The following is a 144179-nucleotide window of genomic DNA, read 5'->3' on the forward strand; positions in this document are numbered from 1 at the left end:
TGGTGGAGTTGGAGGCAGAGCAACCTTGGGAAAAATAGTGTCAGTGAGTACCGGGAAGCTTGCCGGGAGTTTGCCCAGGAAGGGGACCACTCCATAGAGAGTCAGTAGACAGGTGTCAGCACACACAGCAAGTGAGAAAGGGGATGCCAAGTTAGAACCCTGAAGAGTAATTCAAGCAGGAACACTTTATCTATCTTCACTTCAGTGGCAAGGTGAAGCAACGGCCTTGCTGCATGCTAAAGTCAGTTGTCCTCACCATTGTAAATAGTTGTCAGTTGGAGTATCCCACTCATCCCTTCTCCTATCCAAGTTCTCAATAAAACACAAAACCATCATCCCCTGGATTGATTATTGACTGAGCCAAGAACATTCATTGCTGTTTATCTGCTGTCATTTGCTAAGGGTAACCAGGGGGAATCCAGAAAGTGTAATTCTCAGCAGTCCTCTAGGGGGCAGTGCTACACACAGTAAGAAACAATTTAAATAAAAATAAATTACAGGGTCATTAAGTAGTGGATTTGTATGGTTTATATTTGAAAAATAAGAATATTGTTTAGTGTCACTTTAATTTACAGAGCCCCTTTCTGAAAGGAGGCTTCTCTCTTAGGGCCTTGGCTTTAAAACTACTTGCAGTAAATATCTGGATAGCCAAGAAAAAAGTTCTAGTTTAAAAAGAAAAAAAAAAAATTCTTTATTTAACCACTTTAGGCCCGGAAGGATTTGCCCCCTTAAAGACCAGGCCATTTTTTTTTTTTGCGATTCGGCACTGCATTATTTTAACGGAAAATTGCGCGGTCATGCAACGCTGTACCTAAATAAAATTGATGTCTTTTTTCCCCCCACAAATAGAGCTTTCTTTTGGTGGTATTTTATCACCTCTGCGTTTTATAGATTTTGCGCTATAAACAAAACAAGAGAGACAATTTTGAAAAAAACGCCATATTTTCTACTTTCTGCTATAAAACATTCCCAATAAAAAAATATTAAAATTTTTTTTTTTTTATCAGTTTAGGCCCATTTGTATTCTGCTACATATTTTTGGTAAAAAAAAATCCCAAAAAGCGTATTTTAATTGGTTTGCGCAAAAGTTATAGCGTTTACAAACTACGGATAGATTTTTGGACTTTTTATTTATTTATTTATTTTTTATTAGTAATGGCGGCGATTTGCAATTTTTAACGGTAGTGCGACATTGCGGCGGACAGATCGGACCCCTAACTGACATTTTTGACACTTTTTGCAATAATATGCACTGTTACTGTATAAATGACACTGGCAGGGAAAGGGTTAAACCTGGGGGTGATCAAAGGGGTTAAATGAATGCCTGTGTGCTTACTCACTGTGTGTGTGTGGGGGGGGGGGGTTCTGTGACAGGCACAGACAGATCGCAGTTTTAGCTTAGCTGAAACTGCTGATCTGTCCCTGCCTGTCTGAGAGAAGATCCGCCTGCTTAGTTTACATAAGCAGGCGGATCTTCTCTCAGTTTCCCGAACGATGGTGGGAGGAAGGCGGCGATCGCACAGAGGGAGCGCAGCTCCGGCGGTGCGCGGGTGCCGTCTAAACCACATGCACTCCCGTCACGTAGTACTATGTGACTGGACGCAGCCGAGCCGCCCTGCCGCAGTAAAAAGCCGGCGGGTGGTCGGCAAGTGGTTAAAATTTCAATATACAGTGCAATAAGGAAATGACAATACAGTCACATAGTATTGGTAATGAAACACAAAAAGAAAAGTGGAACATCAACATCATACATAGAGGATTGCCATTCACAGCAAATTACATAAAGGAAATGCCAGGTTATAAAGTCAGCAATATCTGTGAACCCATAGGTGTGGAAAATGTTTACAATGAGAAAGAGTCAGGTGAATTTTGATCAGATCTTGGAGGTCATAGCCTAGAGCAGTGATGGCGAACTTTGACACCCCAGATGTTTTGAAACTACATTTTCAATGATGCTCAACTACACTGCAGAGTGCATGAGCATAGTGGGAAATGTAGTTCCAAAACATCTGGGGTGCCAAGGTTCGCCATCACTGGCCTAGAGTATCAGGGGTCCACTTTGGCTTTGAACGTGCAGAGTTGTATGAGCTGGTGTTTGTGCATTTTAGAGTCTAAGGTGAGTTTGTGTTTGGTTTCAAGAGTGTGCAAATCTGCAAGAATTAATGCGGTTTTGGCTTTCCGTTCTTTTTTTATTCTGGTGCCCTATTTGATAAGGATTTCTCGGACGTAAGGCTTGTGGGCCTCCAAGAATAGCATGGGATCACAGACCTCTGATGAGTTTATAGAAAAGTAGGTGTCTAGTTAAATAGGTCAGCTACAATTTGAGGATACTAGAGGAGGCTATTGTTTAAACACAATTGCCATGCTTTGGGATCATTATCCCGAGAAAGAGTGATATGTAGAGATTGGGGCATGGTCTAACCATTTTGTAGAGCCAATTTCAGCCCTTTGAATTAGGGGGATATGCTGATGTGGGATAAAGAAGAAGTCTATCCTGGAATATTGTTGGGGGGCTGGGGGGGGGGGGGGAGTGTAATCCTTCACACCAGGGTAGCATAGTCTCCAAATTTCCACCAAGTAGGCTTTCTGGGGTAGACACTAGACAGGAGGTTCCTGTTGAGGTGTCAAGTGTAGGGTCTAATGGAAACTTTAGATCCCCTCCTAAGATAAGAACACCTTCTGGAGAGAGGATGAGTTTGTCCAGAATAAGTTTGACGAATGATCTTGGTTACAATTGGGGCCAAAAATGTCCACATTTATCATGTTTCTTAAACAGGCCTGATGGTTTGGGGCGAATTTAGTTATTTAATTTTTTAATGTTAAAATGTTCATTATTACAACTGTTGTTTTTTAGTTATTTTCCTGAGAAAGTATGTTTCATAGCTTATATCTCTAAAGGCTCTACTCACAAGGTATGGGCATATACTCTTCCATACCACCCACATGCCAGTTATTTAATGTCACAGTTCGTTCATTCAAAGTATTTATAACCCCCCCCCACCCACCAAAAAAAAAAAAAAAAAAAATCCAATATATTGCAGCTTTTAAATTCTTAGATGTGATGGCTGCATTCGTTTTTTTCATCTTTTTAGGATTTATTTCTGTATTTTCACTTGGTGATCCAACCAGTAAGTCTGTTATGTTTCAACTTCCTTTAACAGACCATGTTGTCCAGCAAAAATGGCAGTAAAAGGTTTAAGACAAAGCATTCAATGCTGCCAGGGGTGCCTAAAATCAGCAATCTTTACTTAATAACATAAAACCTTTATCTAAAAAATGTTTCCATCGGCTGTCGGGTGCTGCCGCCGCCATTGCCGGTAAGGGAACCCGGCAGTGAAGCCTTGCGGCTTCACGGGCGGGTCCCTACTGCGCATGCGCGCTGCGCATTCCTATTGGCTCGGCGGTGGAGGAGGGAGGAAGGGGCCGAACTTCCGAGGGACGGCGCCGTGGCGCTGTATTCTGGAAGTGGGGAAAGGTACCTGTCAAAAACAGTTACCCGTTCCCCCCCTGAAAGGTGCCAAATGTGGCAACGGAGGGGGGGGGGGGAGGAAACAAAAGAGTGGAAGTCCCACTTTTGGGTGGAACTCCACTTTAACTTGAGTCCGGCTGCAATTTGTTAGTCATTTATGTAAAGTCCATCTAAATCTACTAGTCCATCCAACATTGCTCTTTCCACAAGTTAACAATGCTGCTGTCCAAGGGTGACTACATTTCTCCTCCATAAATATAGTGGAGTAGAAAGTGTAGCCACCCTAAGACAGGAAGTGTGTTACTGACTGACCTGCAGAGTGAAAATAAAAGGGAAAACAATCAAAAAAAAAAGAAAAATAATGCAGCCACTGATTCACCACATCTAAGCATTGTTTAGCTACAATATATTACATTTTTCGTTTTGGGTTTAGATACACTTCAAGGTAGAATTCTTACACAGATCGTACATTTTAGGGAAAAGAAATTAAGAATACTATCAAATATAAAAACCACATTCTATTCAATTTTACTGGTGGAAACATTGTTTCTATATTTATTGGTGAAATTGCAGCCAACACTGGAACTGTAGGCCTGTAACTCTCTCGGTAAGAAATATTGCTCTGGAAATTGATTTCATACAGGTGTATACATATTATACAATAAGGCCCACTTATGGATTATGACATTTGACAAAAGGTGACTGTGTCATCGCAAAGCCTTGATTCCACATTATTGCTTCCAGCTGGGCTGAGTATACAATTTGCAGGATGAAACTAAGGTCACAGTGCCTCGGAGAATAAGCCTTTCATCCTTTATGTTCCTTCCTTGGTGGAGTACACAAAGAAACCACGCATTCAGGCCCTCTAAGGCTCTCTGTATATAGTAAATGTAACCACATTTCTGCAGAATAACTAAAGAGGGGCCATCACTCATTGCAAGATATACTACTTGTAAAGCGACACGTGGAAAGCACGACTGACCACATGCCCACTTTGTTAAAAGGGAAAATGTTTGCATAACTTTGAAAATTTCAGAGTGGAGGGCAAATGAGGGTTTTAGGCTTACAGTAGTTATTGGATCTTTTTACTGGGGAATGGGGAGATCAGATGTTGGGCAAATGACAAAAAAAGGATTGAACCCATGAGATGAAAAAACAGTTGGTAGCAATTCGCCAGCAGCAGGCAACCACCACTAATGAGACCACTCATCTCTACCTATGGCAATGTTCCCTTGCTGGGTGAAAAGTGTAAAGACTTGCTTGGGAGCATTGATGGAGTCAGGTCCGGATTTTCGTCTCAGCAGCCTATAGGCTAAGAACTCTGAAGAGCCCCCCCCCCCAAAAAAAAGACACGCCCACTTTGTTGAAAGGGAAAATTTTGCATAACTTTGAAAATTTCAGAGTGGAGGGCAAATGAGGATTTTAGGCTTACAGTAGTTGTTCGATCTTTTTATTGAGGAATGGGGAATTCAGATGTTGGGCAAATGACAAAAACAGGATTGAACCCATGAGATGAAAAAACAGTTGGTAGCAATTCGCCAGCAGCAGGCAACCCCCACTAAAGAGACCACTCATCTCTACCTATGGCAATGTTCCCTTGCTGGGTAAAAAATGTAAAGACCTTGCTTGGGAGCAATGATGGAGTCCGGAATGGATTTACGTCTCAGCAGCCTATAGGCTAAGAACTCTGAAGAGCCCCCCCCCCCAAAAAAAAGACAGTAAGACCGTCTTTTTTTTTGTCTTGTTAAATTACCGCAAAGGTCTAGGAAATGCAAAAATTCAGTAATAAAAATAAAAAGGGAATTTTAGTGAAAACAAATGCAATAAACTATCCACATTTTTGGTAAAATATAAAAGATGAGGTTGCACCGAGTAAAGAAATACCCAACATGTCAAACCCTTAAAGTATAACTAAAGGCAAAACTTTTTTTTTCTAGTTTTGGACAGAGTAGAGAGGGATTGCTGTCATTAAGGAGATTCATCCTCTCTCTTTGGTCTAAAATACCCCTCATGTCTCCTCTGAGTGTAATGCAATGCAGATCGCATAGCAAGAAGGGGAGGAGAGCAGACGTGTGTCTGCTGTTCTGCTTTTCCCCCTCCTCTCCACCCACCGGCACAAGGGAATCCTGGTCCCGGGGGTGTGTGAAAGCAATCGGGCCAAAATGCAGCCACCAGAATGCTTCCACCTGACAGGCAGCAGTCATCAAATTGTGTGTGAAAACCCCCGCTGTCAGGTCTGTATGATGTACGGACCTACCAGCAAAAGGGTTAAAAAAAAACCTCATACTGACGGGCACCCCTCTAGATTTTGTTTTTGCAGAGTTTTTTCTAAGGGAGTCAATGGGCAAATCAACTTTGTAGCAGTATAAAAGATACTGAAACTAAACCCAAGAATAGAAATGTGTTATATTGTGGTTTACCAGTCTGTTGATGTGGTGGATGTATTTGTTTTAATTTTTCAGGCAAGTTCAGAAAGTCCTTACTGATCCTGGCAGAAATGCTTTGTCTTTTCACTTCCTGTGAGCTCAACAGAAAGCAAAATAAGTTTTATCTTCCTTCTGTAAACTACTAAGCCCTCCTCCCAATGACACTGGCAGGGTAGGGGCTAACAGTGTGGGTGATCAAGGGGTTAAATTTGTACCTAAGGGTGTGCTTCTAACTGTGGGGGGGCGTGGCTTGTGGAATGACCATAGAGACCTGTGATCCTAAATAGAAGGATCACAGGGGCTCTGTGATCATTCCAGGGAGAAGAACGGTCGGCTGTGTTTACAACAGCTGACTGTCCTTCTCTCTCAGCGGGGAAAGATCGCGGGTGTCAGCCGGCAATCGGAGCCGCCTGACCCGTGCATCGTCTTCCCCGCTGACGAGCGGGGGCGGAAGCGTGCCGCCGGTGGCGCACGTTTGCCCCCTAGCTGCAGGCACGTGACCGACATAGCCCTACATCGGTTTGCCTGGGAGAGCCCCACTGCCGCAGTAAATAGACACCGTGTGGTTGGCAACCGGTTAATGAGGTCATAATGCAACAATGATGCAAAAAATGTGCAAAAGTTGACATAATGCACCAACGTTTTTCCAAGCATCAGAGCCGCAGCAATCTGTGCTGCTTCAAACAGCACCATGTCCACTTGTAGGTGAGCGGTCAGGGGGCAGAAAAATGCAGATCAACCACTCATGTGAAAGGAGCCTAAGAGCCGGTTCACACTGTGGCGACCAGAAAGTTGCCCCATGAAGGAGCGACTTTTTAGTGCAACTTTAGCGTGACTTTGAAGAGACTTTTGAAGAGACTTTGAAGAGACTTAAATGATAGGCGACTTTGTCTGTGGGGAATGCCTGGGTAATCTTCTTCTTCTTCATGGAAAGTCTGATCCCAGTCGCTTGAAAATAGATAAGAATCCGACTTAGAGGCGACTCCCATTGAAGTCTATGTGCACAAGTAGGATAGAGGTCCCCTTGAAGTAGTACAGGAACCTTTTCTGAAGTTGGAGCGACTTCAGTAGTGCATATTAAGACGGCTCTCATTCATTTACATTGAATTTGTGATGACAAGCGACTTGTGGCAACTTGAGGTCGCACAAGTCGCGTCCCAAGTCGGAGTAGTGTGAACCGGGTCTAAGGCAGAACATACATGAGTCAATTTTTTTTTTTGTTCAGCTTGTGGTTTGAAAGAAAAAAAAAAATCACGGTGATTCAGCTGTTAACCACTTAAGCCCCGGAAGATTTTACCCCCTTCCTGACCAGGGCCTATTTTGCGATTCGGCACTGCGTGACTTTAAGGGATGATTGTGCGGTCGTGTGACGCTGTACCCAAAATATAATTGACGTCCTTTTTTTCCCACAAACAGAGCTTTCTTTTGGTGGTATTTGATCACCTCTGCGATTGTTTGATCATGCGCTATAAACAAAAAAAGAGCGACAATTTTGCAAAAATAATATTCTCCAATTTTTTTTTATATGAAATCCCCCCCCCCCCCCCAAAAAAAATGCAAAAATCTAAATGTAACATTTTAGGCCAATTTGTTTTCTGCTACATATATTTGGTAAAAAAAATCGCAAAAAGCGTATTTTGATTGGTTTGCACAAAAGTTATTGCGTTTACTAACTACGGGAGAGATTTATGTCATTGTAATTGTTTTTTTTTTTAACGAGTAATGGCGGCGATCTGCGTTTTTTTTTTTTTTTGCGGGACTGCGACATTTCGGCGGACAGATCGGACCCCTGACTGACATTTTTGACACTTTTGGGGTTACCAGTGACATTACTACAGTAATCAGTGCTATACATATGCACTGTTACTGTAAAAATGACACTGGCAGGGAAGGGGTTAACTTTATTTGAGAAGGAGGGGTTAAGTGTGTCCCTAGGGGCGTGCTTCTAACTGTGATTGGATGTGGCTTGTGATGTAACAGCAGAGATCTACGGTCCTACATAGCAGGACCGTATGATCTCTGCTGTTACACAGAGATCATACGGGAGAATGACAGGCGGCTTTGTTTACATTAGCCGCCTGCCTTTCTCCCGGTGTAACCGATGATCGCGAGTGACCGGCGGACATCGGGTCCGCCGCTCACAGGCGCAGGGGGGTACGTGAGCGAGCGGCAGCGGGAGCGCACCTTCCGGCGGAGCACGCTCGCTCCCTAGACCCTCACAGGCTAGCGACGTAGATCTACGTCACTTTGCCTGTGAGGGGCTGACTGCCAACGTAGATAGACGTTAGGCAGTCGGCAAGTGGTTAACAGTGAAAGGGACCTGACCACTTCAGCTCCGGAAGGTTGACTCTCTTTCATGACCAGGCCGTTTTTTGTGATACGGCCTTAATTTAACTGACAATTGTGCAATAATTGCAAAGCTGTACCCAAATAAAATGTATATTCTTTTTTTCCCCACAAATAAATCTTTGAACTTTGATCACCTCTGCGGTTTTAAATTTTTGTGCTATAAACAAAAAAGGCCGACAATTTTGAAAAAAAAAAAAAAAAAGCAATATTTCCTACCTTCTGCTATAAAACATATCTAATACAAAAAATTTAAATAATCTAATTTCTTCATCAACTTAGGTCAGTATGTATTCTACTACATCTTTTTGGTAAAAACAAGTCCCAATAGGCGTATATTGATTGCTTTGCACAAAAGTTAGAGCGTCTATAAACTATGGGATAGATTTATATATTGGCGGCGATCAGCGACTTATAGAAGGACTGCGACATTGCAGCGGACAAATCAGACACTCACACTTTTTGGGGACCAGTGACAATAATACAGTGATCAGTGCTAGAAATATGCACTGCCACTGGACTAATGATGTTGGCAAGGAAGAAGTTAGCATCAGGGGCCATCAAAGGGTTAAATGCATGCCTTGTTGTTGTTCAGCGTTTAGTCCTGTCCGACTCTTCATGACCTCATGAACCAAAGCGCGCCAGGCTTTATTGTCCTCCACTGCCTCCCGGAGCTTGCGTAACTTCATACTCATTGTATCGATGATGCTATCTATCCATCTTGTTTTCTGTTGTTCTCGTCTCCTTTTTCCTTCCATGTTTCCCAGCATCAGGGTCTTTTCCCATGAGTCCTCTGTTCGCATTAGGTGGCCAAATATTTGCGTTTCAGCTTCAGGATCGGCGCTTCCTGTGAATATTCAGGGTTGATTTCCTTTAGGATTGACTGGTTTGATCTTCTTGCCGTCCAAGGGACTTTCAAGAGTCTTCTTCCACACCATAGTTCAAAAGCATCAATTCTTCAACATTCAGCTTTCCTTTTGGTCCAACCTTCACAACCATAGGTTACTACTGGGAATACCATAGTTTTGACTATATGGCATTTTGCTTTTTATAATGTTGTCTATGTTTGCCATTGCTTTCTTCCCAAGAAACAAGCGTCTCTTAATTTCATGGCTACAGTCACCATCTGCCTTGATCTTGGAGCCTAGAAAGATAAAATCAGTCATTGTTTCCATTTATTCTCCTTCTATTTGCCAAGGAGTGATGGGACCAGTTGCCATAATCTTAGTTTTCTTCATTTTCAATTTCAGGCCAGCTTTTGCACTCTCCTCTTTCACCTTCATTAGGAGACACTTTAGTTCTTCTTCACTTTCTGCCATTAGTGTAGTATTGTCTGCACATCAGCTTAGCGTCACCAGTGCCCATTAATGCAGTGTCATCAGTGCCCATCAATGCAGCTTCAGTGCCCATCAGCTCAGCCTCACCAGTGCCCATTAATGCAGTGCCATCAGTGCCCATCAATGCAGCGTCAGTGCCCATCAGCTCAGCCTCACCAGTGCCCATCGATGCAGCCTGATCAGTGCCCATTAGCTCAGCCTTACCTGTGCCTATCAATGCATCCTGATCAAACAGTGCCCCTCAGCTCAGTCTCACCAGTGCCCATCAGCACAGCCTTGCCTGTGCCCATGAATGCAGCCTGATCACACAGTGCCCATCAGCTCAGCCTCACTCATGCCCATATATCAGGTTGTTGATATTTCTCACTGCGATCCTAATTCCGCCTTGTGATTCATTGATACTGGCATTTCGCATGATGTACTCTGCATATAAGTTAAGTAAGTAAGGGGACAATATACATCCTTGCCACACTCCTTTCTCAATTTTGAACCAGTTAGTTGTTCCATATCCTGTTCTAACTGTTGCTTCTTGACTTGCATACAGGTGTAGCACCCTCCTAGGTAGGTGCTAGGTAAAATATATGTATCTGTTCTGCTTATCAGGAGAGCCTGATCTGTTAGTTTAGCCTGTTACATGTTTCCAAGTGTGATTCACTGAGTCTGAGGGAGTGTCCCCACTGTAGCCAATTAGGGAGCTCATTCAGTGCCATCTTAAGAGCATCAAAGGGCCCTGGGCAATGCAGTGCACTGGGGCCCCGCCTACACAATCACCCACGAGAATAAAAATGCAAATTATAGATAAGGCGATATTTATTGGTACAGCAGTGCCAGGCTAATGACAGCTTCCAAGTTTGAACACACACACAGACGGGAGTCAGACTCGACTGTCCTGTGTGTGCCTGTTCCCATGGAGGCAGACAGACATTCCTGCAGTTGGGGGCTCCTCCTCCATGGCCCAAGTGGCCTGACAGCAGCACAGGGCTGACAAGCGCTTGCCACCTACTAAATTCGGCAACGGGATGCACACAGAAATCTGCACTAATGCTTGGCTGGGGATGGTTTGCTGGGCAGGTGGGGCCCCCGTGGGCAACTGCCCAGCATGCCCATTCGGTAAGATGACCCTGAGCTCCTTGGACAGTGGAGGAAACCTAGCCAGTGGCACACTCTGTTTTATGTCAGTTCCAGTGGGAGGGCATTCCTGCAATGCATCCTGGGATTGTACATAAATAGAAGGGGAGCATGTGACAGGGTGTCTTTGGGCGGGAAGCCAGGTCCCAGGAGGAGGGTGACGGCTGTCTCTCCTCCTGTTGCTGAAGAAGGTGGTCCAGGCAGTCGGCCTAAGGACCAGGGGTTGAGCTGTGCTGCAGAAGGATCCAGATCTGGAAAAACAGTATTGTGAGTACTCAAGCATCTGCCCAGGGGTCTGCCTAAGAGAGGGGAACACTCCAGAGAGGTCAAGGGGATCAAAGAGCCAGCTAACCCGGAGTGTTACAGTAAAGGGGGTTCCAAGTTGTAAAGCCCTGAAGATTAGGGGTTAAAGGGGGTGCCAGGAAGGGCCCTGAAGTTGCTAAGCAGTGCAGTCTATTATTAAAATCAGCTACCTCAGGAAAGGAGTGCCTTAGGAAGCTAATAGGACTCTTTCACAGTCAAAGGGGAAATACAGTAAGCGGCCTAGCCGTGACTAGCTCAATCAGCGTTAACCAGCGTCAGTCAGCGTTAACCAGCATCAGTCAACAGTTTTTGTACAGTCCCTGCCTTTTTGTGCATAGTTCAGTTATTGGAGTATCCCACTCATCCCTGGTCTATAGGAAAGTTTGACCATTCTTCCAGAAGCACATTTGTGAGGTCAGGCACTGATGTTAGAGAGAAGGCCTGGCTCGCAGTCTCAGCTTTAATTCATCCCAAAGGTGTTCTATTGGGTTGAGGTCAGGACTCAGACAAGTTCCTCCACCCCAAACTCACTCATCCATGTCTTTATGGACCTTGCTTTGTGCACTGGTGTGCAGTCATGTTGGAACAGGAAGGGGCCATCGCCAAACTGTTCCCATCCCCAAACTGTTCCCAGAAAGTTGGGAGCATGAAATTGTCCAAAATATGTTGGTATGCCGACGCCTTAAGAGTTCCCTTCTCTGGAACTAAGGGGCCAAGCCCAACCCCTGAAAAACAACCTCACAACATAATCCCCCCTCTACCACATGATTTGGACCAGTGCACAAAGCAAGGTCCATAAAGACATGGATGGGTAAGTTTGGGGTGGAGGAACTTGACTGGCCTGCACAAAGTCCTGACCTCAACCTGATAGAGTGGAGACTTCGAGCCAGGCCTTCTCATTCACATCAGTGCCTGACCTCACAAATGCGCTTCTGGAGAAATAGTCAAACATTCCCATAGACACATTCCTAAACCTTGTGGACAGCCTTCCTAGAAGAGTTGAAGCTGTTATGGCTGCAAAGGGTGGGCCAATTTCAATATTGAACCCTATGGACTAAGACTGGAATGCCATTAAAGTTCATGTGCGTGTAAAGGCAGGCGTCCATATACTTTGGGTAATATAGTGTATGTAGCATGCAGCTCTCCCTGCGTGTTTCCTTGTAGAGATAGGTCAGCTTCCCCCACCCAACATTACTCCTACAGTGTGTGCCTCTGCTAGATTGTAAGCTCCTTTGGGGACAGTCACTGATGTCAGTGGTCCACATACATTATAAAGTGCTGCAGAATCTGGCAGCCTTGTCAGTAAACAAATTCCACTTTAAACCCAAGACCTATAAAATGGATTTGAGAACACCTAGAGAGGCTCGAGGCTCCACACTCCGGTCCCTGAAGTCACGGAACATGAATGTGGTTTGTATATTATACACATTTGTAGAAGCTCTAATTATATGAAATGAAATTATGACTTATTCTGATGTCATCCTGAGTGTGTGGTCTTATTTCCTCCATTCTGATTGATACGACTCACACCTCATTTTCTACCCGTGAGTGTGCTTTACACAGATTTTCCCTATGTACATGCGTTCACACCAGGGGCCGCAGGGGCTTGTGCATTTTCTTGAAAATACCATTTTATTTATTTATATTCTGGAAGGTAACTTTTTTATTTCATTTCTATTCTCAGTGCAGAATAGAAATTCCCTCTGTAACCGAATATATCCGGTTTTATAAAGGAGGAATTTCTAAATTTGTGCATATAAATGGATCCATGAAATGTTTGAAGTTAACATATTAACCACTTCTGGACTGGAAGGATTTTCCCCCTTAGTGACCAGGCCATATTTTGCGATTCGGTACTGCGTTACTTTAACATACAATTGCACGCTTGTGCGACGCTGTACCTAAATAAAATTGATGTTCTTTTTTTCCCCACAAATAGAGCTTTCTTTAGGTGGTATTTGATCATCTGTGCGATTTTTATTTTTTGAGCTATAAACAAAAAAAAGAGCGACAATTTTGAAAAAAAAAAAAAAAAACAATAATTTTCACATTCTGCTATAGGACATTCCCAAAAAAAAAATTAAAAATCTAAATTTTTTAACATTTTAGGCCAATTTGTTTTCTGCTACATATTTTTGGTAAAAAAAAAAAAAATCGCAATAAGCGTATTTTGCGCAAAAGTTATCCCGTCTACTAACTACGGGAAAGATTCATGTCATTTTTATTTTTTACTAGTAATGGCGGCGATCTGCGATTTTTTGCGGGACTGCGACATTGCAGCGGACAGATCGGACCCCTGACTGACAGTTTTGACACTTTTGGGGGGGGACCAGTTACATTACTATAGTAATCAGTGCTATATATATGCACTGTTACTGTAATAATGACACTGGCAGAGAAGGGGTTAACAGTGTGGGTGATCAAGGGGTTAAATGTGAGCCTAGAGGAGTGATTCTAACTGTGGGGGGCGTGGCTTGTGAAATGATCATAGAGACCTGTGTTCCTATATAGAAGGATCACAGGGGTTCTGTGATCATTCCAGGGAGAAGAACTGTTGTAAACACAGCTGACCGCTCTTCTCTCTCAGCAGGGAGCAATCGTGGGCATCAGAAGGCAATCGGAGCGGCCTGACCCATGCATCGGCTTACCCGCTGTCAAGTTGGAGCGGGAGCATGCTGCCGGCGGCGTCCGCTCGCCCCTAGGTATATGCATAGGTCTACGTCGGTTTGCGCAGGAAAGCCAGCCTGCCATAGTAAAAAGGCGGCGGGTGGTCGGGAAGTGGTTAAGATATTCTTTGACAGGTCCACAGTCATGAACAAAAAACATAACTAAAAAACATAAACAGTGCCGCGCTAAAAACATGAAAACAGGTCAGAGGGATGTAACATGTATGATAACAAACAATTACTCTAAAATACATACAATGTGATAAAACCATGTGTGGTGTCACGTAATAGCATTCCAATAATAAATTATGAAATATGCAAAAGACTAAAGTGCATAGTGCAAAACTGTGCAATATATCAAAAATCTCACAGAATATGGTTACATATACTCCCACTATTTGATGGAATATATGGCGGACCACGAGTCCATAATAATACAAATATATATTATTATTATTATTATTATTATTAATATTACACAGGATTTATATAGTGCCGACAGTATGCGCAGACCAATTTTCTGGGACTATTTCCTATTGCTATTTATTTGGCTATTTTTTATCACTTCAGCCAGGTATCAAAAATATTTACTTGCTTTTTTTGCACTATTTTTTCTGCACGATTTGCACTTATCACATTTTATTTCACTACCTTCATCAGTGAATATACTAATTTTATTAGTACTGGTCACCTAGTTATTGGCTTTCTAGCCAACCATTATATATTTCTATTGACCATTCATTTTTTTTTTCAATTTACCTACTCTTTATACATTCTAATTTATTTATATATTTATTTTTGTTCTCTTCTACAATATTATCTACTCACTAGTCACTTTATATTGCTACTTGGATAGCCACTTCTTTGCACTTGGCAATTTTTATTATCACTAATTGTCACTTGTCACGCACTATTGATTTTATATTTATTTTATACATTTTATTCACATGATTGTATTTATTATTCCTGATGTTTACATGTTGATCTTTTAATACTATTTTATGCCATTTTTTATGATATCAATTTCTTGGACATAATTACTGATATCCATATTCACACACATTGGATGACATTACACTTTATTACACTTACCACAGGCAGCGCCAACTACCCACTTATTGATTCCACAGTTACAATACAATTCAATACAGGAGGACTTAGAGGGCCCTGCTCATTAGAGCTTACAATCTAGTGCCCAAACATAATGTGTACACCTAGGAAAGAATCCAGGCCTTTTTTAAAGCAATCTACTGAGCTGGCCAGAACCACCTCTGGAGAGAGTCTATTCCACATTTTCAGAGCTCTTACTGTGAAGAAACCTTTCAGTTTTTGGAGACTAACTCTTTTTTCCTCTAGACGTAAAGAATGCCCCCTTGTCCTTTATTATTATTTGTAACAAGAAAATACAGACAATACAAGAAAGAACATCGTCAAAACATGACAATTTACCAACCCCAGTACACAGGGGGGCGGCAAAATAAAACACAGAGTGTAAAAAACAACCTTTGCCCTTCCCTCCCCCACCCTCCCCCCATACCCTGGGCATCTAACAATACGGAGCAGCAAGGCCTAGAGGCGACTGGACCAAAGCAGTGCTCCGCATCCAGCCGCCCCATCATCAAGTAAGGTTCAGTTCACAAAAATGTTACAGCTGAAGTAGAAGGTATAATGATGATAGCATAGACATCCTCTGGTCGAAAGTACTGAGTTAAGATCGAGCCTAAGTAAACAACAGGTATGGAGTGGCTATAACAGCAATATCATTCCACAATCTCTGTTGATTCCACCCAAGCCCTCCATACCTTTTCAAATTTCCTGGGACATCCCCGTGACCCATAGGTTGCTTAATATAAGGGCAGGACAGCATTCACCAGCCCCTTCCAAAACACCAGGGAGGGGGGGACACCTTTTTCCAGTGTAGCAATATAGCCTTCTTGGCATAGAATAGCAGGATAATCAGCAGCGTTCTATGAGCCACCGAAGGGACCACCTCCTCCACCAGTCCCAGGAGGCAGACGCTCAGGGTCAACGGAACCGAAGTCATCAGCACCCTCCCAAGGCAGGAGACCACCTCTGACCAGAAACGCTGAACCGGTGCACAGTCCCAGAACACATGATGTGCATCCGCCGAAGTAGCCGAACAAAGCCAGCATTCAGCGGAGGCGGTTGGGAAGATCCTGGCCAACCGGGCAGATGTATAGTACGCCCTATGAAGGAATTTAAATTGAATAAGCTTATCCCTGGCCGCTACTAAATGTTTAAAGGGGTCGATCCACATGTCATCCCAGTCCTCACCTTGTAGGTCAGGAATTTCTGCTGTCCAGCGTTCCCTACATCTAACAATACCCGGTGGGGTCAGTCGGAACATGTCTTTGTAAACAGTAGATAACGTTTTACGAAGGTCAGGGTTAGTCAGCATTAGCTCCAGAAAAAATAAGTCGTGGGCAGGTCATGGCGAGTTCGTAGGGTATCAAATGTAAGCAATTCTCCCTCGGTGGTAATGTCCCCCAATATCTTGATCCCCACAGTTGGCCACACCATAGGGTCCGGTAGCGGGTAGAAATGAGGGAACTTGGGGTTCATCCACAAAGGGGCAGATGGAGAAAACCCGAGGTAACTGGGACACGCCAGCTTCACAGTCTGGCCCCACGCCTTAATCATTGCCCTCATAGAGGCTGTCAGTGGCAGGTCAGAACCCACACCCCTGAACAGTGACAGGAGCAGGCTCTCGTAGGACCCCAGGTGGACAGCTTCCAGAACCGTAGCCGAGTCCTCCGAATCCGCCCGTAACCAAAGCCTCGCAAACACCATCTGTCCTGCCAGGTAGTACTTACGCTAGTCCGGGACAGCGAGTCCACCGCTATCCTTGGGCTCCTGGAGGGCCTTCAGGCCTATCCTAGGAGCCCCCACGACCAAAGGAAAGAACCAATGATACCATCCAATTTGCGGAAGAAAACTTAGGGACCCAAGTAGGGGAGTGGCTCAGAAAATAAAGCACCACCGGGAGTAATTTCATTTTCAGCAAGGCAATACGGCCCATCAATAAGAGCGGAAGCCTCTTCCACACCTGCTCCAGCTGTTGCAGTCTAGGTACAAGCGGGAGGAGGTTCAGGGTATAATAGTCCCCCGGGCATCTTGTAACACGCACCCCCAGGTAAGTAAAGGACTCCACCCAACACAAGGGAGGACCATCGTCTGAGACTGGTGCCGGAGCCCCAGTCAGGGAAAGTATGGACGACTTCCCCCATTTCACCTGAAGCCCGGAGTAAGTACCAAAGTATGCAAGACAGCCCGCAGGGAAGGACCAGAATCTTTAAAGGAATAGCAGCATGTTGTCTGCATAAAGTGCTACGCATTCCTTAATGGAGCCCACCCGGATGGCATCAAAGGCACTAGAGGTTCGCAGAGCAGTGGCAACCGGCTCAATAGTAAGAGCAAACAAAAAGGGGGAGAGGGGACAGCACTGCCTGGTACCCCTCCCCACCCTAAAATGCACAGAGGTTGCCAGACCCAGCCGAATGGCCGTACGAGGAGAAGAATAAAGCAATTTAACCCATGTCCAGAACATAGGGCTGAAACCCATCAGCTCCAGGACCATATGCATGTACGGCCGGTCGACTGAGTCGAAAGCCTTCTTTATATCAATAGAAACCACGACTCTCTGCAGGTGCTCAGTACCAGGAAGCTGAAGATGAGTAAAAAGATGTCTAATATTAGTATCCACCAATTTCCCTGGACTTAAAACCCGTCTGGTCAGGGTCAACCAAAGTATGGATGACCCCCGCCAGTCGGGACGCAAGGACCTTGGAGAGGACCTTCAGGTCAGCGTTCAGGAGGGCTTCGGGTCTGTAAGTGTGGGGCCAGTTGTTCAGCGAATGATTTATAAAATTCAGCGGGGAAGCCATCAGGACCCAGAGCCTTGTGCGGTGGGAAAGCTGCTATAGCCTTCTCCACTTCTAGCGGGGTGATAGGAGCGTCAAGGAGAGCACAGTCGTCAACAGTCAAAGTAGGAAGGTCAAGACCCCGGAGGAGCCGTTCCATAGTGGCATGTTCATAGTCTGGGGCAGGAGCGTATAAGGCCTCAAAGTAACTCCGAAACTCCTCCAGTATGTCCGCGGGATCCATCAGCAAATCACCCCCCCCCCCCCGCTCCTAATAATCGGCATATTAATCGGGGCTCCTTGGTCTGCCACCATTCTGGCCAGGAGCTTACCATTCTTATCCCCCTATGCAAAAACCGATGCCCTTACATGGGATGCCTCCATGTGAGCAAGATCCGATAGGTGGAGAGAGAGATGCCATTGTGCCTCCAGTAAGGAAGCATAACTGGTGTCAGAAGTCGACTCTGCATGTTCCTTTGCCCTCTCCCTCTCCACCTCCTGCAGGGACACAATTTCACTATTGTGATCTTTCCTAGCAGACTTGACACCAGCTATACATTCACCCCTGGCCACCGCCTTAAAGGCCTCCCACACCACCCCCGGCTCGGCAGAATCTTCGTTGCTCACCCAATATGTTTGGATCGCTTGTCCCAGCTGGGAGGTAACCTGGTCATGCTGAAGCCATCCAGAGGATAGCCGCCAGCCCCACTCTCTAGCCCCCACACAGAGGTGCACTGTCAAGAGAAGTGGGTTATGATCTGACACCCCCCCCCCAGCCAGGTATTCAGCAGTGGAAAGGAGGGACTGAAGGTGAGCATTACCAAATGCCAGGTTAATTTGTGCCGCAGAGCGGTGGGTGGTGGAAAGGTGGGAGTAACCTCAACCATCAGGATCTTCCATCTCCAGAGCTCAACCAAGCCCATAGCAGACGCCCATACTATAAGGTCCAGCGAGGCTGGTCGACTGGGGTTGGAAGTATCCAGGCTTCTATCCAAGATGGCATTAAAGTCCCCCATTATAAGCACAGGTAGGGAGACATGGGCAGAGAGTTTGTCCATAAGATCATATAACAATTGCACCCGAAGGGTGGAGGTACATAAACAGTCACGAAAAGCAGTTTCAGGGAATATAGGGTTATAACCAAAGCCACAAATCGCCCCCCCCCCCCCCGGGTCGGAGATCACCTGGTGGATGGTACAAGGGATGGATTTACTAATTAGCACCGAGACACCTCGAGCATAAGTGGAGTAAGTTGCATGAAACGCCTTCTGTATCCACAGTTTTTTAAGGGCTAGTACCACGCTACCAACCAAGTGAGTCTCTTGCAGGAGGAGCGCATGTGGTTTGTATTGCTTAAGGTATTGAAAGACAGTAGCCCATTTGTACTTGCTATTAAGCCCTCTCACATTCCATGAGAGGAACCTAAAGACATCAGCCATAAGGTGCAATAAAGAAAAAGGATGAGAAAAAACATGTTGAGGTGTCCAAAATGTTCACAAACCAGCTGTATAAGAAAGAACTGAGGTGCCGCTTTTGCCAAAAGGCCTCAAAGATCCACATAATCAAAAAGAAGAGTTGCCCAAAAAACTGCCCAAATGCCCTTGTACCAGCAACAACAAACAATCCATGAAAAACTGGAAAAACCCAGCCGGTACGGGCCTCAAACCCAAAACTTCCCAACATTTGAAATAGTGGACGCAGTGCAATGCAAACAAAGTCTGACAGTTACTAAGCAGATGGTGTAGAGACTCCTGCGGAGCCCCCGGACAGGCAGGATATCCGAGGGAGAGAGGACTTCAACCAACTGTCACCAACAATCCGGTAAGTAGGGGATACTGCAGCAAAAGTGTGGCCCAGCCCGGATCCGGGAAAAAAATATAGGACAGCAGGCCTTCAGGCAATTCCACTAGAAGCACTTTAACGGAGGCCGTCCAGCCATTCTGAGACCTCCTGGGGAGACTCATAGAACTTCACGGAGCCATTATGCTGAATCCTGAGCCTGCTGGGGTACAACATGCTATACCTAATTTCCTTATCCCGGAGACGCTTGCGACCCTCCGTGAATGACTGGCGTTTCCTCTGGGTTTCAGCCGAAAAGTCAGGGAATAATTGCACCCCGAAGGGTGGAGGTACATAAACAGTCAGACTGGTACGGATTACATGGAGTCCAGGAGAAATGGGACTACTTAAAAGGTGCATTATTGAAGGCAACAGAAAATTGCATTAGACTTGTCAGTAAAAGCAAAAAAAGGAAGAGACCACTGTGGTACTCAGCAGAAGTGGCCCAAATCATTAAAAATAAAAAGCTAGCATTTTGTAATTATAAAAAAACCCAGAGCAATGAAGATAAGGAAATCTACAAGATTAGGCAAAAAGAGGCCAAGCAAGTTATAAGAACTTCTAAAGCGCAGGCAGAAGAAAAACTAGCTCAGTCTATGAAAAAGGGGGATAAGACATTCTTCAGATATATAAATGAAAAAAGGAAATTAAAACAAGGAATAACTAAATTAAAAACAAAGGACGGAAGGTATGTATGTATGTAGAAGAGAATAAAGGGCTAGCCGACTGCCTTAATGAATACTTCTGTTCAGTTTTTACAGAAGAAAAAGAAGGACCTCCACTTGAAAGGATGACTAATGAATCGTTTGATGCATGTGTCTTTACAGAGGAAGACGTTCTAAGATTGCTGTCTAAAGTGAAGACAAATAAGTCACAGGGTCCTGATGAGATACACCCAAAATTATTAAAAGAGCTTAGTGGTGAGCTGGCAAAACCATTAACAGATTTATTTAACCAATCATTAGTAACAGGAGTCGTCCCGGAAGATTGGAAATTGGCAAATGTCGTGCCCATTCACAAGAAAGTAGTAGGGAGGAATCGAGCAACTATAGACCAGTGAGTCTGACATCAATAGTAGGCAAATTAATGGAAACCCTATTAAAGGATAGGATTGTGGAACATCTTAAATCCCATGGAGGTGCAGTAGACATTGCATATCTAGATTTTAGTAAGGCTTTTGACACTATCCCACATAGAAGACTTATCAATAAACTGCAGTCATTGAGCATGGACTCCCATATTGTTGAGTGGATTAGGCAGTGGCTGAGTGACAGACAACAGAGGGTTGTAGTCAATGGAGAACATTCAGAACAAGGTCATGTTACCAGTGGGGTACCTCAGGGATCTGTACTGGGACCAATTTTGTTTAATATCTTCATAAGTGATATTGCAAAAGGCCTCGATGGTAAGGTTTGTCTTTTTGCTGATGACACAAAGATATGTAACAGGGTTGATGTTCCTGGAGGGAAACGCCAAATGGAAAAGGATTTAGGAAAACTAGAAGAATGGTCAGAACTCTGGCAACTGATATTTAATGTGGATAAGTGCAAGATAATGCACCTGGGGTGTAAAAACACAAGGGCAGAATATAGAATATTTGACACAGTCCTGACCTCAGTATCTGAGGAAAGGGATTTAGGAGTAATTATTTCAGAAGACTTAAAGGTGGGAAGACAATGTAATAGAGCAGCACGAAATGCCAGCAGAATGCTTGGATGTATAGGGAGAGGTATAAGCAGTAGAAAGAGAGAAGTGCTTATGCCGCTGTACAGAACACTGGTGAGACCTCACTTGGAGTATTGTGCGCAGTACTGGAGGCCATATCTCCAGAAGGATATAGATACTCTAGAGAGAGTTCAGAGAAGAGCTACTAAACTAGTACATGGATTGCAGGAAAAAACTTACCAGGAAAGGTTAAAGGACCTTAACATGTATAGCTTGGAAGAAAGAAGAGACAGAGGGGATATGATAGAAACTTTTAAATACATAAAGGGAATCAACTCGGTAAAGGAGGAGAGCATATTTAAAAGAAGAAAAACTACCACAAGAAGACACATTTTTAAATTAGAGGGGCAAAGGTTTAAAAGTAATATGAGGAAGTATTACTTTACTGAGAGAGTAGTGGATGCATGGAATAACCTTCCTGCAGAAGTGGTAGCTGCAAATACAGTGAAGGAGTTTAAGCATGCATGGGATAGGCATAAGGCTATCCTTCATATAAGATAGGGCCATTGACTATTCATAGGAGTCAGATATATTGGGCAGACTAGATGGGCCAAATGGTTCTTATCTGCCGACACACATTCTATGAATAGCATAACCCGGGCATTTTCAAAGTGCAAATCTTGATGTTTCCTGGCTTCAGACAGGAGCATGTCACGGTTCCGATAGTTCAAGAATTTGACCAGGAAAGGCCGTGGTGGGATCTCCTGGTGGTCTGGCAACCATGGGGACGCGATGAGCTTGCTCCACAACATAAGTGGGGGGCAAATCAGTAAGAGTAAGCAGTTGTTTAAAGAATTGCTCCGCAAAGATGGCGGGTTTAGACCCCTCCACCCCCTCGGGAAGCCCTACCACTCTTACATTGTTTCCGCCGCTGACGGTCCTCCGCATCATCTGCCCGGTGTTGCAGGGATTTGACCAGGACGGGGAGTTCAGCTAGTTGATGGGCATGGGAATGCATGCTGTCCTCCACATCAGATATGCGACCCTCTGCGGTAGCGATGCGGCCCCGCATTTTATCAAGATCATGGTGGATCAAGGTGCACTCAGATGCCAGGTGATCAATCCGGACCATGAGTGCTGCCTTGCAGCTGTCTATGGCTGCCAGGATGGGAGCGGTAATGGCCCGCTGGTCGAGGTCCTGCTGTGAGGCAGAGGGCTAGGATGGTGGCGGTAGCTGTATTGGCAGGGAGGTGTCCCCATGTTGCTCCGGCTCCATGTTCGCACCCGCTCTCCAGGCACGCTGCGACGCTGGTAACGGCTCCAAGATGGCGGAGGCGGAGCCCTGAGCCGGGCCGCGGGCAGAGTGTGTCTGGCGCTGGTCAGTCCGGGCTTTACCGTGAGTTTCGGAGGCTGAAGTAGGCATCCCCCGGATGCGGAAGGGTTCCCCCACTGAGTGAGAGTATGCGTGGGACAGGAGAAGCACCCCTCAGGGATAATTTACAGGATAGTCCAGGAGCTCCGCCGAGACACGTCCTGTCCTGTTCACATCCGGTCATGCCCCCCAAGGTCCTCTAATCTTTCCACATAGTGGAGCTCCTCCATGCCTCTTATCAGTGTAGTTTCACCTTTCACTTTCAGCTTTCCTTCCATTTCAAATTCTGCCTCTCCTCCTTTTACACATGCACACGTGTGTGTGTTAGGGGGGGGGGTGTCTCCTCTGCCCCCCCCCCAATTCTCCTCCAAATGGCAGAACGGAATGGACACTACAATTCTGAGCCCCCTAGTGCCCGCCCTGGCCTATTCAAACTGCACATACATGCTTTGCAATTTTCCGCCTGGCTCCTTTGATTTTTCAGTTGCAGTATAGCAGGTAGGAAGATGTCAGTAGGGCTGCCCACTGAGTGAATTTCAGTACATTAAACACTGCCCATTTCATGTATGACCTGTTTTACCTATGTTCCCTTCTTTGAGATCTGCAGCTCATGAGAAGCCACACAGCCGCCATGTCTGAGGTCTCCTGGGCTCTTCTTTGAATGGCTATATCACCTGCTTAAAGAAATAATAGTGTTTCTAAAACCACACCAGTAAAATCAGTCTGTATATGCAGTAAAGCATACTTGTTATACTCACTGTGGAACCTAAGGGATTATTCCTCCACATTGTGTAAAAAAAACTGCTTGATCCTGTCTTCTCTGATCCTCCCCTTCCTTTACTGTTCCCAATCGATCTGCTGATAGCACAGGGCCTTGGGGGCATTCTGCACATGCTCAGTTTGGTGTGTATTGGTAGAGAATTTGTGTTTCTTGGGAGAGTGCATGTGATCAGCACTGTCCAGACAGAGGGTCAGGGGTCCTGCAGCCTGATAGGATGATCAGGGGAGAATGAAAACTCCTCCTACAAGCTTTAACCAGACACTGATAGAAGTCACAAGACTGCTATATACTGCTGATGAGAAAAGGTATTTAGCAGTTTATATTTACTAAAATAATTGCATTTCCATGTTCTGTGTACTGTATGAGACCAGATATAGTGACTGCAGGGTCCTGGGTTTAGTAACACTTAAAAAAAAAAAAAAAAAAACAGCACCTGCACCTGAAGAATGGTTATACTTATCCCAGTCATGGTCGCAAAGGTCGCACTTTTGTCCAGACCCTGGAATTCTGCCATCATGGGGGGGAGGGGGGGTCACCAAGATGGCAGCAAGGGGGCCAGCTATGTTCTCCCTGCTGCGACCCCAAAGTCGTGTGACTTACTTACAACTTGCTTGAAATTTCTTTGCAACTTCCTTGTGACTTGCTTTCAACTTTTGTGATTTAACATTGCAGTCTATGGCACTTAAATCGCACCAAAGTCGCAGAAAAGTAGTGCAGGAACTTTTTATTTATATGTATTTAATATTATGTGACTTGAGTCGCATTGATTAGACAGCACCCATTAACCGCTTCTGGACCGCCCGCCACAGTTTTACTGCGGCAGGCAGCCCCTCCTGTGCGGACCGACGTAGGTATACGTTGGTCGCGCGCCTGCAGCTAGAGGGCTAGCACGCTCCCGCCCCCACTCGGCAGCGGGGACTCCGATGCACGGGGCAGGCGGCTCCGATTGCCGCCTGCCACCCACGATCATTCCCCGCTGAGAAGGACGGTCAGCTGTTGTAAACACAGATGACTGTTCTTCTTCTATCTAGAATGATCACTGAGTGCCTGTGATCCTTCCATATAGGATCACATGTCTCTATGGTCATTTCAAAAGCCACGCCCCCCACAGTTAGAATCACTCCCCTAGGTACACATTTAACCCCTTGATCACCACAGTGTTAACCCCTTCCCTGCCAGTGTCATTATTACAGTAACAGTGCATATTTTTAGCACTGATCACTGTAGTAATGTCACTGGTACCCCCAAAAGTATCAAAAATGTCAGTTAGGGGTCCGATTTGTCCATCGCAATGTCGCAAAATCACAAATCGCAGATCGCCGCCATTACTAGTGAAAAAAAAAAAAAAATGACATAAATTTTTCCCGTAGTTAGTAGACGCAATAACTTTTGCGCAAACCAATCAAAATACGCTTATTGCCCTTTTTATTTTACCAAAAATATGTAGCAGAAAACAAATTGGCCAAAAATGTTAAAAAATTTAGATTTTTCCATTTTTTTTTTGGGGGGGGGGGGGGGGATGTTATATAGCAGAATGTGAAAAATATTGTTGTTGTTTTTTTCAGAATTGCTGCACTTTTTTTGTTTATAGTGCAAAAAATAAAAAATCGCAGAGGTGATCAAATACCAACAAAAGAAAGCTCTATTTGTGGGAAAAAAAAGGACATCAATTTTATTTGGGTACAGCCTCGCACGACCGCGCAATTGTCCATTAAAGTAACGCAGTGCCGAATCGCAAAAATGGCCTGGTCATTAAGGGGGCAAAACCTTCCGGTCTTAAAGTGGTTAATATTTCTCACCCACTTTCAGGTACCTCGGTCAAGAGATAATTAATGTTTTCACTTTTTCTGTCAGTGGTCATAATGTTATGGCTGATCAGTGATCGGGTTTACATATACAGTACTTGAAGATATGCTGATCCACATAACATGGTACGCTCTGTCACCACATTTATAAACAGGTTCACGGTCATAAATGTCTAAACTGGGTAAAAATAATTTGTTGGTAAACCAGAGATATTTAAAATTAGTAACAAAACCATGAAGGCAATATCAGGACACACTTGTTATTCAAAGGTTGGATTTATATGGTCTAGTGAAGTAAATAAGACTTATTGCTGCGAAGCGCTATACAATCACTATATTACCAAAAGTATTGGGACGCCTGCTTGTACACGCACATGAACTTTAATGGGATCCCAGTCTTAGTCCGTAGGGTTCATTATTGAGTTGGCCCACCCTTTGCAGCTATAACAGCTTCAACTCTTCTGGGAAGGCTGTCCTCAAGGTTTAGGAGTGTGTCTATGGGAATGTTTGACTATTCCTCCAGAAGTGCATTTGTGAGGTCAGGCACTGATGTGGAGGAGAAGACCTGGCTTGCAGTCTCTGCTCTATTTCATCCCAAAGGTGTTCTATTGGGTTGAGGGCAGGACTCTGTGCAGGCCAGTCAAGTTACTCCACCCCAAACTCGCTCATCCATGTCTTTATGGACTTTGCTTTGTGCACTGGTCCAAATCATTGGGTGGAGGGGGGATTATGGTGTGGGGTTGTTTTTCAGGGGTTGGGCTTGGCCCCTTAGTTTCAGTGAGGGGAACTCTTAAGGCGTCAGCATACCAAGACATTTTGAACAATTTCATGCTCCCAACTTTGCAGGAACAGTTTGGGGATGGCCCCTTCCTGATGCAACATGACTGCGCACCACTGCACAAAGCAAGGTCCATAAAGACACGGATGAGCGAGTTTGGGGTGGAGGAGCTTGGCTGGTCCTGACCTCAACCTGATAGAACACCTTTGGGATTAATTAGAGCAGAGACTTCGAGTCAGGTCTTCTCTCCAACATCAGTGCCTGACCTCACAAATGCGCTTCAAGAAGAATAGTCAAACATTCCCATAGACACACTCCTAAACCTTGTGGACAGCCTTCCCAGAAGAGTTGAAGCTGTTATAGCTGCAAAGGTTGGGCCAACTCAATATTGAACCTTACAGACTAATGGGCCATACACACTATAAGATTTTCTGAAGACTTTTTCCTTTAGATTTACCAAAACCATATAATATGAGGTCAGACCTAAATACTTTCAATTTGTATGCAATCTGGCAGGTCCTTGCACTACATAGAAAAGGTAAATCCGAAGGAAAAAGTCTTCAGAAAATCTTATAGTGTGTATGGCCCTTTAGACTGGGATGCCATTAACCACTTCTGGACCGGAAGCATTTGCACGCCATTTTTTGTGATTCACCACTGCATTACCTCAATGGGCAATTGCGCAGTCATGCGACGCTGTACCCAAATAAAAATGATGTCCCTTTTCCCCACAAACAGAGCTTTCTTTTGGTGGTATTTGATCTCCTGTGCGATTTTTATTTTTTGCGCTATAAACAAAAAAAGAGCAACAATTCAGAAAAAAAAAAAACAATATTTTTCACTTTCCACTTTCCCAAAAAAAAAAAAATCTAATTTTTTCATAATTTTAGGCCAATTTGTATTCTGCTAAATATATTTGGTAAAAAAAAAAAATGCAATAAGCGTATTTTGATTGGTTTGCGCAAAAGTTATCACGTCTACAAACTAGGGGAAAAATTTATGTCATTTTTATTTATTTTTTTACTAGTAATAGTGGTGATCTGCCATTTTCAGCGGGACTGCAACATTGCAGCTGACAGATCGGACCCCTAACTGACATTTTTTACACTTTGGGGGGGACCAGTGACATTAAAAATATGCACTAAAAATATGCTAAAATATGCTAAAAATATGCACTGTTATTGTAATAATGACACTGGCAGGGAAGGGAATAACACCAGAGGTGATCAAAGGGTTAAGTGTGAGCCTAGGGGGGTGTTTTCTAACTGTATGGGGGAAGGACTTGTGTAATCAACACAGAGACCTGTGATCCTATATAGAAGGATCACAGGCGCTCTGTGATCATTTCAGAGAGAACAATGGTCTGTGTTTACAACTTCAGACCATCCTTCTCTCTCAGCGGGGAGCGAACGCGGGTGCCCGGCGGCAATTGGTGCCGTCAGTCCTGTGGATCGGCATCCGTGCTGCCTAGTGGGGGCTCACTCCCTGCCTAGTGGGGGACCGATCCCATACGTCGATTCGCACAGCCGAGTCAGCCTGCCGCAGTATATCTGCAGCGGGTGGGCGGCAAGCGTTTAAAGTTCATGTGCGTGTAAAGGCAGGTGTCCCAATACTTTTGACATTATAGTGTATAGTGTATCTATAGTTATTGGTCCATATATATATCTTATAGTGTATCTCCAGATATTGGTCCAGATTCAGGCACTGGATTCAGTCTGGACTTTGAGTAACTTAAAAGCAAACATTTGCCAGCCTATTCCTGACTTTTACCCTCTTCATAATACTCGGTTTCTGTGGGCTGCCTGATGACAGCAAGAAATATGGATTTTTTTATGTTGGAAAACATCGGAGAGGTAGATTGTAAAATGAGATATAACGCAGCCCTCTGTGCACTGCTGAAAGTTCTCATGGGTCATACGATATGAAATATGCCATTAAAGAATAGGCACAGCTGTAAGGGATCTAGGGAAAGTTCAATCAAGACTGAGCAAGTTTCAGTATATCACACAATACCCCAATCCTCATAACAGCGTACTTCTATAGGTTCTGGGATTTGTCAGGAGGCTGCAGAGTCTCTGTCTGGACTCCTAGCAGCCCTACCATAAAATATATATTTTCACGTCTAGCTCCCCCCATCCCAAACAAAAATGCGAATGAAAAATATTTGAAAATGTATCCATTTTATGCACCTTGAATTTTGACACAAGGTCTGCAAGTTCTCCCCCAACTAAGATAAAACCAGGCTGAATTTTATGTCAGAGTGGGTGCTATAAATAGATTAGCAGAGAGCTGGTCTATTCACCGCACAGCTCTTCATGTTTCTACCTATATGGAAGGGGGGGGGTGCCTTTTTTCCAATCAGCTGTCTCACAGTGTATGACTAAGCTTCCCTCCCACAGGTGAATCAGGAGGAGAAAATTTGAACAGGACTTGCACTTTCTAAACAGTGTAGAAAGCTGAAGACAGCAGATACACAAGTAAAACTTATCTAGGGAGATTTGTTTCATCTTTGTGTATCATCAGAGGCTGTTCACTTCACTGGGTATATGTGAGGGTTTACATCCACTTTAAGTGCAGCATGCTTAGTTTACTTACCGACTGTCTAGAATTTGCTTGGATAGTGCCACTGGCTGCTCAGTAGTTCCCCCACAGCTATGTCCTGGTAATGAGATGTGGAATTTTTATATAAACAAGCCACTGCTTCATATGCAGATCCCGATGCTCATTCATATGCTTGTGTGTGGCAGAGAGGTAGGACACCAGGTCCTGGATTGGTATTAGAGGAAGCAATGGAAGGGGTAGTGAGAATGAGAGAGGTGAGATGCTGTTTACCCACGCCGTGCACTCACATAGACTGTACTGTATGTGCTATGTTGTTTTCCTGACTCCTGGACTGTATACACTATTTTGTACATTATACGTCTAACACCATGCACTGAATTCACTATGTTAAATGTTATACTACTGACCCCTGCACTGTACACACATGTTGTACATTATACTCCTGACCCCTGCAATGTACACACATGTTGCACACAATACCCCTGACCCCTGCACTGCATTCATTGTTTTGTACATTATACTCCTTACCCCTGCACTGCATTGACTGTGCTGTACATTAAACTCTCAACCCCTGCACTGCATTCACTGTGCTGTACATAATAATCCAGAACTCTGCACTGCATTCATTTGGATGTACGTTTATGAAACTGAGAAGTTTTCTTTCAGTTTACTTCTCGGCAGTTCTCAAAGGAAAATGATCTCCTCTGACACCCTGTTTATGAAGCGGAGAACTTTAGTTCCCAGAAGGAGAACAGAGGAGAAGTTTTTCCTCTGACAACTGAAACACTCTGCTGCCCGTTTATTAAAGCGGAGTTCCGGTGTTGTAAAATTTTGTCGGACCCGTGAAAAAATCGGACCTCGTCACTTCCGGCGACAGAGCGTCACAAAACAGCTGATAGGAGTCGTCCGTGCGCATGCGCAGAAGACATTTTTCGAGGTTTGGAAAAATTATAACAGAGAGCGGACAGCTGATTGAGAGAAGGCGGGGCTGAGGTGCGACGGAGGACACCGCCGCGTCATCGAGACATTAGGGAGGGAGGCACATCTGCAGAGCTGGCGGAGGAGGCGGGACGGAGGTGCGGCCGTGTAATAAATGCAGGGCTTAAGCGACTCCTTGTTTTATTATCTTTAGTAATTATCGTATTATTTATCCTTCGGATTTCATTACATTTAGTATTTCTCTAATACAAAATAAGAAATACTAAATGTAATGAAATCCTAAGGATAAATAATACGATAATTACTAAAGATAATAAAACAAGGAGTCGCTTAAGCCCTGCATTTATTACATGGCCGCACCTCCGTCCCGCCTCCTCTATTCAGCTCTGCAGATGACGCGGCGGTGTCTTCCGTCCCACCTCAGCCCCGCCTTCTCTCATTCAACTGCCCGCTCTGTGTTATAAGTTTACCAAACCAAGATAATGTCTTGTGCGCATGCGCACTTGAGACTCCCATCACCGGAAGTGACGAGGTCCGATTTTTTCACGGGTCCGACAAAATTTTACAACACCGGCCTCAAATACCGTACCTTTTTTAACCACTTAACGACCAGCCACGTAGATCTACGTCGGCTGACTTTGAGTGGTTATACCGGGATGATGCCTCTAGCTAGAGGCATCATCCCGGTACCGTTGTTTGAAGCCGGCGGTCGGCTTTCCGTCGGTAACGATCGATGCGGCTCGGGAGCCGCTCGATCGTTACCCGGGGGGCGGGAGGGGACGTCCCCCCCCCTCCCGCCGCCTTCCGCGGCTTTGCTCGGGGCTCCCATCCCACCGGGAGCCCCGAGCACCCAGCCGGCACGTCCGCCGGCTGGATGGAGTCCCGATGAATGCCAGAAACGGCATTGATCGGGTCTCCGATGACGTAACCCGGAGGCGGCGTCCATGACGTCACATCCGGGTTACCGTGCCGCAAAAGGCAGCAGATTTAAAAAACGGCTGTATGCAAAAATGCAGTTTTTGGCGTTTTGCATGCATGGAAGTGCAGTGGAGGGGTCTAGGGTCTTTTAGACCCTCGATCCCTCCATAAAGTGTACCTGTCACACATATTGCTGTCACAAGGGATGTTTACATTGCTTGCGACAGCAATAAAAGTGATCAGATTTTTTTTTTAAAAAAAACCTGTAATAAAGTTAAAAAAAAAGAAAAAATAAATAGGAAAAAAAAAAAAAAAAAATTTAGCCGCCCCCGTCACCGTTAGCTCGCGCACAAAAAAAAACGTATACGCAAGTCGAGCCGCAAATGAAATCGCTGTTCAAACCACACATGTGAGGTATCGCCGCGATCGCCAGAGCGTGGGCAATAATTTAAAAAAAAGAGCTACACTCTAACTCAAAACTGGTAACCGTTAAATAAATTTAAAGCGTCGCAGATTGAGATCTCTATTGACCGTAGTTTGTCGCCATCCCACGGGGGGGCGCAATTTTAAACCGTAACATGTTTGGTATCTATTTACTCGGCGTGACATGTTCTTTCACAATATACAAAAAAATGGGCTAACTTTACTGTTTAGTATTTTTTTAAATTAGTGAAATGTGATTTTTCAAATTTTTTCCAAAAAAATGGCGTTTTAAAGACCGCTGCGCAAATACCGCGTGACAAAAAATTTTGCAATGACCGACATTTTATTCTCCAGAGTCTTTGCTAAAAAAATATATATAATGTTTGGGGGTTCTAAGTAGTTTTCTAGGAAAAAATACTGGTTTTAACTTGTGAACAAAAAGTGTCCGAAATAGGGCTGGGGGTAAAGTGGTTAACTAAAAATACCCCTATAATACTAATCCATCGTCCTTTACAGAACCGCTATTCTTATACTTACAAGGTGTACAGTATTGGATTTTAGTCAAAATCTTACTTTTAAAAACGCTGTCTGGGCACGGCCATCTTGGATGTGGGCATCTGAAGCCGCAGTGTAATCTGCTGTGTCCTTCTTCCTGATTCCAGGGAGTGTTCTGGGAGTTCTTCCTGATTCCAGCCTCCTGAGAGTGATGACAAACAGCTCCCAGGATGCAATGCAAAGGCGGAAGTGATGTCGGTGGCCGTGGCCACAGAGGGGGGAGAAGGAGGAAGTACAATAAAAAAATGCCCTGAAAATAAAGTAAGGGACCCCCCAAAAAAATGCCCAATTGTTGATCAGCATAGCGAGCGCTCCAGGAATCACTAAAGTTGCAAAATAGGCCGGAACTCCACTTTAAGTAGCAGTAAATGATCACTGCTGAGTACACGGCATTCTCAGAGGAGACCCCCCACCTCATGTTAATAAGATAATTAGTCCCCCTACACTATATACTGTATATACACACACATTATATATATATATATATATATATATATATATATATATATCTACATAAACATTGCAAGGGGACATGTTTACTGTCTTAGGGGAGATGATAGAGGAAGAAGGAAGTCAATAATCTTCCTTTTTCCTCCTCAGTTCTCCCCGAATTCTGTCTTCTCTCCTCGATTCTCCACCTCTGGGCTGGTGAATTTGGGAGTGTGAATTCTGGCACAGATCGCTAGTGAAGTGGCAACTTTATGAACTTCCCATTTCAGTCAGTGACAGATTCTTCATGTGTGGAGATGCTCAGCTGAAAACATGTTCTTCCCCGATCATCTCTGTTTCATAAACGAATAATGATCCGAGATGAGCTGCGATCATCAGGATAGCAGCTCATCTCGGTTTCATAAATGGACACCTTGGTTGTACAATATATTCCTGATCCCTGCACTGCATTTACTGTGTTGTACATTATACCCCTTACCCCTTCACTGTATTTACTATGTTGTACATTGTATTCCTGACCCCTGCACTGTATTTACTCTGTTGCAAATTATACCCCTGACCCCTGCTCTGCGTTCACTATGTTGCACATAATACTCCTGACCCAGTGGCGGCCTGTCTATAGGGGGTGCAGGGGCGCCGCCCCCCCCCCCCAAAAAAAAGAGAAAAAAAAGATTAAAAAAAAGATAAAAAAAAAATCAATTTTTAGACCACTAGGGGCGCCGGACTTAGTGGTGGCTATGGGGGGGGGGGTTTCCACCCAGCAGAGGCTCCGATTGGCGGCCTTCTGGGGGGTCACCTGGGCGCAGAGCAATGGGCTCCGACACTCCCCACTTTTGTGATGTCCTGGCTGTGAATGGTCCAGACTCCAGCATGGACCAATCATGATTCAGGACATCCCTGCTGACATCGTTGGGGGCGGTGCCGGTGCGTGCATCAGTCACTCACCATCACCGCCCGGTCACCTTCCCTCCGCCGCAGAACGAAGAGAAGTCTCGAGGAGAGGAGAAGCCGCCGCCGCTCATCTTCCCGCCGGTTCCCGCCGCCGCAGAACGAAGAGGAGAGGAGAAGCCACTCACCTTCCCGCTGGTTCCCACTGCCGCAGAACAAAGAGGAGAGGAGAAGCCGCTCACCTTCCCACCGGTTCCCGCTGCCGCAGAACGAAGAGGAGTCTCGAGGAGAGGAGAAGCCGCTCACCTTCCCACCGGTTCCTGCCACCGTCAGCATGAAGAGGACTCGTGGAGAGGAGCAGCCGCCGTGGACGTCTCGCAGGCAGCGTGAGTGTGGAGTCAGTGACTGTCACGGTCGAGTCAGCGAGCCAGCCCAGGAGAGCAGGTAAGTGATTGAAGCCGCTGCATCGATGCCATGACCTGTGACATGCCTGTGTCATGCCTGTGACATGACCTGTGACATGCCTGTGACATGACCTATGACATGCCTGTGACATGCCTGTGACATGACCTGTGACATGCCTGTGACATGACCTGTGAGATACCTGTGACATGCCTGTGACATGCCCTTACCATGACCTGTGACATGCCCGTACCATGACCTGTGACATGCCCGTACCATGACCTGTGCCATGCCTGTGTCATGCCTGTGTCATGACCTGTGCCATGACCTGTGACATGCCCTTACCATGACCTGTGACATGCCCTTACCATGACCTGTGACATGCCCTTACCATGACCTGTGACATGCCTATACCATCACCTGTGGCATGCCTGTACCATCACCTGTGCCATGCCCTTACCATGACCTGTGCCATGCCCTTACCATGACCTGTGACATGCCTGTACCATGACCTGTGCCATGCCTATACCATCACCTGTGCCATGCCTATACCATCACCTGTGCCATGCCTATACCATCATCTGTGCCATGCCTGTACCATCACCTGTGCCATGCCCTTACCATGACCTGTACCATGCCTATACCATCACCTGTGCCATGCCTGTACCATGACCCCAAAGTCACGCAATTTTTTACTGCATTTTTTGCCGCAAAGCAATACATATTACATTTTTCTTTTTGTGCCCCCCCCCCCCCCAAATAAAATTTTTAGCACCAGCCGCCACTTTCCTGACCCCTGCACTGCATTCACTGTGCTTTACATTTTTCTCCCAACTCCTGCACTGCATTCACTATGTTGTACACATTACTCATGACTCTGCACTGGATTCATTGTGTTGTATATTATACTTCTGACCCCTGCACTGAATTCACTGTGTTGTACATTATTCTCCTTACCCCTGCACCGTATTTACTGTGTTGTACATAATACTCTTGACCCCTTCACTGCATTCACTGTGCTGTACATTGTACTCCTGCCCCTGCACTGCATTCACTGTGGTGTACATTATACTCCTTACCCCTGCACTGTATTTACTGTGTTGTACATAATACTCCTGACCCATGCACTGAATTCACTGTGTTGTTCATTATACTCCCAACCCCTGCACTGTATTTACAATGTTGTACATAATACTCCTGACCCCTGAACCTCATTCACTGTGTTGTACATTATATTCCTGACCCCTGCACTGCATTCACTGTGCTTTACAATAAACACCTGACCCCTGCACTGCATTCACTGTGTTGTACATTATACTCCTTACCCCTGCACTGTATTTACTGTGTTGTACATAATACTTTTGACCCCTGCACTGCATTCACTGTGTTGTACATTATACTCCTGACCCCTGCACTGCATTCACTGTGCTGTACATTATACTCCTGACCCCTGCACTGCATTCACTGTGCTGTACATCATACTCCTGACCCCTGCACTGCATTCATTATGTTGTACATTATACTCCTGATCACTGAATATGCAACGCTGCACATTTTACTACTGACCCCTGCACTACATACACAATGTTGTATGTTATATTAAAATGGAAGACAGAGTTCCAACTAATTTTATTACACAGGATTTTTGGCACCTAAAAACATCTTTAACCCATCATCAACCACAACAGGGTTCTCAGTAGCAGAAAAATCATTGTAATATGATATTTTCTGAATATTGTACAGCAAAATAGTTTGAAATATAATTGGTGTTTATCATTGTATTTGCTGCCTTAGAGTTGTTGCACTTTAAATAGACTGTACAGACTAACAGTTGTACCTAGCTAAATAAATGTGTAAATTATTTACTAATGAACAATATCTTCTTTGCTGTGTAAATCTTTATCATGATATAACTTCTTGTATATAAAATACTTTAAATTGAAATTGTACAATTGGGTAACAATATGCCTTTTGTAGAACTCCTTTTAAAAGAATACCTTAGCCATAATTAACCACTTTTCGCCCACGCTATAGCCAAAAGACGGCTACAGCGCAGTTTTCCACTGCCGGAATGGCGTCAATAGATGTTCTCCCGTGATCGCGCTGCTTGCCACTGCAGGGTCGCACGGGCAGCGCGCTCTGTGATCGTCGAGTCCCTCAGACACGGCTGATCACAGAGCAGGGTAAAGGGGCAATCACATCACAACCTTTTACCACGTGATCAGCTGGTCATGGAAGTAAACTGAAGCCAGTTATCGGCTTTTTTTCTCTTCACGCTGACAGTGTGAGGAAAAAGAAGGAAAGCCGTTAACTGGCTTCTGTTACAGGGACATCAGTCCCAACAGTGCCCATCAGTGCTGCTAATCTGTGCAAACCAGTGCCACCTATCAGTGCCCACCAGTGCCACCTATCGGTGCTCACCAGTGCTGCTAATCAGTACCCACCAGTACTGCCAATCAATGCCCACCAGTGCCACCTATTAGTGCCCATCACAAACCAACAGATTAAGGGATTAATCATACAGACTTTACAGTTTAGGAAACATGGAGACTTTGGCCCCTTTAACATGGGCGCACCGCCCGACGGAGTCTTTTCTGTTCAACGGGGGATTGATCCGCCAATCCCCGCTGAGCAGGCGGATGACAGCTCTGTCTCCACTCTGTGTGCAGAGACGGAGCTGTCAGATCCCCGATGTCCTCTATAGAGAGATCGGATGAGAATGGACCGCTTGTCCGTTCTCATCCGATCCCATCTGATCCGATCCTCCAGACGGATGGAAAATAAGGTTTCCATCCATCTGGATTTCACGGACAGGATCAGATCGGATAGCAGCGGGGGTCAGCAGATATGTCTCCACTGACAAACATTGCCCGATAGGAATGGATTGAACATCCGATCAGGTCCGCCTGAAAAACTGACAGGCGGATCGGATCGAATCACCCGTGTGAAAAGGGCCTTTAGGTTTTTAAAATATTTTAGGCTTTGCTTTCAGTATAAAGAGAAGCCCTAGCCCAAAACATGAAATATAGCCCCAAACTATTATTTGTCCGCCAAATGTTACACTTGTGTAGTGCTATCCCGAAGGAGCCACTAGAAAGATGCCTAGGGTTTTTTTTTTCCCAACAGTTGCCCCACAGCCAAGCACATGGTCACAGTCAATCTTTGGCTCAATAAAAAGTCCGGGGGTATTTCTTTTTTGGTGTTTTTATTTTTGGGTAACTTGGATAGGGTTAGGGAATTGAGTGGGATACTCCAAAACTATGTGCAAGTAGGAGAATACTTATGCTCATAAAGAACTATGAGCCTGTAGCAAACCTGAGGATAGTAATCTTCCTCAAGCAGCCACCCCCCCTTTAGGCTGTTATCTCCTTCTAAGGAAAAAGACCCAGCTGCTCTGTGTCCCAGAGTATTTATACAGGCTCCCAGCTACCAACTGGGTGACCTTCCCCATGAATTGGCCAGGGCTGTATGAATATTTAGAAGCTGATTAGACTCTTCCTGCCCACTAATTACCAGAGCTTTCTGGACTAATCAGGGGAAGCAGTCAAACTGTCATTTTTAGAACCTAGAACAGACCAAAATATTTAACACAGCCACACTGGTTACAGTGACCTGAAACTAAATTTGCCTAACAATGAACAGCAGCTTCCCTGGATGCAGTGAGCCAGAACTAAATCTACCAAATTCTAGCACCTATCTAGGAGGGTGCAACATTTGACATTGTGCATTTAGGCAGGTAAAGCTCTACTGCAATGCTCCATACCCACATTAATCTGTCAGACTGCAATAAGGAAGGCATGCTTATCAATCTAGAGCAGACAATCTCAACCAGGGTTCTATGGAACTCTAGGGTTCCTCCAGAGGTTTCTAGGGGTTCATTGAGCTGTGACTGATTGACTTTCCATTTCATTGTGCTTGCATAGTTCCAGGGCCAGCGCCATTTGCTAACAACAGAGGCATGACACCAAGGATCATTTTATCGATCTGTAATGGGGTGGCATTCTGATTACGATATAAGGAGGGCATCTTCCCATTGATCTATGATAAATTCATATGAGCAGGGGTTCCCTGAGACCTGAAAATTATTTTGAGGGTTCCTCTAGGGCATGGGTGTCCAACCTTTTGGCTTCTCTGGGCCACATTGAGTGTAGAGAAATTTTCTCGGGCCGCATGTAAAATATATACTATAGTTAAGCTATATAAGTAATAAAATGCTGCTGCGCCCTTCCCGCGCCGCCATGCCCCCCACACTAATTTAACACAACTAGAGGATGATCAAATGAAATGGAATCAGTATACAGAGGTTTACTTCTTCTGAGCGATTATAAAGGAACACTCTAACCACCATGACCACTTCAGTGATTTAAAGTGGTCAGTGGTCATGGTGGTAGGAGTCAGAAACACTGCACATGCCCCCCCCCCCCCCCTCTGAGGCAGCCTCTGCCTACCGTTAGTTGGCAGCTGCTGTGGCCGTGCCCCCGACCTGACTTCCTTCCTCCCCAGCAAAAAAAAAATTGTCAGAGGGCAGTGGGCCGCATTGCCTGAGGTTCCGGGCCGCAGGTTGGACATGCCTGCTCTAGGGTAAAAAGTTTTGGAAAGGCTGCATTAGAAATAGCATTCTACATTCTACTATGCCAACTGATGTTTGGCATGGCACATGGTGGTCTTAGACTTGTATAGAATAGCTATTTCATTTAAACTCATTTTTATTATGCTCCCAGTGAATAATTATTGTACTGATGAATCTTTCATTCGGGTTTTTGGAACCTGGCAATGGAAGAACTGACAGTTCCTTTCTGCAAGTCTGCATTCGGCCAAACACTTTGTAACAGAACTGTTGGTGACCCTTGATGTTTCCATTTCACAGTCGCTCAAAGCTTTGAAAACATTACTTAGAAATGCTTATCTTATGGTTATGCTTTAATGACATTTACTGAGCTCCTTAGTTTGACCTATTCTCCTGCCAGTGTTAGTTGCATGACTGTGCACATAATGGATCAGCCCACCAAAAAAATGTATCTTTTCATTTTGATGGACACTGGAGAGACACTCCTCTTGACAGGTTCCTGTATACAATGGGAACTGTATTTGTGGGTTCTCTAAATTGAATATCCACAACTGCTCTTAATCTCTTTCTTTTTTAGTATTTTTTATATTACAAATAATGCAAAGGGAGGAGAAAGAACACACAAAAGATTTAATACCGGTTCACACTAGGTCACTCCGACTTCAGGGGCGACCTGTGAAGTCCCGTGCATTGCGACTTCGGCGCGACTTGCACGGACTTCATATAATGAATGCCTATGCAAGTCGTTCCGAGGTCGCCCCGAAGTAGTACAGGACCCTTTTTCTAAGTCGGAGCGACTTGTGTCGCTCCTATTAGAACGGGTCCTGTAGCACTGCATGGACCGTGACTTGTCAGGCTGACAAGTCGCGGTAGTGTGAATGGAGCCTTATGGGAAGGCCCAAAGTTCCCAGATAAATGGAAGCAGAGTCTAGAATCATAGCAAGATGATCTCACAGTTGAAGGATTTAAGACACTTAAGAATGCAGGGGCTGACTCAGCCCACTAAGCTATACCTAGAACTAAAATATCACGTTTGGGTGGATTGCCCATTTTACAGTAGACAGATATGATGTCAGCAGTGCACATGGCCTAAATAGCAAAGTACAACAATTACAAGGGATATCCATATTCTTTAGACCATTTCTCAAGAAGGATCAACATCTAGTATACTTTATCTTTACATTTGAAGAGGTGAATCTTTCTGTTGAAGCTGAGGATGGAAGAGGGAAAAATAAGGCAGCAGAGTGGCAGGTATGCTCAGGGCCGTCTTTAACGCACGGCAAAAGGGGCAGCTGCCCTGGGCTCAGTCATTGTTGTGGGGCCCAAGAAAAAGTTTGCCCAGGGTTCAATCAATATTTAAGATGCCCCTGGGTATGCTATAATGAGACTAGATATATGGAAGATCCAGACAACAAAAGCTCAGAGTTCAAAGCAGGCAAAGTTTAGCAGAAGAAAAACAAAAAGACGAAAGAAGCATTGCCAGTAAGCACGGAGGCTTGAGTCAAAAACAGGTGTCAGGTAAGGTCAGTACCAAAAAAGCATCTGTGGTGTAGTCAGGAGGCCCACCAGAATAATGAACTTGAATCACACATGTACATAATAGAATAAATGGAAAAGAACATTATCAGAAGGTCAGCCAAGATCTATAATAAAGAGGCAACACTGGTAAAATGGGGACAAGCCAAAATATTGAAGGGTAGATGGAAGCCAAAGTGTCTGAATCCTTAGAAAAGCAACAGTTTAAAGTTTGACACCTTCATGCTCATGGACACATGCACAGCTATTCAGACACCCAGAAGACAACATTCACAGCCAAAGCAGCTCACAAAGTAAGGCTACGGCCGAAACGCGTTAGCATTTACCATCTTGTACACTGCTGTCATGCTGGAATAAATTGCATCAAAAGGAAGCATTTTCTTGTTACTTGGAAGCAATTGCATGCATCTGGATGCCGCAGCCTGAGCCCCGGCACTCAGTTCCACATTCATTTCACTATGCGGTAGAGCTAGGGTGAGTTTGCATCTACTCACAAAGTACCAGTGCCTTGTGAATAGGCACAATTAGAACTCGAGGTCCTGCAAGTTCATGACTTTCAGAAATCAGTTAACAAATATACAATTGCAAATGACTAAGCTGATTAGCTATATACAGTAGATGCTGGATACCTGGGATATCTGGAAAAATATAACCTGTTTAGACAGGACAGATGTTCCTCTGTAAGCGCATAATGTAACTTGGACACCTGTCTGAGTGTTGTTTGCACAGAGTCATTGCATATGGAAGTTTCACAAGTTCAGAAGTAAGGAACAAGTATCTGGCATCCACTGGACTTAAAAAGACAGGAGAAATTCCAGCAACTGGGAATTTCCAAACAGGTAGACATGTACAATAAACCATGATGTATACTATACTGAACACAGCTTAAATACAAGTATGTCTTCTATTTTGTCTGCCAAAAGATATCTAATTCTCTCCAGTCTACTGTGCTAGACATCCTAACTAGGGGATGGCACCTACAGCTGCCTCGCAATCTGTGGAGAACATTGTTCTATTGTACTGGTTTAAACCTGGAGACACAGTCCATCTAAAGGTCCAATACAACCAGAACAGTGGTGATACATTGTGGATATCCATACTGAAGATTCCTGAGTGATCGGGGCTATTAAGTTGTTGTTAACTATCCCTGCATGTGTGACCCATTTACTGTTTGGTACCTGGGTCCGCAACTTCTGGTAAGAGCAATATCCTTTTCCGTGGTGGTGGGATTGCAACGCTGGTGATCATTGGTATCTGATGTAGCACTGCCCCCTAGAGGACTGCTGAGAATTGCACTTTCTGGATTCCCCTGGGTTACCCGTAGCAACAGTCTGTGGAAACTCATCACTTTAGATGCTTGGCTCAGACAATGAACAGTCCAGGGGATTTAGTTTTGTGTTTTTTTTTTTTTTTCAAACAATTTTTATTAGAGAAATATCAGACAGTACATATGTATGTAACATAACAATTTTCAAAAATAAAAGTGATACAACCAACCATTATAGGGTTCACATCAGAGAACGCTAGGTAGGGGGGGAAGGAGGGGGGGGGTAGGAAAAGAAGGGGGTTGACACTCTCGCATGGAACAGGAAGAGAACATCAACCAATTTGCAGTGGGATGACTCTGTACTGGCTTCTAAACATGCTATACAGGAAAATAAATGAGGGGGGGGGGGACACCCGAGGGGATCAGAGGAAGACAGAGTGAGTAGAAGGGGGGGAGGGGGGTAGGGTAGGTCCATGAAAGTAGTTAATGCAAAAACAGTGTATTTCCATCATAGGGTTCCTTTTGGAATTGGTGAACTTGTGGCACTTTTCCACTGCAAGTATCGGCTCGGCTCTACTCGGCCCTGCTTGGCCCGGTTTGGTTTTCCACTGCATGGTACCGCATGGTACAGTGTTGGAACGGTTTGGTACGGTTTGGTATGGTTTGCTTTTCCACTAAAGTAGTACTAAAGTAAGTGGGTGGGATAACAATCATTCTCTGACCAATCAGTGGCTAGTAGTGACAAACAGTCAAGGCTGCATGCAAAGGATTGTGGGATATGGTACCAGTACGGCCCTGTTGGAACCACAACTGAGGTGGTACCGTTTAAGCGAGCCGTACCGTTCGGTTTCATGTAGTGGAAAAGCGCCGCCATACCGTACCGTACCGAACTGTTCCTACACCGTACCATACGGTACCAGCAGTGGAAAAGCACAAAAGTGAGCTGAACCGTTCGGTTCCATGCAGTGAAAAGCGCCATTGAATAAACACCTTAGACTTTGAGCTTTCCTAGAGTATTGGCAACTGAGGCTTGCAGGTACCAATCTATATATTGGAAGGGCGACATTTTTGTTTTCAGTTCCTCGGAAGGGAAAGTTCGTTCCATGATCAGGCGCCATCTACTGAAATTTTTTTTGGTGGAGATAAACCGCCTAATTTCCAAATCAAACTTTTCCATGTAAAGGAGTGCCTTGAGATCATTGCGTATCATGGATACAGTAGGGGGAGTATTGAAGGTCCAAGTTTTCAAGATGGCTCTTTTAGCTGCTAAGGTGCAAAGGTGAATCCATTGGGGGGTCTGGTTGAGTTTCCTGTGTGGCCTAGTCTGAGAAGTGGTCGTGACTTTGCATCCAAACAACAGAAAGTGAGGGGACTTGTCCAGGCAAATATCTAAATGAAATGTATAAAGTCCACCACCTGGTCCCAAAAGATTGAGATGGGGTGGCAGAACCAGAATCTGTGCGCCAGTGAGGGTCTGTCCTTACCACACTGGGGACAGATTGCAGTGGTGGCCGGATTGTTAGTGTAGAGGGCTGGAATAAATGCCCTATGGATCAGTTTGAACTGTGTTTCCCTCCATGTTTCCATTAGTACACAGTTTTTCAGCTTCAGATATCCTTTCAGAATATTCAGGCTAAATCTTCTAGGGGAAAGTCAATGTTCCATTTGTCGAAGAGGGTCTCGACCGAGAGTTTGTTTGTATGGACTTGAAGCTGTTTATATAGGGCTGATATGGAGTAATTCTTGCGTTGGATCATATCATCCACAATTGTTTTCCTAAAGCTCTTGACAAGGCTGGGTGAGCATGATTTAATGTACGACACTGCTTGCTGATAGTAGATTTGGTGCGATTGGGGTAAGTGAAATTCCCTGGCTAGCTCTGAGAAGGACTTCATGGAGACATCTTTAGCCCTGATGAAAGAGTGAGCTGTTGAGAGGCCTTTACGTGCCCAATGATTATACGCTGCATACTCCATAGATTGTCGAATAGGGGATTGCCATGTAAGGGGAGGTATTTAGATATCTGAGCCGGTACTCCAAGATTTTTCCTTATCTCCTTCCACGTTATCAATGTGTCCCGGATAAGCAAGTGGTTTTGAAGAGGAGAAGGCAGTGACTTCAGAGTACTATGCAAGATACCGGTCAAGCGAAGCGGGTACACCAAAGCGGATTTAAGGGCATAGTTGGAGAATGTTGAGGATTCAGTTTTTGTGTTTTATTTGGAACTGGGTGGGAGAAGGGATGAGTGGGATACTCCAACTATGAACTATGCACAAATCTGAGGACAACTAGCTGTAGTGTGCAGCAAGGCCGCTGCTTCACCTTGTCAGTGAAGTGAAGATAAAGAATATGATCCTGTTATAGTTTCTCTTCAAGGTCCTGACTTGGCACCCCCTTTCTCATTTGCTGTGTGTGCTAGCCCCTGTCCACTGACTCTCCACTGGAGTGGTTCCCTTCCTTGGTAAACCCCCGGCAAGCTTCCTGGTACTCACGGACACTGTTTTTCCCAAAGTCGCTCTGCCTTCAACTCCGCTTGTCAGCATCCACTGGACCTCCTGGCTCAGCACCACACTTCTGGTTCCATAGGCCGACCGCCTGTGACCACCTTCCATACAGACAGGAGGAGAGACAGCCGTCACCCTCCTCCTGGGACCTGGCTTCCCGCCCAAAGACAACCTGTAACATGTGCCCTTGGCTTTTATAACATCTCCCAGGATGCACCACTGTTTGTGCCAACCCACTGGGATGGTTACAAAGCCTGAGTGTCACTGGCTGGGTTTCCTCCACTGTCTAACAGGCTCCCCTATTGGATACAGCGGGGACACTAAATCAGCCCAGATGAATCACACATGGGCAGATTCAACAGGCATAACTATTGATCAGGCTCCCCTGTTAAGCAGATGGAGCAGACTAAGATGTGCCTGCTGCTCCTCTGTTAAGCAGGCAGAGAAAACTATTCTCCTTCCTAGCACCTATCTAGGAGGGTGCTACACTAAATATCCCTGTCTTTGTTCAACTTTTAAGCACTTTAATTCAAGCACTTTTCTGGATGTTGGATTTTATATGGACACTTTTTTAGTTGTGATTATGTGGACTGTTTTTCCTCCCCCTTTTTTCTAATAAATGTTATAGTTCCTTCATGAATGTGTATATATGATCACACACATACACATTTTGTAGTGCTGCACTTTTATTTATAATGCTAACCAGGTCCTTGACCTGCTGTGTAGTTAAACAGCAGAGCCTAGTCAAGAACATACCACCAGCATGCTGATAGGACAATTAAGAAGCAGAATCACAGTAAGGAGGTTATCTCTGTGAAACAAAGAGAAAGATGTGTGCTGCTCCGGCTGTAAGGGATGATGATTCTGTGCCCTCCACTGGGTGCTTGCCAGGGAAGGAGCTTGTCTCAGCTCCAAACGTTAAAGCCATGAAAAAAAAAATTTCAATAAAAATACCCTCGGGACAGTCAGGGCTAGTACATTCCACAATGGATAGCCTCTGAACTGTCCCGGGTCGCACTTACCTGCAAGAAGAAATACTCACCTTTAAAATTTCTTCTCCAGCGTTGCCATCTCGGATGTGGGCAGCTGAAGCCAGCGCGATCCTCTTCCATCCTCTTCTCCCAGAATGCGCCTGCACCGGCCCTGCTCGTCACTTCCAGGGCGGTGCCGCATTCCTCCACAGCTTCTGGGCATGCCCAGAAGCTGTTTAGCAGGGAATGCGGCGCCGCACCGGAAGTGACGAGTGGGGTCGGTGCCGGCGCATTGATTCCTGGGAGCGATGATGTTCAGCTCCCAGGAATCATTGCAAACCGGAAGTGACAGCGTGGGCCGCCGAGGGAGGAAGTGGAAGAAAGGTGAGTATATTTTTCTACAATAACAAGGTAAGTAAAAAAAATAAAAAATCGTAACTATCCATTTCTTTTTCAGGTGACGAAAAGCAAGCGGATGGCCACAAAATCGATTATGTCGATTTTGTGGCCGGAACTCCGCTTTAATGTAATGAAGGATGTGTCCCAGAAGCCACACATCAATGCAAACCCATTAGTGATGAGATTAATGGCAGTCTCAGCCTGGGCTCCAGCCAGACCACGCCCCCAACATGGGTTGCTCCACCCCACAGAACTTAATTATGATTAAGCTCTAAGGGGTAGAGTGAAACTCGTTGGAGGTGTGGCCTGGCAGGCGCCCAGGCTAAGACTGCCATTTACCTCACCACTATCGGGTCTTTAATGATGTGAGGTTATCCCTGTGCTTTCCCTTCTTGTAAATGTGTACCTAGTATGAGACCAGCATCACGTTTTAAAGTAATTAAAACCTGATTGGCTTGTTTTTTTTTTGTACTGTTGCACAGGGAATTCCAAAAGCAAAAATAAAGACAAAATTCGGGTATAAAGGTAAGGGCAGGATTTCACAATAAAAGAACTGTTTTTAGGATTGCGTTATAAGGAATTGGTATCTTGCAATGGTAAGACTTGATAGCTTGATAAAATTACTGTGACATCATTCTACCTGTGAAAAACACTTTGGCAGGATTGGAAAGGTCTGGATGTACAAGTGTTCTAGTCTGTGCCAAACTAAATTGTGGGGATAAAGTGTTACTAAAGTCAAATTATTATTTTTTTTTAAATTATGTTATACTTAACAGCTCTGTGTAGTGGTATTGCACAGAGTGGTCCCGATCCTCCTCTTCTTGGGTCCCCGGTGGCGATCTTGGCTCCTCCTCTTCTTTTTAGGACTACCATAGCCAGCCACTGGCTGTGGGGAGAATGTAGTCTGTGAGCTCCCGACCTCTATTTCTATGGAGCTGGAGGGGGCACTTATACATGCTCCCTCCCGAGCCATGCTCTGTGTGTCCATAAGACACAGGGAGTGGAGCTTTGCCCCACCCCCCCTCCCTCCCTTCCTCTTGGCTCCTCCTCTTCTTTTTAGGACTACCATAGCCAGCCACTGGTTGTGGGGAGAGTGTAGTCTGCGAGCTCCCGACCTCTGTGTCTATGGAGCTGGAGGGGGGGGGCACTTATACATGCTCCCTCCCGAGCCATGCTCTGTGTGTCCATAAGACACAGGGAGTGGAGCTTTGCCCCACCCCCCCCCTTCCTCTTGGCTCCTCCTCTTCTTTTTAGGACTACCATAGCCAGCCACTGGTTGTGGGGAGAGTGTAGTCTGCAAGCTCCCGACCTCTGTGTCTATGGAGCTGGAGGGGGGGGGGGGGCACTTATACATGCTCCCTCCCCAGCCATGCTCTGTGTGTCCATAAGACACAGGGAGTGGAGCTTCGCCCCAACCCCCTCCCTCCCTTCCTCTTGGCTCCTCCTCTTCTTTTTAGGACTACCATAGCCAGCCACTGGCTGTGGGGAGAGTGTAGTCTGCGAGCTCCCGACCTCTGTGTCTATGGAGCTGGAGGGGGGGGGGCACTTATACATGCTCTCTCCCGAGCCATGCTCTGTGTGTCCATAAGACACAGGGAGTGGAGCTTTGACCCACCCCCCCTCCCTCCCTTCCTCTTGGCTCCTCCTCTTCTTTTTAGGACTACCATAGCCAGCCACTGGCTGTGGGGAGAATGTAGTCTGCGAGCTCCCGACCTCTGTGTCTATGGAGCTGGAGGGGGCACTTATACATGCTCTCTCCCGAGCCATGCTCTGTGTGTCCATAAGACACAGGGAGTGGAGCTTCGCCCCAACCCCCTCCCTCCCTTCCTCTTGGCTCCTCCTCTTCTTTTTAGGACTACCATAGCCAGCCACTGGCTGTGGGGAGAGTGTAGTCTGCGAGCTCCCGACCTCTGTGTCTATGGAGCTGGAGGGGGGGGGGGGGCACTTATACATGCTCTCTCCCGAGCCATGCTCTGTGTGTCCATAAGACACAGGGAGTGGAGCTTTGACCCACCCCCCCTCCCTCCCTTCCTCTTGGCTCCTCCTCTTCTTTTTAGGACTACCATAGCCAGCCACTGGCTGTGGGGAGAATGTAGTCTGCGAGCTCCCGACCTCTGTGTCTATGGAGCTGGAGGGGGCACTTATACATGCTCCCTCCCGAGCCATGCTCTGTGTGTCCATAAGACACAGGGAGTGGAGCTTCGCCGCACCCCCCCTCCCTCCCTTCCTCTTGGCTCCTCCTCTTCTTTTTATGACTACCATAGCCAGCCACTGGCTGTGGGGAGAGTGTAGTCTGCGAGCTCCCGACCTCTGTGTCTATGGAGCTGGAGGGGGGGGCACTTATACATGCTCCCTCCCGAGCCATGCTCTGTGTGTCCATAAGACACAGGGAGTGGAGCTTTGCCCCACCCCCCCTCCCTTCCTCTTGGCTCCTCCTCTTCTTTTTAGGACTACCATAGCCAGCCACTGTCTGTGGGGAGAGTGTAGTCTGCGAGCTCCCGACCTCTGTGTCTATGGAGCTGGAGGGGGGGGGGGCACTTATACATGCTCCCTCCCCAGCCATGCTCTGTGTGTCCATAAGACACAGGGAGTGGAGCTTCGCCCCAACCCCCTCCCTCCCTTCCTCTTGGCTCCTCCTCTTCTTTTTAGGACTACCATAGCCAGCCACTGTCTGTGGGGAGAGTGTAGTCTGCGAGCTCCCGACCTCTGTGTCTATGGAGCTGGAGGGGAGGGGGGGCACTTATACATGCTCTCTCCCGAGCCATGCTCTGTGTGTCCATAAGACACAGGGAGTGGAGCTTTGACCCACCCCCCTCCCTCCCTTCCTCTTGGCTCCTCTTCTTCTTTTTAGGACTACCATAGCCAGCCACTGGCTGTGGGGAGAATGTAGTCTGCGAGCTCCCGACCTCTGTGTCTATGGAGCTGGAGGGGGCACTTATACATGCTCTCTCCCGAGCCATGCTCTGTGTGTCCATAAGACACAGGGAGTGGAGCTTTGGCCCACCCCCCCTCCCTCCCTCCCTTCCTCTTGGCTCCTCCTCTTCTTTTTAGGACTACCATAGCCAGCCACTGGCTGTGGGGAGAGTGTAGTCTGCGAGCTCCCGACCTCTGTGTCTATGGAGCTGGAGGGGGGGGGGCACTTATACATGCTCTCTCCCGAGCCATGCTCTGTGTGTCCATAAGACACAGGGAGTGGAGCTTTGACCCACCCCCCCTCCCTCCCTTCCTCTTGGCTCCTCCTCTTCTTTTTAGGACTACCATAGCCAGCCACTGTCTGTGGGGAGAGTGTAGTCTGCGAGCTCCCGACCTCTGTGTCTATGGAGCTGGAGGGGAGGGGGGGCACTTATACATGCTCTCTCCCGAGCCATGCTCTGTGTGTCCATAAGACACAGGGAGTGGAGCTTTGACCCACCCCCCTCCCTCCCTTCCTCTTGGCTCCTCCTCTTCTTTTTAGGACTACCATAGCCAACCACTGGCTGTGGGGAGAATGTAGTCTGCGAGCTCCCGACCTCTGTGTCTATGGAGCTGGAGGGGGCACTTATACATGCTCTCTCCCCAGCCATGCTCTGTGTGTCCATAAGACACAGGGAGTGGAGCTTTGCCCCACCCCCCCTCCCTCCCTTCCTCTTGGCTCCTCCTCTTCTTTTTAGGACTACCATAGCCAGCCACTGGCTGTGGGGAGAGTGTAGTCTGCAAGCTCCCGACCTCTGTGTCTATGGAGCTGGAGGGGGGGGGGCACTTATACATGCTCCCTCCCAAGCCATGCTCTGTGTGTCCATAAGACACAGGAGTGGAGCTTTACCCTCCCTCCTTTCCTCTTAACTGGCTCTGAATGGCAGCGGCGATAGCCAAAAGCAATTTTCCTTAGAAAATATAATGTGGTAAAGCTTTACTTTGTAAAGAATAGGCAAAAAATTTGGGGGAGCATACCCACGTATTTCTAAAACTGCTGCAGCTATGAACCAAAAGACTTGTATATTAAAAAAGAATAGCGCGCAAATGCAAAAGAAATAACTACCAAATCTGAAGACAATCCATAAATAAAAATGGGGGTTTGGTCCCACCATATGGCCATATCGTGCTCAAGCCCACTACTGCGTCAAAGTACCCCATTATCAGTGGGTCCTACACTATCCATGAAAAAGAGATGAATCCAGCCTAACCCTTGGAGATAATACTCCTTGCTGGGAAGGATGTGCAAATGCACTACAGGGGACTCCTACTATATCCACTAGATGGTGGACACTGATTGAGTACAGGTGTGTGTGGGGGGGTGGGGAGGGTTGCTCAACCTCGATAGTCTGGTCAGACCGAATACATAATAAACAGGCAAAAAATTTGGGGGAGCATACCCATGTATTTCTAAAACTGCTGCAGCTATGAACCAAAAGACATGTATATTAAAAAAGAATAGCGCGCAAATGCAAAAGAAATAACTACCAAATCTGAAGACAATCCATAAATAAAAATGGGGGTTTGGTCCCACCATATGGCCATATCGTGCTCAAGCCCACTACTGCGTCAAAGTACCCCATTATCAGTGGGTCCTACACTATCCATGAAAAAGAGATGGGTATGCTCCCCCAAATTTTTTGCCTGTTTATTATGTATTCGGTCTGACCAGACTATCGAGGTTGAGCAACCCTCCCCACCCCCCCACACACACCTGTACTCAATCAGTGTCCACCATCTAGTGGATATAGTAGGAGTCCCCTGTAGTGCATTTGCACATCCTTCCCAGCAAGGAGTATTATCTCCAAGGGTTAGGCTGGATTCATCTCTTTTTCATGGATAGTGTAGGACCCACTGATAATGGGGTACTTTGACGCAGTAGTGGGCTTGAGCACGATATGGCCATATGGTGGGACCAAACCCCCATTTTTATTTATGGATTGTCTTCAGATTTGGTAGTTATTTCTTTTGCATTTGCGCGCTATTCTTTTTTAATATACATGTCTTTTGGTTCATAGCTGCAGCAGTTTTAGAAATACATGGGTATGCTCCCCCAAATTTTTTGCCTGTTTATTATGTATTCGATCTGACCAGACTATCGAGGTTGAGCAACCCTCCCCACCCCCCCACACACACCTGTACTCAATCAGTGTCCACCATCTAGTGGATATAGTAGGAGTCCCCTGTAGTGCATTTGCACATCCTTCCCAGCAAGGAGTATTATCTCCAAGGGTTAGGCTGGATTCATCTCTTTTTCATGGATAGTGTAGGACCCACTGATAATGGGGTACTTTGACGCAGTAGTGGGCTTGAGCACGATATGGCCATATGGTGGGACCAAACCCCCATTTTTATTTATGGATTGTCTTCAGATTTGGTAGTTATTTCTTTTGCATTTGCGCGCTATTCTTTTTTAATATACTTTGTAAAGAATGCCCAATCAGACGCAAGGAAAAGTAAAAAAAAAAGCATGTTTGTAATATTGGATGATGGAAAGCAGCAGAGCTTTACCACAGTTACTAAGCTCTGTGGAAAATGTGTGCAACTGCACTTGCAAAGTGCAAAGTGCACAGTCTAGTTACACCCCCCCCCCCCCAAAAAAAAAAAAGTAAAAGTCAGCAGCTATAAATGCTGTAGCTGTGGACTTTGATTACAGGGACACATACCTGTCTAGGGATCCAGCGATGTCTGCACCCAAGCTGATTCTTCAATTGGCTTTGGGTGCAGGTGCCAGCATCTTGGGTAAGGGAAACTGGCAGTAAAGCCTTCACAGCCAGTTTCCTACTGTTTAAGCAGTAAATGGTCCTGCAGTCTTCTGGGACCCGTGTGTGTCCCAGAAGGCTGCAGGAGGTAGTAGGAGGGGCCGAACATCTTCGTAGATCATCAAAAGTAGGAGAGGGTACCTGCCAAAACAAGGTACCCGCTCTCCCCCAAAAAGTGCTTAATGTGGCAGTGGAGGGGGGGGGGGGCTGGGAATGATGCAAATAAGCAGAACTTCCCCTTTTTGGTTCATTTCAGCTTTAATTAGAGGGTTTAATATCATGTTAAAGCTTTTCTAACAGGCAGTCCATATTAGCAACTTCTAAATGCAGCAGCAGAATTTCTTTCAGGCTTTTGTTAGACTGGCTGCCCTCCATGGGTCTTTGGCATTCATTCTAGTAGCTCTCCATTACTGAACCCATTAGACTGGTGTATGTGCATTGTAGTAAATGATCCTCTATTGCTTTCTTAGGCAAGTGGAAGGAAGATGTCATGCCAAGTTTATATCACATCAAACAGGAAAGAAGAAACCGAATTAGATTGAACTGATTACGGTGCTGACAAGCCATCAGAGCTACAACTACACTAAGAGGTGTGGAGGTGGATAAAGACTCTTTGAGAAGTCAGGATGCTGCTTGAAATGGGATCTCAGCTTTGTATAACATTAACAGCTGTCTACTTATCCTATAATGTGGTGTTGTCATTGTCTGTTAGCTCTAAAGAGAGCTCGTACAGCCTGCAAAATACTTTCAGCTGAAAAAACAAACCTACCAAGGTATGTCTTGGTCCACTATGAAGCAATGAAAGGTAAATGAATAGCAAGGCTCACCACAATATTAGAGCTACAAGTTGTGGTCAAGTTCTCAGGTACTGATCATAAAAAGAATAAAAAGTATATACAGTACAAATTTAATTGGAATATATATATATTACCATATTTTAGGTAGAACAAACTTTGACCTGTCCTCCGTAATGGTGGCATGTATGCCCTGGAGGATATGTGACAGGTTTAAAAATTTGATTCTGCTTGTAAAAAAATATATTCATCATAAAGATTTAAAGATTAAAGGATAACTTTAATTTAGTTCAGTTCAATTCAATTCTCGGCTGTTAATTTGTTACGATATCATCACATAAACATACCAGTAAGGACGAAGTGTACTTAAAGTCAGTTATGTGAGGGTGATTCCAGCCCTGCAAAAAAGAGGGCATAGAGAGAGAAAGACCCACATGGAAGAAAAATATATTTAAAATATATTTAAAAAAAAACATTTTTAATTTATTTTTCCCAAATATATTGGAAATATATTTGAAATGCTACAATTTTGGCCATATTCAATATATTTCTAAAAATGTTTCCGTAAATATAATGGAAATATATTTTTCTTCCATATGGGGAGGAAAGATCCCCTCCAGTTTTATAATCATTTTTAACCACTTGCCGACCGCCGCACGACTATCTACGTCGGCGGTCAGCCCCTCACAGGCAAACTAACGTAGGGCTACGTTGCTTGCTTGTGAGGGTCTAGGGAGCGAGCGCGCGCCGCCGGAGGCGTGCTCCCACTCCCGCGTGGTCACGGACCCCCCCGCGCGTGTGACCAGCGGACCCAATGTCCGCCGGCCACTCGGCGATCGGCGGGGGAGAGGGAGAATGTCAGGCAGCTTGTGTAAACAAGCGACCTGTCATTCTCCTCGCTGTAAAGACACTGATCACATGGATCTACTATGTAGATCAGTTGATCAGTGTCCTTACAGCTCAAGCCACAGCCAATCACAGTAGAAAGCACGCCCCTAGGGACACACACAGCCCCTCCCTCCCAAATAAAGTTAACCCCTTCACTACCAGTGTATTTTTACAGTAACAGTGCATATATATAGCACTGATTACTGTAGAAATGTGACTGGTAACCCCAAAAGTGTCAAAAATGTCAGTCAAGGGTCCGATCTGTCCGCCGCAATGTCGCAGTACCGCAAAAAAAATCGCAGATCGCCGCCATTACGCGTTAAAAAAAAAACAACAAAAATGACAAAAATCTTTCCCTTTGTTAGTAAACGCGATAACTTTTGCGCAAACCAATCAAAATACGCTTTTTGCGATTTTTTTTACCAAACATAGGTAGCATAAAACAAATTGGCCGAAAATGTTAAAAAATTTTAATTTTTACATTTTTTGGGGGGGAATTTCATATAAAAAAATGTGAAAAATATTGCTATTTTTGCAAAATTGACGCTCTTTTTTTGTTTATAGCGCGTGATCAAAAAATCGCACAGGTGATCAAATACCACCAAAAGAAAGCTCTGTTTGTGGGAAAAAAAGGACGCCAAATTCGTTTAGATACAGCATCGCACGACCGCGCAATTGTCCGTTAAAGTCACGCAGTGCCGAATCGCAAAATACCCCCTGGTCGGAATGGGGGTAAAATCTTCCGGGGCTTAAGTGGTTAATTCTTTTTATAAAAAAAAAAAAATAATTAAATTTCTCATGGTACCTATCTAATGAAAGGAAGAAGCAATAGAGAGTAGAAAAAAAAAAAAAACATTCTTACAAATCCCCCATCCAGTTTAGTGATAATGTGAAAATTATGATCCCTTTCCCATTATTTATTAATAAGGACTAAGTTTCCTTGTGAACATATCTAGTGTAAACCATTAAAAAAAAAAAAAACCCAACCCTCCCCCCACCTATATGGTGTTAATTGTATTCCATTTTCATTAATCATCAGTAGAGGAATAATTTCTTTATAAACAAATCTTGTGGAAGAAACTGCCCCGATTCCTTACAAATCTCCCATCCCAAATCCCCTATTGATAATGTGAAGATTATGATCCATTTTCCATTAAGTGAAGACTAAGTTTTGTGAACATATCTAGTGTAAACCAATAAGAAGGAAAAAAAAAAAAAAACCAACCCCTCCCACCAAGTTTTATATTTTCCACTCAAATTCTTGTGAATTCGATAGATACAAAAATTGTTCACAAACCCTCCTCCATCCTGTGCATGAACTTCACCCTTTCAATGAGACTTCCTTAAAGAAAGATAGATTTTCAAGTTATATAAGTGTATACATCCCCTCATGTTGTTTCTTCCCCTCCTCCCTCTTCTACCCCCTCTTCTACCCCCTTCCTCACTACATATTCGTCCTCTATCTCCTTTCAAATCAACAGCCGAATTAACATATTAAATTAAAAATAAACCAGAGGCATCAGAAAAAGGTTTTATGTGAATGTATTATTTGAATGTTAAAACTCATAAGTTGATTTTTTTGATATAATATGTCTAAAGTGGCTGCGTCCACTATGACAATGCACATTCTTACTTGTATTTTTTGAATTCGAATAAAATACAGATTGAAAAAAAAAAAAAAAAAAGATTAAAGGATAACTCAACTTTAGTGGGAAAAAAAACAGCAAATAATAAAAAAATAAAATAATATAGCATGTGCAATTACTACACAAGCCACATTGCTATTTAACCACTTTCCGATGGCCTGCCGCAGTTTTACTGCGGCAGGCTGGCTCGGCTGCGCGAACCGACGTAGTACTACATCGGTCGCGCTCGTTGTGCTGGGGGGCGAGCGCGCTAGCGGCCCACTAGGCAGCGGGGAAGCTGATGCACGGGGCTGGCGGCACCGATTGCTACCGGCCACCTGCGATCCCTCCCCGATGAGAGAGAAGAATGGTCAGCTGTTGTAAACACAGCCGACCGTTCTTCTCTCTGAAATGATCACAGAGAGCTGTGATTCCTCTATACAGGATCACAGGTCTTTGATTATTTCACAAGTCGCTCCCCCCACAGTTAGTAAACACTCCGCTAGGCTCACATTTAACCCTTTGATCATCCACTAGGTTAACCCCTTCCCTGCCAGTGTCTTTATTACAGTAACAGTGCATATTTTTAGCACTGATTACTGTAGTAATGTCACTGGTCTCCCCAAAAGTGTCAAAAATGTCAGTTAGGGGTCCGATCTGTCCGCCGCAAAAATTGCAGATCGCTGCCATTACTAGTAAAAAAATAAATAAATAAAAATTACATAAATCTTTCCTCTAGTTTGTAGATGCAATAACTTTTGTGCAATCCAATCAAAATACGCTTATTGTGATTTTTTTTTTTACCAAAAATTATGTAGCAGAATACGAATTGGCCTAAAAGGATGAAAAAATTGATTTTTAAATATTTTTTTTTCGGAATGTTATATAGCAGAAAGTGAAAAAAATATATATTTTTTTTTCAGAATTGTCGCTTTTTTTTGTTTATAGCGCAAAAATAAAAATCGCACAGGTGATCAAATACCACCAAAAGAAAGCTCTATTTGTGAGAAAAAAAGGACATATATTTTATTTGGGTACAGCGTCACACAACCGCACAATTTTTCGTTAAAGTAACGCAGTGCCGAATTGCAAAAAATGGCCTGGTCATTAAGGTGGTAAATCCTTCCGGCCCAGAACTGGTTAAAGAAGAACTTTAGGCAAAACTATTTTTTTTTTTTTAATTTTTGGATAGAGTAAAGGAGGGTTATAACCACTGTCAGTTTATTTTTTGCCATCTGTATTCCATTGGGGAGATTTCCCTTTGCTTCCTGTCTGTGAGCAGAAATCCCTGAAAAGTAAGGGACCAGAATTAGTGTCCCCAATGGATGATTTCCATTCTATTACTTTTCTAGGGACAACCTGTTCAAATACATTGTTCTTGTTATCTCATTCCCCAGCTGAAGTCTTTGTTGATGAAACGGTTCGGCTCTGTATGAGCCTACTCCATGACATTGCGCCTTTTGAATTTCTACGTGATCACTGCTATGGATATACAGTATCTCAATGATGCTTATTACTTCAGAATCTTTGTAAGTTTTCTACCTTTTAAATAAATTGGAGTTTTCTTGTTTTCTACAAATGTTGAAGTCCATAATCTACCAAGAGGGTTGGTTGGTTTGGAGAGTTATGGTGTCAAACCCCTAGAGATTACAACTTCGACCATCATCTTGACATTTCCAGCTGCATGCTTGTTTGACTCATTTGAGTCTATACATTCTGGTAAGAGTGTTTACTCTCTCCTGAATGGCACATGCATGCATCTCGGTGACTCCTTAAATGGACATGGATTTCTTCTAATTATCACCATTGAAGTGGACATTATTTTTTAGTCTTATATAGACTCAGGGCCAGTGCTAGCAGTAAGGCGACCTAGGCAGCCGCCTAGGGCGCAACTCAGAAGGGGGCACCGGCGGAGCATGACCCAAGGCAAGTGACTTACGGTAAGTCACTGAGGGGGCTTTAATCAGAGGCGGCCGGCCCATCCATTAGGGGCGCCGCCCCCTCTATCCATGCTTTCGGCCCCCTAATCAACATGCAGGGCTCCGTTTTTTTTTTAAGCACATGATTAGAGCCAGAGGCACTAATATGCTTAAAAAAAGGGTGGGCTCAGGGGGCGCAGAGCACTGCGTCCTGAGCCCACCCAGTTGTGTGACAATAGCGAATGAAACTTTGCACATATTTGTTTATAATTGGTATTATATTACAGCGCTGCAGATTTTTATTTTAATCCAAATACTATAAAAGAAGAAACCAGGCCACAAGAGGCTTCAATCAGGAAATCCACCGAAGCAATAAAGGCATCCCAGCGAAACATCTGTCCTATGTTGCTTGGGTAGCAGAGCAAACCAGAGCCAGATTCATGGGATGAAATACAAAGACTTCCAACTCATGAGAAACAAAAGTAAATCAGATGCTTTGGCAAAGCCACTTACAAGAAACAGATTTACTGTAAAAAAAAAAAGTTATCCGAAATAGGACTAAGATAAGGAGTAGTTGTTGAGTGGGGGTGTTGGAATACATTTTGGAATACAAGTTTTAGCTGCATCTATGGTTAAAGTTCACCTTTTAGAAAAAAATAATAAATGCACATCCTTTTGCAGGTAAAAAAAAATGTGTATTTATTATTTTTTTCATTTGGAGCCTGGAAAGCATTGCACCAGCGATCAGCAAATCGCTGGTGCCATGCAGGACTCCTTCAGATCTGTTAGTATGTATGTGTATATCCTGTAGGGGCAAGTAGATACACTGACAGGAAGAAATCAATGAACTACCACGGTGGTCGACAGCGCCGTGGTAGTTCATTGAGAACTACAAGCCGACAACCCCAAAGGATGTTGGGACTTGTAACTCATTCGCACACAGAGCTGGATGAATAACATGTGGGTGGAGCCCTGCAGGGCTGCACTGACAGCTAGTATGGGAAACTTCTTCCCATATTGCTGCCACAGGGAAAGGGGTAGCAGGCAGCGGCTACAGCATTGGGAACATGTTACATGTTCCACCCTTAAAACAAGTGGAACATGTAACATGTTCCCAAAGGTGAACTTATCCTTTAAACTCAATGTCTTTTCTCAATAAAAAAATGTCCTGTTTCTTGACTGCAGTTAAGCAGCATCAAAACCCATGTAAACTGTGCACTGTCTGTTCTGTATGGCTATATATACAGAATTTTTAACACAACCCAAAATGTTTGATTATTTTTTTACTTTCACTTTCAATGATAATGGTAAACAGGACAAACAGCACAGACAGCAATAAAAACGAATATGGGTTCTAATCCCTCTTCACTCTATCCAAAACTAAAAAAAAAAAAAAAGTTTTGTCTTCAGTTACACATTAACATTTATAAAAATGACCTTTCCTTTTTATTCCGCAGATGGTTTGTGTATGGAATGCTCCTAGAAATGTAATTTCCTGCTTGTGTAATTGGTTCATTGATTTTCTCCGAAGTCACCAAAAAAATCAAATGTTAGGCAACCCTTGTAATAGAAATTTCAGTTTTGAAGAGATTCTCTACAAGGGTTAAATGTTTTTAAAGGGATGCAAATCCTGCAGCTTTTCAGAACACTGAGAATGCACCAGGTAATTATAATTAACCTGTCCCTCCCATTCAGAATCAGTCTGCAAAGGACATAGTGAAACAAACAGCTAGTTCTTCAGAGCAGAATATTGTAGGAATCTGCAACGAAGGTTGTTAAAATCCTTGCAGTCAATAGAGGGGATTATTTTTTCCCCAACAAATGTGAAGTAGGTAATAACACCAGGAGTAATTGATCCAAGGAATAGCCAATTGCCTCCTGGGGAATCAGGAAGGGTTTTTTTTTCAAATTGGATCATGCTTTATTGGGTTTTTCCTTTTTCTTTTTTTTTCTTTTTTTTGCCTTTATATGGATCAACTGTGGGCATAGGTTTGTGTATATGCATGTTTTCTATTGTTTTTTTTTTTTTCTTCTATTATTTTTGTTTCCCTATTTGTTGAATTCAGATGGACTTGTATACTTTTTCAGCCCGATGAACTGTGTAACTATGTAGCTGTGGAGTTTCACTTTAAAAAATAATTCCAAGCATGGCTATATTTTACATGGTCCAGTTTGAACAAATGTAACTATGTACAGTGCCTTGCAAAAGTATTCGGCCCCCTTGAACTTTGCGACCTTTTGCCACATTTCAGGCTTCAAACATAAGGATATAAAACTGTAATTTTTTGTGAAGAATCAACAACAAGTGGGACACAATCATGAAGTGGAACGAAATTTATTGGATATTTCAAACTTTTTTAACAAATAAAAAACTGAAAAATTGGGCGTGCAAAATTATTCAGCCCCTTTACTTTCAGTGCAGCAAACTCTCTCCAGAAGTTCAGTGAGGATCTCTGAATGATCCAATGTTGACCTAAATGACTAATGATGATAAATAGAATCCACCTGTGTGTAATCAAGTCTCCGTATAAATGCACCTGCACTGTGATAGTCTCAGAGGTCCGTTTAAAGCGCAGAGAGCATCATGAAGAACAAGGAACCCATCAGGCAGGTCCGAGATACTGTTGTGGAGAAGTTTAAAGCCGGATTTGGATACAAAAAGATTTCCCAAGCTTTAAACATCCCAAGGAGCACTGTGCAAGCGATAATATTGAAATGGAAGGAGTATCAGACCACTGCAAATCTACGAAGACCTGGCCGTCCCTCTAAACTTTCAGCTCATACAAGGAGAAGACTGATCAGAGATGCAGCCAAGAGGCCCATGATCACTCTCAATGAACTGCAGAGATCTACAGTTGAGGTGGGAGACTCTGTCCGTAGGACAACAATCAGTCGTATACTGCACAAATCTGGCCTTTATGGAAGAGTGGCAAGAAGAAAGCCATTTCTTAAAGATATCCATAAAAAGTGTTGTTTAAAGTTTGCCACAAGCCACCTGGGAGACACACCAAACATGTGGAAGAAGGTGCTCTGGTCAGATGAAACCAAAATCGAACTTTTTGGCAACAATGCAAAACGTTATGTTTGACGCAAAAGCAACACAGCTCATCACCCTGAACACACCATCCCCACTGTCAAACATGGTGGTAGCAGCATCATGGTTTGGGACTGCTTTTCTTCAGCAGGGACAGGGAAGATGGTTAAAATTGATGGGAGATGGATGGAGCCAAATACAGGACCATTCTGGAAGAAAACCTGATGGAGTCTGCAAAAGACCTGAGACTGGGACGGAGATTTGTCTTCCAACAAGACAATGATCCAAAACATAAAGCAAAATCTACAGTGGAATGGTTCACAAATAAACATATCCAGGTGTTAGAATGGCCAAGTCAAAGTCCAGACCTGAATCCAATCGAGAATCTGTGGAAAGAACTGAAAACTGCTGTTCACAAACGCTCTTCATCCAACCTCACTGAGCTCGAGCTGTTTTGCAAGGAGGAATGGGCAAAAATGTTTAGTCTCTCGATGTGCAAAACTGATAGAGACATACCCCAAGCGACTTACAGCTGAAATCGCAGCAAAAGGTGGCGCTACAAAGTATTAACTTAAGGGGGCTGAAAAATTTTGCACGCCCAATTTTTCAGTTTTTTATTTGTTAAAAAAGTTTGAAATATCCAATAAATTTCGTTCCACTTCATGATTGTGTTCCACTTGTTGTTGATTCTTCACAAAAAATTACAGTTTTATGTCTTTATGTTTGAAGCCTGAAATGTGGCAAAAGGTCGAAAAGTTCAAGGGGGCCGAATATTTTCGCAAGGCATTGTATATACCATGTCTGGCAGATGTCCCTGGAAGCTAGAAATCACTGAAGTAGGCACTGCTAATCAAGTGATCTCCACTAGCTTCTGAGTCCCGCACCGAGCGGCTTCATTTGTGCTAGCCACCCGACATGGTCACCAGTCAGAGAATTCTTTGTCTATTAGACCCCAGATCTCTCCTCTGCCCTCCAAAACACCAGATAAAATCAAGATCGGTTTGATCTGATGCTTGCACAAGCTGGTAATAGCTTATTTACATGAGACCGACATCCTTGTTGCTTCCGATTTCTGACATCACACAGTGGGAGAAATTACTTTCAATGTGTCTCAGGCACTGAATGCCGCCAGTTGCATCCTTGCCGGGCTCCCTGATCGCCTGGGAGAGCCCGGTAAAGGCATCGCCTCCACTGCCTGTAAAAGTAATCCAGCAGCTCTTTAGCCACTTGGATTACTTTTACCAGCTGAAAAAAATAATATTTCAGTACAGGTACATTGCTGGATGGTAAGTAGTTAAATATGGGGGTATGTTCCTTACACTTGTTACAAATGAACAAGCAGCTTTGACAATCATCTAAACATCTTCAACTTCAGACCTTTCTTTTGGTACTCTATAAGAAGGTGAGCTTTAATTTAGATAGAGAAAGTCCTGTAAATATAGTGTATCTAAATGTGGCTAAGGCATTTGATACTGTACTCCATAAATGATTAATTTACAAGTTAATGAATTTTGGTTTTGATCATATTGTATGTACCTGGGTGGAGAACTGGTTGCAGGAGTGCATCCAAAGGTTGCTAGTTAATGGCATATTTTCTGGAGTTGTGAGTGGGGTACCCTAGAACTCTGTCCTGGGATCAATTCTGTTTAACTTGTTCATAAATGATATAGAAGCTGGAGTAACTAGTTCAATCTCTGTGCTTGCTGGTTATACAAAGCTAAGCAAGGCAAGACCAGCAGACTATTAGCATGCATTAAAAAGGGTAATTATTCCAGAGATAAAACTAGAATTCTACCAGAAAGGTTTTGTTTGGTGTTCCACTTTAAAAACATTGAGCACATTTCTCCTTCATAGAGATACATGATATGCGGAATATATCGGAATTGACCTCCAAGGTGACAGATATTGCTGATATTACGGGAAAGTGCTTGTACCGGAGAGATGCCGGTAGCTAGAGGCATCACCCCAGTACCGGCGTCCATAGCCAACGGTCGGCTGTCTTGTAATGACAACCGATGCGGCAGGAGAAGCCGCTCGGCTGTCATTACAAGGAGCAGGAGGGGACGTTCCCCCCCCTCCCGCCGCCTTCCGTGGCTCGCCTGGGTCTCCTGTCCCGCCGGGAGCCGGGCAACCAGCCTGCACGGACGCCGAAGACCCGATCAAAGCCGCATTTGGCTCTGATCGGGTCTCCATGCAAAAACCCAGAAGTGGTGTCATGACATCACTTTCGGGTACTGGCACCAAATTAAAAAAAAATTACAGCATTCAAAACAGCTAAACTTGGCGTTTTGAATGCTTTTAAGTGCAGAGGAGGGATTTGGGGTCTTTTAGACCCCCAGATCCCTCCACAAGAGTACCTGTAAAGTAAAAAAAAAAAAACATTTTTTAAATGTATGAAAATATCAGCCCATATTGGCCGATACCGAATGCATTGACCAAAAAATATTGGTATCGATATAAGCAAAGAAAAAACGATATTGGTCGATCACTACTTTGCATGCACATGAATGTTAATGGCATCCCAGTCTTAGTCTGTAGGGTTCAATATTGAGTTGGCTCACCCTTTGCAGCTATAACAGCTTCAACTCTTCTGGGAAGGCTGTCCACAAGGTTTAGGAGTGTGTCTATGGGAATGTTTGACCATTCTTCCAGAAGCACATTTGTGAAGTCAGGCACTGGTGTGGATGAGAAGGCCTGGCTCACAGTCTCCGCTTTAATACATCCCAAAGGTGTTCTATCGGGTTGATGTCAGGACTCTGTACAGGAAAGTCAAGTTCCTCCACCCCAGATTCGCTCATCCTTGTCTTTATGGAGCTTGCTTTGTGCACTGGTCCAAATCATTTGGTGGAGGGGGTATTATGGTGTGGGGTTCGTTTCGGGGGTTAGGCTTGGCCCCTTAGTTCCAGTGAAGGGAACTCTTAAGCCATCAGTATACCAAGACATTTTGAACAATTTCATGCTCCCAACTTTGTGGGAACAGTTTGGGGATGGCCGCTTCCTGTTCCAACATGACTGCGCACCAGTGCACAAACCAAGGTCCATAAAGACATGGATGAGTGAGTTCGAGGTGGAGGAACTTGACTGGCCTGCACAGAGTCCTGACCTCAACCGGGTAGAATTAGAGTGGCGACTGCGAGCCAGGCCTTCTCTCCAACATCAGTGCCTGACCTCACAAATGCGCTTCAGGAAGAATGGTCAAACATTCCCATAGACACACTCGACAGACTTCTCATAAGAGTTGAAGCTGTTATAGCTTCTGTGCAGATAAAGGCAGGTGTCCCAATACTTTTGGTAATATAGTGTAGCTTTATATGAGTGCGGATAAATGTGTCTAAGTCCCAGTGAGATGACCAAGCTTGGACCACCCTAAAAAACTCCATATCAGCCTCCCTACGCCTTACATCGCTTGCTGTGAATTAACCTCTTGCTGTCTTCAAAGATCAGGAAAGTACAATGTAGAAAATTGTTTAAGTGCTACAAAAGACAAACCACAAGAAAGACTTGGGGAGAAACTCACGGAACATCTGCTTGGCTTTAAGTTTCTACCCAGGGGATTGCAGCAGCTGTTTCTGTAGAGCGCAACACACTGCGAAATGGCAAGTGGGCAGGACAAACAAAGTGGAAGCATTATAAAGTCAGGATTGTAAAACCTCAGGGTTTGTGAAATCAAATACACAGTATTTATTGTTAATAACTGGTCACCATGACAACCTGTGACTTTTAAATAGGCGGCAACAAGGTTGAAGTTGTAAAGGATAAAAGGATAATCTGTACTGCCATTTATTCCTGCAAGGTCCCTAGAAGTTGGCAGGTTGCCCCAATTTATACTGTGAGAGTGACTTGGCAGCTGGCAGCGGGTCCGATGGTCTTGTGTTGTTTCGGAGGTCACACCTAGACATTGTGATTACTCAATTCACGTTACATTATCCAATCATTTTAGTCTTTAGCAGGCCTAAAACATATTAGGCATTTGTCTGCCTTTACAGATACGAGCATACAGTATGCTAGCCAAACAAGTATACCAGGGATCCTCAAACCACGGCCCTCCAGCTGTTGTGGAACTACACATCCCATGAGGCAATGTAAAACTCTGACATTCACAGACAGGACTAAGCATGATGGGAATTATAGTTCCTGAACAACTGGAGGGCCATAGTTTGAAGACCCCCAAACTATACTAACTACCTGGCTATCGTACTTAGAATCACTAAATTTGATGCCGATAAGGGATTCTGATTCTTCTCCCATTTCCCAGATGTGCTTACTTGTAAGGACCGTAACTCATAAAGTATTAAAACCACAGACAAGAAGCATTTTCAGAAGGATGTAAGCAATAACAGCCCATATATTTCTTACATTTTATATTTTCTTTAACTCAGTGTGTAGGAAGGGGTTAGGTGACTCCTGATGTAATTCTTTGAGTAGCCACTAGAGGGTTCCTTTTTCTCTAGAGCACGGGGGGTCAATCTCAATTTCATTGTGGGCCACATCTGCAGTATGGTTGCCCTCAAAGGGTCAGGTATATCTAGGGTGCAGAGTTCAGGAGTATGTTACGTACGGAGTGCAGTTTCAGGGAAACCCTATGCTCAAAGTGTAGACTTCAGGGCTGAAGGATTTAGGGGTGCACTACAAACAGAGTACAGGGTTTAGGGGTGCGCTATGTACAAAGTGCAGCGTTCAGGGGTGCCCTGTGTACAGGGTGCAGGGTTTAGCGGTGCTCTTTGCACAGTGTACAACACCCCCTCTTGCCGGCTCTGGTACCACCCTGCGTAGGCAGCTTTCTCTACTCTCTTATACCTCCTTGTGTAGGCAGCACTGTCTGGCACAGAGATCGATCTTGCTCTCACATTCTGAAGAGCTGTCCCTGCCATGAGCGCATGCAGGGATCGGTTACATCAGGAACCTGCTGCAAGTAAAGCTGTCCCTTGTACTCACAGAAAGCTTCTGTGTTTACAAGTGACAGCAGGGAGTGGATGGTGAGAGCCAGAGGTGGCAAAATGAATTTCCTCCATGTTCCGGCTGCAAAACTGGGTGGGAGGGCCACATGACAAGGCCTGGTGGGCCTGATTGGGGATTTCAGGATAGAGAGTGGGGGAACATACTGGTAAATATGTAATTTACCAGCCCCTGCAGTGAGTGATAGTTACCGATCACTCACTGTGTTCATTCAGAACTGAAGCATAGTAAATTGTGTTTACTGTGCTTCAGTTTGTGAATGAGCAGGAAGCTGCTCAGCACAGAACACTTCCTATTTATTAACTATCCTGTGCAGCTGAGGCTGCTGAGAAAGGGACCCTTTCTCTGTCTCAAAAATGAGATATCAGGGGTCTGCTTAGACCTCTGATATTTCACCAAAGCCCCTCAATGGGGCTACTAAAAAAAATTGTAAAAAAATGATAAAATAATACAAATAGAAAACTACTGACAACATCCACTTCCCTACTGACACAAATGCCTGCCCTACTGACACATCCACTGCTCTACTGACTGACACCATCCACCGTCCTACTAACACCAACCTCTGCCCCACCGACACCGTCCATTGCAACACTTTAAAATGTTTGTTTACATTTATTTATACAATTGTGAGTGTCTATGTGTAGATATATATATATATATATATATATATATTGGGATGCCTGCCATTACACGCACATAAGTCTTGATGGCATCCCAGTCCCTGTAAGGTTCAATATTAAGTGTTCCCACCCTTTGCAACTATAACAGCTTCAACTCTTCTGGGAAGGCTGTCCACAAGGTTTAGGGATGTGTCTATGGGAATGTTTGACTATTCTTCCAGGAGTTGTAAGGTCATTTGTGAGGTCAGGCACTGATGTGGATAAGAAGGTCTGGCTTGCAGTCTGTGCTCTAATTCATCCCAAAGGTGTTCTATCGGGTTGAGGTCAGGACTGTGCAGGGCAGTCAAGTTCCTTCACCCCAAACTCGCTCATCCATGTCTTTATGGACCTTGCTTTGTGCACTGGTCCGAATCATTTGGTGGAGGGGGGATTATGGTGTGGGGTTGCTTTTCAGGGGTTGGGTTTGGCCCCTTAGTTCCAGTGAAGGGAACACTTAAGGCGCCAGCATACCAAGATATTTTGGACAATTTCATGCTCCCAACTTTGTGGGAACAGTTTGGGGATGACCCCTTCCTGTTCCAACATGACTGCGCACCAGTGCACAAAGCAAGGTCCATGAAGACATAGGTGAGCCAATTTTTGGTGAAGGAACTTGACTGGCCTGCACAACCCGATAAAACACCAGGCCTTCTCTCCAATATCACTGCCTGACCTCACAAATGTGCTTCTGGAAGAATGGTCAAACATTCCTATAGACACACTCCTAAACCTTGTGGACAGCCTTCCCAGAAGAGTTTAAGCTGTTATAGCTGTGGGCCAAGCCAATATTGAACCCTACAGACTAGAACTGGGATGCCAGTAAAGTTCATGTGCGTGTAAAGGCAGGCATCCCAATACTTTTGGTAATATAGTGTATATATGTGGGTGCAATAAACCGTGCACACCTATGGGCTTAGGAGAAACATAACAAATCAGTATAACATAACCAAAGCTCAGGGTGGCTGCAGACACTAAATTTGGAGTAGGGACCAGGGGAGGACTGGGCCAGGGGGCAGGGGGGAAATTGCCCCCTGGGTCGCTCTGATGCCCCATAAAAAGGCTGCACCGCTTCTGCCACAGACATGCCTAAAGGATTCCTGGTGAAGAAAAGTAAAAAGTCCCTGCCACTGACCTACTGAGTGTGGGTTGAAGAAAAGGACAGAGCGCAGCCCTCCCCCTCCTAGCATGGATGGTGTAAACTGTGTCTGAGCAGAGGCCGGTTCCATGCCCCACTGGAGCCCCAACCAAGTTGTCCCAGCTCACTCCAACTGCCCCCTGCTGGCCAAGTCAGGAACTCCGTTTCGGCCTGTGAGTAGAGAGTACCTGGAGCGGAGCTTCAGCCTGGAATGGGGGTCAGGAGGAGGACTGGGAAGAGGGAGAGTGGGAGGAGGGCCACTGCACCATGGGCCTCTGGTTTGTACTTGCCCCCTGGACCAAAGGTTGCCAGTCAGCCCCTGGTAGGGACACTCCAGCTAAAGCTCGGTCCATACATAATACAAAACAAAAATGTGTGGTTCTCCTAGAATTATGAATCAGCTTTGTGACCAAAGCTAACTAACAATACTAAGAATGCTTCACACAAGCTGAGGTCAATCATGTACACATAAGTGTAACTAATTCAGAACACATTTTACCACACATAAAAGTCAATGTAAAATGCTGTACAGCACTGTTTTATTATATGATATACTTTCTTCATCAGGACAGAAGAAGACAATTTGTTTCTTTATCCCATATGTTGCGAATTTGGGGAAATGCTGAGATATTCAGCACATACGCAGTCAAGGTGAAATGTACAGCTTGCTTTAGAATGTTGGAAGCTGAAGGACCCCTGTGAAGATCTGAGGGACCCCTATGAAGCAACTTTGAATTTGTGTGCATGTGGAAATTTAACACAGAACACAAGAAAGATATAGATCAGAGTGAGGGCTCTGACAGAAGAGATGTGCTGTGAACATGAAAGATATTACTGATATACAAGATTGCAAAATATTATAGACCCACTCCATAATGTTAAAATACTCTGTCCCTGAACTTCTCTCAGGGCTGGTTCACACTAGTGCGATGCAAGACATTATATGTGATTTGCACCACAAACTGTATGTCTGAAATTGCATCGCATTCACACCAAAATGGTGCAGGACCCTTTTTTTGGTCTGCACTGGAATTGGATCGCATGGGTGTTCACGCATATGCAATCCGATTTCTGCACCATTTCACAGTGTGCACTGCGATATGCAACCCGATCTGGGGGTGTCAATAACTTTACATTGACAACCCCAGTGGTTCGCAGATCCCAGTGTGAACCACTGTGCGATTCTGGTGCAATGCAGGAACCGGCACTGAATCACAGGGTTTCTAGCATCGCACCAGTGTGAACCGGGACTTATGGAACTCAAGAAGTATTGCCACCAGCATAAAATATTTGTTGACCTTTTGTCCAGCTCATAACACATATGTGTGCCAGCAAAGAGGATGGGTTTAACGCCCATGCACCACCGCATGTGTCTATGTGCACTTGGGCATCAATGGTTTCTGTGCTGAGAGCGCATTCACTGTACAGCTGTTACCAAATGTTTTGAGAATGACGCAAACATTAATGTTCACTAAAACAAACAACAATTCCCACGAGCAACCTCCCTATATCAGATATTAATTGCTGCAAACACCTCACTTCCCATACAAGTGTGAATAATAAATTGATAATATAATGGTGCTGCACAAATAGTACTCTGTGAATAAATATATGAAAATAGAGATAAAAACGAGTGTAAATATATTAATAAAAAGCGTATATTGGTGCAAAAATATATAAATAAAAATGATGTGCAAAAATATATGACACAATAAACTATCCGTGGAAATCAGTACATAAAAGCAAGAAAGTGCAAAGTGCAAAACATATTCAAATATACAATAATAATAGTCCCAGTGATCATAAACGCAAAATATAAGTGAAAATAGACTGGTAATCAATCATCCAAATCAATATAAAGTCTTTAGTGGTGAAAAGTGCAAAGTGGCAAACAATCTTCTATAGGTGTACTCAAGCCACCTGGATGTGGCTGGTGCTTCCCAAGAGGAGTGAGTGACCAGAGTGTCACAGATCAATAATAGCCGTGCACCCCCTTGTGAGTGGGTGCTCACCTTAAAACAGGCTCAATCATTCCAAATCCCCCTGATGAAGACACGTGGTCCCTTGTGTCGTCCCTCTTTGCCATGAAAATGAACTTAATCCCATAAAAAAAAAACATTTCCACTGCATTTGTGAAGAAGGCTTCAGGGCGCCAAAGAAAGTCCAGCAAGTGCCAGGACCGTCTCCTACAGATGATTCAGGTGCGGGGCACCACCAGTGCAGAGCTCAGGAATGGCAGCAGGCAGGTGTAAGTGCATCTGCATGCACGGTCAGGAGAAGACTTTTGGAGGATGGCCTGGGAAGACGGGCAGCCAAGAAGCCACTTCTCTCCAAGAAAAACATCAGGGGCAGATTGATATTCTGCAAAAGGTACAGGGATTCGACTGCTGAGGATTGGGGTAAAGTAATTTTCTCTGATGAATCCCCTTTCCGATTGTTTGGGGCATTTGGAAACAACCTCGCCCGGAGAAGAAAAGGCTGAAGAGCAACTCTGGCTGCAGGTATTGTTTTATGTACAAATAAGGTAGCACAGACAGGTCTGTGATATTACATAAAGGGCTGCAGAATGTATCCACAATTTGTGCTTCAGCCTGGGGAGGAGCTACGACTAGCCCTGGCAAGTAATACATTTCCTTACCATTGCTCAGATTGGAACAGGCTCTGGTGAGATGTGCATTGGGTCTCCTTGGGTATTTAAGCAGTTCCCACTCAAGGATGTGCCTGTATGTCCTTGGGTTTCAGTTTTTTATACCAGGACGATGCCTGCACCTACAGGCATCATCCTGGTACCGTTATTTTTAGCCCGCGATTCTCTACAAAGCGGAAGCGATCTGAGTGGCTACTTAGCAACTTAATCACTTCTGTGGGTGGCTGAAGGGGTCACACCCCCCTCCCGCCACCACTGCAACCTCTCCTGTGCTCTCCGGTCCAATCGCGGAGGTAGGGAGCATTGCGGCCGGCGGCAATGGCTGCCTGGGACGGAGAGAGAGGAACTGACATAGTTCCCCTCTCTCTGTTACCTTGGAAACTGGGAGCAACAAGTTTTCGTCACGTCTGGTTCTGCCCCTTTGTTTACCTGGCCATCAGCGGCCAGAGAATCAGCCGATCTGACCAATCTCGGTCTGATTGGCTGCATGGGGGGCCAGAGGAGAGATTCGGGGTCTAATAGACCCCAAATCTCTCCAAAAAAAGGGGACCTGTCATGGCCCATGCTATCACAAGGGATGAACACATCCTTTCTAATAGAAATAAAGTTTGTACAAAAAAACAATAAATTAAAAAAAGTGTTAAAATGAAAAAAAATAAATTGGGAAAAATAAATAATAAACATTTTTTTTTTTTTAAAGCGCCCCCATCCCACTGTGCTAACACACAAATGCGAACGCATACGTTACTCCCGCACACATATGTAAATGGTAATCGCACCACACATGTGAGGTATTGAGGAGAACGTCAAAACGAAAGCAATAATTCTAGCACCACGCCTTCTGTGCAACTCTAAACTGGTAACCTGTAAAGGCGTTTAAAGTGTCGCCTGTGGAGAATTTTAAGCGCTGTAGTATCCTGCTATTCCACAGGCAGACGCAATTTTTAAAGCGTGACATGTTAGGTATCTATTTACTCGATGTAACATCATCTTTCACATTATACAAAAAAATTGGGCTAACTTTACTGTTTTTTTTTATCCATGAATGTGTTTTTTTTTTCCAAAAAAATTGCGTGTGAAAAACCGCTGCGCAAATACCATGTGACATAAAAAATTGCAACACACACTCTTTTTATTCTCTAGGGTCTCTGCTAAAAAAATATATAATGTTTGGGGGTTCTAAGTAATTTTCTAGCAAAAAAAACAGAATTTTTGTAAAATCTTACCTGTAAAATTCCTTTCTCTGAGTCCTCCGACAGTCGCCGCCTCTTCATATTCGTCACAATGGGGGTATTAGACTTTGCTCCGAAGGAGTAGCTAGGCAACAGAATATGTTAACATTAAAGCTTTTAACATATCCCACCCTCAAGGGGTGGTCCTCTCAGTCAATACCCTCCTACTTCCTGCAACCATATCTCAGTTTCAGTGGAATAGCAGTAGAGTATACAACCAAACCCCAAAAGAGGGGCGGGGGCGGCGACTGTCGGAGGACTCAGAGAAAGGAATTTTACAGGTAAGATTTTACAAAAATTCAGTTTTCTCTTACGTCCTCCGACAGTCGCCGCCTCTTCATATTCGTCACAATGGGGACGTCCCAAAGCAGTGCAAACATGAGGGGTGGGAAACGCATCCGCGCCGTAAGGCAACGCAGTCTCCGCATCAAAGAAAGGAACCTTACCAAAGGAAGGAAACCAGCTGGGCAACAGGAAAAAAACTTGCTCAACAGGAGCAACAACGCAGGAAAAACAAATAACCAGGGGATAAAAAACGTATCCCAACAGCCAGGGGTCCCAACACGGGACCCTAGGGAACTGCCGCACTAAGAACCTTGCGGCCAAAGGAAGCATCCGCCGATGCCTGAACATCTACCTTGTAGAATTTTGTGAAAGTGTGTACGGTCGACCAGGTCGCCGCCTTACACACCTGGGCCACAGAAGCCCCATGACGACAGGCCCAAGACGTACTCAGAGATCTAGTAGAGTGCGCCTTCACAGGCATAGGGGGAACTTTCCCCTGCAAGACATATGCCTGTTCAATGGTCTGCCTGATCCATTTGGCGATGGTAGAGGCCGACGCCGCCATGCCCTGCCGAGGACCCTCTGGAAGAACAAACAGAGAATCCGTCTTACAAAAAGACTCAGTCGATTCAAGGTAAACCCTAATCGCCCGAACAACATCCAAAGAATGCAACCTCACCTCTTTTGGATGTTTAGGCTGTGCGCACAGCGAAGGCAAGACAATATCCTCATTGAGATGGAATTCCGAAACTCGCTTCAGAAGAAAAGAAGGATTAGGTCGCAAGACCACCTTATCCAAGTGAATAACCAGATACGGAGACTTGCAGGACAAAGCCGCCAGCTCCGACACTCTGCGAGCCGAAGTGATCGCAACCAAAAAGGCGACCTTTTTGGACAACATAGACAACGAGATCTCCCTGATCTGTTCAAAAGGAGCACGTTGTAACACAGATAGAACGAGATTCAAGTCCCAAGGGGGCAGAGGATCCCTCCTAGGAGGTACCAGATGCCGCACTCCCTGAACAAAAGTGCCAACCAAAGAGTTGGAAGCCACGGGACGTTGAAAAAGAATGGCCAGCGCAGACACCTGACCCTTGATCGTAGCCAGCGCCAAACACTGGTCGACACCTGCCTGAAGGAAGGACAACACTCGAGAAAACGAGTACATGCGGGGTGAAAACCCCCTGGACTCACACCAGGCAAAATAGGCCTTCCAGGTTCGGTAGTAAACCTTCCCCGAGGAAGACTTCCTCGCATTGACCAATGTATGAATGACCTCAGGGGAGAGACCCCTCTCCTTCAGGACCTCGGTCTCAACAGCCAGGCCGTCAAAGCCAGCGACTGTAAAGCAGGATGGTATATCAGCCCCTGAGACAGGAGATCGTCTCGAAGAGGTAGACGCCACGGGGCGTCGACCACCAGATTCACGAGGTCTGTGTACCAGGACCGGCGAGGCCAGTCCGGTGCCACAAGAATCACCGTGCTGCGTTCCGAGTGCAACCTGCGAAGGAACCTGGATAGCAACTGAATCGGTGGAAACGCATACATCAGCTTGTACTGATGCCACGGGACCACTAACGCGTCCGACGCGTCTGCCCGAGGGTCGCGCGTCCTTGCCACGAACCTTCTCACCTTGTTGTTCAGACGAGACACGAACAGGTCCACATCTGGCAGACCCCACTTCGCGCACAACATCTGGAAGACAGCCGGGTGGAGAGACCATTCCCCCTGATCCAGGGTCTGGCGACTCAGATAGTCCGCCTGCCAGTTCTCCACCCCCGGAATGTGAACTGCCGTTATCGCCGGGACATGAGTCTCGGCCCAAGACAGAATGTCGGCCACTTCCCGAGCCACTCGGGCACTCCTGGTGCCCCCTTGGTGGTTGATGTAGGCCACCGCCGTGGCATTGTCTGTCTGCACCCGAACCGGACAGCCCTGCAGCCGGTCCGTCCAGCGACGAAGGCAGAGGTTTATTGCACGTAATTCCAAAATGTTGATCGGAAGGGAGGACTCCCCCTCCGACCAAGTTCCCTGGGCGGACAGAACGCCCAGAACACCACCCCAGCCCGACAGGCTGGCATCCGTGGTGATCACCGTCCACGAGACAGGACGAAAGGACTTGCCCCCCGATACCATCGGGGACTGGAGCCACCACAGAAGATCCCTTCTGGTGCGATGGCTCATCGAGATCTGAAGATCCAGAGAGTGAGGTCGCCCGTCCCACCTGGACAGGATCTCCGCCTGGAGACCCCGCGTGTGAAACTGGGCGAAGGGAATCGCCTCGAAGGCCGAGACCATCAATCCCAGACATCTCATGAACGCCCGCAGAGACGAGTGTGGAACGTCCCTGAGGGACCTGACTTCCTCCTGAAGAGTCCTGAGTTTGTCTTCCGGCAGGAAGACCTTCGCCTGGACCGAGTCCAGGATCATTCCCAGGTAGGGAAGACGAACCGACGGACTCAGCGTCGACTTTGGAAAATTTATCGTCCAACCAAACTCCTGCAGAGTTTGCATCGTGACAGACAGGTCCTTTTCCAGACCCTGGCTGGACGCAGACCGAACCAGAATGTTGTCCAGATACCCCAGGACAGAGATGCCCTGGGCTCTCAACAAGGCCAGAACCGGTGCAAGCACCTTGGTGAAAACCCGTGGAGCCGAGGCGAGACCAAAAGGTAACGCCACGACTGGTAATGATCCTCCGCAACGGCGAATCGAAGGTACCTCTGGTGACCCTCGAAGATCGGGATGTGAAGGTATGCATCCTTCAAATCGATGGAGGCCATGAATTCCCCCGGAACCAGGGCAGCCACCACCGACCGCAGGGATTCCAAGCGGAACTTGCGAACCCGCACAAAGCGGTTCAGAGCCTTCAAGTCCAGAATTGGACGAACCTTGCCCTCCTTCCTGGGCACGGTGAACAGAGTGGAACAAAACCCCCGTGAGGGAAAGAATCTGCTCTCCGGCCGAGAGAGAAACTCGATCTTGTAACCAGATCGAACGATTTCCTGAACCCACCGGTCCCGCGCGCGGACCAACCAGGGTTGAAGAAAACCGAGCAAGCGTCCCCCCACCCCAGAACTGGGTGAGGGCGCCCCTTCAGGCCGCACTGTTATGGGCAGCGGGTCCGGACTGACCGGACTTCTGTTTCCCAGACCAGGGCTTCTTTTGAGAGCCTTGACCCTTGAACGGTTTGCCCTTGTAGTGCGACCGAAAGGCACGAAAGGACCCCTGAGAAGGCCGAAAATTAGCATGCTTCCTCCCAGGAGCTCCCTTAGCCTTGGGGAAATGGGGCAAGAGAGTGCTCTTACCTCCGGTGATCCCCTTTATCAAAGCATCCAAGGACTCCCCAAAAAGGCGAGACCCATCATAAGGCAGATTGGCTAAGGTTTTAAGCGAAGACTGGTCCACCGACCAACACTTCAACCAAACCAGGCGGCGAGACAACACCGCCACACTGTGTACACATGCAGCCAACGGGACTAAGTCCAAGTCCGCATCACACAGATACATGACACCCTGATGGATTTGATCCACCATAGCCAGTGTCGTCGGCGAGGCCGAATCAGCCACTAGGACGCGCCTAAGCATCTGCGTCCAACTTGCGACAGCCTGGGCTGCCATAAGAGAGGCAAACAGAGCTTTTAGCATCGAACCCGCAACAGAATAAGTATGACGGGCAAGAGACTCCATTCTCCTATCCGTGGCATCACGGAACACCGGGGAATCCTCTGCAGGAATCGCAGTGGATTTGTTTAAAACCGCAATTGCGTGATCCACCGGGGGTGGCACACACCACCGTTCATCAGTGGAAGGCGAAAAAGGATAACGCAGCTTGAACCTACTAGGTACAGCAAAAGGTTTGCGTAAGTGGCGCCATTGATCCTTAACAGCGCGCTGAAAATCATCAGTGCAGGGAAAAACCTGCGGTGTCCTGCGTTTTCTCTGCGTCCCATAAGCCGCCAAGGCAGCGGGAGGACACACTTCATCCTGAAAACGCAGCGTTTGTTTTATGGAAGCAATCAGTTCATCCATGATTGCAAGCTCTTCAGGCGAGCCAGGGGGAGAATTATCAACCCCTTCAACTTCAGCCTCCACCTCGGACCCCACGAGATCCAGGGAGGAACGGGACCCCGATAAGGAGACCCCCGCCATAACAGCCCCATCACCTTCACCCTCAGAATCAGAGGAAATAGAAACTCTGGGTCTTTTAGTAGATTGAGCAGCCACCAGCATCTGCACCTGAGCAGCAAGGCCAGCCACTATAGCGGCCAAATCCCCCCCTGGGGGTGAAACAGCAGACCCCTGGCTTTCCACCAAGGTGGCAGGAAATTTGCCCTCCTGAGAATCCATTGCCCCAATATAATATGCCGGAGAATAAAGAGTTAACTGCCCCTTTAACAAGCGCGGCGAGCGCAGACCACCGCACCTCACACAAGCATAATGAGACCCCCACAGGGACAATAAACTGAACACAGGCAATGGATATAGGAAGAACAGAAGGATAAAACCTGAGGAGATCCCTGCCGCTGCTGCTGCCTCGATCGGTGCACCCAGGAGAAGAGGAAGTGATGAAACCAGGGCGCTCTATTAAAGCCTATGGAAGGCTACAAGAAAATGGCCGAACATGTAGAACATGCGGCCGGAGCGAGCGCAGGCAAAATGGCGCCGAAACCGCCGCTCCTACAATACAGTTATGCAGATAACACTATCCATGCAAAAAAACATGGCAGATCGCCGCAGCGATCGCTGTATCGTGCCCCAACATGACAGAAAACATGCCCCACAGCACACAGCTCTGCACACTGAACACAGGCTGACACAGACAGTGTCACACAGCTCCCCCCCCCCCCCCCCCTTGCAGCCCACAGCATGCAGCAGAGTGGAGTGATAGGGAGACAAAACAGTGTGAACAGTAGCAGGTTACACAGTCCCAGACTGACACCCCCCCCCCCCCCGATATACAGGTTCCCACATAGATACACTTACCTCTCAATGGCGTGGGGGACCCGCACAGGCGAACAAGCCGCTGCACATGAGGCAGGGAGAGTCGCATTCAGGACGCACAAAACGGGGGTTAAGAAATCGCACAGCGTCCAGTGAGGTAGCCACCTCACCAATCATCCCTGCACCGAACAGGGATGGGTCGTTCACTGTGCCAGGAGCGTTACCTGGCTGAACGCTCGATGGCAGGCTGGGAAGCCACTGACCCACGACCTGCGACCAGGGGGATCAGCACGAGACCCAGCCCGCATAATCCTCTTCATCAGAAGAACTAACTAATGCTGACAAAAAGAACAGCTAAGTAAAGAGAGAGAGAAAAAAACTCAAACAAAAAGGCAAAAAGCCCCAGCACAGAGAGAACCAGCTACTCCTGACAAGCTAGACATTGAAACTGAGATATGGTTGCAGGAAGTAGGAGGGTATTGACTGAGGGGACCACCCCTTGAGGGTGGGATATGTTAAAAGCTTTAATGTTAACATATTCTGTTGCCTAGCTACTCCTTCGGAGCAAAGTCTAATACCCCCATTGTGACGAATATGAAGAGGCGGCGACTGTCGGAGGACGTAAGAGAAAAGTAGATTTTTAGATGTAGGAGCGAAGTGTCAGAATAGGCTTGGGGAGGATGTGGTTAACAAGCATTTTATAAATGTACCATTACTTCTTCTTTAACCACCGCCCCACGTACATATACTGCGGCAGGGGGGCCCCTAAGCGCAAAATCACATACCTGTAAGGCAAGGGTGTCAAATTGTGGCCCTCCAAATGTTACAGAACTACAAGTCCCATCATGCCTCTGCCTTTGGGAGTCATGCTTGTAACTGTCAGCCGTGCAATGCCATGGGACTTGTAGTTTGAAAACAGGTGGAAGGCCACAGTTTGACACCTGTGCTATAAGGGATTTTGTTGAAGGGCTCTAGGGGGCACACGCGCGCCACCGGAGTCGCGCTCCCGCTGTGATTGGAGGTGATCAAGGGGTTAAGTGTTCTCCTAGGGAGTGCTTTCAGCGGGTATTCCGACAGCCGCAGGCGCTGTGGCTGTCGGGAAAGCAATGCAGGCAAGGGAGAGTCCTCCATCCATGCTGTTTACAATGGATGGGGGAATAGGGTGATTTCTCTTGTTTAGCTTGTGGGGCTGCATGAAGAAATCTAAATGTGTGTGCCTAGACTAAGCTGTTAGAAATTAAATGCCACCACATTTAACCACTTGCCGACCAGTCACGTTGACTGTACTGCGGCAAAGTGGCTCGTTCCCATCCAGCGACGTAGACCTACGTCGCTGGACTCCTCCCCTTGTGGGCGGCGCGCGCACTGCCTGAGGCTCGCTCCCGCTGTATTCAGTCACAGCGGGAGTCGGGCCAGGGGAGGAGCAGCGGCGATCACCACCGCTCTTCCCCGATCGTCGGGGAATCGAGTCTGGAGATCTGCCCACTTGTGTAAACATAGCTGAACCGGCGATCTGTCCTTGTGTCACTCAATCACCTCCCCCCACACACGTCAGTAAGCACCAGGCATACATTAACCCCTCCCTCTCCAATAAAATGAACCCCTTCCCTGCCAGTGTCATTTTTACAGTAACAGTGCATATTTATAGCACTGATTATTGTAGTAATGTCACTGGTACCCCCAAAAGTGTCAAAAATGTCAGTCAAGGGTCAGATCTGTCCGCCGCAATGTCGCAGTCCCGCAAAAAAAATCGCAGATCGCCGCCATTACTCGTTAAAAAAAAAAACACCAAAAATGACAGAAATCTTTCCCTTAGTTAGTAAACGCAATAACTTTTGCGCAAACCAATCAAAATACGCTTATTGTGATTTTTTTTTACCAAACATAGGTAGCAGAAAACAAATTGGCTAAAAATTAAAAAAATTTAGATTTTTACATTTTTTTGGGGGGGAATTTCATATAAAATATGTGAAAAATATTGTTATTTTTTCAAAATTTATGCAGTTTTTTTGTTTATAGCGCAAAAAGTAAAAATCGCACAGGTGATCAAATACCACCAAAAGAAAGCTCTGTCTGTGGGAAAAAAGGATGTAAATTTCGTTTGGGTACGGCGTTGTTAGGTTTTGTTTCTATTGTAGTCTTACCTGCAGAGCACAGTCATGGAATTTGTTTAAGGCTCGTACACACTTGACGACAATCGGCGAAATATCCTCCGATTTTTCTCTCTCATTCTCAGCGGTCATAACCGTTTTTAGCTGTCAGTGCATAATGTTCACAAAATTTCTCGTCCAATTTAATTTTTGGGGGACGTTTGTTCCTAGACTTCCGGGTCGTCAGCAACTTCAGATCATGCGCGGCCTTTCGTATCTGATTTTTCGCGGATGTACTGCATACACATTAAACGGAAATTGGTCGTCTGGGGACGGACGATAAAAATTTTGGTGTTTGTCCCTCCATTTTTTTTCATTGAAAATGTCGGCATTGGCTGCTGAAAGTTGTGTACACACTAGCCGAAAATCGTACGATTTTACCTCGGACGGGAATTTTCTGCAGATTTTCTACTAGTGTGTACCCCACTTTAGCCTTCACAATAACAGCCAGGAGTAATCTACCGCATGTAAGGTTTGCCTTTTGCAGTCATGGCTGCTGGGAGTTGCATTGGATTTTCTGAGGTCAGATTAGGTTACAAATCAGATAAAAAAGAACAGCAGGACTGGAGTGTGTCATCCCTTTTATCACTACTGTCACTGGTATTGTCATTGCTGTATATTGTCACAATTATCTATTTGTTAATCTCATATTGTCACGTTTGCCCATTTGTTGCCCTTCAGATTATCTCAGTTGCCCATTTGTCGCCTTCATATTGTCACTGTTGCCTGTTTGCAACACACATATCCTAACAATTTCTCATTTGCAGTCCATATTGTTAAAAATCCCTTTTTATTTTGTCTCTGTATTGTATGTCAGCGCTGTTTTGTTAGAGGAACCTATTACTATATAACTTTATCCTCTGCATGCCGGTAAAGATTAAATCACAGCACTGTTAGTCCCATGTTTGGAATGCATTTTCATTGAGAAAGTTTACTCGGAATGACGCCCGTGCCAAGGAGCGATCCCCTGTGTTCACTAAGCAAAGCAGCTGCTCTGCACCAGACGAGGATGCTAGCAGCGATCATTTGAGTAGCAATGCCTACTACAGTGATTTCCAAGTTCCAAGGGGATCCCACAGGTGTGGAATATACCGTATATCCTCGAGTATAAGCCGACCCGAGTATAAGCCGAGGCCCCTACTTTTACCACAAAAAGATGGGAAAAATGATTGACTTGAGTATAAGCCTAGGGTGAGAAAGCAGGGTGGCGGGCATGGTACAGGAGAATGCAGGGTGGCGGGCATGGTACAGGAGAATGCAGGGTAGCAGGCATGGTAAAGGAGAATGCAGGGTGGCTGGCATGGTACGGGAGAATGCAGGGTGGCTGGCATGGTACAGGAGAATGCAGTGTGGCTGGCATGGTGCGGGAGAATGCAGGGTGGCTGGCATGGTACGGGAGAATGCAGGGTGGCTGGCATGGTATGGGAGAATGCAGGGTGGCTGGCATGGTACAGGAGAATGCAGGGTGGCTGGCATGGTACAGGAGAATGCAGGGTGGCTGGCATGGTACAGGAGAATGCACGGTGGCAAGCATGGTACAAGAGGATGCGCTGAGTCGAGTATAAGCCGAGGGGGACGTTTTCAGCACAAAAAAATGTGCTGAAAAACTCGGCTTATACTCGAATATATATGGTACATACTTATAATTAGTCCAAGCTGGACCAATGTACATATGCAAAATAGGTCATGCCTAAACTTCAGCATTAATGTGTTTTGAAATGTTTAAAGAGAATCTGCCATGATTTCTCTTATGCATGGAGGTAGGTGGCGTCTACTTTCTCTAATGCAGGTGGCACTCAACTGCAGCGGCAGTGCAGAAGGAGAGGCCATCAAGAGGAACATGGTTCCTTTATGGTTTACTGGATCACTGGGGAAGCTATCCGGTTGGATGCTGCCACCCCATGTGACTCTGGTGGTCATCTTGGGTCAGGCAGAGTCTATTTAAGACCATGGCTCCCAGGCTTGGCACGCATTTTGCATGTGGGTAGTGTAGGGACAGGTCACCCATCTGTCAGGGACAGTATTGGTGGCAGGGAGAGCCTCCAGATGAGTAGGGAAATAGCAGGGTCACGCTCTCCTTCCTGGAAACCTCCTCCTTTGGTCACAGATCGGCCAGGCTGAATTCCATTCCGTGAGACAGCTGCTGCTAGTGCATCTGAGACCTGCTGCTACACTATTCACTGCAACATACCATGAGTGCGCCCAGTCAGGTTGACTTCCCAGTGGGTAGCTGTTCTTATTTGAACTACATTTACAATACAGTTCTGTTACTACATTTGGACTCTGAATGTTTACTGCTGTTGCACCACGTTGCATCTCCCCACTTTCAAGAGTATATATTTTCAGTTTTTATGCTCACCTATTATTACCAGTTAAATATTCATATTTGCCTCCTTATTTAAACTAATACACTCTGCCTGATGAGGACTCTAGGCCTCGGGAGATGAGAGATCACTCGAAGTCTATCAGTTGCTGCTCTGCCAACTGCCTGACCTCATTCTTATGATACACAACCGTCTCCTGAGTGTGCATAACAGTGTCACATAACAGAGCAGTGTGTTAAATTAGCTAGAGGTCAGGCAGTTGACAGGACGGCAGCTGTCAGACCTCAGAGAACCCCTTAAATCAGACCCTGAGACCAAATAGTTATGGCAAGTTGAATTAAGAAAGCTAATTAAGGAGTTACATATAAACCTTTTATAGATAAGCCTACAAAGTTGAATAATTAAAAACTTGTGTTCATTTTCTTGCAAAAACCCAGTAGTGACAGGTTCTCTTAACAATTAGTCTTCCCCAATGCACTTCCATGCAGGTGACATGGTACCTAGGTAGTACAGTGAGGTTAGGCTGTAAAAGCGTCCAGACAGATTGCCATTCAACGTCTGACAGTGTCACAAGCAGCATTAAAGTGAATCTATATTTGCCGACCAAGGGCAGTGTTAAAATACAAGGTGTCATTTTAAGTCCTACAGGTATGATTACTACCTTCCATCCCTTTTGTCATTCAGAAGATGAAGATGGGAGGGTCAGATAGGCAGTGGTGTATTTTGGTTTTGTGCCGCTCTAGGCAAGACTAAAATTGGGCGCCCTCCCTCCTCCTCCTATGTAAATTTGCCTCACTCCTTTTTTAACGGATGTGACTCCCTCCAAAATTGAAGTCCCAGCATGAACCCCTGAGATCTCATGGGGGGGGGGGGGGGTGAAAGGGGATGAGAGAGAGACGGGGTGAGGGAGGGAGAGAGAGAGAGAGAGTGGGGATGAGAGAGAGAGGGGATCAAAGAGAGAGAGAGAGGGGGTGAAAGAGAAAGGGGGGATGAGAGAAAGAGGGGGGAATGAGAGAGAGAGAGGGGGTGAGAGAGAGAGAGAGGGGGGGGAGAGAGGGGGTTGAGAGACAGAGGGGGATGAGAGAGAGAATGGGATGAGAGAGAGGGGGATGAGAGAAAGGGGGGATGAGAGAAAGGGGGGATGAGAGAGGGGGGTGAGAGAGAGTGAGAGAGAGAGAGGGATGAAAGAGAGAGAGAGAGAGGGGTGAGAGAGAGAGAGAGAGAGAGAGAGATAGAGAGAGTGGGGGTATGAGAGAGAGAGGGGGGATGAGAGAGTGGGGGGATGAGAGGGGAATGAGAGAGAGCGAGAGAGGGGGGATGAGAGAGAGAGGGAGGGATGAGAGAGGGGGATGAGAGAGGGAGGGGGGATGAGAGAGAGAGAGAGAGGGGGATGTGTGAGAGAGAGAGAGAGAGAGAGAGAGGGGGGATGTGTGAGAGAGAGGGGGATGAGAGAGAGAGGGTGGGATGAGAGGGGGGCTGAGAGAGAGAGAGAGAGGGGGGATGAGAGAGAGAGGGAGGTATGAGAGAGGGGGAGGTGAGAGAGAGAGAGGGGGGTGAGAGAGGCGCCTCTAGCAGCCAGTGGCCAATAGTGACTCAGGTGGAGGGGGGCGGCTTTTTTTGGGCCTTGTTGGCCTAGGCCAAAATACAGCACTGCAGACAGGTTGTATGGAGTCCTTGATCCTCCAAAGTCCTCTAGGTTGATTTTAGGTGGAAAAACAGAAAAAGTCACTCACTCAGATCTTTATGAAGACCAAAAAAGCCCACCAAGAAGAATCAGGACTGCTTGTCCTAAAGACTTGGCAGTGCCTATTCTTCCCCCTGATGCTGCATGTGACTCTGTCATACCTGACCACTGGCCACAATCAAGGATGACCCCTATCAGGAAGAAAAGTAGTGAAGAGCGGCATGAGTCTTCAATGCCCTGCATGGGATCACTGGTTAGATGAGTATCCATACCATCATGGCACTGCTGCACCTGCTATGACATCATCGCTGTTATTGATCTCTGCGAGCAAATGTAGAAGGAGCACTAAGAAAAGCAATATGCCCCACAATCTTTACTGTTACAAGCTAAGCATTGTTTTCTTTCTTTTCAAGAAAATTAAATGCTGGGCATTTCCTATAAACACAGAAATGACTCACAAAACTTTCTTTTCCCCAAAGTGTAAATAGACAAATACAAGCTGCGGATAAATAAGACTCAGTTCCAGAGGGCTGCACATCGCCAAGATTTTGCTGAGAACAGATTTTTTTTAGCTTGGGATACATAAATCCTTGCGTTGTTCACATGGATTGAATTATTTGCCTTCATATGTTCCCTGTTTCTGAATCCCACCCATGGTGCATTAGAAATGCATGACACCTTGAATCCACAGGGGACGCCATGATCTTATCATATTACTTGGTGAAACCAATTTAGGCTGCCATGCTGGTACAGTTTGCGGAAGCCCGTTCGTGATTTTGACCATTTTGTCATAGCTTCAGCAGTAGCTGCAAGATAACCTGGGTCCTTCCGAAGGTCAGCGCTCCAGCTGTGTTTAAACATATGTTATGTTAGCAAAGTTGTTGTTTTGTGCATGGACAGGACACATTGTCAGCTGTAGGAACCAGACTAGACAATGTGGTCAACAGCTTTAGGGAAGACCTGTGCTTTGTAAAACAAGAGATTTGCTTTAAAGGGTATGTAATACCAAACTTTTTTGGATAGAGTACAGAAGAATTATAACCCCTGCCATTATTTTTTTATTTTTTGGTCTGTGTGTAGGCAGGTTGAAATGTGTGGTTCTAGCAAGTTAGTAGCTGGCCCAGGCTGGGAAAAGGGTTAACCGTTGTAAAATCAGTTTCTGGTCTTTTTGGTCCTAGCCAGCCCATATATGCTATTAAAAGGGCATTCTTCTCTGCTGAATTTGTTGGTTCTGCGCCTTGCAGTCCGCTGAAGACACAGGGATTGTGAAAGACATCCAAGCCATGGACAATGCCAAGATGGACTCTCACCTCATGAAGGTATGCCTGGGTAGCCACACTACTCTCATTAGGGTTAGGGAATGGACGTTGTTCATATTGAACTGTTATGCTGCAATCTGTTCTGTAAAAGAACATTAACCTTTCTAAGCCTGGTCTGAAGTTATTCAAAGGGGTGCATGTTGGTTCGGGCTTATCGAAAGAACCAGGGTTTGTAAGGTACAAGGGGGTGCAAAGTAACACCCTTACCAAAGGGTTAACTCGTCAAGACAAGGAAGAGAGATGCAGTTGCTAAGGGTAGCCAAGTACAAGCTTAAGACACAGGGCAACCAGTCATTAGACTTGGCACCTGGTAAAGGTGACAGGTCCTCTGGCAGTGAGGGTGTCGATGTTCTGGCTCCCTCCCTTGCGGTTAATATCCATTAGCAACCGGATCCATTCCCATCTGGTCATGAGATACAGGAAGAAAGGAGTGAATAAGGGCACGCATGAGGCCCTAGCTAGGTGCACAGCAGGACCCCATTTTGTTGCTTGAAGTGAGGTAACAGAGGTGTACCGGACTGGTGGAGTTGGCACAAGTTCAGCTCATCCTTCCTAATGCAACATACAAGTTAGAGTGTGCAGTGACATGGGACAAGACACATTTCAGAGAAACTGCATTTTTACTGCACACAGTGAAGGCTCATCAAGTCGGGGAACTGCCTTAATGTCAGATTTTTCACATGACCGCAGTCTTCGCCTGGGTCCCGGGCATTGATGAGTGTGCTCCATGAGTAAGGTACCCCTGCTTGCACTGCGAATTAGGCCCCGCCCATATGTGTACCATTGGGGAAACTTCTCTTCACTTTTTTTTTTTGTTCTTGCCATCTTAATGATATTTATTGTTCCTATCCACGATAATTGTCTATGTGAAATCCTATTTAATTCCATTTTAATATCATTTAACAGGGGTATATCATTTTCTTTATATAAATTTTCGGGATCTACAGTTAATATAATTCCCAAATATTTTAGGCCTGTGTTTTTCCAAGAAAAGGGGAATTCCGATCTTAATTTTTCTTCTTCTCTTTTTTTATACTCATTTTTAATATCTTGGATTTTGCCAGAAAGGGTTCCAGAGAGAGGACAAATAACAACGGGGATAGGGGGCATCCCTGCCTAGTTCCATTCGACATTACAAATGGCTCTGAGTGGACCCCATTTACCCTTACCCTGGCCGAACTTCTCTTCACTTCTCGTCCAAGGAAAGCAACAGAAAATCTTCCAAAGTGAGGGGAATTCCAATCTAAAGCTTGCCACACACTGTTCCAGTTTTAGCCAGTTCCTGATGAAACATCTGAAATTTGCCCATCGGGCGTTTCTGTCGGCCCCCTTCTGCCCAACATCGAAAAATCAAAGGAGGCAGGTAGAAAATTGTTGGCCAAACAGTTGCTGCATTCAATCACAATACAATAGCCCAGCAAGACAATTTATTCATCCATGCTATGGCAAGCATTAGACAGTTTTCCCTGAAACTTATGTGCCCATTGGAAGATTTCCACTTATTGTTCTACAAATGTAAGCATTATAGAGGAATAGCATAGAACAATAGTTTTGGTAGTTAAATAATACACTCTTTATTGAGGTCTTTATCTCTAGACCAAAAAGAGAAAATGAGGAGAAAAAAAGGACAGTCCCTCAAAATGAGGGATAATGAGTTGCTATGGTTTAGGTCCCCGTCTTTTCTTGTACCTGAACTTATAGAGGTAGGATGCTTTGTGCAAAATATGCTTTAAAAATGACCCTCTTACAAATCATTGAACACTCATAAAATTATGCCTAAACTTTTCTTTACTTGCTTTTTTTATTTATTTTATAGTTTTTATTAGTCATCACCATGGAGACCTCCATTGTAAACCTACAACCTGACCATGAAGCAAACCCTGGCCAAGCACCAGCCCTTGATGTTTATATGGATTTCGGTAAAATTGTAAAGTATATTGATTCACATGCTCTAACACTTGGCTGCGCTCTATAAATTTTGTATCTCGCACTTGTCAGCAAAGAATTGCTGTTGTGTGTATATGTGCATGTATCACGCAAGCTGAGTCCAAAAGCTGTTAAACGCACCAGACTGTATTAAAGGGAAGAGGCAAGTGACAGCTCCATAGAAAACGACCTTGAGGAGATCGTAACATATAAAAATTCCCTTCCTGGAAATGTCTCTATAACACTTGTGCACGTGCAGGAAAATATCCCACCTATTGCATGGCAATAATGGACTGAGCCATTGTTCGGTAAGTAGTAAAACTCTTGTTGCATGGAAGCTGTCATTCCTGGCTTCTCCTCTGTAAATGCTAGATGCTTGACTCAGCCAACCCTTGTTTTTCAGTAGTTCGCTAAAACAAAGTGTGGAGATTGAGAGTTCTGATGAGCTGCATACTCATTGAAACTGAAAATAGTAAAGCTGAAACGATCGGCTTATCAGCAAGGCAACAAGCATTTTCAGAAAGTGATCAGCAATTGGTCACTCCTAAATTTCTCTCTCTCTTTTTAGAACTGTTAAAAAAACCTTGGGACACAGGGACAAATTTGAACATAACTAGCCTAGACTGCTGACAGGGTTGCACGGGGCAGCACATAGCTTGTAGGTGGGTCTCAAATGTGCCTCAGTCACCCACATGCTCTTCTCTAGTAACAACCTGTAACAGGACTTGCTCAGGCCTATGCTCAGAATGCACTTATAGTCCACAGTCCTTGCAGAACTCTGCTTTTGGTGCATGACACTAGGTGCAGAAAAATGTGGTGGTCAGAAAACACTCCGAATCCAGATGCAATTTCAAGAATATATTATAACAAAGTCCAGCAAAAACAAAGAGACCCAATGAGAAAGTGGTGGATCACAGGTGCAAACAGCATCTATCTCAAGGAGTGGAATGTGGCCTGGTGTGTCTGCACTCAAATGAGGAGGCTTTCAGGAAGAATGGCGTGTCCATGAACTTTCCCTACTCCTCTGGAATCTTTCCTGACACTATGACAGACAGATGATTTGTCCCTACTCTAGCCACTCACAAAATGTGTGCCAAACCTGGAAACAGGGTCTTAAATAGACTCTGTCAAAAAAATACAAAGAGATTTCCAAGCTCAAACTTACCAACCAGCCAGGGACCAACCAAATAAATAGGCTTTGCACCTCGATCCCCTCTTCTGTAGAACCACTTTTATGTATTTTTTGCCCAATATACATAAAAGTATCGACCAACCTCCCAGTCGTCAGATAGTAAATGGCTTAGATTCTGTCACTGCTAGGTTGGGACAGTATATAGACTTCTTTCTCAAGCCCTTAGTCATTAGAACCAGTGCTGTATCTTGGCCTAGGCCAACAAGGCCCAGGCCTAGGGCAGCACTTTGCAGGGGGGCAGCATAAAAGCTGCACCCTGCATGAAAAAAAACAGCCTCCTCCTGGCTCCCTCACAAAAAGGGTCCCCGCCAGCCTGCACTACACTTTTAGTATAGTGCCAGTTCTATGGGGAGAATTGGGCCAGAGGCAGAGGCGGCTCTCTAATTAGGCGGTTTAGGCGGCCGCCTGAGGCCTCGCGCTTCAAGGGGCCTCGCGGCCGCCTTTCTGTTCAGTAAATAATATAAGTAGAAATGTAATCTTGGCCGCCGGTGGCCGCATCCACATTGCCGCGGCGCAGGCGCTAGTACAGGATTGAAAAACCTTGGCCCCGCACTCACATCGCGGTTTCACCCGTGCGTGCTGTGCTGTGCTCTGCTGCGAGTCTCCTCCTCCTGGTCCTGCAATCAGCCAATGGAGAGCGAAGACATCACGACTCAACATAACTCCTCCCCTGCATTCTCCTGCCGGCGGTACCAGGAGAAGAGAAGAGAGAAAAAGGTAAGGACAGACAGGGCTGCTGATAAGGAGGTACCACTGGTCCTCATGTACCTGGCCTGGCAGCTGACAAGGGACTCTCTCCCTATGCAGCCAATTCACAGCATTCCTTCATTCTCTCCCTGCATGCCTCAGTGCTCTGATCTTAGCTCTGCTTCCTGCATTACCTTCTATCTACCTTGGTAAGTTAAACTTTCTCAGACCAGCCCGTCCCCCCCAGATTCTTGCCGTGCTTTAGGCTGCTTACTGTCCCTGTCATATATCACCCCCCCCCCCCACCCCCATCCCTCCAATTATGCTCGTATCTTTCTCCCTTCTCAGTTAACTCAGTTAAGTTGATTGTGCAGTCACTCACTCTCCCATCCTGTTCCTGCAACTGCCCAGCTTGTATGTCCTTTTCTGCTCCCCCTCACAGCTCTGCCTCCCTGACACCTTTATTATAGCCATAGATGTCTCTTATCTTATCCAGCCTGGCTCAGTGTTTATGTGGCTGGGGCTCCCCACTCCTCTCTCCTAGTCTGCTTCTCCCACAACTCATTGCCACAAATCACTCATTCCCCTATGCAATGTCATTTCTTCTCCCCCTTCTACACTATCATCACCCATAACAGACTCAGTTCCCTTCTACAAATCTATGTATCACTGATAAATCACTTCTATTTACCCCTTTACTAGCCATTCTGGTTAATAATGCCCCATTTCCTAATACCTATAGCTTGGATCTATCATTACAGGATTCCTAATTGAGGTCCGGTTCACATTTATGCGATGCGGGAAGGCTGCGAATCCGCAGCCTGTTCCCGCATCGCACACGCACCCCCGGCAGTTCACACTGCCATATGCGATACGCTGGGGGTGTCAATGAAATCTTAACGACACCCCCAGTTTGATCGCATATCGCAGTGCGATCGTGCAGTTCGCACAGGATCTGATCACACAAGTGTGAACTGATGTGCGATCCGATCCTGATGCGTCTTCCAAAAAGGGTCCCTGTGCGTGTTTGGTGCAGCTGCGGTGCGAATTTAGCCATATAAAGTGTATGGCTAAACTCGCACCACATAGCCGATCGCATGTCATGAAGGAGCAGTGCGCTCCGACATGACATGCGAACCCCACACACGCACAAGTGTGAACCGGGGCTTAGTCTCAGCACTAGTTCAATTGCATCCTTAAAGAGGTTGTAAACCCTCGAAACTTTTTTTTTTTTTTTTGCTGCAACCTGTAAGAGAAATACATAATGAGCTAGTATGCATCGCATACTAGCTCATTATGAAATACTTACCTAAGAACGAGCCCCCGCTGTGCCGCTCACTCACCTCTATGACGGGCGACATGTCCAGTCGCCCGTCTTCCGGGATCGCAGCATCCGGCCATCTGATTGGCCGGAGCCGCGGTGACATCACTCCCGCGCACGCGCGCCGGAGCCAACGGTCACAGCACGGGGCTCTGAAGGAACGGCACCAGCGGCCATTCCTTCAGAGCTCATGCGCCAGTGATGTCACTGGCTGCATGTAAGGTAAATATCTCCTAAACTGTACATGCTTAGGAGATATTTACAGTACCTATAGGTAAGCCTTATCATAGGATCACCTATAGGTACAAGTGTCAGAGGAGGGTTTACTTCCTCTTTAACTACAGGTCAGTCCCATTCCCTTACCTATAATAACCCTTAATTATTATTTTTTTAATTTGCAAATAATTCTATGGATATTTATTAATCAATCATTAATCTGGATTATCCCCAAAACCAATCCCCCTATGGATCCGCTATGATCATTCTCCCTGTCCAGGATACAACTCCCCCCAATCCCCCCCCCTCCTCCAGCATTCTGATCTCCCTGTACACCCCCCAGCAGTAGCTTCTTTTCTCCCCACACACAGGGGCATTGTTTCAGGATAGGGGTGGAGATTGGTAAATATGTCATATTTACCAACCCCTTCCTTTTTCCACAATGAGTGAGTGATAGCTACCTTTCACTCACCATGCTCATTCATAACTGAAGAATAGTAAACTGTTTACTATTCTTCAGTTTGTGAATGAACAAAGAGCCTCTGCACAGAGCACTTCCTGATCATTCATCTGCTCAACAGGATTGTTTAAAAATTGTTTTTTTAGTAAAAAAATAATAAAATTGTAAAAAAAATAAAAATAAAAAATAAAAAGGGCTCATTTAAACAGGTTCTGTGGCCATGTGAATGAGTGATTTGCTTATGCAGCTTGAGCTACCTGCTACTTTATGGAGACGCAGCAGCTATATGAACACAGCTGCAGGTTTTAATTTGGCAGGTGTTGGTGAGTGGCCCCAAATGCCCACTTTTTGTGTTGGGGGCTGTACACCTGAACCCATACACTTTTCAAATTAGGACCTGCAGATGTGTTCATACAGCCACATAGTGTAACATAGTTTGCCTGCACACAACTCCAGGTGGCTCCAGTCACATAAACAATCCACTTATTAATACTTTACAGGCCACATAGCCCATGTGAATGAGGCCCCAGACCTCATTCACACATAGAGCTTTATTTATTACCTCAATACAGTTTTGTAAATTTTAGATTTAGTAGAAATTTAGTAAGTTAGGTTGTGTTTTGTGTCAGCTAATACTGGTTTTAGTGTATATTTAGCAAAATATCTCTTTGATATTTTCTGTAGGGGGGCCTTGTCAGGTAGGCTGTACAGGGCCCCGCGATTTCTATCAGCAGCCCTGAGGACAGGCGGAGCGAGTGAGTGACCTAAATGGAATACTACCCCACCACCATCCATCCACAATTCTTTATATGGCCAGCCCAGGCAGTAGTGGCTTGTAGCAGCAGCTCTAATATTTGTATTTTGATGGAGGCACTGGTCACTCTGGTCACTATGCATTGTTGGGGGCACTGGTCACTCTGCATTGGATGGGGGCACTGGTCACTCTGCATTGGATGGGGGCACTGGTCACTCTGCATTGGATGGGGGCACTGGTCACTCTGCATTGGATGGGGGCACTGGTCACTCTGCATTGGATGGGGGCACTGGTCACTCTGCATTGGATGGGGGCGCTGTTCACTCTGCATTGGATAGGGGCACTGGTCACTCTGCATTGGATGGGGGCACTGGTCACTCTGCATTGGATGGGGGCGCTGGTCACTCTGCATTGGATGGGGGCGCTGGTCACTCTGCATTGGATGGGGGCGCTGGTCACTCTGCATTGGATGGGGGCACTGGTCACTCTGCATTGGATGGGGGCACTGGTCACTCTGCATTGGATGGGGGCACTGGTCACTCTGCATTGGATGGGGGCGCTGTTCACTCTGCATTGGATGGGGGCGCTGTTCATTCTGCATTGGATAGGGGTGCTGGTCACTCTGCATTGGATAGGGGTGCTGTTCACTCTGCATTGGATGGGGGCGCTGGTCACTCTGCATTGGATGGGGGCGCTGGTCACTCTGCATTGGATGGGGGCGCTGTTCACTCTGCATTGGATAGGGGCGCTGTTCACTCTGCATTGGATGGGGCGCTGTTCACTCTGCATTGGATGGGGCGCTGTTCACTCTGCATTGGATAGGGGTGCTGGTCACTCTGCATTGGATGGGGGCGCTGGTCACTCTGCATTGGATGGGGGCGCTGGTCACTCTGCATTGGATGGGGGCGCTGGTCACTCTGCATTGGATGGGGGCGCTGGTCACTCTGCATTGGATGGGGGCGCTGGTCACTCTGCATTGGATGGGGGCGCTGGTCACTCTGCATTGGATGGGGGCGCTGGTCACTCTGCATTGGATGGGGGCGCTGGTCACTCTGCATTGGATGGAATACACATTTGTGTTCCTGACCCTATAGTGTTTTTTTACTACACTGTCGACAACTTTTTTTCACTTTTAGGAGACACCAACAAGAATAACTGAGTAGTCAGTCACAATCTTTTTATCTATACCCAATGTTTGTGTATAGATATTTTGTAGAATAATTTAATTACAAAAATAAGATTCTAAGAGCTGTGAATACTGAGGTTCTGAGATATATTGATGTTTGCCTTAAAATATGCAATTTATACAGTCAATTTTAATATCGCCTGCTTATTTATTTTTTTTATCGTGCGCGGGGGGCCTCATATTTGAATTTCGCCTAAGGCCTCAAAAAGTCTAGAGCCGCCTCTGGCCAGAGGTCAGGGTCCAGGATGCAAGTCAGTCTGGCACCTCCATAAAGTAGTCACACTGTTACCTGCTGGTATGATAATACCGACTGGTGAGGACATTCGGACAGACCGCAGGCCGCCGACCACACTTAATACAACTGGCCCGACGGCCGCCAATGCTAATAAGGGTGGCACTGCAGTCTAACCTACCCTTCTCCACCCCCAGGTTTGGCAGGCATCATGTCAATAATATAATTTTATTTCTTTAAACATCCTTGTCCTTGAGCTTGCATACTGAATTACATCATATACAATTAGGAGTTTTAATTGTATATGATTGCAATAATATTTTGGACCCTCGTGTGTGCTATCCCATGTCACTGGGTTAGTAGAATTACTCCAATATTATAAGATATTTGGACTGTTGCCACTGATTATTTCACCTATTTGTGTAATGACTGTGGACTTCCTAGTCATACAAATAAGTGAAATAATCCTATGATTACAATCAGTGGCAGCAAACACAAGTCCAAATTTCTTCAAAGAAAGGAGTAATCTTACAAATCCAGTGACATAAGTCTGTACTAATGGGCACTGATAAGGCTGCACTGATGGCCACTGATGAGGTGGCACTGATAAGCTGCACTGATGGGGCTGCACTAATGAGGCAGCACTGATATGCTCTGATATGCTGCACTGATGGGGTCTAATATGCTGCTCTGATGGCCACTAAGGAGGTGGCAATGTTGGGTACTGATAAACTGCAATGATGGGCAATATGAGGCAGCACTGATACGCTGCACTGATGGCAACTGATGAGGTTGTATGGATGGGCATGAGGCGGCACTGATAAACTTCACTGATGGGGCAGCACTGGTATGCTGCCCTGATGGGCACTGATATGTTGCACTGATGAGCACTAATAGGCTTCACTGATGGCCACTGATGAGGCTGTACTAATGGCCACTGATGAGGACACACTGATATGCTGCACTGATGGACAGTATTGACGCTGCACTGATGGGCACTGATAACGCGGTACTGATGAGGCTGAACTTATAGGAACTGATGAGGCTACACTGCTGGACACTGATAGACTGTGGTTGCGGTCTGTGGTTTACAGATGACAGGGCGGGTCATAAACAGGAAGGGGTGTGGTCTTTACAGGAAGAGGTGGGTCATATTTAAATTAGGGGGTGCACAAGTTTAGTCAGGCCTAGGGCAGCACAAAACCTAAATACACCACTGATTAGAACAGATGCTTACCTGAAGGATACTAAAAATATCAATCAAATCTTAGAAACATTAACTAGTACCCCTCCTAGTATTTTAGTAACAGCTGATGTTGGGTCTTTGTACATGATTAGCAGCCATGAAGACGCTATGGCATCAGTCACATGGGCTTTGGCTAATTCTGAGTTGACTAGAAAACATAAGAAATTCCTGCTCAATAGTATTAATTTTTGCCTATCTAACAATTATTTTTGGTTTGATCTTCTGTACTTCCTGCAGATCAGAGGTGTGGCAATGGGCGCTCGATTCGCACCCAGTGTGGCCAACCCCTTTATGGCCCACTGGGAGGAGAAGGTCGTCTTTATGATCGCCCACCACAACTGATTTGTTACAGGAGGTATATTGATGATGTGATTATGATCTGGGAGAGAGACATGGCTAGTTTAGGGATCTTCAATTGAAAAATAATAATAAAAATATTAATCTTACTTGGAACATAGATTTCCAATAAATGAAATTCATCTGAGGAAGACTATCTGTCCCAGTCCCAGGTATTAGCAAGAAGATTTCAGCACAAAGGTTACATTCGATCTGATATTGATCAATAAATAGAAAAAGTTAGTCATTGATAGGAGTGTGATTGTCTCAGAGACACAAAAATTAGGGAAATACGATCAATGGGGAATATGGTATGCTTTTGGATTATAGTATCCAGCACAAAAAAAATTGAAAAGATTGTGGCTAAACATTGGGCAATACTCAAACAGGATTGTGTCCTTGGACCATTACTCCCTGCACGCCCTCAGTTCATCTACAGAAAATCACCCTGCTTAGGTTAGCCCCATAAGTCATTGATCCCCCCAAAAATCCTGACAATAGGTATTTTTTTTTTTTTGTCGGGTTTTTGATGCATGTGGGAGGCGTGCAGCCTACAAAAGTGTGAAGGGGAATATCAAAAAGAGAAAAGAGTTAATTTCCTCAGTCACACAGAAACAGTATCAAATTAAAGAGTTAATTACCTGTACCACTCAGGACATTGTGTACATGCTTGAGTGTGAATGTGGGCTGCAATATATTGGTAGGACTTCTAGGGCTTTACATGTGAGAATAGGGGAACATATTAATAATATCAGGAAAGGTCTTAAAACTCACAGTGTGTTGAGACATTTTAGGGTTTGTCACCACAGAAACCCTAGTGGCCTCAAATTTTGGGGTATCGAGAAGGTCTCAAAACACTGGAGCTGTAGGGAATCGTTTTGGATTTTTGAAACCAAGGTCCTAACCTCTACTGGCTTAAACATCGATTTTGACCTTAACTACTTTATTTCTGATAGGTAGGCACTTTTGTGTATATACATTTTTTCGTATTATATTTTTCTTTTCTTGTATTATTTTTTCTTAGATTACTTTTTGTAAAAGGATAGCCGCAGTAAGACTTAATAAATTATATTTTTAGTTTCCAATATCTATTTCCCTGCTGTGATTATCAGTGGAAAGTTAGATGGAGTGCTCTTTTATATTTTTACAAATTTCACCTTATTTAGATCCATCGGGACCTATAGGTAACTGAGTAATTCTTATATGCAATTTTACACATTGTGTGTGTTGAATTATATGAGGTTTTATCATTACGTCCTTTTAACAAGATATATCTGTATAGTTTGAAGTATGTTGCATAATACTCCTGTGGTGTGACTTGTGGCTGCGCAGCCTATTGGATGAGACATTCTTCTAATTACTGTTTGGCTGTGTTGTTGTCATCCGCGGCTGTGCTGCCCACTGGAGGAGATAGACTGGGCAGCGTCGTGTTGCAATGGCGCTGGCTATTTAAGGGCGGGTGTGTGACGTAAAAAAAAATTATAAATATATATATATATATATATATAATTTTTTTTTTTTTTCTAATTTATTAATCTTGCAAACTGATGGACTATTAACAGATCGACTTATGTATATGGATATCATTTCTGCTGACTCAGCTAACTGTCACGGAACCATGAACCAGACGTACAACAACAGATAAGTGAAAATAAGAAAGCTTTATTGAAAAACAAGCTATAAAGCAAAAGTCCAAACGGATGGCGAAACCGAAGCAGAGTCTTTGCGAAGCCAGGGGTCAGGAACCAGCAGGGTAGTCAGACGAAGCCAGGATCAGGAACCAGCAGGGTAGTCAGACGAAGCCAGGAACAGGAACCAGAAGTAGCAGCAGTCTTAGTAGCATGTGAACACAGGAGGACCAAGCAGGGAACTGAAGCCACAGACCTCCTATATATATGAGCTAGGTATCCAGCTCCTCCCAGTGGGAAGGAGGAGCCGCAGGGTGGGAGGCTACAAGAAACCCAGAAACCAAGATGGCCGCCAGCACATGTCAAACGAAGGAGACCAGCAAGAAGGTAAGACCATGACAGTACCTCCCCCTCAAGGGCCCCTCCTCCGCGGAGTAAAGAACGGTTTCTGAGGGAAGTGTGCGTGGAAGGCTCGGAGCAAGGCAGGAGCATGGACATCTGCAGAGGGAACCCAGGAACGCTCCTCTGGACCATAACCACGCCAATGAACCAAAAACTGCACCCGACCGCGGACCAGGCGTGAGTCCAGGATATTGCTCACCTCATACTCCTCATGATTGCCCACTCGGACCGGACGAGGCCGAGGAACCGAGGAAGTGAAACGATTACACACCAGAGGCTTCAACAGGGAGACATGAAACACGTTGGAGATCCGCATGCCAGGAGGAAGCGCAAGGGCATAGGCTACCGGGTTTACCCTGCGAAGCACTCGGAAGGGACCAACAAAGCGAGGCGCCAGCTTGGGAGTGGGCACTCGAAGGTTGAGGTTGCGGGTGGACAACCATACACGGTCTCCGGCCTGGTAGGAAGGAGCAGGCGCTCGTCTGCGATCAGCCTGGAGTCTCTGGCGCTGCGCAGAGACCTCAAGGGACTTCTGGATCTGTACCCAAGAAGCACGTAGGACGGAAAGGTGATCCTCCACAGCCGGAATATCCTGGGGAGAGAATACCTCCGGTAACACGGCAGGTTGGAACCCATAGTTGGCCATGAAGGGAGACGTCCCAGAGGAAGAGTTCACCGCCGTGTTCCTGGCAAACTCAGCCCAAGGCAGGAGGTCAACCCAATTGTCTTGGTGATCGGAGACATAGCAACGAAGGAATTGCTCCAAGGCCTGATTGGAACGTTCTGCGGCCCCATTGGACTGAGGGTGGTAGGCCGAGGAGAAGGAGAGATGAATCCCCAACTGGGAGCAAAAGGCGCGCCAGAACCTGGACACAAACTGACTCCCCCGATCCGACACAATCTCCTTGGGCAAACCGTGCAACCGGAAGACCTCCCTGGCAAAAATCGTGGCCAACTCCTGTGCAGAGGGTAACTTCTTGAGAGGAACACAGTGACACATTTTGGAAAACCGATCCACAATCATGAGAATGACCGTATGGCCTCGGGATGCAGGGAGGTCCACAATGAAATCCATCCCCAGGTGTGACCATGGGCGCTCCCCGGTGGCTAAGGGTTGCAGAAGGCCCAACGGAAGGTGCCGAGGGGACTTACTCTGGGCACAAACGGAGCATGCCGCTACATATGCGGCGATGTCGGAAACGTAGGGAAGGCCACCAGAACAGACGTGAAACAGCCCAGGACAGCTGATTCTTTCCAGGATGCCCCGTGGTTTTGGAGTTATGGTAGGTTCGCAACAACCGAGTGCGCAACTCCTCAGGCACAAAACATCTGCCGTTGGGTCTCCCAGAGGGAGCACCAGATTGAGCCGCCAAAATCTGCTCACCCAGGGGAGAGGTCAGGCTGGTGCGAATGGCAGCCAGGATCTGATTCGGAGGTATGACCGAAGTCGGAATCGACTCCTCCCTGGACAGGTCGGAGTACTGCCGTGATAAGGCATCAACCCTGATGTTCTTGGAACCGGGTAGGTAGGAGACCACGTAATTAAAACGTGACAAGAACAGAGCCCATCTGGCCTGACGTGGTGTCAATCTCTTGGCCTCAGAGAGGTAGGTCAGATTCTTGTGGTCCGTCAGGATGAGGACCGGAACCACCGAACCCTCGAGCAAGTGCCTCCATTCCATCCAGCCTGCACGATGGCCAATAACTCCCTGTCACCAATCTGGTAGTTGCACTCCGCGGAAGACAGTTTCCGGGACTAAAACCCACAAGGAAGCAGAGGACCCTCTGGTGTTCTACGCTGAGACAGAAGGGCGCCTACTCCCGTCTCAGACGCGTCCACCTCGAGGACAAAGGGCAACCCAGGGTTGGGATGCGACAGAATCGGAGCCGACACAAAGGCGGACTTTAGAGCCTCAAAAGCTCGGATGGCCTCGGGCGGCCAGACCTGGGAATTACTGCCCTTCCTGGTCAGATCTGTGAGAGGCTTGGCTAGCATGGAAAAGTCCCTGATGAACTTCCGATAATAATTGGCGAAGCCCAAAAAGCGCTGCAGGGAGCGAAGACCACTGGGCTGGGGCCACTGTAAGACAGCCGAAACCTTCTCAGGATCCATGGAGAACCCCTCAGCGGAAATGATGTAACCTAAGAAGGTTACCTGGGATCGGTGAAATTCGCATTTCTCAAGCTTACCGAACAGCTTGTTCTCTCGTAACCGTTGCAACACTCGTTTGACATCCAGAATGTGGGTCTCCATGGACTCAGAATATACCAAGATGTCATCCAGGTAGACCACCACACACTGCTGCAACAGGTCACGGAAAACATCGTTGATGAATTCCTGAAAGACTGCGGGCGCATTGCACAGCCCAAAGGGCATAACCAAGGATTCATAATGACCGGTCCTGGTGTTAAACGTGGTCTTCCACTCATCGCCCGCCTTGATCCTTACGAGGTTATATGCCGCCCTCAGGTCGAGTTTGGTAAAGACCGTGGCCCCTTTAAGGCGATCGAACAGCTCGGAAATCAAGGGTATCGGGTAAGCGTTCTTGATCGTGATGCGATTGAGACCCCTGTAATCGATGCAAGGCCTCAACTCACCGCCCTTCTTTTTCACAAAGAAAAATCCAGCCCCTGCCGGGGACGAGGATTTGCGAATGTGTCCACGTGAAAGCGCCTCCCTCACGTACTCCTCCATGGCCTCATTCTCCGCTACCGAACAGTGGATAGACTTTGCCACGAGGAGGAACGGCACCAGATTGTAACTCGATGGCACAATCGTATGGGCGGTGCGGAGGTAGGGCAACCGCGCGCACCTTATCGAATACATCCCGGTACTCCTCGTATTCAGGGGGCAACAGAGAGTCCGAGGAAGTACACAGCAACTTGACAGGCCCATGGATGCAACTAGCCCCACACTGCGGTGACCACGAGAGGATCTCGGCCGATCTCCAATCGAAAATCGGATTATGCTTCTGGAGCCAGGGGTACCCCAAGACCACCGAGTAGTGTGGAGACGAAATAACCTGGAAGCAGACCGACTCTCTGTGGACGGCACCAATGGCTAACCCCACTGGAAGGGTCTCATGAGTCACGTGTGGCGGCAGAAGGGGTCTGCCGTCTATCGCCTCAAGAGCCAGAGGAGAACCTCGAGCCTGCAGAGGAATGGAATTGGCGGCAGCGAACACACTATCAATGAACAAACCACCAGCACCAGAGTCCACCAACGCCTGGGTCGTCACCGAGCCCCCGACCCAGGAAAGGACAACAGTGATCAGTGGTTTGTCAACACGGGAAACCGGGGACGAGGAGACTCCACCCAAGATCTGCCCCCGACAGGATCTCAGGTGCGAGCGTTTCCCTGGACAGTTCGGACATGCCAACCGAAAATGCCCACCGAGACCACAGTACATGCATCGGCCCTCGCGTCTCCGGAGTACCCTCTCCCTCTCGGACAGGCGAGCAAACCCCAGCTGCATGGGTTCACCCCCAGACAAGTCATCCCCAGGAGGCGTGGGAGGAGAGGGAGGCACGGGTGGGACAACAAAGGTAGGCGCCAATCTGTTAGGAGGCCTCCGCAGACTCTCCTTAAAGGAAGGTCTCTCCCTGAGTCTGGTGTCAATCAAAATCAGGAAAGAAATAAGAGACTCGAGCTCCACGGGTAGGTCCTTAGCTGCAACCTCATCCTTCAAGGCATCCGAGAGACCATGAGAGAAAGCAGCGACCAGAGCCTCATTATTCCAGCCCACCTCTGCTGCCAGGGTACGAAACTCAATGGCGTATTCAGCTACGGATCGTGAACCCTGTCTGATGGACATAAGGAGCTTCGCAGCAGAGGCAGCACGAGCCGGCACATCGAATACCTTCCGAAGAGAAGCAACAAAACCGGAAAACTCGGCAACCACCGGATTGTTGTTCTCCCATAAAGGGCTGGCCCAGGCCAAGGCCTTGTCCGAGAGCAGCGAGATTAAGAAGCCCACCTTTGATCTCTCAGTAGGAAAGGCATGTGGCAGCAACTCAAAATAAATGCCCACCTGGTTAAGGAAACCTCAGCACTGAGTTGGCTCTCCCCCAAAGCGCTGTGGAAGGGGGGCAGAACCGGACATACCCCGAAACACCGCAGGCGCAACAACAGGTGTCGGGGTAGACTCTGGCGCAACAACCGGAGCGGCAGTAGGAGCGGACCCAGGAGCGACAACCGACCCATCGGCAACGAGAGCGAAATGAACCGTGCGTTCAAGCAGGGTTTGCAACGCCACGGCGAACTGACCCAACAGGTGATCCTGCTGATCAAGTCTGGCAACCAGCGTGGGTAGTGAGGATGGCCCTGTACCGTCAGAATTCATGGCTTGGTCCTAATGTCACGGAACCATGAACCAGACGTACAACAACAGATAAGTGAAAATAAGAAAGCTTTATTGAAAAACAAGCTATAAAGCAAAAGTCCAAACGGATGGCGAAACCGAAGCAGAGTCTTTGCGAAGCCAGGGGTCAGGAACCAGCAGGGTAGTCAGACGAAGCCAGGATCAGGAACCAGCAGGGTAGTCAGACGAAGCCAGGAACAGGAACCAGAAGTAGCAGCAGTCTTAGTAGCATGTGAACACAGGAGGACCAAGCAGGGAACTGAAGCCACAGACCTCCTATATATATGAGCTAGGTATCCAGCTCCTCCCAGTGGGAAGGAGGAGCCGCAGGGTGGGAGGCTACAAGAAACCCAGAAACCAAGATGGCCGCCAGCACATGTCAAACGAAGGAGACCAGCAAGAAGGTAAGACCATGACACTAACATCTTTTGCGCCAGATACATTGTGTTTGTTCTTAAAATCCACTGCAGCCTGTAATGGTTCTGTCCCAAATTATTTTTGGGCTGGAGTAGCTTTTTGAACCAGTGCCCCCTAGTGCTACATATTGGAGCTCGTTCCTTCGGGCTGCACATGTGCAGTGTTCACAGAAGGTTTTTTTATCTTCATGCATAGAATGCATGAAGGTAAAAAACCTTGAGCCTTTAAAACCATTTTAAGACATCATTCCTGCCAAGGTAATCTAGCACGAGTGAATCCTCACTATTGTCCCTGCTCAGTGTGCATTTTTTTTGGTGGAAGAGTGTAGTTTACTTAACTTTGGGTCTGCTCATTTAGATTTGAACTGCAAGTAAACTAGACTGACAGTTTTCGGTCATCGGTTCTAGGTGCACTAATGCAGAGAGCATAAATTTTCTCTTTTCGCCCACTGTCTTGACACCCTGTGACGTCTGATTTTTTTTTTTTTTTTTTTTAAGATAGTGCCGGTAAGCTAACCAACCCAACAGTATGTGTTTCTGACCAAACTATTCATCTAACTCGTCATTCATGAACAGAAAAGAGTTTTGGGACTTTATATGAGGCATAGCCAACCTAGGGCTATATGCCTCCATCCCTGGATCATGAAGAAAAATTGGGGGAGGGGGGAGTAAAAAAGGTACAAAAGGCAATCGGCATAAACTGTAACATATGGTAAACCAAGTAATGTGTGGGCAATTCCACAACATAGTAATAATATAGTACAAAAAGCCGATTGCCTGGCATCCCAAAAAGCTGGGGGACAGGGGATAAAAAAGGGGAACAAGTGGAAATTTATATGAAGTGCATAAAAAAGGTTGGGGTGTATAAAATGACTAATATTAGGTACATAAGTGGGTCCACAATATGATAACGATATAAACAATTTAATGATGTATGTCATCAATCATACAGATATCCACAATTGGCATAGGTACATACATGTGATGGTATACAGTAATACAGTTAAAACAACATAGGTGTAAAATCGTATAACGCTGGCAAGGCCTAAACAGGTGAGACATTGGCTGAAAATGGGCATATACAAAACCCTTGGGTAGATGAGTAAAACGTATAGATATACAAAAGGGACTGCATCATAGCAAGCTCTACGCGTTTCGTGGAGTAGATTCCACTTCTTCAGGAGCAGATGCATCCCATGTCACTGCAAAGAGAGTAAAAGATTCCCCTTATAGACCAAAATGCAATAGACATAATAAAAAATATTAAAGATAACAGGGGTAGATATGTGATCCCAGTCTAAGCCAACTCCACCCAATGTACTCACAGCCATGATGATAATGCAAGTATGGAATGTTGTGGGCGTCGGTCCAACAGGGAGTAACGTCTAACCGGGAGCTGTGGAAGGCCAATAAGCGGCCCAGCAGGGAACAATAAGAGGGCATTCCAAAAGAAACGAGTGTGTCCTGGTAAAATAGATGACATGTGATAGGTATCGGTAGTGGTCTCCTCAACGGATACTGTATACAGATAATCTATGTGAAAATAAATAATATAAATGTAGGTCTAATAGTGGTATGGCAAAAATAAAGTGACCATATAGAAGACCGCATACCCAGAGAAGAGATCTCCATTGCAGGGAATGTGGATAGGAATTAATGATAAGATGAAAAAATGTGCAGAAAAGTAAAATGATAAACAGTGTAGTACAGGTAGATGAAAGATAAAAGCACCGATAGCCAAGGAGGGATAGGACCAAGGACCCAATGGTGGTGTATAAACCCAGGAAGGTGGAAAGCCAAAGCCAAAATAAAAGGAAGGGGGAGATAGTGAGAGATAGACAAAAGGAATGTCCTCAGACAGTACCCAACTGCGGCCACAGATGGCTCCCAACGTCACGGAGCACTCGCAAGAGGGGAGGAGGACGCCGCACCACAGGTGGCTGCAGCCAACCAGGACTGCGGCACCAGAGAACCCCCTAGTTATAGAGCACAAACGGAAACACACACCTGCCGACGTGATGGCGCCAAGGAGTGACGTCACACTTACGGCAAGGGATCCGTGACGTCGATGCACAACGGGCCCGCCCATATCCCCGCGTCAGAGGCGAGGGGGAAAGGGGGAGGCCCCTGGAGTGCCTCGCAGCTCCCGGCATCTGACGGAAACCCGGCAGGCACGAATGTCCACAATAAGGATATGCAAAACCCATATGTAGCCCGTTGGCCATAGTCATTCATCTAAAATCAACCAGCCTTTTGTGGGACTGGACATTATGAAGACCTCTGCAAACCATAACCTGGTGGTGGTCATATGGAAATTTTGCAGAGAGGACCAGTTTTCTTCTCATAGTTTTCTGTAGGTACTGGCAAATGGAGCATATTGCTGTGTTAGCCTTGGACAAAATTTGTATTATTATTATTATTTTCAAGTTCCCATGGGTATGAAGTTTGTGAAATGCAAACTTTTAGCCAAAAACTTTGCAGGTTTGTTACCAAAAACAGCCTATAATGCAGTGGATTTCCTTCACCTCTGGTCACAAGAATCAAAGTCTTCAAACCTTCAACTTTGAGCGAGACTGGTGAAAATGTTTGTGAGCTCAACTCATCCTTCACTATTACTAAAATTATTCTTTTTTAGATGCCTCTTAAATAACATTTTATACTTTCATCCAGGGTTTCTTGTGAGAATTCTGTTTTCTGAATACAAGCAGCCATCCAGCCTTTGACATCCCTGCCTGATAATGTAATTTAATTCAAAAATAGATTTGGCAGATATTTACATTTTACCATTAAATAATATTTTAGGGAAATTTAAGAAATATTTCTAGATTCCAGACAACCCCAGCCTTCCTCATTTTGTCCCTCTGGGTGTCTCCTTCTATAATTTTCACAATAGGTCAGTTCCAATTCTAAATGTTTGCTTTTTATTTTAATGGGAGTTTCCAAGTCACCAAAAAAATGTTTCACAACTCAAAATTGAACCAGAAGTCTAGCAGAAACTGTTAAAACCAAGCTAGAACTGTTGAATGGCCACAAGAACATGTGGGAAAATTTCTGTATGAAGTGAGTTAAGCTCAAGAACGTTTTTTTGGCAAAGTCAGCAGCATTACAGCATCGTCTCTGCCAAATGCTACTACTTTATGATACGTTTGACAGTTGTATTATGCGTCAATAGCTGCAACACCCCAGCACCTGCTTGTAAGGCTCTGTATAAGTCATTCTGAAAACTCCTTTCCACAAACATTATCCAGTCTATGATTATAAACAGAACAATGTAAACGCATACTCATTTATTAAAACTGGCTGTCACATCTTAATGGTGATAATGGTGGAATTCCAGGACTGCAAATTAGGTGATAATGCAGATTTGAACATGATGACTATTGATTCTTTGGTGCCTATTAGGACAGGAATAGGGGTGCTACCATTGCTGACTTGTTTGTAATAGCTGTAATTGCTGACTTGTCTGACCTTTACAGGACATAGTAGTGATGTTGAGAACAGCAGCAGAAGGAAGTAGTGAGACTGGTAAAGAACCCGGAAGTGTTGGTTTGCCATTGGATTCCAAGGGATGAGTTCTTAGGATCAGCACAAAGTTCAGCAACATAGGCATTAGAAAAGATAAGTATTTACTGTCCTATTTTACATGGAGAGCAATTCTGGGTCTTGCTTGTATAGCAACACATTACCAGTGCCTGTTCTACTTCAAATGTTGCTTTATGCGTTGACATGCCTCCTTAGACCCAGTCTGCCTGAATAGTATGGTTGTCTGTAGACTTGGCTCCATTCATAACTTAAAGAGAAGTGTGGGAATCGGTAAAACAAAAAAATCATACTTACCTAGATGGCTGCAACGCCAATTGCAGCCATCCCCTGCCGCCTCTAAGACAGAGAACTGAGCAATCAAATGCTGAAGATCATTCAGCTCTCAGTCCTTAGCCTACAGAGAGCCGGTGACTGTCAGCCACTGGCTCTCTGCTCTGCGTCTCCACTGGGCTGTGGAGGGAATGGGAGCGGCTGGTCAGGCTCTCAGTAGAGGTGTACCGAACTGTTCACCGGCGGAAAGTTCCCGGCGAACTTAGCATGTTCGCGTTCGCCGCTGCGGGCGAACATATGCGATGTTCGGTCCGCCCCCTATAATACATCATTGAGGCAAACTTTGACCCTGAACTTCACAGTCAGCAGGCACATTTCCAGCCAATCAGCATACCTCCCTCCCACACCCTCCCACCTCCTATAAATAAGCAAGGGCAGCATCCATCTTAGATCATTCTGAAGCAGTGTGTGTTAGTGAGAGCAGGGAGAGCTGCTGCTGCTGCTGTTAAGCTAGGGACAGTTGTTAGTCAGTGTTCCTGGTCTTGCAGTGTTCTTGGTCCACTACTGCTGTAAGGACAGCATCCTGACAGCACCCCAAAAAGCCCTTCTAAGGGCTGGTATTTGTGTATTTTTTTTTTATATATATATATATAATATAATCTAGTGTCCCCCCAAAAGCCCTTTTAAGGGCTGGTAATTGAGTTTTTTCTTCTTATATATATATATATATATATATATATATATATATAAATATCTATCTAGTGTCCCCAAAAGCCCTTTTAAGGGCTGGTAATTGAGTTTTTCCTTTATATATATATATATATATATATATATATATATCTATTCTACACTGCAGTTGCCTGCCTGCTGTGTGTGAGAGGCCACAGACCCACCACAGACTGTACTGTGTGCACACCACACTCATTTCGGGTGGCACAGGCACAGTACCTTGCATTTTAAAAAATATTTTTTTTTTCCTCTGTCATAATTGCAGTGCTGTGTCAGGTCCATAGAGTGCACTGTACCCACTGCAGTGCACTGCCCACCACTGATATATATACGGTGGCACAGCATCTTGTTGCAATTTGAAAAAAAAAATATTTTTTATTATTGCAGTTGCCTGGGCTGCCAGTGACTGTCAGGTCCACAGAGTGTACTGTGCCCACTGCAGTGCCACTGCGTGCCCACCCACCACTGATATATAAGGTGGCACAGCAGCTTGCAAAGTAAAAAAATATATATTTTGTTAATAATTGCAGTTGCCTGGGTGCCAGTGACTGTCAGGTCCACAGAGAGTGTACTGTGCCACTGCCCACCCACCACTGATATATAAGGTGGCACAGCAGCTTGCAAAGTAAAAAAATATATATTTTTTTTATAATTGCAGTTGCCTGGGTGCCAGTGACTGTCAGGTCCACAGAGAGTGTACTGTGCCACTGCCCACCCACCACTGATATATAAGGTGGCACAGCAGCTTGCAAAGTAAAAAAATATATATTTTGTTAATAATTGCAGTTGCCTGGGTGCCAGTGACTGTCAGGTCCACAGAGAGTGTACTGTGCCACTGCCCACCCACCACTGATATATAAGGTGGCACAGCAGCTTGTAAAGTAAAAAAATATATATTTTTTTTATAATTGCAGTTGCCTGGGTGCCAGTGACTGTCAGGTCCACAGAGAGTGTACTGTGCCACTGCCCACCCACCACTGATATATAAGGTGGCACAGCAGCTTGCAAAGTAAAAAAATATATATTTTTTTTATAATTGCAGTTGCCTGGGTGCCAGTGACTGTCAGGCCCACAGAGTGTACTGTACCCACTGCCCAACACTCCTATAGGGTGGCACAGCACCTTGCACTCATAGTACAACACATTAAAAAAAAAATGACAGGCAGAGGCAGGCCACCCCGCAAGGGCCGTCGTGGTCGTGGTGCTGTGATTTCCTTAGGCCGTAGAATAATGCCCAGTGTTCAGAGGCCACCACAGACCCTGAACTCAAAAAATTCTGAGGAAATAGTTGACTGGCTTACACAAGACACCCAATCGTCTACAGCTTCCGCTCGGAACCTTAATGCACCATCCTCCTCCAGCTCAGCTTCGGGCACCTCTCAATTTACCACTCGCCAGCCCGCCGGCACCACCACCAACACTAGCACCACAGCCGCTTCACTTGATCCGTCAGAGGAGTTATTTTCACATCAGTTAGAAGAAATAAGTGATGCGCAACTATTAGTGCCAGAGGATGTAGATAACGGGGATATGTCTCAGTCAGGCAGCATTATACACATGGACGTACATTGTGATGATGATGATGTTGTACCTGCTGCTGCTGCCTTTGCTGAGTTGTCAAGTGAAGCGGCTGATGATGACGATGTGTCTGTGGATGTCACCTGGGTTCCTGCTCGAAGAGCAGAAGAAGAGGGGGAAAGTTCAGATGGGGAGACAGAGAGGAGGAGGAGGAGACGAGTTGGAAGCAGGGGGAGGAGGTCATCGCAAGGAGCTAGTGGCGCAGTCAGACAGCATGTAGATTCGGCACCCGGGGTCAGCCAGACAGCACGCCAATCAACGCAAGCTGTTGCCACCACCAGAATGCCGTCCTTGTAAAGCTCAGCAGTGTGGCATTTTTTTTGTGTGTCTGCCTCTGATATCAGCGATGCCATTTGTAACCTGTGCCAAAAGAAACTGAGTCGTGGGAAGTCCAACACCCACCTAGGTACAACTGCTTTGCGAAGGCACATGATCTCACATTACAAACGCCTATGGGATCAACACATGAGTAAAAGCAGCACACAAACTGAAAGCCACCATCCTCCTCCTGGTCCAGCATCTTCAGCCACGTCAACCACTGCTGTCCTCCATGCCCCCTATCAACAACCCGCCCCTCCGCCTCTCACCTTCAGCAGTTCCTGCTCACCTGCCCACAGTCAGGTGTCTGTCAAGGAAATGTTTGAGCGTAAGAAGCCAATCTCACAGAGTCACCCCCTTGCCCGGCGTCTGACAGCTGGCTTGTCGGAACTCTTAGCCCGCCAGCTTTTACCATACAAGCTGGTGGAGTCTGAGGCCTTCAAAAAATTTGTCGCTATTGGGACACCGCAGTGGAAGGTACCCGGCCAAAATTATTTTTCACAAAAGGCAATCCCCAACCTGTACTCTATTGTGGAAAATGAAATCATGTCACGTCTGGCACACAGTGTTGGGGCAAGGGTCCATCTGTCCACTGATAGCTGGTCTGCAAAGCACGGTCAGGGCAGGTATATCACTTACACTGTGCATTGGGTAAACCTGCTGGCAGCTGCCAAGCATGGAATGCGTGGCTCTGCTGCTGAGGAGTTGGTGACACTGCCACGACTTGCAGGCAGGCCTGCTGCCACCTCCTCTACTCCTCCTACTCCATCCTCTTTGCTAACCTCCTCGGCTGAGTCCTCTTCTGCTGTTGCGTCTTGCTCCACACCAACTGCACCCCCCCAGCTCCCCAGGGGCTATTCCACATGCCGGATACGACAGTGTCACGCTGTCTTGGGGTTGACTTGCCTGAAAGCAGAGAGTCACACCGGACCAGCACTACTGTCCGCCCTGAACGCACAGGTGGATCAGTGGCTGACCCCGCACCAACTGGAGATCGGCAAAGTGGTGTGTGACAATGGAAGCAATTTGTTGGCGGCATTGAATTTGGGCAAGTTGACACATGTGCCGTGCATGGCACATGTGTTGAATCTGATTGTGCAACGCTTTGTGCAAAAGTACCCAGGCTTACAGGACGTCCTCAAGCAGGCCAGAAAGGTGTGTGGCCATTTCAGGCGTTCCTACACGGCCATGGCGCACTTTGCAGATATTCAGCGGCGAAACAACATGCCAGTGAGGCGTGTGATTTGCGACAGCCCGACACGTTGGAATTCAACACTGCTAATGTTCGACCGCCTGCTCCAACAAGAAAAAGCGGTCAACGAGTATTTGTATGACCGGGGTGCTAGGACAGCCTCTGCGGAGCTGGGTATTTTTTTCCCACGTTACTGGACGCTCATGCGCAATGCCTGTAGGCTCATGCGTCCTTTTGAGGAGGTGACAAACCTAGTCAGTCGCACCGAAGGCACCATCAGCGACATCATCCCATATGTTTTTTTCCCGGAGCGTGCCCTGCGAAGAGTGCTGGATCAGGCCGTAGATGAGCATGAAGAGGAAGAGGAAGAGTTGTGGTCACCATCACCACCACCAGAAACAGCCTTACCATCGCTTGCTGGACCTGCGGCAACACTGGAAGAGGAGTCTGAGGAAGAGGAGTCAGAGGAGGAATGTGGCTTTGAGGAGGAGGAACACCAACCACAGCAGGCATCCTAGGGTGCTCGTTGTCACCTATCTGGTACCCGTGGTGTTGTACGTGGCTGGGGGGAAGAACACACCTTCAATGACATCAGTGAGGACGAGGAATTGGACATGAGTAGCTCGGCATCCAACCTTGTGCAAATGGGGTCTTTCATGCTGTCATGCCTGTTGAGGGACCCTCATATAAAAAGGCTGAAGGAGAACGACCTGTACTGGGTGGCCACGCTACTAGACCCCCGGTATAAGCAGAAAGTCTCTGATATGTTACCCAATTACCAGCAGTCGCAAAGGATGCAGCAGCTACAAAATAAGTTGAAAAGTATGCTTTACACAGCATATAAGGGTGATGTCACAGCACAACGGGAATCCAACAGGGGAAGAGGTGAAAGTAATCCTCCTCCTACCACCACAACCACGCCAGCAAGGACAGGACGCTTTACAGACGTCTTGTTGATGGAGGACATGCAGAGCTTTTTTAGTCCTACGCATCGCCACAGCCCTTCGGGGTCCACCCTCAGTGAATGACTCGACCGACAGGTAGCAGACTACCTTGCCTTAACTGCAGACATCGACACTCTGAGGAGCGATGAACCCCTTGACTACTGGGTGTGCAGGCTTGACCTGTGGCCTGAGCTATCCCAATTTGCCATTGAACTTCTGGCCTGCCCCGCTTCAAGTGTGCTGTCAGAAAGGACCTTCAGCACAGCAGGAGGTATTGTCACTGAGAAGAGAAGTCGCCTAGGTCAAAAAAGTCTTGATTACCTCACGTTTATTAAGATGAATGAGGCATGGATCCCGAAGGGACTGACAGTGGGGGATGCATTTGACTAAAAAAGGCCTGGTGATGACTGAGATGCCTTGGGCTAAAAATGGTCCACACGCTGCTGTATTTAATCATTCTCTGCATGCCGGATGACTTACCTGACGTCTCCGCCACCAACTACGGTTCAAGCCGCAATGTTTTAGTGCACTTTCTGCCTTGAAAACCTCAATTTTTCAGGCCGCTGCTACAGCAGCGGCTGCAACAATACCTACTTTTTCATGCATGTGTACATGCCTAATTTTTCTGGCCTCTGGTGCTACACTGTGGCTGCAAAAAAACAAAAAAAAGGCACATACATGTGTCAATTCCCCTTCGTGATCGTTACCTTGTCGTGGTGAAGGGGCTTGCGTATCACAATGAAGCGATCACCTCTAGGAGTGTGTTGGCACACCCCAGATGATAAGGTCGTTGCTTCATTGTGAACAGACCAAAAGCGATCCGCGGGATAATTTTTCATAGAAAAAACATTCATTTTCTTTCATTCTTTCTGCGGAGCTGGGTATTTTTTGGCCGCGTTACTGAATGCTCATGAACAATGGCTGTAGGCTCATGCGTCCTTTTGCGGAGGTGGCAAACCTGGTGGTCAGTCGAACCCAAGGCAACATCATCGACCTCATCCCATATTCGTTTTTTCTGGAGCGTGCCCTGCGAAGAGTACTGGATCAGGCTGTAGATGAGCATGAAGAGGAAGAGTTGTGGTCCCCATCACCACCAGAAGCAGCCTTGTCGTTGTCAATTGCTGGACCTGTGGCAACGCAGAGAGAGGAGTCTGAAGAAGAGAAGTCAGAGGAGGAAGGTGGCTTTGAGGAGGTGGAATACCAGCCACAGCAGGCGTCCCAGGGGGCTTGTTCTCACCTTTCTGGGACCCTTGGTGTTGTACGTGGCTGGGTGGAGGAAGAGACCTTCAATGATGTCAGTGAGGACAAGGAACGGGACATGGCTAGCTTGGTATCCAACCTTGTGCAAATGGGGAGTTTGCGGTTGTGCAAATGGACTGACTGACTGTTAAACGGGGAGTTTGGTCTGTCAGAGTTTGGTCTGTCACTGTGAAGCGGGCGACGGGCGTAACCCTTACACTACTTGACCGATAAAACATCATACCTGATCGTATTCACACACTGGATGTTTTAAAGCACATTATTCCAAACAATTTAGGAATGTTAGGTGATTTCTGCCCTTTATGGATCAAAACCCGACTCTGCGTCAACTACGTAATTTTCCATGGGAGTTTTGCCATGGATCCCCCTCCGGCATGCCACAGTCCAGGTGTTAGTCCCCTTGAAACAACTTTTCCATCACTATTGTGGCCAGAAAGAGTCCCTGTGTGTTTTAAAATTCGCCTGCCTATTGAAATCTATGGCGGTTCGCCCGGTTCGCCGGCTTGTGAACATTTGCCGATGTTCGCGTTCGCCGTTCGCGAGCGGCGAATTTTAGGTTCGCGACATCACTAGCTCTTGGTTGATTGCTGAGAAGCTGAGGCAGCTGCCGGACCAGGGTACTGGACAGATCCCAACCATATGGTTGGGAGCTTTTTAGACCCTGGACCAACTCTGTGATGTCAGCTGACAGTGGGCTTTAACCCGCTGTTGGCTGAAAATGGGTTTCAGGAGTGCAGGACTAACTGCACTCTTGTGACCCACAGAAGAAGTATAGCAAAAAAAAGCTTTGGCCATACTTCTTCTCTAACTATTCAATAAGACAAAGAAGTTGAACCCAGTGCAATTTTACTTTAGACAATTGCAGTACAGAAGATATTTTTCCAGTGTTCTTAAGTGTAAATAGACAATGACTTTCCTAAGTCCTGTCTCTGCAAAGTATTAGCACTGACTGAGGGAACATGTAAAAGACAAGTGGTTTATAAAGGAGAAAAAATCCTGTCAAACGGCTATCTCTAACCAAGGAGCTACTGGGAGCGGGCGGAGAACATTTGGCTCTTCCTCGTAGGTTGCCCGCATAGTACTTTCTGCATAGTGGAGCACCTCAGGCTGCTCCTGGCGTTTCCCCTGGCTGGGGGTGAGGAGCCTTGACTGCAGCTGTCATTTTCAGGTGCCTTGGCCATTGCCAGCTCCGTCCATTGATCTGGCATCTGTTGGGCTCACTGCCCATCCCCAGGGGTTCCAGGGTTAGAGGCATCCGTTCACTCCACCAGGCTCAGCAGAGTCAACTGTGGAACCTGTGAGTCAAAGTGCCTCACTGGCACACTACCATCTCCCTGCATGGGCTTGTGATCTATTTGTCTAATGTTATCAGTCTGTTCAATTTCCAAAAAATTATTGCTGCTTTGAACTTGTCTCTACTCACTTACTGGAACTGGGCTCCCTCTGCTGAACTTTGTAAGGTCTAAACTGCCCACTAGATCTACACACACACACACACACACATACACACATACACACATACACACACACACACACATTTCTTTGCAGTGCGATTTGCACCAATTTTTTTGTATTGACGCAAATTGCACTGCAACGTATCAGTACTCAGTATTGGCGAGTGCTTGACTGAAAATATCAGTACTCGTTTTCACTAATAAAAAAACGGTATCAGTGCAACCCTAATCTAAACCATTTTATTGTAGCTCTGCGTGTATGTTTAGGGTCGTTGTGCTGCTGAAAGGTGAACCTCCACCCCAGTCTCAAGTCTTTTGCAAACTTTAACAGGTTTTCTTCTAAGATTGCCCTGTATTTGGCTTAACCCATCTTCCCACCAACTCTGAGCAGCTTCCCTGTCTCTGCTGAAGAAAAGCATCCCCACAACATGATGCCACCACCACCATGTTTCACGGTGGGGATGGTGTGTTCAGGGTGATGAGCTGTGTTAGTTTTCCGCCACACATAGCATTTTGCTTTTAGGCCAAAAAGTTCAATTTTGATCTCATCTGACCAAAGCAACTTCTTCCACGTTTGCTGTGTACCCCACATGGCTTATCACAAACTGCAAACAGAACTTCCTCTCGCTTTCATTTAACAATGGCTTTTTTTTCTTGTCACTCTTCCAAAAAGGCCAGATTTGTGGAGGGCACAACTAATAGTTGTCCTGTGGACAGATTCTCCCACTTGAGCTGTGGCTCTCTGCAGCTCCTCCAGAGTTACCATGGGCCTTTTGGCTGCTTCTCTGATTAATGCTCTCCTTGCCCGGCCTGTCTGTGTAGGTAGACGGCCATGTCTTGGTAGGTTTTCAGGTTTTAAAACGCAATTGCAGAAATTATGAAGATTATCTTACTCAATCAAACCTTTTAACAGCTAGGTTTGTGGAAAAGGGATACAGATTAGAGGAGGTTTTAAAAACCAGAGACCTTGTGCATCAGATGCCCAGAAATGAACTATTAAAAACAAAGAATAAGGATATAGAAAATAAGGGTGAATTGGCCTTTTTAACTGATTTTAATAGAAACTACAAACAAGTTGAAGCGATTGTCCGGAAATATTGGCCTATTTTAATGAAAGACAAGACTTTGAACCAAATTTTACCTGACAGACCGCACTTTATATATAGAAAAGCCCCTAATCTTAGACACATGTTGGCACCCAATATACCTGACCCTCCAAAGAGGAAGCCCACCTTTTTGGATGTAAAAGGCTTTTATCCATGTAGAAAATGTATTGCTTGCCAAATGACTAAGAAAAATCCCAGGAAAATTACCTCTTTTCAATCCAAAGCGACGGGACAGAAATTCAATATTAATAGACTCATATCATGTAGATCTACCCATGTGACCTATCTAATCAGTTGTCCCTGCGGGTTGCAGTATATAGGCAGGACAACCCGCCAATTATCCGTCAGGATTAGTGTTGAGCGAACACGGACTGTATTATTCGTGTTCGTACCGAATAATTGGATTTTTTTTACCCGAACACGGACACGGACACTTTACTGTATGTTCGGGTAAAAATCCGTGTTCGGTCGTTTTATTTCCGGGTTTTGCATGCTTTGGCGCTCTTTTCATGGCGGGCTTTCAACAGCCAATCAACAATCGTTTAACTGGTGTGCCTTAAGCCATCCCAGCCATGCCTGCAAATGTCTTAGTAGCTGTGATTGGCCGTCTGAAGCATGTGACCAAGTCTTTATAAGTTCGAGGCAGCCGCCGCAGCAGCGTCATTCTGCTGCTTAGCTAAGGGACAGAGCACACATCAATGTGCTGGCTGCTGATTAGGGAAAGATAGGCAGGAAAAAACCATTTGTGTCCGGATAGAATTGAGGGACAGGTCGGAGTGTTTAGGCAGGGCGAGTTGTAGGCATTTTAGGGATAGAGTCTGCTGAATTATAGGGTCAGTGTCTTCTACAAACTACAATCGATATTGCTGTGTGGGGGGTGGGGTGAATCTGCACTCAATCCTGATCTACGATCTCTTCTCAATCCTGTTAGGGACAGAGTCTGCTGAATTTTAGGGAAACTGTGTTCTACAAACTACAATCGATATTGCTGTGTGGTGTGGGATTGGAGATAGGCAGGTGTCAGTGATCCACATCCATTTTTCTGTGTGTGAGCTGCAGTGAACACAATCTTTTTGGGCTGCAGTGAACACAATCTTTTTGGGCTGCAGTGAACACAATCTTTTTGGGCTGCAGTGAACACAATCTTTTTGGGCTGCAGTGAACACAATCTTTTTGGGCTGCAGTGAACACAATCTTTTTGGGGTGCAGTGAACAAAATCTTTTTGGGGTGCAGTGAACACAATCCTTTTTGGTGTGCAGTGAACACAATCTTTGTGGGGTGCAGTGAACAAAATCCTTTGTGGGGTGCAGTGAACACAATCTTTTTGGGGTGCAGTGAACAAAATCCTTTTTGGGGTGCAGTGAACAACATCCTTTTTGGGGTGCAGTGAACACAATCTTTTTGGGGTGCAGTGAACAAAATCCTTTGTGGGGTGCAGTGAACACAATCTTTTTGGGGTGCAGTGAACACAATCTTTTTGGGGTGGAGTGAACAACATCCTTTTTGGGGTGCAGTGAACAAAATCCTTTTTGGGGTGCAGTGAACAAAATCATTTTTGGGGTGCAGTGAACACAATCTTTTTGGGGTGCAGTGAACACAATCTTTGTGGGGTGCAGTGAACACAATCTTTTTGGGGTGGAGTGAACAACATCCTTTTTGGGGTGCAGTGAACAACATCCTTTTTGGGGTGCAGTGAACACAATCTTTTTGGGGTGCAGTGAACACAATCTTTGTGGGGTACAGTGAACAGAATCTTTGTGGGGTGCAGTGAACACAATCTTTGGGGGGTACAGTGAACACAATCTTTTTGGGGTGCAGTGAACACAATCTTTGTGGGGTGCAGTGAACACAATCTTTTTGGGGTGGAGTGAACAAAATCATTTTTGGGGTGCAGTGAACAACATCCTTTTTGGGGTGCAGTGATCAAAATCCTTTTTGGGGTGCAGTGAACACAATCTTTTTGGGGTGCAGTGAACAAAATCCTTTGTGGGGTGCAGTGAACAGAATCTTTGTGGGGTGCAGTGAACACAATCTTTGGGGGGGTACAGTGAACACAATCTTTTTGGGGTGCAGTGAACACAATCTTTTTGGGCTGCAGTGAACACAATCTTTTTGGGCTGCAGTGAACACAATCTTTTTGGGGTGCAGTGAACAAAATCTTTTTGGGGTGCAGTGAACACAATCCTTTTTGGTGTGCAGTGAACACAATCTTTGTGGGGTGCAGTGAACAAAATCCTTTGTGGGGTGCAGTGAACACAATCTTTTTGGGGTGCAGTGAACAAAATCCTTTTTGGGGTGCAGTGAACAACATCCTTTTTGGGGTGCAGTGAACACAATCTTTTTGGGGTGCAGTGAACAAAATCCTTTGTGGGGTGCAGTGAACACAATCTTTTTGGGGTGCAGTGAACACAATCTTTTTGGGGTGGAGTGAACAACATCCTTTTTGGGGTGCAGTGAACAAAATCCTTTTTGGGGTGCAGTGAACAAAATCATTTTTGGGGTGCAGTGAACACAATCTTTTTGGGGTGCAGTGAACACAATCTTTGTGGGGTGCAGTGAACACAATCTTTTTGGGGTGGAGTGAACAACATCCTTTTTGGGGTGCAGTGAACAACATCCTTTTTGGGGTGCAGTGAACACAATCTTTTTGGGGTGCAGTGAACACAATATTTGTGGGGTACAGTGAACAGAATCTTTGTGGGGTGCAGTGAACACAATCTTTGGGGGGTACAGTGAACACAATCTTTTTGGGGTGCAGTGAACACAATCTTTGTGGGGTGCAGTGAACACAATCTTTTTGGGGTGGAGTGAACAAAATCATTTTTGGGGTGCAGTGAACAACATCCTTTTTGGGGTGCAGTGATCAAAATCCTTTTTGGGGTGCAGTGAACACAATCTTTTTGGGGTGCAGTGAACAAAATCCTTTGTGGGGTGCAGTGAACAGAATCTTTGTGGGGTGCAGTGAACACAATCTTTGGGGGGGTACAGTGAACACAATCTTTTTGGGGTGCAGTGAACACAATCTTTGTGGGGTACAGTGAACAGAATCTTTGTGGGGTGCAGTGAACACAATCTTTGGGGGGTACAGTGAACACAATCTTTTTGGGGTGCAGTGAACACAATCTTTGGGGGGTACAGTGAACACAATCTTTTTGGGGTGCAGTGAACACAATCTTTGTGGGGTGCAGTGAACACAATCTTTGGGGGGGTACAGTGAACACAATCTTTTTGGGGTGCAGTGAACAACATCCTTTTAGGGTGCAGTGAACACAATCTTTGTGGGGTGCAGTGAACAACATCCTTTTAGGGTGCAGTGAACACAATCTTTGTGGGGTACAGTGAACAGAATCTTTGTGGGGTGCAGTGAACACAATCTTTGGGGGGTACAGTGAACACAATCTTTGTGAGGTGCAGTGAACACAATCTTTGTGGGGTGCAGTGAACACAATCATTGTGGGGTGCAGTGAACTCAATCTTTGTGGGGTACAGTGAACACAATCTCATACTTCTGAAGATTTGAGGGTGCTGCCTGTTCCATACTCCCCCTACTCCTCATCTAGCCTTTTAGGGGTACAAACAATAGTAATTGGGGCCTAGTGTGGTTGTGTACGTGTGATATACATACACTTTTTTTGGATCATATTTTCTATTCCGCTATTTAATCAAAAACCTTTGGGGATCAGTTAAATTGGGGGATAGTCTGTGTTGGTACGTGTGAGAGAGATCCACCTTTCCAAGTTGTTGGGGTTCATCTCATACTTCTGAAGGTTTGAGGGTGCTGCCTGTTCCATACTCCCCCTACTCCTAGCCTTTTAGGGGTACAAACAATAGTAATTGGGGCCTAGTGTGGTTGTGTACGTGTGATATACATACACTTTTTTTGGATCATATTTTCTATTCCGCTATTTAATCAAAAACCTTTGGGGATCAGTTAAATTGGGGGATAGTCTGTGTTGGTACGTGTGAGAGAGATCCACCTTTCCAAGTTGTTGGGGTTCATCTCATACTTCTGAAGGTTTGAGGGTGCTGCCTGTTCCATACCCCCCCTACTCCTCATCTAGCCTTTTAGGGGTACAAACAATAGTAATTGGGGCCTAGTGTGGTTGTGTACGTGTGATATACATACACTTTTTTTGGATCATATTTTCTATTCCGCTATTTAATCAAAAACCTTTGGGGATCAGTTAAATTGGGGGATAGTCTGTGTTGGTACGTGTGAGAGAGATCCACCTTTCCAAGTTGTTGGGGTTCATCTCATACTTCTGAAGGTTTGAGGGTGCTGCCTGTTCCATACCCCCCCTACTCCTCATCTAGCCTTTTAGGGGTACAAACAATAGTAATTGGGGCCTAGTGTGGTTGTGTACGTGTGATATACATACACTTTTTTTGGATCATATTTTCTATTCCGCTATTTAATCAAAAACCTTTGGGGATCAGTTAAATTGGGGGATAGTCTGTGTTGGTACGTGTGAGAGAGATCCACCTTTCCAAGTTGTTGGGGTTCATCTCATACTTCTGAAGGTTTGAGGGTGCTGCCTGTTCCATACTCCCCCTACTCCTAGCCTTTTAGGGGTACAAACAATAGTAATTGGGGCCTAGTGTGGTTGTGTACGTGTGATATACATACACTTTTTTTGGATCATATTTTCTATTCCGCTATTTAATCAAAAACCTTTGGGGATCAGTTAAATTGGGGGATAGTCTGTGTTGGTACGTGTGAGAGAGATCCACCTTTCCAAGTTGTTGGGGTTCATCTCATACTTCTGAAGGTTTGAGGGTGCTGCCTGTTCCATACTCCCCCTACTCCTAGCCTTTTAGGGGTACAAACAATAGTAATTGGGGCCTAGTGTGGTTGTGTACGTGTGATATACATACACTTTTTTTGGATCATATTTTCTATTCCGCTATTTAATCAAAAACCTTTGGGGATCAGTTAAATTGGGGGATAGTCTGTGTTGGTACGTGTGAGAGAGATCCACCTTTCCAAGTTGTTGGGGTTCATCTCATACTTCTGAAGGTTTGAGGGTGCTGCCTGTTCCATACCCCCCCTACTCCTCATCTAGCCTTTTAGGGGTACAAACAATAGTAATTGGGGCCTAGTGTGGTTGTGTACGTGTGATATACATACACTTTTTTTGGATCATATTTTCTATTCCGCTATTTAATCAAAAACCTTTGGGGATCAGTTAAATTGGGGGATAGTCTGTGTTGGTACGTGTGAGAGAGATCCACCTTTCCAAGTTGTTGGGGTTCATCTCATACTTCTGAAGGTTTGAGGGTGCTGCCTGTTCCATACTCCCCCTACTCCTAGCCTTTTAGGGGTACAAACAATAGTAATTGGGGCCTAGTGTGGTTGTGTACGTGTGATATACATACACTTTTTTTGGATCATATTTTCTATTCCGCTATTTAATCAAAAACCTTTGGGGATCAGTTAAATTGGGGGATAGTCTGTGTTGGTACGTGTGAGAGAGATCCACCTTTCCAAGTTTTTGGGGTTCATCTCATACTTCTGAAGATTTGAGGGTGCTGCCTGTTCCATACCCCCCCTACTCCTCATCTAGCCTTTTAGGGGTACAAACAATAGTAATTGGGGCCTAGTGTGGTTGTGTACGTGTGATATACATACACTTTTTTTGGATCATATTTTCTATTCCGCTATTTAATCAAAAACCTTTGGGGATCAGTTAAATTGGGGGATAGTCTGTGTTGGTACGTGTGAGAGAGATCCACCTTTCCAAGTTGTTGGGGTTCATCTCATACTTCTGAAGGTTTGAGGGTGCTGCCTGTTCCATACTCCCCCTACTCCTAGCCTTTTAGGGGTACAAACAATAGTAATTGGGGCCTAGTGTGGTTGTGTACGTGTGATATACATACACTTTTTTTGGATCATATTTTCTATTCCGCTATTTAATCAAAAACCTTTGGGGATCAGTTAAATTGGGGGATAGTCTGTGTTGGTACGTGTGAGAGAGATCCACCTTTCCAAGTTGTTGGGGTTCATCTCATACTTCTGAAGGTTTGAGGGTGCTGCCTGTTCCATACCCCCCCTACTCCTCATCTAGCCTTTTAGGGGTACAAACAATAGTAATTGGGGCCTAGTGTGGTTGTGTACGTGTGATATACATACACTTTTTTTGGATCATATTTTCTATTCCGCTATTTAATCAAAAACCTTTGGGGATCAGTTAAATTGGGGGATAGTCTGTGTTGGTACGTGTGAGAGAGATCCACCTTTCCAAGTTGTTGGGGTTCATCTCATACTTCTGAAGGTTTGAGGGTGCTGCCTGTTCCATACCCCCCCTACTCCTCATCTAGCCTTTTAGGGGTACAAACAATAGTAATTGGGGCCTAGTGTGGTTGTGTACGTGTGATATACATACACTTTTTTTGGATCATATTTTCTATTCCGCTATTTAATCAAAAACCTTTGGGGATCAGTTAAATTGGGGGATAGTCTGTGTTGGTACGTGTGAGAGAGATCCACCTTTCCAAGTTGTTGGGGTTCATCTCATACTTCTGAAGGTTTGAGGGTGCTGCCTGTTCCATACCCCCCCTACTCCTCATCTAGCCTTTTAGGGGTACAAACAATAGTAATTGGGGCCTAGTGTGGTTGTGTACGTGTGATATACATACACTTTTTTTGGATCATATTTTCTATTCCGCTATTTAATCAAAAACCTTTGGGGATCAGTTAAATTGGGGGATAGTCTGTGTTGGTACGTGTGAGAGAGATCCACCTTTCCAAGTTGTTGGGGTTCATCTCATACTTCTGAAGGTTTGAGGGTGCTGCCTGTTCCATACTCCCCCTACTCCTCATCTAGCCTTTTAGGGGTACAAACAATAGTAATTGGGGCCCAGTGTGGTTGTGTACGTGTGATATACATACACTTTTTTTGGATCATATTTTCTATTCCGCTATTTAATTTAACTGGGCCTCCATGCGAGACCTGTGTGCCTTGTTGCGCTGTTTTGAGTACTCCACCAACATGGCCAGTGGCAATGACGCCTTTCTCAGCTTAACTATCCCACTTCTATGCCTCCTTGAAAAAACAATTCGGGCGATGATGGAAGAGGATGTGGCACAGGATGAGGAGGAGGAGGAGGATGAAGAGGTAACATTTCCAAGGCTTTCAGGGCAGTCATTCGCAAGGGGCTCCGAGGGTGGGTTCCTGCACATGCAAACGCCAGGGACGCAATTGTCCAGCAGGGGCACAGTTCTGGAGGATGAGGAGGATGAGGAGGAGGAGGAGCTGGAGGAGGAGATGGAACCATGTTCACAGCAGGGTGGCACCCAGGCCAGCTCATGGCCATCACTGGTGCGTGGCTGGGGGGATACAGAGGACACGGACGATACACCTCCCACAGAGGACAGCCTTTCGTTGCCTCTGGGCAGCCTGGCACACATGAGCGATTACATGCTGCAGTGTCTCCACAACGACCGCCGAGTTGCCCACATTCTAACTTGTGCTGATTACTGGGTGGCCACGCTGCTGGATCCCCGTTACAAGGACAACGTACCGTCCTTAATTCACTCACTGGAGCGCGATCGCAAGATGCGCGAGTACAAGCGCACGCTGGTAGACGCCATGCTGCTGGCATTCCCATCTGACAGCGGGGCCACAGTGGAAGCACAAGGCAGAGGAGGAGGAGGAGGAGGTCGCCAACGCAACCAGGGCACCGCCAGCACCTCAGAAGGCAGGGTTAGCATGGCCGAAATGTGGAAAAGCTTTGTCAGCACGCCACAACAAACAGCAGCACCAGCAGCTCAGATGGAACGTCTTAGCAGGAGGCAGCATTTTACCAACATGGTGGAGCAGTATGTGTGCACACGCCTACATGTAGTGAATGACGGGTCTGCCCCCTTCAACTTCTGGGTCTCCAAATTGGGCACATGGCCTGAGCTTGCCCTTTACGCCTTGGAGGTGCTGGCGTGCCCTGCAGCCAGTGTATTATCTGAACGGGTATTTAGCACGGCTGGGGGCGTTATAACAGACAAGCGCAGCCGCCTGTCCAGAGACAATGTGGACAAGCTCACGTTCATTAAAATGAACCAGGCATGGATCCCACGGGACTTTTCCGTACCTTATGCAGAATAGCAATGGATACCGACCTTACCCACCCATTGTTCCATTTTTGCTCTTTCTCACTCTTTTGGGGTGTACCCTCATTTAAAATTTTTGAAAAGAAGCAGTGTTGGCTACCTCGTCCTCCTCCTCAGGGCCAGATTAATGTAGGGGCTATTGGAGCTGCAGCTCCAGGCCCCTACCTTTTATATAGGCCCCGGGTTGGCCATATTCACTGTTACCGCTCTTCTGTCACTTGTAAACACAGAAGTCTGGCTTCTATGCTCGCTTCCCCAGGCAGCACCCTCAGAACCTCCCCACACAGCGTGAAGGCCGGACAAGGAGGGACAGTTGGCGATGCATGGATGTGTTTATGGGCTTCAGAGACAGCATCCCATGTTGAATTAGGCATGCATGGCTGCACCCTTCCTCCTCTGGGTGCATGGCAAGGCACGGCCCTTAAGGCCCTTCAAAATCCTCAGCACCAAGCCCATGATGCTGTTAATCCGGCCCTGGTCCTCCTCCACCGCCGCTTCCACCTACACCGCCCATAGGTGTGCGCAGCCTATTGCATTAAGGTGTGCACCCCAAAGTTGAAATACACATGCATGTGTTTGCCAGCAGGGAGAGTAATGTATCGGGGCCATGTACCTGTAGGCAAGGAGAAATAGAGCAGAGCAGGTCCCAGGGAGATCTTTCCCATCTCCTCACTGGCAATGCTATGTGCCCTAGGTGATTAGGGTGTGCCCAGGCACACCCAGCACACCCTGTGCGCACGCCTATGTCACCGCCACATCCACCACCACCTCAACCTCCCTCCTACTCCATATGGGCCTCGTCCTTCAGAGATGAAGAAGAACATTGTTTTATTTTTCTGTTTTTTTTTGTTGTTTTAAGTTATTTCCCTATCCACATTTGTTTGCAGAGCACTTGCCATGCTCTTAATTACGTTTTGCTGCCATTTGCAGCACTCTAGCCCTTTCCTTTGGTGTTTTAGAGCCATTTTAGTGCCTTAAAGTTCGGGTCCCCATTGACTTCAATGGGGTTCGGTGTCCGGGAAAAGTTCGGTAAAAGTCCGGGACACGGACCCGGACTTTTTTTTAAAGTTCGGCCGAACCCGTCGAACACGGACATCTAGGTGTCCGCTCAACCCTAGTCAGGATCAATGAGCATGTTGGGAATTTCAGGAGAGGCTTTCCCAAGCACAGCCTCTCCAACCATTTCCGCCTGTACCACAATAGGGACCCTTCCCTCATGTCCTTTTGTGGGATAGATGCAGTAGATAACCATTGGAGAGGGGGAAACATGACTAAAAAAAATTCCATGAATGAGACCCAATGGATCTACAAAATGAATACTCTGCAGCCATTGGGTATGAATATTGACATAGATCTGAATTGCTATATTTCAAATTTTTAGGACTATTATCATCTTTAACCTTAATATTTTATGCCATAATATTTAACACTTACCCTTTATCTTTTATAACTTTTAGGATGTTGATTAAAATTTAATATTTAATATGGAGTGTGATATTAATACAATATATTGGGAAAATTTTAAAGTATGGTTTTAATGTAATAAACTGTTGTTTTTAGCGCAAACAGCATCCCATCTTATATATAAATTTATTCAATAATTCATTGCGAATTTGGAAAATAGGATCATTGACATAGTTTGCAATCCTTTGCTCCAAGGAAAAGTGATTGAACACACCGGAAGAGCCAAAATAGTGTTAAGCATGTCAAAAAAATCTTTCCAAATTTGTCCCCGGAAGGCACCCTTATGGAGGGGAAGAACCCAACAGTCGATTGTAGAGTGGGCAGTTTCAGAAGCCGGTGGATAGCGATTGGATGCTGCGAGCTTACCAGCCTCTATTTATGTTGAGAGGAAAATTACGGTCACATGATCCCCTGATGACGTCAGCACGCCTGACGAAACGTGCATCGGGAGCATGAGACCGTAGAGTTCCGGTGAGGTGGAGCGCAGATGCGCAAGCGGCGTCCCATCCACCAGACCACCCGAATGAATTGTACTTCCAGGCGATACAATTACTGCTATGATGTAAGTGCAATCTAACTTATTAAAATCCCAGTATTTGACGATATTACACTATCGGAGTTTCCTTTATTTCTTGCATTATAATGCCCGGAGATCCGGAGCTTCCTAAAGGCAATTGGGCTTAAATCCTTTTGATGTGGAGACAGCGCTGAGGACAGCCTTGAGTCTGTGCGGAGATAAATGCCGGTTTTGACCCCCTGTAATTAAGGGGTCATCTTCTTCTGGTAAGAAGTATATTGTCTAACCACTGGGTGGAGGTGTATGGTGAAGGTTTTTCATCAAGTCCAAGTTTGCTGTTGAAGACACAGTCTGCACTGAGCACTTTAAGGACTATAATCTTTATCATATGAACCACTATTGATTTATATATTCATTTATTTATTTATGTATTTAATTCATACTGAATAGGTTGCTTTCAATTGTAAGTTTGTGACCAACCACGTATGCACTATTAGCACTTTACAGTGAGAGCTGATTTCTGAGCGCAATACTCACCCTTGTATATCACTATTCACGTTTTTACGTTTATATTGCGGCTCGCAGTGTGGAAGAAATTCCCAGAAACATTTCACATTTATTTATTGATTTTTTGTTGTCAAATATCACTCCTTTTGCGCAGGTCTTTTTTGGTTAGCACCATTTATTTTGCGTAGGTTTTCAGTTGTGCCATACTCTTTCCATTTTCGGTTGATGGATTGAACATTGCTCAATGAGATGTTCAAAGCCTGGGATATTTTTTCATAACCTAACCCTGCTTTAAACTTCTCAACAACTTTATCCCTGACCTGTCTGGTGTGTTCCTTGGCCTTCATGGTGCTGTCTGTTCACTAAGGTTCTCTAACAAACCTCTGAGGGCTTTACAGAACAACTTTATTTGTACTAAAGGTACAGACAGGTGGATTCTATTTACTAATTAGGTTATTATAATATTGGTTCCATTCGATTTTAGTAGGGGGTGTCAGAATAAAGGAGACTGAATACAAATACACGCAACACTTTTCAGATATTTATTTGCAGAACATTGAAACATTTGAAAACCATTTATCATTTTCCTTTCACTTCACAATTATGTGCCACTTTGTGTTGGTCTGTCACATAAAATCCCAATAAAATACATTTACGTTTTTAGTTGTAACATGACAAAATGTTGAAAATGTCAAGGGGGTATGAATACTTTTGCAAGGCACTGTATGTGTACCTACTTGGGATTCTAAGCATTATAGAATTGGGCACCTACCTTAGATCTCTTCCAATGACTTGTTCCTGTTGGCCGGATTAAGAATACATTATTGCTTACTTTGCCATCACTTTGGCTCCCTCTTTCTACACCAAAGTGTCTTCTACTATTAGATTAAAATCTCTTATGTGAGCTGTTTTCTTGAGAATTTCTGTGAAAAAGGGCTGGCTTTTCTCTCTTAAAAGATAAAGATGCCAGTCTTTGTTTAGAGTGAAGTGAGGCTTTATATCTTGAGAATTTTACATTTCCCCCACCATGTAAAGTACATTTTAATCCAATCCATTAAAATGTAATATAAGCTTTAGCATGGTAATATACTTTCAAATGGTGCTTATACATGCAGCTTTAATTAAACAATGCCTGGTAATGTCCTTGTTCAGGTCCTTTTTGTTATGGGGAAACAACTGTCTCCCAGTTGTGCTCCTGTATTGTCACCCTATTCCATGATGATAGAGACAAGAAGTGGCCATGCTGACACATATTGCACCGGTATGGCCACCACTTCAGATTAATGATGTGCAGCCACCGCTGGAGGGAGTACATATAGACAGAAAGAGCCTGAAGAAGATCAGCGGCACTGAGATAAAAAAAAAACAGATAAAAGGAGAATGGATGTGATTTTATTAAAACAAATCCCTGGTAATCATTTGGGATGCCTAATCAGGATTTAGTTCTACTACAAAGCGGACCTTCATCCCCAAAGATCATGTGGGTGTACCAGGGCAGCACTTTCTCTTTTCTTACCTAGGCTACAATGATGTTGCTCATGTGTGCACAGATATGCTGAAGTTCTCTGCTGGATGTCAGGACCCAGCAGAGACCTTTGGCACATCTGTGCACGCACAAGTTTCCATGTGTAAGCGTGCAAGGACAGTGCAGTAAAGGGTGTCCCTTTTACTGTGCATGCGTGACGACAACTTAGCGTGGGCACAGATGCGCTGCAGGGCTCTGCCAGGTCCTGAAGGCCAGGCAGAGCCCTTTGGCGCACATGCGATGGACTATCAAAAATGCCGGCCCTGGTGGTGTAGGACAGTCACAATCATAGGGACTAAATTTCCTCTTTAACCACTTTACCACTGGAGGATTTTGCTGTCTTAAGTCCAGGCCACTGTTTGCGATTCGGCACTGTGCGACTTTAACTGACAATTGCGCGGTCGTACAATGCCGTACCCAAATGAAATTTACGTCCTTTTTTTCCTATAAACAGAGCTTTCTTTTGGTGGTATTTGATCACCTGTGCGATTTTTACTTTTTGCGCTATAAACAAAAATAGAGCGTAAATTTTGAAAAAATAACAATATTTTTCAAAATTTTTTATATGAAATTCCCCCCAAAAAAATGTAAAAATCTAAATTTTTTAAAATTTTTGGCCAATTTGTTTTCTGCTACCTATGTTTGGTAAAAAAAAATCACAATAAGCGTATTTTGATTGGTTTGCGCAAAATTTATTGCGTTTACTAACTAAGGGAAAGATTTCTGTCATTTTTGGTGTTTTTTTTTTTTAACGAGTAATGGCGGCGATCTGCGGTTTTTTTTGCGGGACTGCAACATTGCGGCGGACAGATCGGACCCTTGACTGACATTTTTGACACTTTTGGGGGTACCAGTGACATTACTACAGTAATCAGTGCTATAAATATGCACTGTTACTGTAAAAATGACACTGGCAGGGAAGGGGTTAATTTTATTGGAGAGGGAGGGGTTAATGTATGCCTGGTGCTTACTAACGTGTGTGGGGGGAGGTGACTGAGTGACGCAGGGACAGATCGCATGTTCAGCTATGCTGAACCCTACAATCTGACCCTGTCTGTCACTTAGGAGATCCGCCCGCTTTGTTTACACAAGCGGGCGGATCACCAGACTCGATTCCCCGACGATCGGGGAAGAGCAGCGGCGATCGCCGCTGCTCCTCCCCTGCCCGACTCCCGCTGTGAATGGATACAGCGGGAACGAGCCTCCGGCGGCGCGCGAGCGCCGCCCACAAGGGGAGGAGTCCAGCGACGTAGTACTACGTCGCTGGACGATAACGAGCCACTGTGCCGCAGTAGAGGCACAGTGACTGGTCGTAAAGTGGTTAAGGAAACCTATTTATTTCAGTTTCTTCTCCACAGTACCATAAGGAACCCATTGGTGTAGGTCAGTAATCTCCAAAATGTGGCCCAGGGGCATGATGCAGCCCTTTGATTGCTTTTATCCAGCCCTTGGGACACTATTTCCCCAACTGGCACCAATGATGGGGCACTATTCCTCCCACTTACACCACCGATGGGGCACTATTCCTCCCACTGATACCAACAATGGGGCACTGTTCTTCCCACTAAAACCAATGATGGGGCAATGTTTACTTCCACTGATGGCAGTACATTTTCTACTCCCGTTTAACACAGTCTGCCCCCCTAAACTCTAATGGACAGTAAACTGGCCCTTTGTTTAGAAAGTTTGGGGAATCCTTGTGTAGGTGATCATCCCTTATAATTTGAGCCTTAGGAAGCATGCCACAGTAAAGGATCCACTATTGTTTTCACCTCAAAAGCCATGGTAATTCTGGAAGTGACCAAAAGTATAAGGCAGATCATTAATGCTATGGAAAAACCATTAGGGATATTTTTGACTTCCAGCGTTCATGATAAAGAATTAATTCTGATCATGTCACCAAGATCTTACTAAACAGAACTAGGAAATGTTGGGTGCTTTCCAGTATAACAGGCTCATGCCATATGTCAGAGAAGGAAGTAGCATTATGCTCTGCATTGTGCTAATCCACAATAATCCTTCTGTTTTTATAATCAGCCACAAGTTAGAAAGGTAAGAGCTCTCCTTACAAGGTTCAAAAAGCAATTATGCTTTGAAAGGAAAGAGCGGATTTTGTTTTTTACTTTGAATAAACTTTGGCTTCATTACTCTGGAATCTTCCTTTTGTCATCACGTCAAGCTGATCTGCATCCAGAAGAGATGAAAAAAACTGACAAACACTGGCTGATCACCTGCTAATCTCTTCTTTAATTACCTATATATCATTCATTGAGCCAACTCCTAAATGATACAAAACAATTAGTGGTGTAAGCAAGCTCAATCTTGACAAGCCTACAGATTCACAACACCTGTGTGTCTGGGATGTAGGCCTGAAACAGTTGTCAAACATACATCAGTTATGAAATGGTTGTCCAAAAAATAGTTGTTGCAAACTGTGAAAATATCTAAAACACACAGGAAACAAGGCTTTTTTTGTTTAATGCCATATGGCTATTTTCAAAGATCTCCAGCTTTATTTAATACACATATGCAAAGTAGTAGACCCCATACATTCTGCAGGTGCTGTCAACAGACATTTGAGCCTAAAATAATTAGCAGGTATTTAAATAAGAAAAAAATATATATATCTACATATATATATATATATATATATATATATATATATAGTTGCATTTTAAAAACGTGAATATCATTAAAAAGTAAGTTTATTTCAGTAATTCAATTAAAAAGTGAAACTCATATATTATATAGATGTGTTACATATTTAAAAAAAAAGTATTTTTAATACAGAAATGTTGGCTTACTGAAAAGTATGCCCATATAGTGTATAGTATGCACTCAATACTTGGTTGAGGCTTCTTTTGCATGAATTACTGCATCAAAGCTCATATGCATTGTTGGGTCTGGTGTCTCTCTTCTTCCTCTTGCCAATACCCCACAGATTCTCTATGGGGTTTAGGTCAGGCTAGTTTGCTGGCCAATCAAGCACAGCGATACCATGATCATTAAACCAGGTATTGGTACTTTTGGCAGTGTGGGCAGGTGCCAAGTCCTGCTGGAAAATGAAATCAGCATCTCCATAAAGCTGGTCAGCAGAGGGAAGCATGAAGTGCTCTAGAGTTTCCTGGTAGAGGGCTGCGCTGACTTTGGACTTGATAAAACACAGTGTGCCATGTACATCCTCTGTGTGCCATCCTCTGTGTGCCATGTACATCCTCTGTGTGCCATGTACATCCTCTGTGTGCCATCCTCTGTGTGCCATGTACATCCTCTGTGTGCCACCTCCTGTGTGCCATGTACATCCTATGTGTGACATCCTTTGTGTGCCATGTACATCCTCTGTGTGCCATGTACATCCTCTGTGTGTCATCCTATTGGTGCCACCCTCTGTGTGCCATGTACATCCTATGTGTGACCTCCTCTGTGTGCCATGTACATCCTCTGTGTTTCATCCTCTGTGTGCCATGTGCATCCTCTGTGTGCCACCCTCTGTGTGCCATGTACATCCTATGTGTGACCTCCTCTGTGTGCCATGTACATCCTCTGTGTTCCATCCTCTGTGTGCCATGTACATTCTCTGTGTGCCATGTACATCCTCTGTGTGCCATCCTATACCTGCCATGTACATCCTCTGTGGGCCATCCTCTGTGTGCCATACTATACTTGCCATGTACATCCTTTGTCTGTGCCATCCTATACCTGCCATGTACATCCTCTGTCTGTGCCATCCTATACCTGCCATGTACATCCTCTGTGTGCTATCCTATATCAGTCCTGTACATCCTTATATTGTCCTGTAGATCCTTATATTGTCCAAACGTTATGTTAATGTTTAAACACTGATTTTGTTGGAGGTACCAATAAATATTGCCTTATCGATAATTTGCATTTTTAGTCTTGTGGGTGATCGTGTAGGCGGGGCCCCACTGCACTGCATTGCCCGGGGCCTATAAGGCTCTTAAGATGGCACTGCATGGCTCCCCAACTCATCACTGACTGTGGAAACGTCACACTGGGCCTCATGCAAATTGGATTATGTGCCTCTCCACTCTTTCTCCAGACTCTGGGACCTTGATTTCCAAATTAAAGGCAAAATTTACTTTCTTCCTAAAAGAGGACTTTGGACCACTGATCAACATTCCGGTCCTTTTTCTGATTAGCAAGGTAAGATGCTTCTGATGTTTTCTGTGGTTCAGGAGTGGCTTGACACAAGAAAAGCGACAGTTGTAACCCATGTCCTGAATACGTCTGTGTGTGGTGGCTCTTGAAGCACTGACACCAGTCGTAGTCCGCTCCTTGTGAATCTCCCCCAAGTTCTTGAATGGCCTTCACAATCCTCTCAAGGCTGCGGTTATCCCTGTTGCTTGTGAACCTTTTTCTACCACACTTTTTCCTTCCACTCAACTTTCCACTAATATAGTTGGATACGGCACTCTGTGATCAGCCAGCTTCTTTAGAAATGACCTTTTGTGGCTTAACCTCCTTGTTGAGGATGTCAGTGACGGTCTTCTGGACAACTGTTAAATGTCTCGGTGTTTTGAGTTCATTAACTGATTATAGTGTGACACCAGGAGTCTACAATATTGAACTTCTTCACAATATTCTAATTTTCTGAGAGACTAAAGTTTGGCTTTTCACTAGCTGTAAGCCATAATCATCAAATTAAAAGAAAGAAATGCTTGAAATATATCACTCTGTGTGTAATGAATCTATATAAAACATATAAGTTGAACTTTTTGAATTGAATTACTGAAATAAATTAACTTTTTGATGATATTCTAATTTTTTTGAGATGCACCTCTATATATGCTCATACATATCGTATTTACACACATGTCTATATCTTGACAGGTCCAAAACTGCTGTAATTTGATACGTTTTTGACTCTCTTCATAAATCTACAAGATGCTGCAGATTGGACTTTTTTTGTTTTTCTAAATGCTATATATATATATATAGCCCCTCAGGAGCCACTTGAGACGGTGGAATCCTTGGATTCCTTGGACCCTTTAACCGCTTGCCGACCGCCGCACGACTATTTACTGCGGCGGTCAGCCCCTCACAGGCAAAGCAACGGACCCCCCGCGCGTGTGACCAGCGGACCCGATGTCCGCCAGTCACTCGCGATCGTTGGTGGAGAGGGAGAAAGGCAGGCGGCTAATGTAAACAAGCCACCTGTCATTCTCCCCTGTGTAGGAATAGTGATCATTCGGTTCTACTATGGAGGACCGTTGATCACTGTTCCTACACCTCAAGCCACAGCCAATCACAGTTAAAATCACGCCCCTAGGGACACAAATAACCCCTCCCTCTCAAAAAAAGTTAACCCCTTCCCTGCCAGTGTAATTTTACAGTAACAGTGCATATGTATAGCACTGATTACTGTAGTAATGTCACTGGTACCCCCAAAAGTGTCAAAAATGTCAGTCAAGGGTCCGATCTGTTCACCGCAATGTCGCAGTACTGCAAAAAAAATCGCAGATCGCCGCCATTACGCGTTAAAAAAAACAACAAAAATGACAAAAATCTTTCCCTTTGTTAGTAAACGCGATAACTTTTGCGCAAACCAATCAAAATACGCTTTTTACGATTTTTTTTACCAAACATAGGTAGCATAAAACAAATTGGCCGAAAAAATTTTGATTTTTACATTTTTTTGGGGGGAATTTCATATAAAAAAATGTGAAAAATATTATTTTTGCAAAATTGACGCTCTTTTTTTGTTTATAGCGCATGATCAAAAAATCGCACAGGTGATCAAATACCACCAAAAGAAAGCTCTGTTTGTGGGAAAAAAAGGACATCAAATTCGTTTAGGTACAGCGTCGCACGACCGCGCAATTGTCCGTTAAATTCACTCAGTGCCGAATCGCAAAATAGGCCCTGGTCAGGAAGGGGGTAAAATCTTCCGGGGCTTAAGTGGTTAAGCAGCTTGATCCCACCTGACACACCTGATTATAGGTTGAAGCCACTAACACTGAAATAATTACACTTATGTTGAGAAAAAAAAAAAAAACATTCCCATCTGGGTGCCCAGTGGACATTACAGGGAATTTAACAACTTTTCTGCAGAGTCCTGCCTTTTGTTATTCTGAAGAAATAGCTGTCTGTCTGCATCCATGTGCATTGTGAATCTGTGTGGGAGTGGTTTTATACTTATCAATCATTTGTTGTACCTGCAGAATTCTGATGAGCAAAGTGGCAGGTCATGCATCTCTTTAGATGTGATTTCCCTTTGGGAGTACCACACCAAAAATTACATTTCTGTTGCACTGGATGCCACAAATCTGATATGTATCTTAGTGAAGACTTCTGGGAAAATCATTAAGCCACCTAATTCACCCAAGCAGGACATTACATTTTCAGGGGGCGTTCTGTATACCATTTGTGTACAGAATGCTTCCAGGTAGCCATATTGCATTGCATTTTACAGAAAATTACAGTGCTGCAGATTAAACAGGAAAGGTTCTTTTTAATACTTATAATTACAGTATGACTTATTGCAATTTATGCACTATATTATTATTTTTTTTGTTTGCTAATTTTTTTCCCATGAAAGTGGATTTATTTTTTAACCACTTTAGCTCCGGAAGGTTTTACCCCCTTAATGACCAGACCATTTTTTGCGATTCGGCGCTCTGTTACTTTAACTAACAATTGCGCGGTCGTGCGGCGCTGTACCCAAATACAATCAATGTCCTTTTTTCCCACAAATAGAGCTTTCTTTTGGTGGTATTTGATCACCTCTGTGGTTCTTAGATTTTATGCTATAAACAAAAAAAAGACCGACAATTTTGAAAAAAAACACAATATGTTTTACTTTCTGCTATAAAACATTCCCAATAAAAAAATTTAAAAAATCTAATTTTTTAGGCCAATTTGTACTCTGCTACATACTTTTGGTAAAAAAAAATCCCAAAAAGCGTATTTTAATTGGTTTGCACAAAATTTATAGTGTTTACAAACTATGGGATAGATTTTTGGAGTTTTTATTTATTTTTATTAGTAATGGCGGCGATTTTTAGCGGGACTGCGACATTGCGGCGGACAGATCGAACCCCTAACTGACATTTTTTACACTTTTTGGGGACCAGTGACATTAACCTCCCTGGCGGTATGATTATGTCAGAAATTTTGTACCAAAAGCGGTACAATTTTTTTTCATGGAAATTTGGTGTTATGTATTGTAGGCCTACAATTCTTAGTAATAACTGACTTAAACCTGACCAAACAAGACTCTAGTAGACATCCCAGATGTGATAAAGTTTGAAACACAAAATCATAAATCATAATATAATAAATAACTATAAATAAGTTAAAGTATATATATATATATATATAGTACAGTTAAACTGCAGGCAAGGGCACTGGGGGGCAAACTAAGGTCAATTTATTTTATTTAGTAATGTAATCCAATAGGATTACAATATATCAGTGTATTTGTGTCTTTACTTTTTGAATTTGCCGCCGGTTCCACCCCCCTGCGACACGATGCTCGCAGGGAACGGAAGCTGGGGCACACAGCATCAGATGGAAGATCCGGCCGCCGTACACTGCCGGAATACATCGCCGGATCCTGGGGAAAAGGTAAGTAACCTCTTCCAGGATCCAGCGACTTTTCCCTGGCGGTACCCCGAGTGTGGCTCGGGGTTACCGCTAATGGCACTGAAATTCCACCCTGAGCCAAGGAGGTTAATACAGTAATCAGTGCTAAATAATATGCACTGTTACTGTATAAATGACACTGGCAGGGATGGGGTTAATACATGGGGTGATCAAAGGGTTAAATGTATGCCTATTTGTGCTTACTAACTGTGGGGGGGGGGGGAGGGCTCCGTGACAGGCACAGAGAGATTGGTGATTCAGCTTAGCTGAAACACACGATCTCTCTCTGCCTGTGTGACAGAAGAGCCGCCTGCTTTGTTTACATAGGCAGGCGGCTCTTCTGTCAGTTTCTGTGAAGATTGCGAGAGGCTGGCGGTGATTGTGCTCGCTCCTCCTGGGGTGTGACTCCCGCTGTGACTAATCAGGTGGGCTGGTGACTGGTAATGACTGGTGGACTGCCAAGCAAGGTGCAGTCTCTATAGGCACTAACTGTGGGCAGTATGTGTTTAAGCTCAGTTGTCCTGCTCACCAATCCTGGTGTGCAACAGATCCGGTCCAAACACTTAGCAGTCAGTTGTCCCAAAAGGCTCAGTCTCTTAGCTCTAGTGTAGGCACTCACATGACAGCAGGTTTCAAGACACAGCGACTCTCTTGCTCAGTTCTCAGGCTCTTTGGGTGCTCACAAGGACTCAGTCTCTCATGGACCCTCTCTCTTGGCCCTGTACATAAGAGCCAGTTCAGTCTCAGAATGCCTGAGAAAAGTCCTGTCTATTCTTCCTCTGTGTGCAGGAAATCCTGGCTATTAAAGTCCACAACTCCATCCATTGTATGGTGCGGAGCTCCTTTAAGAACTAAAAATCCAAGTGTCCCATGTGCTGTTGTGTCATCCAGGAAGAGGGAATGGGCGACTGCATTAACAGCTTTCCTTGCTTGCCTTGCCTGTATGCATGTCAGTCTGGGTAGTGAAGTCCACAGCCTTCAGGAATAGCTGCCAGTGGGAATTAGTAAATTGCTAAATGATAATAAAGGTTACCTGTACACTCTGTGTGCGCCCAGCAGCAGCTGTCAGCGTTGGATATCCGATTTGTACTCTGTACATATCAATGGCCAGAGCTGCCATTGTTTGCATATAATCGCTCATCTGAGCAGGTATACAGGACAAGAGCCTCCTATCCGCCCTGGGCAAAAACAGAGGGCATCCAGGGATGGCATTTCTTCAGAGATCTGCCCACACACGACCTTTAAACATCCTCAGAGCTCTGTTATTTAAAGCGGAGTTCCGGGCACGAAAACGTTTTTTCAATAAACATACCCCCGGGACAGTCAGGGCTAGTACATTCCACAATGGCTAGCCTCTGATCTGTCCCGGTTCGCACTTACCTGCAAGAAGAAATACTCCAGCGTTGCCATCTCTGTTGTGGGCAGCTGAAGCCGGCGCGATCCTCTTCTGCGTCCTCTTCCGTGTCTTCTTCTCCCAGAATGCGCCTGCACCGGCCCCTCTCGTCACTACCGGTGTGGCGCCGCATTCCTCCACAGCTTCTGGGCATGCCCAGAAGCTGTTTAGCAGGGGAATGCAGCGTCGCCCCGGAAGTGACGAGCGGGCCGGTGCCGTCGCATTGATTCCTGGGAGCGATGATGTTCAGCTCCCAGGAATCATCGCAAAGAGGAAGTGACGACGGAGCCGCAGCACAGAGGGAGGAAGTGGAGAATAGGTGAGTATTTTCTATCTAAAATTACAAGGTGAGTAAAGAAAAAAAAATATACCTAACTATCCAATTCCTTTTCAGGTGAAGAAGATCCAGCGGATGGGCACAAAATCGATTAGGTCAATTTTGTGCCCGGAACTCCGCTTTAAGTAAATGACATACGTCTAGTGAACACAACCCAGATAGCAAAATTACCTGCTAAGCTATTGCTAGACTTGCCTGGCTTCACAAGTTTGTTGCACAATTGCAGCAAGTCTGCATTGCATGACTCCAGATCAACTTTCTTTGCAAACGTGGAGGAAGGGGTTTGGGACTTTATATGAGACTTATGGCATATAAAATGCATCCCTAAATGCATATGAAAAAAAACAAGAACAATAAAAAAAAACTTGGGACTTTATATGAGGAGTGACCAGGTACTAATGTAGGGGTAAAATCGAGTAAAAGAAAAAGAACTGATATAAGATAAATAGTAAATTTATTGGTAGAACCAGTAATACTGAATATATAGCCCCAAAATATGGGAGTAGCCATGAATGATACAATTGTGTATATATATATAGGACCATAACAATGGTACATGGTAATACAATAATGTCATGATAATAACATAAATAAAATACAAAAATGGGAAATAATGTATACAGTCATAAAACAGTAGATCGCATGTAGAAACTTGTAAAAAATGGCCTGTAGAAGGCTCAACGCGTTTCGTGAACAAATTTCACTTCGTCAGGAGAAGGCATAGTATAAATATCTAGAAAGAATATACATAGATAAACAACAGTATATATCCAATAATCACAAGGTCTCAAAGACCTTCAAACTGGAAAAAGTGTCAACTAGAATTTTTGCTTCAAGTGCTCTGCAAGTGTACAACAAGCCAGTGAAAATGTGCAGCAAGTTAACAAGACTTACAATTCAATACTACCACAAATCTGTGGCAAGTTACCCTTGCTATCTGGGAATCTACCAACATTCATTCATCATATAAAAAGTAAATGAAACCAAAATATGAGCATCTTTAGCAACCCTGGGTAGATCATTTTCTCCCTTCTGATTTTGACAATTGTCTACTCCTCCCCCAGCTCACGGCTTCTCCAGCATTGATTGTTCACAGGCACCTGACCTCCCTCCTCCCTCCCTACCCCCCCCCCCAGCGACCCTCCCCCTTTCTCCTACTTTTACTCCCTTTACCCTCTCCACTCCCCCCCCCTTATTTTTCCCCTCTACTGCTATCCAACTGTCCATTTCAGAGGCGTAACTAGAACCTTCAGGGCCTGGGGCTCTTCCCACTGATCCTGGGGCCCTTTACTCTCATTGCGGGGCCCTTTATTACGGTCCTGCAGTGGGACCCTTTCACAAGTTCTGCAGTGGACCCCCTTTCTGCCATCTTGGGGCCTTTTATTTTTTTACAATGTCACTGACTATGACTCTGTCCATTCAGAAAAGGAAGGAGCTGGTAAATTACATTTTTATCGACCCCTTCCTGGTTCTCTATTGTGACACATCCCCTACAGCAGCCGGCAGGAGAGAAGAGGAAGCACAGTGGGGGGGGGACCAGGGGAGCACACAGGGGTCCAGAGGCAGCAGAACAAAAGTGAACTGGATAGGAGGAGTGGTGGGGGCAGCATACAGAGGAACCAATCTCCTCCATTTTCCTCCTGCAGCTACAGGAGCAAAAAGTAGGACAGTGATTTCTCTACATGCTGCCCCCGCCGCCCCTCCTATCCAGGTGTACAGGGGAGCCACACAGGTCCCATGGAGCAACCCCTGTAGTTACACCCCTTGTCCATTTTCCTCTGCAAGACCTCCCCCCGATCAGCTCTTTTGTTCTATAGGTCTGAGTTCAGGCTCCCCCAGCTAAAAATGTCCTACCTGACCCTACTTCTTTCTAATTTTTGACACCTTTGAAATTAACCCAAGTTCCTAGGAGCCAACCTCAATATGTCTCAGGGCCGCAGTTTACTATTGTTCATCCTATAATAAGAGTATGTTACATTTGGAACTGTCCTTATGTAAACTATTGTCCTATTGTTGTTACCTGAATTTCTACAAATTGGGTTCCGTACCTATTGTCTCTATTGTATGCTTTGTAATCCCTAACCTCCTCTATTTTTTGGGGGAAACTTCCCTTCCTTGTCTCCGTATTATGTACCACTTATTCTCCTTTATTATATTCTCTAATAAAATGTTTGAACAAGTAAAAAGTAAATGAAACAACTTTTTTGTGTAAAAAAAAAAAAAAAGAAAGTAAAATAATGAGCCCATTTTTTTGGCACAAGAACAAATCCAAGATAGTTGAAATAAGCTTCTATAACCCTTTAGAGCCATTTAATGCCCACTGTGGCTCTAAAAACCCCCAAAAACCACCTTAAAGCAGAACTGCTGCCAAAAATCACAAGATAAAAATGAAGAGGCCAACAAATCCACATGGAGATAACAAAACCAGCTTGTGTTGCAATATTCACCCATAGCTCCAAACTGTCCCTGATTTGGAGGGACTGTTCATGATTTAGAGCAAAATCTCTCTGTCCCTCCTTCCTCCTCATTTGTCCCTCATTTTGGTCTGATCTGTATAGTAGTATAAAAAATGCATTTTTTATCTTTCAAAAAGTGTTTCCCAGTGTTAAACCTTTCATCCAATTTCTAAACTGTTTCAGATGTAAATTTCAAAAGCCAATATAAAGGAAAAGTAGTGGTAAAGCACTTGTGGGTATAACTAATACTTTTTTTGTGTCTGAGTCTTCTTTAGGGGATGCAGTGGGGGGAAGGCGGGGTGGTGTGTCCTATGCCTACACACTTTTGCTAATAGGTGTCCCTCGTTCCCATCTCAAGTTGGGAGGTATGTTCACCTTCAGTCTAAGCTTTTACCCACAATACTTTTCGGTCTCTAGATGTCTCAGTTTCCTGGTCAGCATCATTCAACCCACTTCCTCTGAGCTCAGGTTGTCCTGGACTCATCCCAGGCTGTGACTGGACAGTGAAAGGAAAATCAACACAGTTTCACATGGTTTTCTCCTCCTATCAACATGCATCTTGTCAGCACATGAACTGATTGGCTTCTTGTACTGCTTCTTGCTCTTTCTTTCCAGCCCTGCTGCAGGAGGGTGTTGCCCAGTCATAGTCAGGTGCTTAAACTGCTCTTAATAAAAAATATATTAAATTAATCACATGACTGAATTAACCACTTGCCGCCAAATCACATACCTGTACGTCATTTGGCTTCAAGCGGTTGTACTGGGGTATCGGGGTGATGCCTGCCTACCGTTTTTAGAGTTGACGGTCACCTTTCTAGTAATAACAACTGATGCAGCTAAGCAGCCACTCGGCTGTTATTACATGGAGTTGAGGGGACCCATCCCACCGGGAGACCCAGGCAGGCCCTGGCACGCCCATTAGCAGGCCAAAGTCCCGAACAAAGCCGAATTCGGCTTTGATCGGGTCTCCCATGTAAAAGCCCGGAAGCAACGTCACGTCATCACTTCCAGTTTACTCGGCAGCCAACGGTGCCGATTTAAAGAAATTACAGTATTCAAAATTGCAGATCTTGGCGTTTTGAATACATTTAAGTGCAGTGGAGGGAGAAAAAAAATTAAAATGTTAAAGCGCCCCATCACTTTGTGCTCGCCTGCCCAAAAAAATGCATACGTAAGTTGCGCCCGAACATGTGAACAGTGTTCAAATCTCACACGTGAGGGATCGCCATGGTCGTTAGAGCGAGAGCAATCATTTTAGTGCAAGACCTCTGTAACTCTAAACCGGTAACCGTTAAAAAATGTTAAAGCGTCACCTATGGAGATTTTTAAGTACCGTAGTTTGTCGCCATTCCGCGAGTGTGCGCAATTTTAAAGCAGGACATGTTACATACCTATTTATTCAGTGTAACATCATCTTTCACATTATACAAAAAAATTGGGCTAACGTTATTGTTTAGTTTTTTTTTAATTCATTGAAATGTATATTTTCCCAAAATAAAATTGAGTTGGAAAGACCACTGCACAAATACAATGTGACATAAAATAATCACCATCTGCCATTTTATTCTCTACAGTCCCTGCTAAAAATATATATATAATGTTTGGGGGTTCTAGCAGTTTTCTAAAAAAAAAATACTGATTTTTACTTGTAAACAACAAATGTCAGAAATAGGCCTGGTCTTGAAGTGGTTAATGTGTGTCTTTTAACCGCTTGCCGACCGCCGCACGATTATTTACTGCGGCGGTCAGCCCCTCACAGGCTACGTCGCTAGCCTGTGAGGCTCTAGGGAGCGAGCGCGCGCCCCCGAAGGTGCGCTCCTGCTCGGTCACGGACACCCCCGCACGTGTGCCCGACGGACCCCCAATGTCCGCCGGTCACTCGCGATCGTCCATTACACCGGGAGAAAGGCAGGCGGCTAATGTAAGCAAAGCCGCCTGTCATTCTTCCCTGTGTAAGAATGGAGATCAAACGGTTCTGCTATGTAGGACCGTTGATCTCTGTTTTTACACTAGTAGCCACATCCAATCACAGTTAGAAGCACACCCCTAGGGACACACCTAACCCCTCCCTCTCAAAAAAGTTAACCCCTTCACTGCCAGTGTAATTTTTACAGTAACAGTGCATATGTATAGCACTGATTAGTGTAGTAATGTCACTGGTAACCCCAAAAGTGTCAAAAATGTCAGTCAAGGGTCCAATCTGTCCGCCGTAATGTCGCAGTCCCACAAAAAAAATCACCGCCGCCATTACTCATTAAAAAAAAAACAACAAAAATGACAAAAATCTTTCCCTTTAAAAGCAACAACTTTTGCGCAAACCAATCCAAATACGCTTTTTGCAATTTTTTTTTACCAAACATATGTAGCATAAAACAAATTGGCCTAAAATGTTAAAAAATTTAGATTTTTAAATTTTTTTTTTGGGAATTTCATATAAAAAAATGTGAAAAATATTATTATTTTTGAAAAATTGTCGCTGTTTTTTGTTTATAGCGCATGATCAAAAAATCGCACAGGTGATCAAATACCACCAAAAGAAAGCTCTGTTTGTGGGAAAAAAAGGACGTCAAATTAGTTTAGGTACAGCGTCGCACGACCGTACAATTGTCCGTTAAAGTCACGCAGTGCCGAATCGCAAAATAGGCCCTGGTCAGGAAGGGGGTAAAATCTTCCGGGGCTTAAGTGGTTAAATCTGCCTAGAATTCATTTTTATTTCACCTTCCCTATTGATGGAAATGCATTTTGTTAAAATGGCAACATTTTAACAAAATCTTCAAATGTTTGCCAAAATTTTAGAGAAAAAAACTTTTAAGTTTATTCATCCATAATCATGCCATAGTACTCAGGACACTGGCAATTCTGGTGAACCAGTATGAATTTTGTATACCTGCAGGGTTTTCCAGTATATCACTAATTAAACTTCTTCTTTCTTTTAAAATAAAGTTTCAGAGCTTAGATTTTCAGGTCGAAATGTTTGTTTTATTCTGATTTTACATGGAATTCTAACTCTGCTTTCCCCCCAGCTTTCCCGACGGCTCAGAGAGTCGGTTGTATGAACTTAGGACAGGGGTGACTGAGACTCACCGGGAGGTGTCTGGCTCTGTTCTATGAAATTGTTGTAATTTTTCAAGACAAATAATAGGCCTGTTTCCATTTGTGCATTTTTGAAACTTACGATTCATGACATTCACCTTGTCAAGAAATAAAAATACACAAAATATGCCGAGAAGGAATTTTATAAGTGCCATGTATTAAAAAAAAAAGGCTATTTGTCTTCATAAGCAGCAGGATAAGTATGGTCTTGTAGAATGGACAGACATAATCAGGGCAATAGATTATACATCTATGGAATAACCGCTACAGAGAATTTGAGAAAAGTAAATGCAATCAGTAAACTAGATCTAAGGCTAGATTCACATCAATGCATGTCAGGATTGCACGCACAATCACACGCTTTCCCTACATGCGCAGAAATGCACTGTCCTTTAGCAGGTGTGCAGGTGGGCCAATCATTTTTATTGCTGCAATATTCACCTTCAGTCCAGAGGTTTTCCAGCAGAACTTGTCTCTTTTGTCTCTTGGTGTCCTCAGTTTCATGGCCAGTCTCAGTCAACCAAATCCCTCTAAGCCCAGGTTGTCTTTGACCCACCCCATGCTGTGACTCGATAGTGAAATGAGAAGCAGCAAAGTGTCACTCTGCTTTCTCCTCCTATCAGCATGGGTCTTGTCAACACATGAACTGATTGGCTCCTTGTACTGCTTCTTCCCCTCCCCTCCCAGCCGTGCTGCACAGGGACTGCCAGCGTTTGGTCGCACCTGTATAGTGTAGGATAAAAAAGGTCCGGTACTGTCAGTGATACACCTCCATCCCTATATATATATATATACATGTACAAAAAGGAGAAGGATGCCCTGGGACTTTAAATTGAGGTGAACACAAAGGGCCACTGGGTATAAACTGAGAATGGTTGGTTTATTTGGAGTAAAATTCATCATACATAAATGCATATACATGTCAAATACTTAAATCATAAAATCCATGATAGTGTACATGCTTGTAAGTACAGTGGGATTGTATATGATGGAAATAGAAGCATCTTGGAACTCAACGCGTTTTGTGAGAACACAGCTCACTTCTTCAAGAGTGAATGCTCATGGACATGTCTAAAAAGTATATAGAGTATCAATGTCAAATATAGAAGTATACATCATGATGTCTAAGTATAAAAACTCATGAGGGACCCGTACTTACAAGTAGGTTAAGCCAAGGAGAACAAACTGACACTGAGGCGGTGGTGAAAGATGTGGTCTGGGAGCTGGAGGTGTAATGACACTGGCAGGGAAGGGGTTAACCCAGTGGTGATCAAAGGCTTAAGTGTGAGCCTAGGGGAGTGTTTTCTAACTGTATGGGGATGGGTTTGTGAAATGATCATAGAGACCTGTGATTCTAGATAGAAGGATCAGAGGTGCTGTGTGATCATTTCAGAGAGAAGAACGGTCAGTTTACAACAGTTGACCGTTGTTCTCTCTCAGCGAGGAGCGATCACGGGTGGCCAGAGGCAATCAGCGCACCCCCCTCCCCGCCCTCATAGCCAGTACAACACCCTGCCCCAGCCCCAGCCCCAGCCCCAGGAGGTAGGCCAGAACACCACACTACCCCTAGTATAGGTGGAAGGGGGTGGGGGGGCAGATGTGGGGCCAGATGACCCACAGGGACCACCAGACCCAGAAGGGGGGTGCCTACCGGGAAGGAGGGGAACCCGGGGGTCCGACCATACCATGAGGGGGCCCAGGTCTACCCCAAAACCCTCCAGGGGGAGAGGGGGGACAGAAACTTATCAGGAACCAGGTAGGCAAAGCTCCAAACAAACTCCTCTCCATTGAAATGGGGGGGCTGTCGGCCAGAAGGATCGCTGTGACGCAGGCCAAGAACTTGTATGCAACCTTTCAAGGTGTTTAACTCGCAGGCCAGCCCCCGTCCAGTAGGGCTATGCCATGGCCAAGCTAGCGCGGAGCTGAGGTCTGCACGCACTCGCTGGCCAGACTGGGGTGACCACTGGATCTAGATTATCCAACCGTCGTCCAGTCCGGGAGTTGATTGTAGATCTCGCAGGACAAAAACAGGAAAAAATAGAAAAATCTATCCAAAGGGAAAAAATTGCCTGGACCAAAGTTTCCAGCAAGGTACTAGGTCCTTACTCCTGACTAGGCAGAGTACCTATAGCAGAGAGGGGAAGTATATCCCCTTGGACTGCCCATAGGCGTAGTCAGTCTTTTTTTATGCCTAGTGTCCTACTCCTGTAGGGGGGGCAGTATAACCCAATGGTTAAGAAGATCAGGAGCTGTGTCCATCAATGAATGAAAGAGAAATGGCTGTTTTTTTCTCCCTGTTTGTACACACAGACATCTGTATTGTGATTGGACACAGCCAATCATCGGGTCTCATCATTAACCTTGACCTGTTAACAAAATCGTGCTGTGTCCAACATTAGCACGGGTGAGCAGAGGGTGTGCACATGTGTTGCCCAAACCCGGTAGCAAGCCGGTAACATTTATTTATGTTGCCGAGCCTGCAGATGCCATTAAGTCAAAGTAAATCTACTGTGACCAAGCGGCAAGTACTTGTTAATCATAGGAAACGGCTAATATATATGGGCATAATGTGTCTCGGCCCCTATAAAATATTAATATATATAGAACATTTTTTAGACCAAGGGACTATGAGAAACACATCAAAATAAGTAAAAAAGATATAATTTTATTAGGAGAAAATATAAAAAAAAAATATCATATTAAAATTCAAATTTAGTGCACGCATAATAAACAATGACATGATTGACAACATGGTTAATAATCCAAAAATATTGAATAATTTGACGCATTTCGCAAAACAGCACTCGCTTCTTCAGGAAAAAGGTAGTCTCTACTCGTCTGAAAACAGAAACCAGGTCATTAGAAAGGCATAAGAAAAAAAAAACCCACCACCGCCCCTTTCACCTCCCCTTCTTGTAGGGGAAGGTTGCATGATCATATCTACTCACATTTTTAAATGGATAGTTATAACCAATGAGAATGTCGTCAAGCAATTGTTGACATCACTCCCACATGCCAGGAAAGGGGGGGACAAGGGAGTGGGGAACAAAAAAAAAAAAAAATACTGATTGGTCACTACTGTGTTTATGTGTATTAAATTTTCTGTCTATGCTTGCATATGATCAATCACTAAATGATAGGAACTAGGTCATGAAAAAATGAAAAAATCAAATTTCTTCATCAATTTAGGCCAATATATATTCTGCTACATATTTTTGGTTAACAAATATCTCAATAAATTTATAGCATCTACAAGCTATGGGATATTTATTTTTTATTTTTTTACCAGTAATGGCGGAGATCAGCGACTTATATCGGGACTGCGATATATTGCAGCAGACATTTTGACACTATCTGACACTTTTGATACTTTTTGGGGACCAGTGACACTAATTCAGTGATAAGTGCTAAAAAAATATGCACTGTTACTGTACTAATGACATTGGAGGGGAAGGAGTTAACATCAGGGGTGATCAATGGGTTAACTGTGCACCTAGCCAGCGTTTTACTATACTGTGTTAGGTGCTTTTACTAGGGGAAGTGATGGATTTTTTTCCCTGCTTTGCAGGGACACAAATTCTATCCCTTCCCTCCTGTCAGAACAGCAATCTGCCTTGTTTGCAAAAGCAGGTCGCTATTCTGTCTCTCTGCCTAACGATTGGCGGGTGCCGGAGGACATCAGGTACAGTGCACTCGCCGATTGGCTTCTGCTCTGTGTTATCGCAGCGGAAGAGTCAGATTACATATATATGTATATATTTATATTATGACAGGAAGTCAGGTAAATCTGTGGGTGTTGTCACAGACGGGAGATACATTTCTGCCTTGTTTAGACAATTCACCAATTACTATCAGGTGTCGGCTGTAGAGATAGCCAGAAAGGTTTAAGGACGTTGGAAAGCTTCAGCTATTCAGAATGAGGCAATTAAGGCCTCTATAAGTTATCCAGAGGATGACTACTGATTGCTGCATCCTGAGGCTTTGTGCGTTAAGGAGAGCAGTGAGCTGAGAGACTTCTGAAGGTGAGGTGGTGTTGACTTTTTCTGTGTGAAAAGAAAACAAATGGACTATTGGTCTTCTGCTGTATGACCAGCAGTGTCTGCCCAGCAGTAGGTTGGGACAGACACCATAGGTAGGTTCCTGTGTTGTGAAGGTAGACGCCCCAAGTGGCCAGGGTTTAATTTATGTTTGTTTGATTTATGCTGTTTGGATGCTTGCACTTGTTTCATGCAAATTGGAAGAATAAACCATAGACCGTTGTTTTTAACCACTCCTTGGCTGTCTCTCTGTGTAACGAACCTACTCAAGGGGTCACCCACACCCGCTACCGAGCTAACCCCTTACAATATATATATATATTTATGTGTGTGTGTGTGTGGTGCCGCCCTGTAGCAGTTAAAATGCTATAAGGTGTACCTTAAGTGGTTAATTTAGCCCATTGTTTAATACTGTTTAATTCTAAACCCTCGTATTCTAATATTTGTGATATGGAACCTTTATGCCTGGTTTGGTTGGATCAACCTTTCTCAACTTGAATACCTTCGAGGAACTCGTCAAATACTTTTTAGGTCTTATGGAACCCTTGCTAAAACAAATTCATTCAGGTTTAGTGGGGAGAACACTCCTTATATTGGCCAGTAGAAAGAATGCCCCCCCTTTCAGTGGTGGTCAAAAGGCCACCCTTACAGAAGGCAAAATAGATCATTGTAGATGGCTTTCCCAGTGGCGTTGGCTCTGGAACTATGCAGGCACCATCAAATGGAGGTCAGTCAGCCACAGCTTATGGAACTCCTAGCAGCCCCTGAAGGAACCCTAGGGTTCGACAAAACCCAGATTGAGAATGGCTGCTTGAGATTCTCATCTATATACATGCTCTCTACAATGTATCCATACTAGATTCTGGTGTATGTCTTCAACTCATTATGCGGCTGACAAACAGGCATTTGCAGATTCCATTATAGCAATGCTGTGGCATGTGACAAAGAGCTTAATTGGAACAACGTATTCCGCTAGGACAAGCCGCAAGCAAGATCAATAGATGTTTCTTGACTTTGCCATATGTACAAAAGCGTACCGCACGATATGTTTTGTAAACGAAAGACGCGGTCATGTAATTAGATACAGTCATGTTACCAACGCTGTCATTATGGCTACAAGGAAAGCCAAACTTAAATCTCAAACTCTGTCATGATAGAAGTTTGTATAATATATCAAATTTATTCTGAAGTGTAATTCTGTCTTTGAACAAGTTTTCAGTGATAAATACAATGTAACCACAATATAATTCTAACCAACATAATTGTTTACGTTATTTTTTTTTCTTATTTTTTCTTCTGCATGTGAAATTTTGAAATATTTGAATTAGGTAAGATGTTACATTGTTTCAATTAGTGTCAGGTGTGCATGTTTAGTGACAATTCGATAATATTTACATGGAATGTAGACATGCATTTAGTGACTTTAGGTGCAATTCCGTACAGACCAGTGAGTGCTGATTGCTTCTACATGGAGTATTAACCCAACTTTAAAATGCTCTGCTGGTTAGTATCATCCAGAAGTTTTTGCTTTTCAGTGATTGAATGAGTAAGACCGGTCATACATGGAGTGAATTTCTTTCCCGTAACCATGGGTTGCAGGAAAAAAATTTGCAAGATTCCCCCCAACACAGACAGTGATGATGCGGGAATCCCTCCTGCCAGTCCATCGTCTTCTCTGGGCGAGGGGCAGGGGGGGGGGGGGGGTTGGGCGAAGACAGTGATTATTGCTAGAGGCTACAGCTGTCGCCTGCGATAATCACAGGTAAAAGTCAGCATGCTGGTTGTACCCAAGTGATCCATGGATCAAATTGGTACATTCAGCCTGCCCATACACCAGAGGTGTCCAAACTATGACCCTCCAGCTGTTCAGAAACTACAATTCCCATGAGGCACTGTAAATCTCGGACATTCACAGACATAACTAGGCATGATGGGAATTGTAGTTCCTGAACAGCTGGAGGGCCATAGTTTGGACACCCCTGCCATACACGGTTCGAGTCTCAGCTGGTTCCTGCTGAACCAGCCAAGATTCCAACTGTGTATGGCCGGTCTAAGTTATTATGTGCATGCAGCATTTAGCCCCCGTGCCTGAGATCCCAGTGTTTTTGTGCAGGCAGAGAACATGGGTGCACCATCCTGCCCCACTGCTGTCAGCAGCAAAACTCTATGGGAAGCTGAAAGCTGCTGTTGATGGACAGGATTGATGGTGCTGGTGGTACAGGGAGGTGCGCGCCCAGGGATGAATTCCTGTAACACAAAAACCAAGGACCTCAACCCCTTCCTGGACCTGACTACTCTCTTGCTGCCACCTGCCGAAACCTAGCCATTTCTTACATAATCCTCCGGTGGGGATTTTGAAGGCCAAAATTTAAAAAATATATACTTTATTGCTAATACATAAAATCCATTTTTCTTAAAAATATTTTGTTAATTTTTTTTTCAATATTTTGTACAAGAGAGTAGTCAGATCCAGGTAGGGGTCAAGGCAGGCAGCAAGCAATAGAGTGGTCAGGTTAGGCATAGGTCTTTGAGGGTTCTGAAATAGGGTCCTTATGACTGTGAATGTGGTTGCTACCACCCCTGTTATATAACAATTTCTTACAGTATCATCCAGTAGGAGTTTCGAAGGCAACCAAATACATTATTTTAATTAAAAATAATATACTTTGTTGCTAAAATATAAAATTAATTACCCCTTTAAACATTTTGTTCATTCATGACCAGAAAATTATGTTTTTTTCAGCAACAAACAAGAAAAGAACAATGCGTAGAAAGAAACAATGACCGATTGGCAGCTGTAAAGGTGATTAACAAAACAAAAGACAATGGGGAAGATCAACTAAATGTAACCTCCATTTAATCTCGTTTTAGGTGGTTGAACTTCAGAAAAAGTT

This window comes from Pelophylax lessonae (genome assembly GCF_965119305.1).
Source record: "Pelophylax lessonae genome assembly, chromosome: 5".
NCBI lineage: Eukaryota > Metazoa > Chordata > Amphibia > Anura > Ranidae > Pelophylax > Pelophylax lessonae.